The sequence below is a fragment of the Argentina anserina genome, chromosome 7 (genome assembly GCF_933775445.1).
Source record: "Argentina anserina chromosome 7, drPotAnse1.1, whole genome shotgun sequence".
Taxonomy (NCBI): Eukaryota; Viridiplantae; Streptophyta; class Magnoliopsida; order Rosales; family Rosaceae; genus Argentina; species Argentina anserina.
In genome coordinates, this window is record NC_065878.1 from 7,125,271 (window position 1) to 7,263,842 (window position 138,572).

At 37.4% G+C, this 138,572-nt stretch overlaps 17 protein-coding genes, 1 non-coding gene and 1 pseudogene across 28 annotated transcripts in view; 11 read left to right on the forward strand and 8 right to left on the reverse strand.

The window, feature by feature from the left end:
• LOC126802076 (pyrroline-5-carboxylate reductase) overlaps window positions 1–2,088 on the forward strand; it is a 3,305-nt gene extending 1,217 nt beyond the window's left edge. Inside the window, exons 5-7 of the mRNA XM_050529618.1 lie at window positions 1,017–1,137; window positions 1,329–1,410; window positions 1,725–2,088. Of these exons, the coding sequence (XP_050385575.1) occupies window positions 1,017–1,137; window positions 1,329–1,410; window positions 1,725–1,913 (392 nt within the window). The 3' untranslated portion in view covers window positions 1,914–2,088. The remainder of the gene's footprint in view (window positions 1–1,016; window positions 1,138–1,328; window positions 1,411–1,724) is intronic.
• A 3,786-nt stretch (window positions 2,089–5,874) lies between these two features.
• Window positions 5,875–5,947, reverse strand: TRNAK-CUU (transfer RNA lysine (anticodon CUU)). The gene has a single exon. It is a non-coding gene; the product is annotated as a tRNA-Lys (tRNA).
• A 352-nt stretch (window positions 5,948–6,299) lies between these two features.
• LOC126802085 (2-methoxy-6-polyprenyl-1,4-benzoquinol methylase, mitochondrial-like) lies at window positions 6,300–11,913 on the forward strand. The gene is made up of 8 exons (XM_050529628.1): window positions 6,300–6,396; window positions 6,609–6,735; window positions 6,844–6,905; window positions 7,490–7,648; window positions 7,756–7,890; window positions 10,292–10,367; window positions 11,015–11,123; window positions 11,815–11,913. The coding sequence occupies exons 1-8, from the start codon at window positions 6,300–6,302 to the stop codon at window positions 11,911–11,913; spliced, it is 864 nt and encodes a 287-aa protein (XP_050385585.1).
• Window positions 11,914–14,003: 2,090 nt separating this feature from the next.
• Window positions 14,004–18,995, forward strand: LOC126802069 (glucomannan 4-beta-mannosyltransferase 9-like). Of its 2 annotated transcripts, XM_050529603.1 has the most exons (10): window positions 14,004–14,019; window positions 14,902–15,167; window positions 15,310–15,408; window positions 16,284–16,536; window positions 16,868–16,978; window positions 17,068–17,204; window positions 17,577–17,690; window positions 17,802–18,001; window positions 18,139–18,333; window positions 18,833–18,995. In XM_050529603.1, exons 2-10 carry the CDS (start codon window positions 14,916–14,918, stop codon window positions 18,993–18,995), a joined length of 1,524 nt encoding a protein of 507 aa, XP_050385560.1. In that variant the 5' UTR covers window positions 14,004–14,019; window positions 14,902–14,915. The 2 variants fall into 2 exon arrangements, with proteins under 2 accessions (XP_050385560.1, XP_050385559.1); XM_050529602.1 differs by lacking the exon at window positions 14,004–14,019 and having other exon boundaries at window positions 14,883–15,167.
• Window positions 18,996–19,929: 934 nt separating this feature from the next.
• Window positions 19,930–22,714, reverse strand: LOC126802075 (OVARIAN TUMOR DOMAIN-containing deubiquitinating enzyme 4-like). Its single transcript, XM_050529617.1, has 5 exons — window positions 21,986–22,714; window positions 21,434–21,555; window positions 21,308–21,348; window positions 21,118–21,216; window positions 19,930–20,484 (listed from the first exon to the last, which is right to left on the reverse strand). The coding sequence occupies exons 1-5, from the start codon at window positions 22,521–22,523 to the stop codon at window positions 20,304–20,306; spliced, it is 981 nt and encodes a 326-aa protein (XP_050385574.1). The 5' UTR covers window positions 22,524–22,714; the 3' UTR covers window positions 19,930–20,303.
• Window positions 22,715–32,906: 10,192 nt separating this feature from the next.
• Window positions 32,907–33,637, reverse strand: LOC126802078 (kiwellin-1-like). The gene has a single exon (XM_050529620.1). It carries the CDS (start codon window positions 33,620–33,622, stop codon window positions 33,062–33,064), a length of 561 nt encoding a protein of 186 aa, XP_050385577.1. The 5' UTR covers window positions 33,623–33,637; the 3' UTR covers window positions 32,907–33,061.
• A 2,121-nt stretch (window positions 33,638–35,758) lies between these two features.
• LOC126803480 (protein DETOXIFICATION 21-like) lies at window positions 35,759–38,448 on the forward strand. Its single transcript, XM_050531283.1, has 8 exons — window positions 35,759–36,049; window positions 36,201–36,742; window positions 37,213–37,299; window positions 37,427–37,483; window positions 37,616–37,854; window positions 37,991–38,109; window positions 38,206–38,292; window positions 38,374–38,448. The coding sequence occupies exons 1-8, from the start codon at window positions 35,759–35,761 to the stop codon at window positions 38,446–38,448; spliced, it is 1,497 nt and encodes a 498-aa protein (XP_050387240.1).
• Window positions 38,449–53,899: 15,451 nt separating this feature from the next.
• On the forward strand, window positions 53,900–59,129 carry LOC126802070 (uncharacterized). 6 transcript variants are annotated; one of them, XM_050529604.1, is made up of 5 exons: window positions 53,900–55,636; window positions 55,908–56,057; window positions 56,491–56,808; window positions 56,947–57,182; window positions 58,555–59,129. In XM_050529604.1, exon 1 carries the CDS (start codon window positions 53,900–53,902, stop codon window positions 55,265–55,267), a length of 1,368 nt encoding a protein of 455 aa, XP_050385561.1. In that variant the 3' UTR covers window positions 55,268–55,636; window positions 55,908–56,057; window positions 56,491–56,808; window positions 56,947–57,182; window positions 58,555–59,129. The 6 variants fall into 6 exon arrangements, with proteins under 6 accessions (XP_050385561.1, XP_050385562.1, XP_050385564.1 ...); XM_050529605.1 differs by having other exon boundaries at window positions 58,671–59,129; XM_050529607.1 differs by having other exon boundaries at window positions 57,023–57,182.
• Window positions 59,130–59,360: 231 nt separating this feature from the next.
• On the reverse strand, window positions 59,361–60,041 carry LOC126802081 (putative ripening-related protein 1). Its single transcript, XM_050529622.1, has one exon. The coding sequence runs from the start codon at window positions 60,024–60,026 to the stop codon at window positions 59,466–59,468; it is 561 nt and encodes a 186-aa protein (XP_050385579.1). The 5' UTR covers window positions 60,027–60,041; the 3' UTR covers window positions 59,361–59,465.
• Window positions 60,042–62,483: 2,442 nt separating this feature from the next.
• LOC126802079 (putative ripening-related protein 1) lies at window positions 62,484–63,270 on the reverse strand. Its single transcript, XM_050529621.1, has one exon. It carries the CDS (start codon window positions 63,252–63,254, stop codon window positions 62,694–62,696), a length of 561 nt encoding a protein of 186 aa, XP_050385578.1. The 5' UTR covers window positions 63,255–63,270; the 3' UTR covers window positions 62,484–62,693.
• Window positions 63,271–64,367: 1,097 nt separating this feature from the next.
• Window positions 64,368–71,595, reverse strand: LOC126802066 (acyl-CoA-binding domain-containing protein 4). 2 transcript variants are annotated; one of them, XM_050529596.1, is made up of 14 exons: window positions 71,484–71,595; window positions 70,158–70,283; window positions 69,877–69,954; window positions 69,688–69,801; window positions 69,525–69,591; window positions 69,246–69,307; window positions 68,767–68,906; window positions 68,559–68,685; window positions 67,720–67,834; window positions 67,520–67,608; window positions 66,849–66,932; window positions 65,227–65,544; window positions 65,060–65,119; window positions 64,368–64,966 (listed from the first exon to the last, which is right to left on the reverse strand). In XM_050529596.1, exons 2-14 carry the CDS (start codon window positions 70,272–70,274, stop codon window positions 64,787–64,789), a joined length of 1,551 nt encoding a protein of 516 aa, XP_050385553.1. In that variant the 5' UTR covers window positions 70,275–70,283; window positions 71,484–71,595; the 3' UTR covers window positions 64,368–64,786. The 2 variants fall into 2 exon arrangements, with proteins under 2 accessions (XP_050385553.1, XP_050385554.1); XM_050529597.1 differs by having other exon boundaries at window positions 70,158–70,286; window positions 71,484–71,561.
• A 3,076-nt stretch (window positions 71,596–74,671) lies between these two features.
• LOC126802077 (tRNA-aminoacylation cofactor arc1-like) lies at window positions 74,672–80,791 on the forward strand. The gene is given in 10 exon segments (XM_050529619.1): window positions 74,672–74,821; window positions 74,930–75,038; window positions 75,284–75,454; window positions 75,731–75,796; window positions 76,210–76,344; window positions 78,908–79,047; window positions 79,190–79,280; window positions 79,414–79,428; window positions 79,431–79,490; window positions 79,709–80,791. Coding segments are annotated over 9 exon segments (789 nt in total). The 5' UTR covers window positions 74,672–74,821; window positions 74,930–75,023; the 3' UTR covers window positions 79,805–80,791.
• Window positions 80,792–81,358: 567 nt separating this feature from the next.
• Window positions 81,359–82,595, forward strand: LOC126803481 (uncharacterized). Its single transcript, XM_050531284.1, has 2 exons — window positions 81,359–81,636; window positions 81,754–82,595. Exons 1-2 carry the CDS (start codon window positions 81,359–81,361, stop codon window positions 81,857–81,859), a joined length of 384 nt encoding a protein of 127 aa, XP_050387241.1. The 3' UTR covers window positions 81,860–82,595.
• Window positions 82,584–83,488, forward strand: LOC126803482 (uncharacterized). Its single transcript, XM_050531285.1, has 3 exons — window positions 82,584–82,683; window positions 82,729–82,969; window positions 83,089–83,488. Exons 1-3 carry the CDS (start codon window positions 82,584–82,586, stop codon window positions 83,168–83,170), a joined length of 423 nt encoding a protein of 140 aa, XP_050387242.1. The 3' UTR covers window positions 83,171–83,488.
• Window positions 83,489–93,170: 9,682 nt separating this feature from the next.
• On the forward strand, window positions 93,171–93,656 carry LOC126803483 (putative glycine-rich cell wall structural protein 1). The gene has a single exon (XM_050531286.1). The coding sequence runs from the start codon at window positions 93,171–93,173 to the stop codon at window positions 93,654–93,656; it is 486 nt and encodes a 161-aa protein (XP_050387243.1).
• A 252-nt stretch (window positions 93,657–93,908) lies between these two features.
• Window positions 93,909–100,161, reverse strand: LOC126802074 (protein BTR1). Of its 4 annotated transcripts, XM_050529613.1 has the most exons (9): window positions 99,874–100,161; window positions 98,608–98,846; window positions 98,413–98,519; window positions 97,077–97,270; window positions 95,557–95,702; window positions 94,674–94,775; window positions 94,496–94,557; window positions 94,302–94,406; window positions 93,909–94,179 (listed from the first exon to the last, which is right to left on the reverse strand). In XM_050529613.1, exons 1-8 carry the CDS (start codon window positions 99,959–99,961, stop codon window positions 94,310–94,312), a joined length of 1,035 nt encoding a protein of 344 aa, XP_050385570.1. In that variant the 5' UTR covers window positions 99,962–100,161; the 3' UTR covers window positions 93,909–94,179; window positions 94,302–94,309. The 4 variants fall into 4 exon arrangements, with proteins under 4 accessions (XP_050385570.1, XP_050385573.1, XP_050385569.1 ...); XM_050529616.1 differs by having other exon boundaries at window positions 93,909–94,406; window positions 95,557–95,636; window positions 99,874–100,160; XM_050529612.1 differs by having other exon boundaries at window positions 93,909–94,406; window positions 99,874–100,160.
• Window positions 100,162–106,134: 5,973 nt separating this feature from the next.
• Window positions 106,135–109,402, reverse strand: LOC126803485 (nuclear intron maturase 3, mitochondrial). Its single transcript, XM_050531287.1, has 2 exons — window positions 107,099–109,402; window positions 106,135–106,284 (listed from the first exon to the last, which is right to left on the reverse strand). Exon 1 carries the CDS (start codon window positions 109,400–109,402, stop codon window positions 107,153–107,155), a length of 2,250 nt encoding a protein of 749 aa, XP_050387244.1. The 3' UTR covers window positions 106,135–106,284; window positions 107,099–107,152.
• Window positions 109,403–117,293: 7,891 nt separating this feature from the next.
• Window positions 117,294–119,372, forward strand: LOC126803486 (tabersonine-19-hydroxy-O-acetyltransferase-like). The gene is made up of 2 exons (XM_050531288.1): window positions 117,294–118,602; window positions 119,317–119,372. The coding sequence occupies exons 1-2, from the start codon at window positions 117,294–117,296 to the stop codon at window positions 119,370–119,372; spliced, it is 1,365 nt and encodes a 454-aa protein (XP_050387245.1).
• Window positions 119,373–119,646: 274 nt separating this feature from the next.
• Window positions 119,647–120,932, forward strand: LOC126803487 (BAHD acyltransferase At5g47980-like; annotated as a pseudogene).
• Window positions 120,933–138,572: the final 17,640 nt, after the last annotated feature.

A 138,572-nucleotide genomic window follows, 5' to 3' on the forward strand; every position in this document is an offset into this window, starting at 1 on the left:
GCCCCGACACGGTGTCCGACACGCCACGTGGCGTGTCGGAAAATGTTGACTTTTTTGACACGGCCCGACACGTTGACCGACACGCTACCTACTGTTTTTGACACGCCATATCAGCATTTTGAATTTTTTTTTTTTTTTAAAGCCCTTAGCCTTAACACTCAGTTCCCATCTCGTAACTTTCCTTCTATTTTGTTTCAAAGTAGAGAACGACGCATAAAAAAGCTTTATCTGTGATTTTGTGGTGGGAATTGAAGTGGGTCTCTCTGAAATTCAAGAACCCAAGAAAGATTTGACTGATGAGAATCGACTAGATGTGAAGAAGAAGAACATTAATAATATATATATATATATATATTAATATATATATATATATATTAATATATATATATATATATATATATTAATATATATATATATATTAATATATATCTAAACAGTAGCAGAAGAACATTAATATATATATATATATATATTTTTACACATTAATATATATTAAATTATATATAAATTGGCGTGTCGACGCCGTGTCGGGATCTAGGTTTTTAAGATTTGCGGTGTCGCGGTGTCGCGCCGTGTCGGTGTCGGTGTCGGTGCTACATAGGTTAAACATGTTGTGCTTTGGAGAATCAATCTCTGTTGTATAGTTAAGCAGATGCAACATACTTCACCCCACACTATTTCCTTTCTCATTATATATATGTTCAACAAAAGCTTCCGTCTAGAGAGATGTCCACCCTAAAATATGGTGGTATGACATGTGACATTGGTGAGAGACTTGTAAAATGCAGATTGCTTTACTGGATTTGGTTGGATACAAGTTTATAATATGACATTGGAGAAAAATATTCTATTTGATTTGTCTTAAACGTCATGATTATGGTTTGCAACCTCTTGTCTCTTATTCTTTATGATTTTCTTTGCTGTTATGCTGTTATAAATAAATAAATATATTTGGTGTTGGAAGGTTTTTCAAGTGGAAGGAAGTTTGTGTAGTACTTAATTCTATGTTTAAACAGTTTTCAGCTTGGGAGGAGCTGCAACAGAACAAGATGGAGACTTAATAGCTAATTTATTTGGATCAGTAGGCAAGACATGGAAAGCCGATGAAAAATTGTTTGATGCAGTTACTGGCCTAAGGTATGTAACTTCAAGTCATGAATTAATGATTCAAGTATCTTTTATATCTCTAATTGCAATTACACAACTTCAAAATAACTGAAATGATAATTCTTTGTTCCTCTTTACCTGCATCTTGCTGAGAATGCTATGTTGCTTATTCAAGCATTTGAGTTTTAGATTCCTGATTAATATGTCCTGGTGAATTACAGTGGCAGTGGTCCTGCATATATATACTTGGCTATAGAGGCTTTGGCAGATGGAGGAGTTGCTGCAGGTCTGGCATCTCAAACTGTAAGTTGAAGCATGACATACTAAAGCAGTGACCGTTACCTTCGTGTATATATGTGTCTGCATATGATATGTGCCTGTTAAATTTGATTAATTTCATAGGTGTGCATTCATTCAGTGGCCTTAAAATCTGAAAGATAAGTCTAGTTCTTTTCAAGATATTCCAAACATATTTGCACTTTTGCATATTCTGTACTCTGGGTACTTAAGTGGACACAATTCAACGTTATTGCAATTTTCATTGATTCTTCTTGGATTCTTTGTTATGAGGAGAGCTGATTGCCATTTTGTCGTCGATTTCATTTTTTTGTGTTCAGGTATTAGGTGCAGCATCTATGGCTACTAGTTCCGGGAAGCATCCAGGTCAACTAAAAGATGATGTAACATCACCTGGTGGAACTACCATCACTGGTATTCATGAGCTGGAGAAAGGTGGATTTCGTGGAATATTGATGAATGCAGTCGTTGCTGCTGCTAGGCGCAGCCGAGAACTTTCACAGAACTAGTCATATGGATATTCTTATATATAAACACATATTACTGGCTAATCAATAAATTTAATCTTTCCGGCCCCGTCAATTAGTTAGAACTTAGAAGTATCCAATGTTGGTTCGGAGACGATTTGAATTGTTGTCCTTTCGATGCTTGATACGGAATAAAGTTAAAGGAGCTCGTTCTCCAGCTCCATCATACTCCCCGACTTATGAAGCACCTAAAGTTGTACAAAGCTACAGTTTTATTCATAAGACTGTCTGCAAGCTTCATTTGCAGACCGTACGCAATGTGCATATCCCAAACCCTATACGTTTTTCTTAATCCACAAGTTTATGTGGCATGTCTTGGTTCTTACAATAAAACCAAACACTGGAACCAGTGTACTAAAAGAGGCACCAACACATGCATTCATGTCATTCAAAGATAAATTTTGCATAAAATCCAGGGCATAGCTAAGTAGCTATGTCAATGACAATGTTTCCCCCCTGAATAAGATCCAACAATCCTTGCAGGGGAACACCATGCTAGGGGTGGACACGGGTCTATTCGGTTCGGTTTTGGACAAAATCCATAACCCAACCCAAATTTTAAATTCGGTTCGGTTCGGTTCGGTTTTTCTATTTTAGAGACTGTGACCCACAACCCAACCCAACCCGTACGGTTCGGTTCGGTTCGGTTTTTTTTTCGGTTTTACCCGTATGTAAAATACGTAATATTATATATTAATTTTAAAAGTACAAAATTTAACATAAAAATGAAAAACTAATAGTCTAATGATTATTTCATACCTAATTGACTTATGCCTCATCATTTAGCCCGTGGATCTGAAAAGCTCGTCGAGGCCCGCAAGCCCGATGGGTTTTTACCCGAAAACAACACTATTATGTCATAAGGGAAGACCCATTACCAATATGCGAACACTAAAAGTCGTTTGCATATATGAAATCACCTAATTTTTGTCACCGATTGTGTGCGGTCGCACCAAAAAATTCCATTTGGCAAAGCCCCGGTCAATGAGGATTTTAATGTCAAAACGCCTTTTTTCTTGACCATAAGTATGGACGATCAATCAATATCCAAATCGGACGAAATTTTTACGGGTTCCCTAAATATATATACTGATCACATCTGCTGGTGTCAATCGACCATATTTTGAACTGGAGTTATCGATTGCTGAAGTGTCCACAAATGTATCATACCTTTATATTAGATTTATAATAAAACTATCGCATTATGAAGCGACTATATGAAGTAAACTTTTAGGGATCGATCGACACCATCCGATGTGATCAGTATATATATTTAGTGACCATGTAAAAATTTCATCCAATTCGGACCTAGTTTGACCGTCAGAATTTCTGGTAAACTGAAAACACCACTAATTTGTCCTAAAGGAGAATCCATTACAAAGATGCGAGCGCCGAAAGCCGTTTGCATATCTGAAGTCACCTAATTTTTGTTACTTATCATGCGGGGTCGCACTGAAGAAATCTATTTGGCAAAGCCCCGGTCAATGAGTTTTTATTATGTGAAAACGCCTCTTTTTTGGTTGACCGTAGGTACGAACGGTTAAACCATGTCCAAAATGGACGAAATTTTTACGGGGTCCCTAAATATATATACCAATCACATCTGCTGGTGTCGATCGACCATATTTCGAATTAGAGTTGACGATCACCTAAGTGTCAACTAATGTATCATAACCTTTATATTAGGTTTAAAATAAAACTATCGCATTATGAAGCGACTATATGAAGGAAACTTCTAGGGATCGATCGACACCAGCCGATGTGATCGTTATATATATTTAGTGACCCTATAAAAATTTCATCCAATTCGGACCTTATTTAACCGTCGGAATTTTTGGTAAATCGAAAACATCACCATTATGCCATAAGGGAGGACCTATTACAAATATGCGAACGCCGAAAGCCGTTTGCATATCTGAAATCACCTAATTTTTGTTACTTATCATGCGGGGTCGCACTGAAGAAATCTATTTGGCAAAGCCCCGGTCAATGAGGTTTTATTATGTGAAAACGGCTCTTTTTTGGTTGACCGTAGGTACGAACGGTCAAACCATGTCTAAAATGGATGAAATTTTTACGGGGTCCCTAAATATATATACCAATCACATCTGCTGGTGTCGATCGACCATATTTCGAATTAGAGTTGACGATCACCTAAGTGTCAACTAATGTATCATAACCTTTATATTAGGTTTAAAATAAAACTATCGCATTATGAAGCGACTATATGAAGGAAACTTCTAGGGATCGATCGATACCAGCCGATGTGATCGTTATATATATTTAGTGACCCTATAAACATTTCATCCAATTCGGACCTCATTTAATCGTCGGAATTTTTGGTAAATCGAAAACATCACTATTATGCCATAAGGGAGGACCTATTACAAATATGCGAACGCCGAAAGCCATTTGCATATCTGAAATCACCTAATTTTTGTTACTTATCATGCGCGGTCGCACTAAAGAAATATATTTGGCAAAGCCCCAGTCAATGAGGTTTCAATATGTGAAAACGCCTCTTTTTTAGTTAACCGCAGGTACGAACGGTCAAACCATGTCCAAAATGGACGAAATTTTTACGGGGTCCCTAAATATATATACCAATCACATCTGCTGGTGTCGATCGACCATATTTCGAATTAGAGTTGACGATCACCTAAGTGTCAACTAATGTATCATAACCTTTATATTAGGTTTAAAATAAAACTATCGCATTATGAAGCGACTATATGAAGGAAACTTCTAGGGATCGATCGACACTAGCCGATGTAATCGGTATATATATTTAGTAACCCTATAAAAATTTCATCCAATTCGGACCTCATTTAACCGTCAGAATTTTTGGTAAATCGAAAACACCACTATTATGCCATAAGGGAGGACCTATTACAAATATGCGAACGCCGAAAGCCGTTTGCATATCTGAAATCACCTAATTTTTGTTATCTTTCATGCGCGGTCGCATTAAAGAAATATATTTGGCAAAGTCCCGGTCAATAGGGTTTCAATATGTGAAAACGCCTCTTTTTTAGTTAACCGTAGGTACGAACGGTCAAACCATGTCCAAAACGGACAAAATTTTTACGGGGTCCCTAAATATATATACCAATCACATCTGCTGGTGTCGATCGATCATATTTCGAATTAGAGTTGACGATTTCCTAAGTGTCAACTAATGTATCATAACATTTATATTAGGTTTAAAATAAAACTATCGCATTATGAAGGAAGCAAGACGGCTAAATAATGCGCCTCTTATACATTAGGTCAATTAGGTTAGAAATTATGTGCGGCTGTGAGACCGACCACACTATTTATTTTATTAAAAAAAATAATGTAAAATTATAAATATAACAAAATGATGTCGTTTTGTAACGTTGACCATTGACTTCGGGTTGTTCGGGTCGGTTCGGTTTCTAAAGGACTGAACCCAAAACCCAACCCAAATAGAATCGGTTCGGTTCGGTTTTTTTATTTTCGGTTCGGTTTGATTCGGGTTTCGGTTTGTTCGGATTCGGTTTGGGTTCGGGTCCGGTTTTTTTCGGTTTTCGGGTCAGTTTGTCCACCCCTACACCATGCTTCTCTTTCAGCTAAACTGTTCAGCCTAATTTCTAAACTTCCATAAATTGATACACCAAAGATTTAAAGTTTCCCAGGAAATTGATTCTTGCATAAGCATTATTATAGTTTGACAAAAATTCTGTGGCTAATGCTTTTCAAGGCTTCACACATTCCGCCATAAAGTTTCTCTTGAACTTTGAAGAATAAGTAGTTTTTCTACTAACCAATTCTTTCTTCCAGATGAAGAATTATAGCAAATACAGAGCCAAAAATTCATACCACTTTAGCAATCAAATTCTGAGAAGAGAATTCATCATTATGTCCTCTATCTTACAGAGAAGTGAAGAAGCAAGAGGAAAAAAAAAAAAAAAAATAAAGGCGCCCACCGTGGGGCTCGAACCCACGACCACAAGGTTAAGAGCCTTGCGCTCTACCAACTGAGCTAGACGGGCGTTTGAGTAAATATCGCAGAACTTAAATATAGCAAGGCCACAGTTTGTCGAAGGTAATTAATATAGAGAAGTTGCAGACAAACCCAGAAACTGAATTACAAGGCTGAGACTGCGAATCAGCTCTTATCGAACGACAGGTTATTTTCTCATATCTATCAAATTCTTCACATCTTGCTCTCTAATGTAGTTTTCTACGTGTATATGATTCGTAATTCATAGAAAATTCTTATTTTTTTCCGTGCACTGAAGGTGTTTGTTGAAATGCCTCAGACAACTTAGTTGCATTATATCTGTTATGAGTTTGTTCATGTAGCTTTGATTCTGTTATTCGTTTTGTTTTTGGTATAAAGTCATGGCCTTGAGAACATTGACAGGCAAGTTAGGCAGTAAACGGTTGCCCAGGTTTTCTCCTGCATCATCTCTTTTGCATTCTCATGCCACAAGCTTTGGTAAGCTCCTCTCTCTCTCTCTCTCTCTCTCTGCCAACATGCCTACTATAATATGTGTAGAGAAAATGAGTGTTGAATACTTTACAAAATACAAACTTATTGGCAGAGCTAGTTGTATGTTTTTATTTTCTTTGTTGCCTTTTGTCATTTGCTAGTTATTTTCTCTTGTATCAGATGCCCTTGTTGGTAATTGGTCAGTGTTTGATTTGCAGGATTTAAGGAAGTACGGGAAGAAGAAAAAAGTCAGATGGTTGGTAACGTCTTCAGCAATGTTGCTTCAAACTATGATACAATGAATGACTTGATGAGTGCCGGATTACACCGATTATGGAAGGATAGGTTAGCCAGAGAACACGTACTCTTACTTGTATAGCACAGCAAAACACAATTAGCTTGATTGCGCTTTCCTTTTGCATTACTTTACTGTCAATATTCTCCACTTTTCAGATTGGTTTCCAAACTAAATCCTTTTCCTGGAATGAATCATCTTGATGTGGCTGGTGGGACATGTGGCTTCTGGTACTCATTTATTAAATTTAATATGTCAAACTGTATGAATTTCATGATAAGTTAGATTGTGTGGTTACATTTGCTGATTATGCTTTACATGTCAATTTTTTTTGTAAATTATTTGCAGCTGTGTCAGCTTTTGCCATTTTTGATCAATGTTGCATGCTATTCATAATCTTTAAATCCAGTTTGGGTTGAAGAGGGATATGACCAAGGGAGTGGACCGAGGCGGTTAGCCAAAACAGGAGATACTTTCTTACAACAACAATATATGTAATAAATATCTTCACATTTTCAGTAATAAAGAGTATTCCTTACACAAAAAGGAGAATAGAAACAGAAAGTGGACTTTTCTCTAGGGCTGATTGCAAACCCATTGTAATGGGTGAATTGTGATATAATATGTGCTGGTGAAGAGAGTGCATCTACCTACATGAAATTTAGCTGCCTTTAATGCTACATGGGCACATGTAATTTTTCTTTTTTGTATGGGACATTGTAAAATCAAGTGCTTGTTGTTCTTTTAAAATATTTGAATCATATATGTTGATCTTACAGTTAATGTTCTTTTTGTTTTTGGCAGGTGATGTTGCTTTCAGGATACTAGACAGTATAAACAGCATCAAACGTAGAGCTTTGCTGAATGTTCTTGAAGATGATTTACAAGAAGAAACTAAGGTGTATGTATGTGACATTAATCCCAACATGTTGAATGTTGGTAAAAAGCGGGCCTTGCAGATAGGTATAATTATGCTATTAACTTGGGGCTTCATTGGATCGGACATTCTTCCATGCATATAAGATTATATATATATATTGAATTTTAGGCTGTTGTGCTTAAAAATATAGGTCTTGGAGAAGAAAAATCCCTTCTGTGGGTGGAGGGGGATGCCGAAGATAATACAATGGATGGTTACACAATTGCATATGGGATCCGGAACGTCACTCACATAGAGAAAGCTCTTTCTGAAGCTTATAGGTACAGTACACAACCATCCCTTCTCTTTCTGTGCTGTTTAGTAAGAGATAAGAACCAATACCAGGCAAACTATTGCATAGATTTGGTATAGTCACCTGAGTAGCCTAGTGCTTTCTGTAACCAGCCTTTATACATTTTGTATTGGTTAAATAAATGCCATCTCTTCTCTGACAAAAAAGAAAAGATTAACTTCTTGTGTACAAAGGGATAGTGTTGTCGAATGTAGACATGCAACCTATTTTCATTTTTTCTTGGCAAAAATGCTAATTTGCACCTCAAACTTGGCCATAATTGTCAGTTTGCACCCCGAACTTGCATTTGAGTCAATTTACCTCATAAATTTGATAAAAATTGCCGATTTGCACCTCATCCGTTAAATTTAATGTTTTCTATCCAATTTTAAGTCACATGTCATGCATTTGAGGGACAGTATTGTTATTATATTTTATTCATATTTAATAATGAAATAAATTAATAAATTACTTAAGATGAACACTTGCTACTATGTTTTGTTGTTTTTTTCGAAACATGTTATTGATTTATATATTTATTATTTTATGTGATATGGTATATTAAAAGATACTAGAAAAATATAAATAAATACATAGAAACTTTAAAATTAATGTGTACATATAAAAATATATATATATACACAACACACTATATTTGAATGAGTGAGTATGTTGAATATATAATTCGAAGTATGGTTAAGTATGTAGAAAAAAGATGTAAATAAATAATTTGATTTAAAAAATAATCCTATTTAAAAAAAATATTTTTATTTATTTTTAAGAAAAATATAAATATAAAATGACAACATTACCCCTCATGTGCATGACATGTGACGCAAAATTGGATATAAACAGTTAAATTTAACGGATATGGTGCAAATCAGCAATTTTTACCAAGTTTAGGAAGTAAATTGACTCAAATGCAAGTTCGGGGTGCAAATTGACAATTTCAGCCAAATTTATGGTGTATTTTGGAAATTTTTCCTTTTTTTCTTTGGCACATTTAGCTAGCTACAGCGATATATCTTTCCCCAACTAGATATTTATATAGCTTGGATAGTTAAGTTGTTCATCACTCTAACTGCGTATGTGGTAATTTCAAATTGATTTTTGCTTTGTTGGAGCTTATGTATCAGAGTCCATTTGCCCTATGGCTGGGAATTAAATATTGTCTTTTATGAGTGAAAGGAAAATTTTTGAGGCATTGGTGTCTCCTGTCCTCTTTCAGATGTTACACAGCTAGATAAACTGCTACAACATCTTTAAGACTTTTGATCCCTTGTAGCGTTGACTAAAAACAAAATATGTTAAATGATTTCCCTAGCATGTGATATATGGATACGTTGTCAAAACAAATAGATAGATATGTTCCTACTTAATAGTGATTTAAGTTGCTGATACCAATATCTAGAGTAGGTAAGGACATTGTTCTAAATATCGGGATATATCGGTGATATTTAGAAACCGATAAGATAAATGTCATATCGCCTTAATATATCGGTCAACTCAAAATATCGGGTCAACATGCGATATATCGGGATATATCGGAATATATCGGTGGATTTTTTTTCGGTGGACTTTTTTTTGGTGGATTTTTTTTTTCGGAGACTTTTTTTTCGATGATTTTTTTCGATAATTTTTTTTCGTTGACTTTTTTTTTGTGACTTTTTTTCTTGTTACTTTTTTTTTCGTGTTACTTTTTTTTCGGTGATTTTTTTTAAGGAGACGATGTCGTTTTGAGGAATTTCAACGCAAATAGACAGAAGGTGATTTATGAAGATGATTTTATCTCAAAAGATGAGGATGAAGATAATGGAGAAGATGATTTTGACTTTGATTCTGATGATGAGAGAATTTATAATGGATGAATGCATAATCAATATCTCAATCTATCTTTTGTGCACCTATTTTTGTTCAATTAGTACTTAGTAGTTAATATTATTTGGTATATTTTGAATATTTTGAAGTATATGTTTATAAATATATTAAATTTAAATTTAAATTAAAAATTAACAAAAACGATAAATCCGATATAATCCGATATATCTCGATATATCCCCGTTATATCATTATTTTACAAAACCGATACGATGCCGATAACCGATATTTAGACCATTGGGTAAGGAGAACCAAATGAAGACCAAATACTCATTTTTTTGCGTGGGGCCAAAATTGCATGTCTTACGATTTTTGGCACATGTAGTTGTAAAATTTTCATTCTTGAAAGAAATTAAATGTTTATTTAGAATGGAAAAAGAATAAATTCTAACTAAGTTCTTGAGATTTATCGTTTATATCCGAATTTTTATATGATAATGTTATGTTATGGAGATCTTTTTGATGAGGGGTAAGCTTCTGTAGTTTATTCTGTGGGTATCAACATATATTGGTCAAGCTGCTGTACTAAAACGAGGTGGAAGGTTCCTGTGCCTTGAACTCAGCCATGTAGAGGTACCTGTATTCAAAGACTTGTAAGTATTTTTTATACTTTTTTCAAGTTGTTATATCATCCTCATCATTCTTGTATAGGGAAATGCTCTTTTGGTAGCCTGTAGAAGATCTTTTACTTCCTAATCTGGAGGAATAGTTTTCCCTAACTGTATGACGTTTCTGAAAGTTTTACTGCCCATATCTATTCAAAGAAAAACGAAAAAAGATGAAGAAGAATGTTTAACTACCCGATCTGCTTACTAACTTTTAATTTGAAATTTCTAACCAAGAATGACTATAGAGTTATTGGTGTTTTTCTTCATTCAAGAGCCTTATATCAGATATTGTACACACTTAAATGCTCATATACGTACCACTTTATAATAATCAAAATATACCTGTGCACTAGAGTATAATGGAAAATAGTTTTTTCCAGTCTCAATGAATTTCCATAGAAATTTATCCAAGATTGTTATAGCTCTTGTTATAGTGGCCAAACATGCACACTTCCATGCTTGATGCTTCCTGTTTCACTTTCTGGATAGCACGCACCACATCACTAGGTGTAGTGTCAAGTGTCAACTTAATTGTGAGCAACAACACCCAATAGATCATTAATAAGGTTTGGAAGGTGGCAGTCTGTATTTTAATGAACGGTGTCTTGATTTCTATTGTTTTGGTCTTGCAGCTATCACTTCTATTCATTCTCAGTTATTCCCACCCTCGGAGAGCTAGTTGCAGGAGATAGAGAATCTTATCAGTACCTGGTAGAGAGTATTCGTCGTTTTCCTCTGCAAGTTCATATTCATCTTCCCACAAATACTTTATTCCAGACTTCCAGTATTATATGCATTTTGTTGGAAATTACCTTGTCATTTGGGATGGGACAACTAAAGGCCAAACAAAAGCGTTCTTTTGCTTTTGAACAAAGTAAAATCTTGAACATTTTTCTTTCGAAAGAGAAAATTGAAGTAAATTTGATGGCCCAACATGTACTAGTCTTAGTCCTACAGAATATATGAATTGTTCATGAATACTATGCTGTTTAAAGAGAAAAAAATGGTAGAAATTGAAGTGCTTTAATTAGTGGATGAAGCATAACACATGTTGCCTGTTCTAGGCGCATACCTTCAATACAGTAATTTGATGTCATTAATGCTTCTGTATGCATTGATGTACCACTGTACCTGATATGGTAATTAGAAATGTGGGAGTAAACCTTAGCCAAACTCTGGTTGCATTGCCTTACTTCCAATCAAATGTAATCGGGCTGACACATGAAACATTAGGCTATGACATGTTTCTTTCTTGCGGCTTCTTAACTGAGGTATTGCAACATTCTTTTCAATTTTCATTTTTTTCCTTTTCCTTGCATGTATCATGTAGCATTTGTTACTTCACTGACATGTCTTGATAAATCATGTTTGTACGTGAATTGGGGCTTTTGTTACTTCCCACTGATTGATTCATCTGAATTGATGACTGCAGGAAACATTTGCTTCAATGATTGCAGATGCAGGTTTCCAGAAGGTTGAGTATGAAAATCTGGTTAGAGTGGTAGCGATTCATTCAGGCTTGCAAATTTAGTAGTATACTTGAAAAAGCTTAGGTCGCGTTTGTGTTTACCTCTCTTCAAACTTAACCAAATAAACCATGTAGGTTATACTGTTATAGTATGTTACTGGTGTTTTATTAGTTGTATAATATGTTGCTTCGCAATTTCATTGAAATGAGCCAGAAGAAAAATAGCTTCAAGTATGACAGCATGTTCATGTAAATGAAGAATCAACAAGGAGATGTTACATATATGAAGTCGCATAAAACTATACATTTTCCTCCAGATAAGTGCCATTTTCTGTTCTCACCCTGATTAAAAAAGAAATCATCCCAGATTCCTAGTAACACGCCAAAGTAGAGTTTATGCTTGGTTTCCTATGGTGAGATAGAGCCAGCAGCTGTGAACAATTACGAAATTTTTTGCCAACACCAGCAGCAACCACTGTACTACTTCTAATTCATCCCTTTTCTTAATCTTGAGGACGAAATAAAGGAGGAACTTGAAGAGAAAGAGTAGTAACTACACAGTGATGGCAAGTGATGAGAGAACAAAATGCATTGAGAAATACCTCTCATATGCATCGATTATTCTAAGCCAGTTCTTTTTACAAAATCGAAAGAGCCCTATCAGTCTATCAAATCAACTTTGGTTCTTCTAAACTCTGTCACGTACCAACCCTGATTTTAATTTGGACACACAATCTCAACTCCCTGATTTTGCTATTACACCTTTTAAGCTTAGGCTCCAAGGTTTGACCCAATCATAGGATTCTTGCCAATTATGCACCTATGTTTTTGAAGCATCAATTTTCAAAAATCACAATCACATTTAGGCATTTAGCCATCCAAGAGACCAAGACAATATAAAACAATAAGATTGATAGTTAATATTTGATATTTTTCTTCTAAGTACCATTTGATTTTAAACCATCATGCTCTCTCCAACCATATTTTGTCTTTACAAATGGTTTGTCTCAAGCAAGCCATTAGAGTGTACTGCCGGACGAGGCCTCAAAAAGCTGGAAGCCTCGCTCCGATTTTAAGACGTGCATTTTCTATACTAAAAACAAAAGCGGACCTATTTTTGGTGAATTTTGAGTCAAACAATCATATATAATTTTTGAATGATGGAGTGAATTCGACTAAATTGTAAAGAACAATTACAATGATGAATTAATCATCGAAAAAAATCACAATGATGAATTTTCCTTTGGCTACCTCTGGTTGAGTTATCATGAGATTATGTTAGGTTCTAGACCATTCGAGGGACCATGGACACATGCCTCTCAAGTGCGTGCATGTCTCGACTACTTGTAATCTTGTACACATTCTAAGCGACCCTTGCTTACAACAGTCAAAACAATTAAACCCTCAATTGCTTCAAAATATTTCCACTTCCATCTCCTCCACGTTTTGCTACACTTGCTACACTACTCAAACTAATAATTATTCTGCAACAAAATGATTGAACAGAGGACCATCTGATCTCTTTTACCATCCACAATCCCGTTGAACCAAACGATATCGATATCACCTTCTTTGAGCCCAACCAATTCTGTATTTCTGTTTAACCAAACAAGATCACATCATTTTTTTTTCTTGAGGATTACTTGACTAATTCGTTCTTAGAAAGGAAAGATTGAGCTAGCTATTTTTAGAGCCCACCATAGCTTAACTCTATTAATGCAACGTTTCACCTTCTTAATAATGAAAGCCAAACTATCAATAATCAAATTATTTTGACTAACTACGACATGTAACATGTTTCGGTCTTTCTCATGAATCAGATCCATTTTCTTTAATATTTAAACTTCTAAAGTAATATATGATAGGGGCCTCATTTTAGTTTTTTAATTCTTGCGACATTGATCTTATGTGGGTACTACATATCAAGTACTCACCTATCTTACCATATAAAATGTTGCACATTATCATTTGTTACTTTCACGTACGTGATTTTATATACAGTAAGTCTGAACTGTAGAAATAAGTCTAATTATTTATAAACTTTAATTAAAATCGTAAAGAAAAGATGAAGCAAATGGTGTTTGAGTTTTTTTTCGTAATCACATTTAATTGTTCGTGATCAAAGGCCGTTCGTGAATCTTAACTTGATTGCTGATGGAGTTTTTATATGTATAGATCGTGGAAGTACTCTGTTGGACGTACTGTTTCAATATCAAATTTCCACTCTTCATATATATTAGTAATATTACAATATTTGATGGCAACAAAGATGAGTTCATCTATGAGTTCTGTCAGGCTTCATGGATTTCTTCTTTATCAATTTTGTTTCACCAAACTGGCCGGTTGATTGATTTGGCTGGAGCCATTTGATTTGGAATGACGTTGTAGCTAGGTTTTAGTCAGTGTGAGATAATGAATGACATTCTTCCTATAAATGATATGGCATGCCGGCCACCTTAGATTAAGATTTAAGACCCTTAATTGAGTTGAACAGTCATTTTCCTTATTAGGTTTATAACTTTATATACATGCACTACCTCATCATTTCCACACTATATTTGTTCCCTAAAACACTAAGCTTCCTTAGCCTCGAGTTAAGTAGCCATTAGCTAGTGATCGAAGAGAAAGAGATTAGACTCAGATCACAGTGAAATTAGTCTCTCATTCTCTTTAAACAGCTTGAAAGATAGAAATAAAGGGGGTACTATATATGCCTTGTGTTTGGGGTTTCCGATCTTAGTTCATGACTGACATTGCAGCTCTCCCGCATTAGCTAGCTTGAAGTAACTCAGAAGCAAAAAAAGCTCCAAGCTAGATCAGAAAGCAGTGACAAATTACAACAAAAAGAACAAACCGTATTCTTTCCGCAAAGCCTGCAGCGCCTTATATAACCGACCCAGTCAAGCAACCCACTTAGAGCACTACACTACTCTTAGTTCTCTCAGTCCTCTCCTTCTCCAGCTCTGTTTCCAAACAATATTGCTTCCCTCTTTTTCTCTCTGCACCACTTAAAAAGCTAGTGATCCACAGCAATGGACACGTTCGAAGGAGCCAGCCAAATCGGGATGGTTCTGCAGCAGGCGAAAGCGCCGCTGATCATGCCGCTGTTGCGAGTTTTGGTGGCGGTGTGCCTTGGGATGTCTGTGTTGCTCTTTGCGGAGAAGGTGTACATGGCCATTGTCATAATGTTGGTCAAGGTTTTCAGAAGAAGACCTGAGAAGCGTTGGAAATGGGAGGCCATTAAGGATGATATCGAGCTTGGAAATTCTGCTTACCCTATGGTTCTTGTGCAAATTCCAATGTACAATGAAAAAGAGGTCCGGCATACTGGCGTGGCTTTTATGGACATGCATGCACTAATTGTTTTCTTCTTATTATTATTTCTGGGCTTGATTTATATATGGTTTTAGGGTTTTGAGTGCATTGTGTTGTGGTTTATATATACGTACGCGCATGCAGGTTTATCAGCTTTCTATTGGAGCTGCGTGTGGGCTTTCATGGCCTTCTGAAAGGATCATAATTCAAGTTCTTGATGATTCAACTGACCCTTTCATTAAGGTTCAACCTTCAAACTGATCTATCACATACAATGTTATATTTAAATTTTATGGTTTACACTATTGTGTTACTCTTTAACAAGAAAACAGAATCATTTCGGTAGAATCATGAAAATCGCGGAGGCTAAAATTTTCTTGCCGATGTTCTTGAAAATATTGGTTGGTTGAAATATATCATATATCTGAAATTTGGTGCAATAGTCTCTATTAATTTGTGATGAGTGATGGTTGTTCTGTACTCATATTACATGTTCTTGAACAAAACTAACACTTTATATGAGTCAAATACAGCAATGAAAACAAAAAATAATTTTATTCATATACACCATGCAAGTTATTACAACATTGGCAATGAGTTTTTTTAAAAAAACTCTTAATAAGGTTGCACGTTGTGTAATTAACAGTAATATAACTAGATTATACAAATTTGATGTTAAATTTATAAATAAGTGTGTCACATACAAATGGGCACCATAGAACTACATTGTTGTTAGCCAGACTTCCATTTCGAGTTTGGAATTACCTTGTTGTATGAGATTTTCATTGTAATTTTCTGCTAATAAAAAGTAAAAAACAAATCGTCAAAAATCAAGTAAATCATTTCGGGAGTGGTCGTCATTCGTCAACATCAATTTAGTAAGCCCTAACATGAAAGCCAAAAGTCGAAGTTGAAGTCCTTGTCAGTTGTACTTAACTACTTATAGAAGAGCTCTAGGTAAGCATTCATGTCTGGGTAAAACTAGAATAAAACTATTACCCAACTAGAACCCACCATAGCCAACCTTAAATTTTGTCCTTGTTAACCAATTCAGCCTAACCAATGCTTCATATTTCTGACATGGGTTTTGTTCTGTAATTCATCACAAAAAACAACAGGATTTGGTGGAAGTAGAAGTGCAGAGATGGGCAAGCAAAGGAATAAACATAAAGTACGAGATCAGAGACAACAGACATGGCTACAAAGCAGGGGCTCTCAAAGAGGGAATGAAGCACTCTTATGTCAAACACTGTGACTTCGTCGCCATTTTTGATGCCGACTTCCAGCCTGAACCTGAATTTCTGTGGCGCACAATCCCATTTCTCCTCCACAACCCTGACATTGCTCTTGTCCAAGCTCGCTGGAAATTTGGTAATCTCATATATAGCTCTTAGACTTTTAACATTGTTTTTTGGGTGAAAATTTGCAGTGGCAGCTATGGTTGCTATCAACTCTTTAACAATGCTACTTGACTTTAAGCATGATGGGTAGATATAACAACAGTTTAGACACATATCGTGATCGAATTAGCTACATCACAATCATATGTTAGAGACTTGGAGAGAACCCAGATATATAGGAGGCAGTTTTCCAGTTCTTTAGGAATTCTTATCTAATGTGTGACAATAATTCTTAAAAATCTTTACAGTATAGTGGCAATATATAGTTTTAAACTCAGGGGAATTTCTTTTTTGTATCACAGTAAATGCTGATGAGTGCTTGATGACCAGAATGCAAGAGATGTCTCTGGATTACCATTTCACAGTGGAGCAAGAAGTTGGGTCTGCAACCCATGCTTTCTTTGGTTTTAATGGTACAATCATATGCATGAAAATTTTGTAACATCAGTATGAGTACAGTAAATCCACAATTGATGGTATAAAATTGGAGAATGTAATGCAGGCACAGCTGGAGTGTGGAGAATCACAGCCCTCAATGAGGCTGGAGGATGGAAGGACCGCACGACAGTGGAGGATATGGATTTAGCCGTCCGAGCTAGTCTTAGAGGCTGGAAGTTTGTCTATCTTTCTGACCTCAAGGTAATCAAGTATGTAAATTGTTAACTGTCTTGTGACACTATCAGCAAATTTAAGCTTCTGAAGCGTTAAAGTGAGAATTACTACCTAAAGTCTATTATAAATTAAGTATGGTCTGTTTGGGAGATTTAGTTAATCACCTTTGGGACATAGAACTTTACAATTTTTACTTGAAATAGGCAGGTCCCATATGATCCTTCTTGTTTACTGTCCATTAAAAAGATGAAGATGGTAGTTGGGGATGAGAATAAAAACTTCTTACCAACCTACCTAAGTGGAGTGACTGATGGTCACCTTTTTAATGGACTTTGTTGGTCTGTGTTAAGTTAACTTTACTCCATTTTAGGTTTGATCTGATATTAATGTAAACTTCAGGTCAAAAATGAACTTCCCAGTACTTTCAAAGCATATCGTTATCAGCAGCATAGATGGTCTTGTGGCCCAGCTAATCTCTTCCGGAAGATGGTAATGGAGATTTTAAGAAACAAGGTATTTCTCAGGCACATCTGTTACTTTCTGCGAAGTTTAGAAGGCATATGTCTTGCAATTAATATTAGCTCGACACTTCTCTTCTGACTATTACCTTATTGAATATTGCAGAAGGTGTCCCCGTTGAAGAAGTTTCATGTGATCTACAGCTTTTTCTTTGTTCGCAAAATTGTAGCACATATAGTCACCTTTGTCTTCTACTGTGTTATTTTACCAGCAACAGTTTTGGTTCCTGAAGTTCAAGTTCCCATATGGGGTGCTGTTTACATTCCTTCTACCATTACTCTCCTCAATGCAGTTGGTACTCCCAGGTCTATTACATTCTTCTTATTCAATCTTATTATCTTGTAACCACCAAGTAACTGTCTTTATACAACTGGATCAAACGTTTTGTTTCATATGTACTCAGTTCATTATTAACACTTGCAAAGTTTGAACAATCTTACAGGTCACTCCATCTATTGATTTTCTGGATTCTATTTGAGAATGTAATGTCCCTGCACCGGACTAAGGCAACATTTATAGGCCTGTTTGAAGCAGGGAGAGTGAATGAATGGGTGGTCACAGAGAAACTGGGAGATGCTCTCAAGACAAAATCAGCTGCAAAAGCTCACAGGAAGTCTCGAGTGAGGATCAGCGAGAGGTATGGTTCCTTTTGCCTGTCATTCCTGTCCTGTTTTCTGTAATGTTAAAATCAATGTCTTAAACACTATGAGAAGTACTTGGTGCTACAAGATCTTGTCGAAATGCAGAAGTAGTCTTCATCGTAATGGCCATATATGTTTATACTGAAACACTGTATTGGGATTTCAGATGTTTAATGTTTTGCATGCTAGAGAAAGCACTTTAAGTTCTATTTTTTCTTTTCCAAAAAAGTATTATCAAGTTCTTTTTGCATTTTAACAATTTTTCTACAGAGGTAGTCGAACCTTCCTTTGCAAAGGTGTACCTTAGAGAAGTTCACTCTTATCAGTATGCTCAAGAATCATTACATTGATCCCTCTTTCATGTCTATTGTTCTTAGTAAGGGTTAAAATTTAGAAGGAGAAAACATTGCTATGTAATGTGACACAGCTACACCTGATTTGAACGTATAAAAATTGATGTATACATTTTCTGATCTCATGGCGGACCATGAACAGAGTCCATTTGCTTGAGCTCATTGTTGGAATCTACCTCTTCTTCTGTGGGTGCTACGATCTTGCTTATGGAAAGAACCGTTTCTTCATCTACCTTTTCCTCCAATCCTTTGCATTCTTCATCGTCGGAGTTGGTTACGTTGGCACCTTCGTCCCTAGCTCATAGTCGAACTGGTTGCAAAAAATTGTTCCAAGAGTGTCAAGTGAAAGGTGGCTATTATTGGGGAGCTTTTGATTCAAGTTTTAGGTGCTTTGAATTATTTATAGGCGGGTCATTCTTTTGTTGGTTCAATTAAGTTCTTTCTTTGTGGATAGTACTGTAGGAAAATGCAGTGATTGTTTATATGTACCGGAAGTATACTATGCAAACAAGCAACAAGAATAAACATGGGAGTTTGTCACTATATATTTGAAAGGTTACTGATATTCAATAACAAAATTACGCATCATTTATGTATTTTCAACTATCAAGATACAAAGACGAAAAAGCAAATAGTTTGATGCAGATAAATAGGATGACTAGGATAGCGATGAGATGAGTTGAGTTTTTGTCCAACTCCTTTCTTTGTTTCCAAGTTTAAAGTTAAGTGCTCATCTAGTCATGTTAACTGCCACATGACCATTTATGATTTTTCTGGCCCTTTCTGCATAGATTAGGAATCACTCATTATGTTTCTCACTAGAGGCAACAGTATGTAAAATGATGACACATTAGCAAGTAAGAATCTGAAACCATCAAATCTGCCAATTAATATAGATATGACGATCAAGTAAAAAGAATATCATTCCGAGAGCTGGGCACCAATAACAGAAAGGGGAAGAGAATTACTTCAGTTCATTGTGTATCTATATTCTTCAGCACAACCGTTTATCGTTGTAAAAACAGACCTACCGAGATATACATATGCATAGAATTTAACTCCGCTTGGGAACCATGAGCAACAGACAAAACTCCTACATGGAGTTGAAAGGTTCACAAGTAGCTGATCTCCATTCCGTTTGTCCCTGTCCACCATATTGCTTACAGAAAATTCAGAAATAAACAAGCATTTTATCCAAGATAGTGCAATAATATGAAAACAGATGGAGCGAGCACCGTGCAGTCGAAAACGGGATTCCATATTATTGAACTATATGAGATTACGAAACATTGCTAACCATTAGTAGAATGTGTGAACCAACTACAACACCACAAAGCTAAAAGTTTTAGAATAAATGTGTGCATGGATTGAAACATGAATCAATAACCTACAAAATTGATCCCAGAATATGAAGAACTGGCTTTATTCAAACTTATAACTGATCTCGCTAATTAACTTCTCATCCGCAGGCAGCAGATGCTAGACTAGCCTTCACTGCCTTCAGTCTATCTACCTTGACATGTGTTCCTGATTGATCAAACTACTTCCATCACATAAATTGTGAACTCTTTCTACAATAATGTGATGAGTTTTATTCTATAAAACATATCCATCTACAAGCTTGCTTTCTGCACACTCTGTTCTGTGAAAGACTCCAAGATGTCATAATGACCATAACCATGAAAAAGAACATTAATTGGTTTCTCTTTTTCTTTCCCATACTCTTCACCATATTTTGCTATGTTTACCAAACCACCCGAGCTTCTATCTACCATGTAGACTGATATTGGTGTCCTGAGGATTAAAAGGTTGTGTCAAACATGGAGATTAAGTAGATGGCCAAAAACAATAAAATCATAGATCCACAGCAAACAAACTAGCAGCATTATTACAACAATTATGTGCAGAAATAATTCTAGGCAATTTCATGAATTGTGTTAGACGGTAGAACCTGACATGAGAAGATTGAAAAGTCTAAAGAGCCGTAGGAGAGAAATTAAACTTGAACCTTAAACTGCCATAAACTTTCGATGCTCAAAAATCTTCTTTTTTGAAAAGAGAACTTTCAGGGCTTAAGATAAGATAGTTCAAACCAATGACAATAAGGTCTATTTGAGGCCAACAAGTTCAGATAGGGAATCTTATAAATACATCATAACCAACTTAATACCAATGCTCAAATGCCTACACAAGTTTAAATGCTCAGAAGGTAGATACAAAATTGATATTCACCATCCTTGCAAACAAGTGCAGACTCGCATGTAATATCCAATCGTGGGACTATGTTAAAAAAGTTATATCTAATGATCTAATGGAGTGGATACACAAGAATAGGCAACAAGGCATACAAATTGTAACATGATTCTACCAAAATGTTTAAAGAGCAACGATCATTGTACAGTAAAGTAACAAAAAGTGTGAACTGACTTTTTAACATGAGAAGCCATAAGCAATTCAGGTTCTCCTCCCCAAACATAAGGTTGTTGAATTCTTTCCACATATGTATCAAAATTGCCTTCAATGTACCTAAGCACAACATATAAGATATTAAAAACCATGTAAATTCATAACAGAACACCAAAAAAGGACAATGAAAACTCGCAAAGCTAGAGCTTACCATTCAGATTCCTCCCGCCTCTTTAAAAGCTCATCGACGACCTACAAAAAATCACTCGAATTAAGAACCACACGAAATACACTAATAATTAGGAATCACATTTGGTTGAGATGAAATGCAAATTACCTGAGCTCTTAATTCATCAGCGAGCTCTCGCTGACGGTTTTCATCAGGAGGTTCCTCTCCATTTCTCAAGCAAGCCACATGTGCTATCGCTCTGAAGAGACACCGACCATCGGCTAGCACTCCTGTTAATTATCTCAGTATTGTTTAGCCCTTTCTTTCATTGTAATATTGTCTCAAACAGTATCAATCCAGAGGCTATGAAGAGTTTGACAGGCTCTTTAAAATTCCATTAAAACAAGTAACTTTTTATTTACCCACAATCGAATAAAAAGAACGGTACTTTCCTTTTTCCCTAAGAAAACCACATAATCGTAACAGCAAAACACCAGTAAAATCACCCAACAAGAAAAAATGTTGGGGAACTGCAAATTCCATTGGACCAACTTCACAAGTCAAAAATAAAAAGTATAAGGATAAATGTATAGAATCCCAATTTCATTTTACTTTGCGATAAATGTAAAAAGCTACATGCAACAAAAACGGATGAAAAAACAAATAATTTGATCTCCTAATTAACATTGAATACATAATCAGAAGAGTTCACAAAGTAACCTGTAACTCTATAAGCAGAGGACTTCTCCACGTTCTCATTAGAACTAACCGCGGATTTCGAATCACTGGCTTCACTTCTGTTGTTGTCGGACGACGGCTCATCTTCGGTGGTTGAGTTAGTTATACTACTCCAGTCTATCGGCGCCAGGCAGTTGCAAACTCCGAAAAGCAACCAAGCCGAATCCGGCCGGTGAAGCCAGCGAGCCGGGCGAGCATCGAGAGCAGCATTCCACGACCCCTCGCCCTTAAGCTCGTAATGAATCGCAGGACGACGGAGATCCCGCCGCCGCCAAAGCCCCTTGGAGGGGAGAATCGCGTGCCATATGGACGCCGCGGAGCCGCCGCCGCCGCATGCTGAGCCTAGCTGGCAGGCGAGGTTGTGATAGTGGCGGCCGCGAGTGTCGCCGGAAAAGCTCTGGTGCGGAATCAGGTGGGTTTGGACGATCCGGGACTGGTGAATCACGGCGGGGCCGTGGGAGAAAGTCGAGAGGGAGCTGAGAATCCAAGTTTTCCGGCGCGCACAGAGAAATCCGAGCATCACCGGATTGAAACCCCCAACCCTGTTATTTAACAAAGAAAGTATTAGTGGGTAGCTGTTGTGGAGCTTGATGAGAGGTATGGCTAGGCACCCATGTTGGGTTTAGTTTGGGGTTGAGGAGAAATGGTGGTGTGGCTGCTGAAGGGAGGCCATTGTTGAATGTGGAAGGGTTGTTTTGTTTTATGGTGAAGATGACCAAGGCCAGAGGCAAATAAAGGAAAAGCCAACTCACTGCTGATTGGGTCGTTCACAAGCAAAATGTGAATTTTTTTCCTCCTTTGAATTTTGTGGAAAATAAAAGGAAAAGTTATACAATCTATGGCATATGCTTGTGGGAAGATTCCATACTTTTTTCTTGTTTATGTATTGTTCCTCATTTTTGGGAGTATTCTAGGACCTTCTGGATACGATTAATGGTAGATATGCCTAGAGTTTCTTATAGTTTGGAAAATTAGAGATCATTAATTATTTATGACCAATCATAGCATTACTTTTTGAATTGATAATAAAATATCTAAAAATTTATATTTTTGTACACGACTAGATTGAGACGAGCTACTGAAGATAAAACTGTTACGGCAAATGCTATCGATCAGCGCCATAAATTACTTATGTTGGAGAACATGTCTCAAATGCCGAGAATGTTGGAAACATGCTTATGTCTTGTGAACTCGTTTTATTTTAGGGACATATGAATGAAAAATTAGCTTGTATTAGTCCGAAGTTCTTTTGACATGCTATTGCCTGGGTAGGGAATGTCATGAGACATTTGGTATGCATTGATACGAGCACCTTGATCGCTTTTTTGTTCATCAAGCTCATATATATTTAGTTTATGACATAATTGCATAGACTTTAGTATGTTCTAATTTTGATATCCTATATGAAACAGTTGAGAAATAGAAGGGATGATCTCTTCATTTAGTCGTAGGAAGTAGGGGTGGGCACGGGATGAGGTTAATCTCACGTCTCGTTTCACTCATTAAGTTCGGAACGAGATCGGGATGGGATTTGTGTTTTTAATAATTCGTTCAACCCGGAATCAATCCCGTCGGGATCGAAATGAGACCGGGCCTATCCCACATTCTCAGACTTCAAATAATAAATATTTAATTTACTATTAATAAAATTTTAGTATCAATTATTATAATATAAGAAACATATAGATTGTTTCAAATATCATTCATCATCTACTTCGATACCATGAGTTTAATTATTATAAAATTAAATTAATCATTCAAATTATAGCATTATAGATATTGTACATAAAAATTCTAGTGTTATCATACAAGAGAAACCTATATAATTATATATTGTATATAAGATTATATAGGTTTCGATTGCTAAGTTCATAGAAATTTGTAATATACAAGTCGTCTTTATTTATATCATATAGCTCGAACCATATATTAATGAGAAAATTAATCGGGACCTGTTTATCTTTAGAAAATGAAGCAAGGTCCAAGATTCATTATTTGAAGTTAGTCATTTCCTTATCAAATGCATCTAAGATGTTCTCATAAATTATAAATGTATGATAATGATGAAATATTTGATGGTTAAAATTTAAATGAAATTTAAAGCGGGACGGGACGAAGCGGGTTAGAAATTATTCGTCACACGTCTCATCCCACTATTATGAAACGAGACGGGATCAGGACGGAACGTACATTTTCAGACTTTCGTCTCGTTCCGTCCCTATGAATTTCAGAACGAAATCGGGACGAGATTAGAATTTCGACTTTTTATGCCCACTACTAATAGGAAGTTTCGATACTCAATGACTGCAGTCGTGCTCGATCGATCTATCTTGTTTTCTCTTCCGTGTGTGTTGGTTTGGATCTACATCTGTTTCCATCAACTGTAGATAAACTAAATATACTTTGAAATTTTCTAATAACTTAAAACTTGCGCATCAAGTCACATCGAGACATGAGTGGTCCTTAGTCCTTACTTCTTGGAATGGTTAGTAGTAAATTAGGTAAATCTAGTGCTTTGCTTTACGTACCGCATATGTAGCTGTCCTTCCTTATGAGTTGATGTTCATTTTGTCCATGACTTCCATCATGTGGTTCGTGGTCGCATGGGAGAGGTTGATATTTGATTATAATGCATGTTCCACGCGAATCAGGAACTCCACATATTTTAAAGAAACTCCAACAATTTGGATTTTTTTTTTGAGAATAAACATGAAGGAGCCTGGTATTTTTGAAAGATGTTTCGCTTTATATATGATCTTCAAGTTAAATTACAGTTTTGGTAGTCTTTGTGGGTTAACAAGCTATATCAAAATTGTTTGGAGTAAATTGCAAAAATTACTGTATGATAATAGTAGGACACGTGAAGTTCTTATCAATTTACATTAGACGATTTCAACTACTATAGGTTCCTTGAGAGAGAATATTCTTGTTTTCTTTTTTACATAGAGGTACGGTGAATTCAACAGACAGTACCATAATTATTAATCATTCTAACATTTATTATTTCATATTTGGAAACTATTGTATTAGTACCTCAAGTTTCTATTTCAGCCTAATTTTAGTTTCTTCCGTCAATTAACTATTGTATTAGTACCTCAAGGCATTTTTGTCACTTCATTTTCTGATTCATCTTTCATTTCCCTTCTATTTCAACTTCTTTTTAAAATAAAAAACAAGTTGATTAATATATATCATTACAAAATTAATAAACATCTTTCATTTACCACAACTATTACAAACAAGTTAAAACTCGCAATTACAAAATAAACCAGCATGTATTTCATATTGCATATGTCCATCAACCACAACCATATTGTTATAAGCTGTATTATTGTGACAATATGGTGCGGCTGTTTGTTGAATTTAAAAGTTAGAATGAACAATAATTTAGGTATTGTTTGTTGAATTCACCCATAAAAAGTATGGTGCCGCTCTCAAGCTTTCATTAATGAAACATATACTAAAACCACTAATTATAAAGATCAGAAATAATATCAGAATTATTAACAAATAAGTACTCAATAAGATACTAACTAGCAAATAATACTACACAAATAGTGACTCTATTTGCTCTGTCACATAGACATAATGAAAAGATTGTTAGCTATGTAACACGTTTACATACTTTAATGTCTAGCTAAGAATATAACTTTTCTATTATGTTGCTGCTGAGATTGAATCTGATGTTACTTAGTGTCATCCAGCCACTAGAAGGTTCTAAGTTCTAACCATTTGACCAAGCAAAATACACGCCACCTACCTAGAGTATACAAGGGCCACAAGGTGCATACATACTGAAGACCCATTTTGTCCTACCATGAATGAAGAATTGAAGTAGGGTATTATTGGCAGCACAAGGTCGTATAGTACTAAAATTAAAATGTGAAAAAGCATAAATAACTCAAAATAAATAGAAATAAAATAAAAAATGGTTTGGAACCAAAACCCAAGGGCAAGCCCAGGTACTTGTCCAAAACCCATTCAGCCTAATCCAAGAGATAAATTTTTGTTTAGTTTAATGCTTGCTTTGATTAGCAACCATATAGACCGTTTACGAGTTTAGGTCATATCTTCAACCCAAGAGTATTAGGAGCTAACATGCCAAATTTTAGCACTAACCATATCCAACCCACATTTTTAGGTGCTACATCTTAACATTGAATGGGGTGCTAAGAATTAAGAGTTATATATTCTCCAAGTCCCACATTCAAAAAAACTTATATATATATATATTATTTCTATTACAATACACGAAATAATTTTTATAAACAAGAATATAATAAAGAAATAAATATTATTTAGAAAAAATTTTACTATCAATACCCAAATTCTTGTAGCAAGGTCAAAATAATACTCATACTTAGAAAACTACCAATGTAGTACCCAAACTCAGAATTCCTTATCAACATGATATTTAAGACCATTTTCTGTCACGTTGATAAGAAATTCTGAGTTTGGGTACTACATTGGTAGTTTTCAAAGTCTGAGTACTACTTTGACATTGCTACAAGAGTTTTAGGGGTTGATGCTGAATTTTGTTTTCTATTTTTTTTTATTAATATTTCACTTAGATAGGGCAGTCAAATTTACACATCTTATATTACATCTACTTAGAGCTCGTCAACGGGCTAGGTCGGGCTTTTACAAAATGTCCAAGATCCAAACCCACCCGTATAAGGCGAGCCTTGCAGGCTTTTATGGGCCGGGCTGAATAGCCCACCGTGAATCTAGGCGGGATGAACTTTTGTTTATAAGTACATTTCTAATCATACTAATTTTTATTTTTGGTTTGGAACCCGGCAAGTCCGGGAGGCTTATCCCCATGCGGCCACGTCTAAATGAGTTCATTAAAATAAAACTGCAAGATACAAATTGTAGGTATTGAGGTGATGAGGGTACCATATAAGCGTACATCAGTTCAAAGTCATTCCCAATTACTACATAGATGTTTGAACAAAATATTTTAACAACTTTCCAATTACATAGGAGTGAAAGATTGTAACTCATAAAGATAATAATAACATCAATGTTACAAACAAATAAATATGATAAATAGGAGTAATTCATTAGCTTGTAACACTCACTGAATGCTTTGAAAATGAACATATGTTCAACTTCAGAATTTAAGATTACTCAAAATAATATTGTATTTTGAAATTCAACAAAAATTCAAATAAAATTTAGATCCACACATTCATGCATGTTAATATGCTATACATGTAATGTACCAAACCATCCTTAATCGATATATTAGAATCTATCTTATTGCATATTCTAAATATATATATATATATATATATATATTATGTACCTAATTGGCCTCACACACAAGATCATTTTCTTTTTGAGAAAAATGGATTGTAATCATTAGTGAATACATCAAATATGTATGTATTCCAAATATGCATTAGTTACATTCGTCACTACTTTGAAATATCTATTCTTGTCTTTCCTTTTTAAATCTTTCAACTACGAGAAATTTACTTGATTAATAGAGATATGTACTAATATTTATTATAGTGCAATATTATTTGTATATATAAATATTTATTATTCAGCATATTAGCATAATATATAATGATATTATTTGTATATAACTATATGTCTATATATCATATATTTACGGGCTCTCACGAGCCGGACTCGAATGGCTTTAGGAGAGCCGGACTCTTATATAGTGGATAGCTGCCTACAATTCTCCTCCTAGGTTGGCAGTTCAAACCCTGCTAGTGCAGTTTTTTCTTATTTTTTTTCTTTTCATTTGCCTTTCATTTTGTGGTTTTGTTTGTTTTTTCTTTTCAATACTAAGCAATAAAAAGTAGCATTTTATATCTTAATAATTTATAATGAAGATCTACAAGCTTGAAGTCTTCTTGCAATGCAAATTATTTTTGAAAGTTATCATATCTATTTGACTTATAATATTAATTAAATTTTCTTACCATTTGTAAGAAGAAATTGTGCACTAGTAATGTTATATTTTTGGCTCTGCCACTGGGTTGAGTTAACGACGAACCAAGATATGAATCATAGATGTGTGCAACGGGCCATGCAACCGGAATATGGATGCTTCCTTCTCCAACTTTACAAAAGTTGACAATCTTCTCATAATTGAATAAGAGGTTAGCCCACAACTTTGCTGACTAGAATTCATAGGTCATATCAGAAGGTAAGCCTACCTCATTGGGTCAGATATGTGATGTGTAGCCCAAACACGAGCTCTGTACCTTTCTTTAGGACTTGATTTTGGTCCATAGCAGCCATGTGACTATTTTTAGTGTAAAATAGTCCATATCTAGAGCAGAGCTCTACTTTAAGATTAAAGTGTGGAGTTCATTATTTGGTTCACTTTTCAATCATAATTATATGATCACAAACCATTGAATATTTAGGTATATGAAATGATTATTTCTACAAATTTTCATCCAAAATTTTATACAAATTGAGATTGAGGATTTGGTTTGTTGAGGATACATGCATATTTTCTCAAAATAGACCAAGATAGGGGATCTTCTTAGTGAATGAATATGAGTGTCTGAACGGAAACTATATATGATGCATTCGATCACTTCCATAAATGACTTGACAGTCTGTTCATTTTTTCAATAACCGTTTGATTATGTTCATTACAAAACCTAGACGTCATTAAGTATGTTCGATATTTCACAAAGGGGACTGCTAGGGCGCCATAATATGGCGTCAAATTCGACGTAGTAATCATATGTGGCATGCCATGTCATATTGCCACGTCAACAATTAAAATAATAATAAAAATGTCATTTTAAATGAAAAAGATAATCATATCCTTATTAATCTAACGGTTCTAAATTATAAATCCAACGAAATATTTTTTTAGGACAAAATACTAGTGACTCTTCACACTTTTACAAACTCAACAGTTTACTCTTTTAAGTTTCAATTTCAACTAATCACTCCTTATACTTTCCAAAATTCCGTCATCTCTCCATCCAATTTAGGTATTAAGTTGCTGAGTAGGCAAAATGACGCGCCACGTGGATCCACATCACTCTGTGTAATGCCTTTAATACCCCTAGGTTATTATCGTTGGTATCTAACTCAATAATCCCCAAACCCAACGCAAATCTCCCTCCCCAAACCTATAATAAGAAAATCAGAGAAAAAGATCCCTAGAATTGAGAACATCATCAACTCCAGACACCATAATCAAGCCATTCGAAAACCTTTGTTCCTTTTCCATAATCAATCTTCGTTGCTTTCCATCACCAAATAGAGGAGAAGGTCGATCTGTGGTCTAGTTGTGGGGGTTTTCAAATATGGTGGTCGACCCAGATCTATGGGTTCCTAGAGATCAAAAAAGGCTGAATGAAGGTGTCCCCAATTATAGTAAGTACTTCTGTGTTTTTGACTGTTCTATGAAATCAATGTGTTGAAATCATAGGTTAGGGTTTATTAAATTCAATCATTCCAAATAGATTTGGATTTGTGGGTTTCAAATGGTTTTTTGTGGCTTTCAAAGGAATGCTGCTATTTATAAATGATTTCGAATTAGGATTTAAGTTTGGGTATTTGTGTGTTGGCCTTTAATATTGTCAAAATTATAAGTAGAGAATTTGGGCTTAGTTGAGAAGGCATGGTTTCTGTTTAGTATTTGGTTGTGGTCCTACTATGTAGTAAAGAAAGACTTTTCTTATTTGTCATGGCCTTAGGTTTATGTCTGGCTTCTTTGGCATGTAGTTCTTTATAGAGCAAAGAGTTTTGTGGGTGGAGAATATTTATTCAGGAGAAGATGTACACCTCATGTGTTGCTTCTTAGTTTTGGTTCTTTGTAACCAATGACTTATTTTGGTTAATTGCAGCTGGTCCTGAGTTTTTCACCATCAAGGTGCATCATGGAGGCTGCCTACGAGATAATTAAATATGTTGGAGGGAGGTATGATTTTTACGACAAGTGCGACAAAGATATGATGTCGCTTGTGGAGGTAAAAAACATGGTGAAGCAGCTCAATCAAGTTTATGAAACTGAAACTATTGACTATTGGTATAGGGTTGGGAATGATGAAGGTGAGTTGATCAAGCTTGAAAAGGATGAGCATGTTGAGCACATGTGTACCTCCATTCAAGGTTGATCATATTGTACTTGGACAACAAAGAGCTGCAGACTGTTGAAGGGGAAAAACGTGATGATATATTCATATATGAAGACTTCTTATTTGCCAAGGTGGTAGCAGTGGTTTGTCTTATGAGCATAGAAGTTGGAGAACCAAAGGAGTTGTTATTAGAGAGGTTGAGCAAACTGTACCTTCTCAAGTAAGCATTGTTGGTCGGGTTGGTCAGAAAAATAAGGGAAAACAGAAGTTGGTGGAGCAAGAGACTATATAAAAAAAGGAAGTTTGAGGGAAATGGAAGCATAAATGTTATTTCAAGTGGCTTAGGGTAGTCTAGCGGAGGGCATTCAAGTGTGCAAGAAAATGAAGGGGATGTCTTCTTGATGTGCACATAGGTTTTTGGGATGAACTTCAATCATTTGGTGGTTTGCAAGATGAAAATGAGGAAGTAGACGAGTATGGAGAAAGTAATGAGTTGCATGAGAGCTTAAATTATAACCCAGCTTTGGACGATGAGGAATAGAACTAATATAGGATGGATGATGACACTGAGCATGATGAAGTAGATGTTGAAAACATTCCAACAACAAATGAATCTGAAGGTTTTGTTGATAGAGAAAAGGCCATACTCGTATATGTAATAGTCTGCAAATCTACAATTCTGAGATTCTGACTACCTTACTTATATCTGAGTCACTTTTAAATATTTTCCGGATTGTTTTTCTATTTCTCACTCATTTTCTTCTTCTTTTTCCTTCTTATTCTAATTTCGGCCATAACTTTGCGGTTCGGCGATATATTTGAGAGTGGTTAGTACCGTTGGAAAGATCTCTCTCCCCTCTTTCATTTGATACTCTACCCACTCCGAACCGACCACCGTACAAGGTGCAACAACCCTCGCAAGGGGTTTCCACTGTTGATGGCGGTGCCCCAAGCAATTCCGGCGACAGTGGAGCTCAAGGTTTCCTAATTTTTGTTATTCTATTCATTCGGAGCATACTCATACCAATCTCATTGGAATTTTAACATCATTTCGCATATTTAGAAATTTCCTCTCAACATGTCACACCCGTTGTCACACTACCTATGACACTTGTTGTCACACATGTTGTCACACCACTGTTGATGGCGGTGTCCCAAGCAATTCCGGCGAAAGTGGAGCTCAAGGTTTCCTAATTCTTGTTATTCTATTCATTCTGAGCATACTCATACCAATCTCATTGGAATTCTAACATCATTCCGCATATTTAGAAATGTCCTCTCGGCATGTCACACCCGCTGTCATACCTCATATCACACTACCTGTCACACTCGCTATCACACAACCTATCACATCCAATATCATACTAACTTTCCCAAGGGTTTAGGGTTTAGCATTTAGAAAAGTTTTAGGGTTAAAATGTTAAACATTGTCACACTACGTATCACACTACATAAATGTATATATATATTTATTTATATATAAATGCGGCGCATAACAATATTTAGCTTTTATGGCATAAATTTTAGAGTTTCCTAAGGGTTTAGGGTTTAGAAAAGTTTAGGGTTAAAGTCTTGTCGCACATGTTGTCACACTACCTATCACACCTATGTCACACTGATTGTCACCCTATTACAACCCTTGTCACACTAGCTGTCATAACCACCGTCACACATCCTATCACAGTAATTGTCACATTCGATGTCACACTACATGTACCTGTCACACCCGATGTCACACTGTTTTATGTGACTATGTTGTGCAAGAAGAAGAAGAAGAAGAAGAATGACTAGAAATAACGAACATTTGTTTATTGTTAAGTGATCTTGAGCTTCTCAAAAATCAACTCATACGATCCAAATATTGATATTAAGGTGATGTCACACCCCTAGCCACACTACCTGTCACACTCACACTAGCTATCACACTACCTGTCACAACAGAAAGTTAGTGTGACTGGTGGTGTGATAGGTAGTGTCAAAGACAGTATGATACATATGTGACAACAATTTTCTAAACAAAAAGAAAAATCTCCCCAATATCGTGGGCACCTAGAAATATACTATGGGCACCCAATGCACTATCTCGATCTCATAGTTTTTCCGGCAACCCCATCAGTGAGCAACATTAGCCCTTATTTAACCGCTGTTGTACTCTTCTCAGCGTCGCCGTCGGTGGAGCCAGATTTTCTGAGGGGAGCGATGGCTTTTCAGATGACGGTGGATTTTCTAATGACTGTCCTAGATCTCCAAGTTGCTTCTCCCATTGGCGTTACTTTGTTGAGCTCGTCGAGAGGTATGGATTCGGTAGAGGCACAACAAAGTGGAGGAGGAAGAGGTTGGGATCGGTGAAGATGATGGCCGCAGTCGGAGTTGTATCAGGCTCACTCCTTAACTCGGAAATCTGTGACCGAGTTTCTGGAATTGAGCTTTGGCGTCGGTCAACTTGGTTGGGTCTTTGATCGGCGACGACGGTTGGTGCTGATCGGAGTCTGTGATTTGTGGTGGTTGTTGATCTGGCGACGGCCAAACTCAGATGGCAAGTTTGACTATGGAGATGGAGTTTGAAAAGTGGAGGGGCGGAGTTGTTGAGAGCACAGAGAAGCGGAAAATCTCAGTGGCACAAGTCGTAATTTTAAGAAAAATAGGGCAACGGTTTAAGAAATATAATTAGGTGACTTTTTTTTATAATTTTGAAAAATCTAACCTAACTTTTTTTCTCATTTTATGTGTCAAAATAAATTTTTTTATAAGAAGCCATTTTTTAAATTACTGTATCCATATTAATTGACTTTTTTATATATAAGAAATCACTTTAAGCGTCCACATATAAAGAAGTATTTTATATTAACCTTCGATAATGTAAATATATTAAATTCCACATACATAAGCACACATATACAACAATAATAAGCAACATCACACCCGAAAAAAAAGAACAACATGTAACAATCTAGACAAACTGTAATGAAACTAAGCATCTGTAATGTAACTAAGCGTCGGACCACGTAATATCCAAGCCGCCCCAATTGTCCTCAGATACGCCTAAGGCTTTCCAGACAGCCTTGGAAGCATCAACAATGTTGTTTGGACAAGGAGGCTGATAATCATGATCTGCATCACATCCCTCAGTTGAGTCACACTCATCCACCACCATGGCCACCACGCTACGCCCATTACCGTTAATTCTGATGTTGTTAAGGCACCTTGATCCACCATTGTACCATCCGGTGGATAATGCAACAACCGGAGTGTTGTCATTGTGGTACTTGCCGTCACATTCGGATGGGCCTCCTCCGTCACCACCTGCCTCAAAGCTGTTGAGAGTGAGATATGCCCGAGTGTTACCGGACGTGGGTGGTGAGCAAATGTAGGTTGGGTACATCTTTCCAGCTTTACAGCAGTCAGAGTCATCCTCCGTGTTACATTGTCCAGGAGGGGGCTTCCTTCCTCTAATTCTTCCGCTCGGACGACATTGTTGAGCTTCACTAACCAAGCAAATTCCTAAAAGAAGAATGACTAGAACAGACTCTTTTGAGAAGAAGCAAGCCATTTTCTCTCTGTTTGTTTTTCCTCTATATCGCTTTACTTTTAGTTGTAGATTGATGCATGAAAGCAATTGAGGATCTGTTTTTATAGATTTCGGAATACTATTAGATAACAAACAAATGTTCAACAAATCTTTTGCTATCGAGTTGGTACGGCACTCCATCGATCAATGTAAAGAAGAGCCCATTGAATTGTAAATATGTTGTGAAATATATATGTCAGCTTCTACTTAAGACTATAATAGTGAGGTTTAGCATCAGGTCGACGCTACTGATTTTCCCAAAGCGTTGCTCTTGTTTTGTTTTCATCTAAATGTGACATAGCTTTGCTTTCCTTCTTGTGGCATTAACGTCGTTTAGTACTTTAGTTGCACTTCTTTTATCCAATGACATTTGAAACACATGCCTTGCTTCTTGCTATGGTCTGTATTAAACTATTCCTAGCTTGTACTTCGTGGCCTTCACGTCAGTCTTCACCCCAAAGGGAGATATATATTGAGTAACCTCTCATATATTCACATCACAACTTTCCAACCAACTATAACTTGAAATAGCACGCACTATTGTACGTCCTTCACATAACTGATTTTATTTTTGATCACTTGAAGCTATATTAATTGGTCGTATTCAATCATTCTGAAATTACTTCATCAATTTGAATGATAACTAAGCTGATGACTAGTTACTTTTAATAATTTTGGAGATGAATTTTTTTAGAACAAATCATGCAAATGATCGAAGGCTACAGTATTGAATTTTTTTAATAGATTTTCTTTTGCAGTGCATGGTTGCAACTTCCAAATCATATAGTGAAGTGGTAAAACACACACGAAATTATGGGGAATACCGAATACGTCTAGCTTGCTAGGTGAAGATTTGAGCATGTGTCATAAGCAATCTAGCTAGGAAAGATCATTTCAGGCTTTTCAGCTCACAAACTCCCCAAAGAAGCTAAACTAATCTCTATTCATTTCGAAGACTATTTTCTCCTGCAACTTGAAACACCGCATGACCTCTGTAATGCTCCCTATAAAATCATTCTCTCTAGTAAACGTACATAAGGCTGGTATTTCAAGTGTTGACGTTTATCTGCTCGATCATGAAGCAAATACTTATAACATCACTCCAAGAACTAACATTACTATATATACAGTATCTGCCAAAAGCGATAGTAAACATGATCGAATTTTTTATGCTGCTAGTTGTGGTATATCAGTAGAAGCCTTTTATGTTGCATCAGTATCACATTCTAATATCGACCACGTACTCACTCGATCTCACTGAGTCATTGATACATGTGGTATACCAGTAATAGCCTTTTATAGTTCACGAGGTATATCACTAATACGTAGAGACTTTTAATTTATGGTTCACGTAGAGCCTTTTATCAGATTTAGGGTTCACGTCTAAAAATAGTAAAATACGACTCGATCTTTCTATAGTTGTTGACTCAATCTTGTGGGCTGTTTAATGATTTAATCCATAGTCGAGTTGGTTATAAATGATCATCTTTCTGTTTCTTCTTTTTCACTTGTCATCCTCGTACTGCTAAATCTCTGAAGATAAGGGGGCTTGGTGAGTACACACACACTCTTGCCCGATCGATCCGGCGCGGCCTAAGGATGGACGTCCTCTTCTGATCCTCAATTTCTCATGCACTGTTTTGTAAGCTTTAAACTAGAGTCTAGAATGGCGGAGTATCCTCCTAAGATTAAATTCCTTTTACATAATAAACTGGGTGCAATGTTTTAAGTTGCAGACCAACCTTTAGTTTCTTTACTGTGTTAGCCGGAAGACTCTAGAGTTCTCATGTGTCTATAGCTAGAGTTATTTAAGAGTGTTTTGATATGGAGCACACCAACCGGCCCACAGTCTCAGGTCGTGTCATTCTGTTTTGACCGGTGAATCGGTGAAGTTATCATTTTCAGTTTAGTCATCATCTTAATGTGTATATATTTTCTGGTTTGTTTTCTTCGGTGTTCAAAGTTTTTTGACCAAGGCAAGATAAAAGTTTCTTCATGGATCTTGAGTTGCATTTTTCCAGTCTAATATGCCTGCAATATATAATTATATATACAGGTCAGTTGAGTACGTATGTACATTCGAGCAGAGAATTAAGTCGTTGAATCATTGCTGACAATATGGAACAAGACAATAAGGATAACCATTTGGAAGTAGAGACAAGTCAGACAACTAGCACCAGCAACAGTAATGTTAATAGAGGTGAAGATGAAGATTCGGGTGTCAAGTACAAGTTTTGGAACGAATCCAAAAAGATATGGGTGGTGGCTGGACCTGCTATAATAACCAGATTCTCAAGTTTTGGGTTAACCGTCATCAGTCAAGCCTTTATTGGCCACATCGGCTCTACTGAATTAGCTGCATTTTCTCTTGTATTCACAGTATTCATTAGGTTCGCCAATGGCATCATGGTACGTATGTATGTTTTTGTTTAGCTCCATTTTCCAGGTTATATTCTTCTTCTTATTTGTCTGAAACTATTGAGGCAATGTTAGATAGCAATCATTTTCTGTGCTACGATATATGCAATCTGTTAATAGAGTCGTGATTAAACGTTTACAGATGGGAATGGCTAGTGCACTGCAAACGCTTTGTGGCCAATCATATGGTGCAAAGATATACCACATGCTTGGAGTATATCTCCAAAGATCATGGATAATAATGACTACGACCGCATTGCTCCTTGTTCCTGTTTGTTTCTTTATAAGCCCAATTTTTAAGGCTTTAGGCCAAGACAAGACCGTTTCAGAAGTTGCAGGACATATTGGTATCTGGACAATCCCTGGGGTTTTCGCCTTGGTCGTATCATTTACCTGCCAAATGTTTTTACAATCACAGAGCAGAAATGTCGTCATCGGTTACTTGGCAACATTTGCTCTTATAATCCATATCCTCCTTTCATGGCTCTTAACTGTGAAGTTTAAGTTTGGGATACCTGGTGTCATGGTGGCTCTAATAACATCATATTGGATACCAAATGTTGGTCAACTTTTATTTGTTTTATGTGGAGGATGTCCAGAAACTTGGAAGGGTTTCTCCACCTTAGCTTTCAAAGATCTCTGGGGGATGATCAAGCTTTCTCTGTCTTCTGGTGTTATGCTTTGGTAACAATTTTCTAAATTTCTCTTCTTTCCTATTCTGATGTTGCTTCTTCTTAAATGTGCAAGCAACATACAGACTGATATAGTTCTCATGTATCATATCAAGTTAGAGTTCTCATATAGTTCTTAAATGTACTAGTACATGGATACAGGGTAGCTTTACATTCAAAGAAGCAAAATTTCATTTTTCTATCAGAAACTTGAAATTCTTGGTTATGTTAAGTTCAGGATTGAAGCACAAAAGTCTCCGTAGTTTAGGTCTTTAATAATATATTTTTACAAGTTCTGTCTTGGCCATAATATCCTCTAGTCCAGCTTCTCTATAGATTTCATATTTGATGAAAGAATAAATATTAATGCATGCAGCAATGTCATGGTTTTCGATCAAGAATGAAAAATGACTCAGATCCCAGCTCATAGTATACATTTTGATCCGTTGAGTATATGTAATTGAAGTTGATTTTCTTTAACAGTCTCGAGCTCTGGTACAATGCAGTCTTGATTCTTTTGACTGGGAACATGGAAAATGCTGAGGTTGCAATCGGCGCTCTAGGAATTTGGTAAGTCCATCATAACATACCATCAATCTGCTTCAGAATATAGCTTATTCCCTTCTTTTTTTCCTTTCATCTGTTGGTGTACTTAGCAGCACTCTTAACGTTAAGATGTGTGCTTAAAATACTGCAGTCTCAACCTCTATGGGTGGGAATTGATGATATCCATGGGCTTCTTAGCTGCCTCTGGGTACTTACCACTCTTGTTATCCTGTTTTCGTATAATGTTCAAATACTGAGTTTTTGGTAGGACTTCACTATATGCTTGAGTACTATAATCATGGTTGTGATGAACTGATGTTTGGCTGTTGATATTCTCTAGTGTACGAGTGTCAAATGAACTTGGACGAGGTAGCCCAAAAGGAGCAAAGTACTCAGTTGTGGTTCTTCTGATAACGTCAATCACCATTGGTTTTCTGTTCTTCTTGCTTTTCTTATCCTTAAGGGGGAAATTCGCCTACATTTTCACTGACAATGAAGAGGTGGCTAAAGGCGTCGCCGATTTGTCACCTTTACTGGCCTTCTCCATATTGATGAACAGCATTCAGCCTGTGCTCTCTGGTATTTACGTTTAAATCATGTTAGATTTTTATAAACCAATGTATTTCATCATTTTCATGCATACAATGATACTTTCAAGCTGGAAAAAGATAGAGGTACAAAATTATAAATTATAGGCTATAATTTTGAACAACAGGAGTTGCTATTGGAACTGGACGACAGAAAGTTGTGGCATGTATCAATATAACATGCTACTACGTAGTAGGTGTTCCTGTTGGAGTTGTGCTTGGTTATGTTTTAGACCTACAAGTCAAAGTAAGCAATTCTTGTATCTTCTTCTCCTCCTTTTCTCTTTTCTATTTCTGGTATATATACAAGTTCTTTTAACTCATTATGTCAATTCTTCCATAGGGTGTTTGGATGGGAATGTTGTTTGGGACATTAGTGCAGACACTAGTGCTGATCATAGTTACCTACAGAACGGATTGGGATAAACAGGTATTAATTACAGAATGCATAATTTCTACCTTGGCCTATTTCAACTTCAAGTAAATTGCAAAAAAAATTCAATGTCTGCAGATGTCCAATGCTCGTAATCGTGTTGACAAATGGACCAGAACCGATCCTCAGGAATCGAACCCCAACTCATCATAAGAATGTCCAGCTCCTTGCAGTGTTTTTTGCTTCTTCTTTTTTCCAAATTGAACACCAAAATAAACCAGAAAGTGTGGAATCATTTCAAAGCTTCAAAGAATGTTTCTCAATTCAAGGTCTACAAAGCTTTCAAGTTTTCCGCAGTGGCTGCCACAAAGAGCAAGATGACCGCACAAATTGAAATGACATTGATTTTTAGTTTGTATGGTCTAATAAGAACTCTTTCCATTTCTTTTTGGTTAGACTACGATTAGAGCTCTGGACGAAACAGTGATGGTGATGATGATTTTGTAGGTTATTAAAGATACTGCAGCAAAAGTACATTCCAATACATAAACTTGGTACTATTCAATAATGGGTAGTTCTTGGTTACAAAGTTAATTGCTTCGTACAGATAATGGTGGAGAATATGTAAGCCATCTCTTTCACCAATATCTAGCTACACATGACACTATTTATCAAAGCACCTATCCTTGAACCCCTAAGTAAAATGGTGTGGCAGAACGAAAGAAATATTGCCATATTCTTGAAGTTGCTCGCTCCATATTGATTGGAGCTCATATGCTTAAATATTTATGGGGTGATGCTATTCTCACTACTATATATCTGATAAATAGACTACTTACACAAGTCCTTCAGTCCACATCCAAAGAAAACTCTCCACCACTACCAAAAACACCAATTCAAGCTCTTGCAAGCTATTTGCCTTTACCACCTACACATGCCCTTGACCCAAAGATTTTTGGTTGTGTAGCATATATGCATTTCCAACGCACTCAGAGGACTAAGTTGGATGCTTGTGTTGAAAAGTGTGTATTCATCAGTTATGCTTCCGCTCAAAAGAAAGGTTACCGATGTTATAACCTCATTTCGGAACGTTCCTATATCAGTTTTCATGCATGTATGTTACATTTTGTGAACATGAACTATATTTTTCCTCGTAGACTCCTCTTAGGGGAAGAGTAAAACTGAGGAATAGGAGTCTCTAAGGGATTTCTTGGGTCCCTCAGTTCATGTGGTTGACCGAGTACATGAAGATACTTTAGTGACAAGAATAGAACATGAAGATTCTAAAAGGAGTAACCAGTCACCCCAGTCACCCACATTAGAAGCTGACCAACCAACTCCAGAATCACCAGAGAAAGATTGTTTTTCCCCTTCCAATACCCCATCAACACCAATGCTCCCTAAGGATGATTTGAAGGTAATTATTAACCATGTGTCTGAACTTCATGATATTTATGAGCCCAACTCTGAAACAAAACCAAGTAACATTGTAGAAGTGTCTAGATTGCCATTTTGAAAAAGAAAAAAAATTGTGGCCAACCAAAAGATCAGTATGAGCGAGATCCTAAAGTCAAGGCCAAATCCCATAAACAATTACATGTCCTCCCATAGGTTATCTAGGTCATATGCATCTTTTATACTTCATGTATCTACTATTGTCATTCCAAATAAAGTACAGGATGCTCTAGCGGATTCTAACTGGACCAAGGCTATAGAGGAGGAAATAAAAGCCTTGTAAAAGAATCACACATGGGAACTAGTGCCAAAACCAACAAGGAAGAGAATGGTCGAGTGCAGATGGATCTATACATTGAAATACGTGGCTGATGGTACATTGGATAGATACAAAGCCAGGTTAGTTGCTAAAGGATATACCCAGACATATGGCATTGATAATCTAAACCCTAAACCATAAATCACCAGACCTGAGTTTGAATACAATTTCTGAGAAACCTACTCATGGTAATTACTCTAGTAACCTGAACTTTACCTTCATGGCTACTTCAGGTACATCTTGCTCTTTGCTCTCAGATAATTATGCCTTTAATAGGAAAAGATATATGGATAATTGATTCTAGTGCAACTGAGCATATGACTAATAACTCTAGCAATATTCACCATTTAACGCTAGTTCACCGGTCTAGCGTAACCAATGCTAATGGATACAGTATTATCTTCTTTTTCTCATAACCTCTTGTCTGTCAAACTAGAACCAAACAACTTTATTGTCGTGTGATTCTTTTCCCTTGGTGTAGTATATTTCATGACATCCGAATAGGGGAAACCATTGGGCGGGATATTGAGAAATGAAGATTATATTACATGGAGATGACATCTGCTAGTAATTGTCGTGTTAGTGAAGTGCACAAGATTTAGCAAAAACATCAACTGATGAAGACCAAATAGGGTTATAGCATAAGAGATTGGGATTCAGGACATCCATTATTTGGTTATCTTCAAATAATTTTTCCTTTATTATTTCAGCATCATAAGCCATCAAACTTTAAATGCAACACTTGCATTTTGGAAAAGAGTCACCGTGTGAGCTATCCGTTGAGCTTGACTAGAAGTATTGCCCCATTTGATCTTTTTCATTTTGATGCTTGGGGGCTTGGTCCACTAACGCACATAGGAATGAAATGGTATATCTTATATGTTGATGATTTCACCTCGATGAGTTGGATTTAATTGATACGAAATAATGTGAAGTTCTTTCAATATTTCAGACTTTTCATGCCATGATTCAAACCCGAGAATATTGTGAATTTGTATTGTGACAACAAAGTAGCCATCGACATAGCACACAATCCATTTCAACATGACAGAACAAAACATGTTGCAGTTGATCGACATTTCATCAAGGAGAAGTTGGAAGCATAAATCATTAACATGCCACATGTACGCACTGAAGATCAACTCACATATATTATGACCAAAACTGTTCATGCTAAAATGTTTCACAGCTCACTAGACAAGTTAGGTATATGAGACATCTACTCCTCAACTTGAGAGGGAGTGTTAAGTGAACTGCTCCAATCTATAACAACACATTACTAGCTAGAAGCAACAAATATGGACTCTTTACTAGACAAGATTTCTACTGCATTAATGTGGTTGTAATTGTATGACTTATAGTATCTATGTTTCATACATAGCTCTACTATTATATTCCCATTAATACGTAGCTATAGGTAAATATGTACTGTATAAATATCCTCCAATTTAGAGAAGAATGCATCTAGAAATTATACCATACCTATTGTTAGTGGTTACATAGTTAATTGATTCATCATTCTCTTCTATAAGATTTCGACATTTCTTTCAAGAAGCAAACTTTGTGGCAGCTAACTTTGATCTCCTTGACCGATTTTCAAACTGTCTCTCCCTTTTGGTGTCCCACTCCCAAGCCTTGTTGGATCAGCTGGGTATAGATTTTTCATTTGTAGTTTATTTTTGTTATTTTGTTTCCGTAATTAAATAAATATAGAAGTTGTAGGTGATCTTACAAAAGTATAAGTACATGCGAATTTCACATGATAAAATACATTAGAAGTTTGAATTTCTTTACAAGTTATTTTACTTGCTCCATCTACCTCTACTATGTCTATACTAGCAAGAAGGCCCACGCGTTATTACTTAATGTTACTTAATGTTCCAATTTACAAATACTACCAATTTAGACATGTTACTTAATGTTCTAATTTACAATTCTTTCACCATATACCGTTATTACAGGATCTTGTAGATTGGAAGCAAGATTGTCATATAACTCATATTGGATGAATACGTAACTAAATGATTCATTTGTCATAAAAACAGAAACTGAATGGTTCATCACTCAGTAGTAGAGAATAGTTCGCTAGTATTGCGCTTACATTACATTTGCGTGATATTTGGTCATTTATTTACAGACATAACACAACAAAATGATCTCTATATGGGAATGATGAAATTGTCCGCTGGCAGCTCATGCATGGTAAGCGCAAAGTAGTGAAAGTACATAGGATCATGCGATCGTCCACTGCTTGGTGATGTGTGGGATGCACAAATGATAATACTCCGCACGATCTCATATTTATAGTTGGTAATTAAAAAAACAGTGACATGTGTTTGCTCCTGCTTTGCCTTACCCCTTCCCTTTGTTGACACCTTCTTTGTCAGTTAAACATCAAAATTTTATACAACAGCTAAATCTAACTAACAGTACAAATTTTATTTCTTTTAGATCATAAAGAAATAAAAACGGTATTGCTCACTCTTGCATTTCAATGAGCAGGTGAACATGGTGAAGAATATATAAAGAATGAAAGTAAACATGATAAGAAAAAATCATTGTAGAAATAATGATATATTCTTTTTATCATTTAGTTAATAACTGCCAAATAAATTTTTTTAAGCAAATGATCCTTAAGGGAAGTAAAATAATAATAAAGTAGACATGAAGGCAGATTGAGCAGAACCACAACAGTTTTATGTCTCTACTATGCAGAATCATTGAAATACCGTCTATTCTAACCTTTGTAGAATTCAGTTTTATGTCTACATATATTAAGCTACATACAAAAAATAGACTTGTGTTGTAGATGTTCTTACTGTATGTCACTCGGTTTACTCACATTGGTAACCCAGTCCGCAGACCACTCTCTATCTGTGGTTGGGTTAGAGTCAAATTCCACTATGAGTTTTTTGTTGCAGTCGGGGCAACCGAAAACAAAACCCTAGAAATTACGATCCTTGTAAATTTGGCTCTGCAGACAAAGGTTGAGACTTGATACACATAAAACTCAAGCACCTAGTTAAAGTGATTATAAGAAATGGCTCTAAAATATTGATATCTAGCTATTGTACATAGCAGTCTTCTATTTTAATCAAACAGTGATCGTAGCTTTTTCAAACTCATGAATATAACATAACAACAAATACATCTCAAGTATCTGATCCACATGTTCAGTAGTGCTCTAATTTCCTTCATAGGAAAATGGCTTTTGATCTGGTATGGGTGGGATGGTCATAGTATTGGCATACTTTGCACTACAGAAAGTAATTGGAAACCAACCCATTCCAGTATCAACTGTACCTTCCAGCACCAATTAAATAAATAAAAATAGCAAACAAAAAATAAACAATCAATATACCTAGAAAACTAAAACCTAACACAAAATAATTTAAAAACAAAGATCAGAATTAGTTAACAATAACAAAGAAGAAGGTTTATTTATTATTTTTCTCTACAACTCTACATCATGCTAGATATTTATTCACATCAATTGATCATCTAACTCCATATAGATTCTCCATTCCTCATTAGTTAAGGTTCATTCAACTAATCTATGATGTTTAATGTCACGGTTAGTGAATCCTCATCAAGTTTATCAGGGGCTTTAGACAGCTAGAATTTGGATTCTACTGCATACACATTATTATATCGATCGATTCCTATGTCTACCCATACACCAAGTAAACAAATTTCCAGCCAGATGGCTCTATACAACCTAGATTAGTCGTAAAGCAAAAACTCTAGGTTTATCTTAATTAAGACAAACTTTCCAAGTATTCAGAGACTTTAGAGATTTAGAACCTTGTTGATGAAAATTCCAATTCCGGAAAACCGTAAAAATTACAAAATTGTTAGAGGAAGAACGAAACGAGAATAATAACAATGTAATGGAACAGAACGTAACTATTTATTGATTGATAATGAGGTCTATATATAGGCATTACATAACCACAATCCCGTAGGATTCGGAGTCTTAATCTATTACAGAGATGCAAATTTATCTTTAACAGGAAACTTAGTAAGGCTAAGACACACACAAGGGTAGAATAGTAATTCTCCCAGAACACTCCCCTTTGTGTCGCATGCCTAGGTTGCATAGTGCACACATCGTTACCTCGGTAAAAACCTTGTTAAGCAAAATAAAAACCTCTTGGGTAAAAACAAAAGCTTGATAGAAGGGAAAATGAGCACAATTTTACCGTCTACATTTGATAGAATCATGTGAGGTAGACTCCCCCTGAAGTCTACAAAACAACTCTCCTGATTAGTGTCACAATCATGGAGTACAAAGAACAACATATACAACGTTCATTACATGCTTCTCAAAAGTAGTATTGGGCTAATGATTAATCATTAATCTAGCCATACATCCTTAGATCATATATGCTATACATAGCCAAATTTAGATATTAGGAAACAAGATTGCATAACAACTCAAAACAAAAGTTTGTAATGAAAATCAGATTCTTGTGTAGAATGACCTTCACTCACTTAAGCGGCCATGACTTCTTCGTCATAATAGGTATCAGCGAACCGTAAAATGTTCTGGAAAGTAGACACCTGTGGCTTTCTACTGACATAAAGTTCATAGCCTAATTCGATCGAAACAGTTCACAGTGCTCTGTCGAAGTTGACTAACTTGCAAATTCCCGGACAGAATTGTCATACTTTGCTAAAACAGCCATACCTCACTCAATACGATAGCTATGAATAAATAGTTAGTGTCCCTGGAAAGTAGACACATATACCTTTCCAACGGTACCAAATTTACCATAATTCATCGAGTGAACTGTTCTGTAGGTCTCGTTGAAGTTGACCAAAGAAACTAGACAGATTCTGATTTGTCACATTAAATGTGTCTTTCATAAAGGAAAGGGGGAATGGACCATTGAATGACTGATTTTGGTCCGAGACGGAACCGTACGCATCCTCTACACTACCAGTGTCGACTGCTACACCAAGGCGTACTTTGATATTGCTGGAGCTGCTGGCGCCATTGATGTGGATATGATTTGTGTTGGTTCACTAATTGTAGAACTAAACCCATGTCAAAGGAGAAATGCAAGTCCAATGACGATGCATAGGCGCATAATTAATCACATCATAATGAAAGCAATAGTGTCCCAACAACACTTACATGTATGAATCCATAGCTAATTGAGTCTCTTCATCATCTTTATTTAGACGGAATCGAGAATCAAGAATTAGCTTTCATATGAACACATATGGGTATGAGTTCTTGCAACCGATTGTATTACGTTCTCTCGAACGTCGCAATCTGATTACATAAGCTCTCCGTGGTCTGGAGGCATTTAAACAAGCAATTAAGGTCCCTCAGGCACTTTCATATCTATGTCAAGATCCCTTTACAGATATTATAAGACCACTATCATATGCTACAAATCAGTTTTCATGGCCACTACTACTGATTAAGTAGCGGAAAGCAATTATGTCTATTACGAGAGAATATAACTCATTGTAGTCAATACTAGAATAATGAGACAATATTTGCACCATAAGTCTTGCAAATATCACATGATTTCATCATTCTCATTACACTTACGAACAATGACTAATATAACAAGTCAGGTTCAGCCTATATTGATTATTTCCACTTCGGTCAAGTTGCTCATTGTTAATATTTTACAATGGAATAAGAGCATAAGCGAGTACATCATCAATCATGGGAGATCAATCCATTAACATACGCGCGCGCTTATACGATCAATTTGAGAGATTTCTATTCTTCTCTAACATCAACAAAAGGAGTATGTAGCGTCCCACATAAACTTAGTTGATACACATGTTTAGAGAATATCTCTTGATGATGAATGAAATACTTGTGCCTACGCACCTCGCTTCTTTCTGGTTTTAATTCCAGAGAATAATGGTCTCCCCCTCATCTAGGTAGGACCCAAGACCTAAGTTATGACCTTACTAGTCCATCTTTGCGTTTGCCGACAACACCACAGCGTACGATGGTGTCATCGCCGGCTTCCTTCCTACTATCAAGGATGATGCCAATTGTGCTAGGACCAGGTCATATGAAATTCTCCCCTATATTGAGAGTTTCAACCTTACCGGCACATCACAACATTTATGTGCGATCTCGTCACTTTTGCAATATCGGTAAAGTCATTGAGCATCGAATCTTTGACTTTCTGGAGGTCGATAATGCGTTGCACATTTGCTCACTTTGAGTAGTGCGGGATATTAATGAGACATAGTGCCACACCACGTTAGTTCCAGGTGTTAAAACCGGAATGGGAGTATTCCATATCTCCCCCTAATGACGGAAAGTATGTCTCATCAAAGTGACCGTCTGCGAATATCGCGGGATAGAGATTCACGGTTGTAGATTGAAAATAGCGGACACGTGTTGGTGATTCATAAATCATAACCAACCAAAATACTTAAGCATTTCAAGTAGACCCATTGAGATTACGACAATAGAGGCACATAAATAACTTAACTAAATAGGCGTTAGTGAAAAGAACGTTGGAATCGTATCCAGTAACCATCTGGTACGCACTAAACGCTTGGTGAGTTGTGAGTCTGAAATGAATAAGTGTCACTGCATGCAACATCATTACATATCCCCATGCAAAAACTGACAGATTAGTACCCATAACCAAGTCCGAGCTCTACTAGATCGTGCAGTGAATGAACATGATGAATAATATGTTCAACGACGATCCCAGTAGATATGCAAAATGAAATCATCAAAAGTCGTGGAGGTGAACTCTCCAACGGTATCCAATCAAATAGATTTGAGAGGATGGGAAGGGTGGCGAGCCCTTACTACGATGATCATAGCTAAAAACTTAGTAAATGCAGCGTTCTTTGTGGAAAGCAAAGCGACGTGTAACCAACGCGTCGATGCTCTTAACCTATACCATAAAAATACCGAAAAGTGTCCGCATTCAGTTGGATAGGGTCCACTAATGTCACCATAAATATTGTGTAAGAATTGAATGTTCTCGGTTGAAACCTTAGCAAATGAAGAACTTCCTTGAAATTTAGCAAGAGAACAAGCTTTGCAAAACGAGCGATGGGAATCATAGATAGCCATGGAGGAATTAGAAAATATGGGAGGCATCACAAGCTCCTGTGAAGGAGGGGATGTCGCCAACGACGGCCTGAATAGGCCACATTGTGCATGGCACGGATAGGCACGGCCTCACCGTGTGGAGCACGGGTGAGGTGGTCCTCCAATCGCTCCTGGGACTTGAAACATGGATGACCATGTGCATTCATAAGAAGTCTAATCATCATATTATGTCCACGATGCCCGAGATGGGCATGTCAAAGTATATAAGAGTCTGAATCACAGAAGTTGCGTTCAACCGCATATGATTCAATGATGTGAATGGAAGTAAGATATAAACCATTCCCGAGACTCTCTATATTCTCTAAGATGCGGCGTTGGGCTGCTGTCTTAGAAGCAACACAAAGATATTCCTCTCCATTCTCAACACAAGTATCAAGATGAAAATGCATCATTGGCATGTATGGCCTTTAAAACTTAGCAAGGCACGAAGATATAAAACACAATCTCCGCACAAGATCCGTAAAACAACTACCTGCGTCGTAGGACACTGTGGTGGTTACGCAATTAGCAAGACACTTGATTTTACTGCGGGACATGCTCAAAATAAATTTAAGATATTCAACGATGCGGTGAACTTCTCTAGACAATACACCGTAGAATATTATAAGAGGGGGGATTGAAACAAAGTGCAATCCCATTGAATGTATCACATGGTAATAGAACTACATTCTTCAACTTAAGAGTTGGAAAAACATGGTATTGTAGCAGTTGAATACCAAACAATTAGGGTGGTAAAACCATCCAATTGGTGCGGGTGGTCACCAATAATAATAAAATCGTTTGAGCTATGAAACGACTTGGAGAAAACTAGAAATGATAACCGGAAAACAATGTCAAAAAAACTCAAAACTGGGTGAGATTTGGACTGGGAAAACGTAGCAGCAAAAACTGTTGAAAATATGCCGGAAACATGACGAGAAACGATGAACAAATCATCAAAAACTCACCGTAAACCAGCAACGGCCGGAGTTGGCTGGTCAGGAGACCGGAGCTACAGGTCCGACAGGGGATGCCGGCTGGAACCGAGTGGTGGCGCCGGAAACGCTGAAACGTGGCCGGAAGGCGGTCAAAACGTCGGCCAAACATTCCGGAAACACTAGAACAGTAACCGGGAAAAACGACGTCAATTTTGATGGTCCGAGGTCCATTTTCAAATTTTAAGGTCAAAATTCATAATGTAGTACTATTGGGGTCCCATGTAACCCAAAAACGGCCAATTTAAAAACCACGTGAGTTGCAAACGTTAACCATTCATGCTATGTTAAGGCAAATAAAATTCTCACGAGATCATCTTGTAAACAAGGAATACGAGATATTTTATTGAATATGCCAATCTTTAATACAACACAAACAAGCTTCCAATTCTAATAGACGACTAAAGCTAAAGTCGAGCAAGAAACATGGCAATGCCAACGTCCTACTTGAAAAATTGTAAGCAGAAAACAATGTTAAAATAGATTGAATAATCAAAAGTTTGTAGCAACAAAAATCTTGCATATCAGATCGGGCGGAGCCTTAGCTTGAGGCTTAAAAAATTTGCTTACTGAAGAATAGAAGAATGTTACGTTTCTATCTCCAAAGTTCCCTCAATATAAATAGATATAGGTGCCAAAAATGGCATGTGTTTTTCGGATGTGGAGCATGCATCAAGGTCAACTCTGGTAATACAACGTCATACACGGTTATTGAATCACTTTAAGTGTGCCCCATAGAAGTTGCTATTTTTTGGGATCATTTCTCAGCAAATAGTGTTGTTTCAGAGTAATGGATTTCAACTCAAATAAATCAGTACGTAGACCTTGGGATTAGCGTTTATAGACATGAGTTTAAGAAAACTCAAACATTCAAATAACAATCACGATGACGATATATCCATAAAAAACAAGGGTTATATAGGTTTCAAGTAATCGAAAGTATTCAAGTATGTAACCAAAATTAGAAGGGTTGTGATGTATATGGTCACAAAATAATCGATGCATATCGGCGATTCTCATGATCGCACCCAAAATAGTGGTGCACTCAGGCAACCACAAAAAATCGATTTCTTCCCTTTAAATAATAACGTGACTCCCCCAGGACCGTCACATGAAAAACGTCGACTAAAAGGGGAACTATATCCCTCTTTAGTCTCATCGGCGTTATAAGAAAGGCCGTAAAAGAGACATGAAGAAGGCTAATAGTGCCCGATAATTTATATATATATATATGTTCAAAAGCAACAACTTTAAGAAAAAACATAGTTGTTGGTCTGCCAAATAGACCGCATATAATTAAATTGCTCTGCAAATTGATCTTCGTGCAAAAAAGTTGCTTGATGAATTATTTTTCGTGTCGATCTTCGTACTGATGGCATAAAAAGCGCTTGAGTAACATCCATCTCTGGCATGCATGTCATCACAATGGTACGACGATTGATCACTTTTTCTATACGAGCACGTGAAATATAGTTAGAAACTAAAACGTGCAAAGGAACATAAATAAATTACTAGGAAAAGGAAAAGGAAAAATAGAGTTTAAAGCCCAAGAGACAATTGGGCTCGGAGAGCCTGAGTCCCAGAAGATCTGGCTGGGCTGGGTCGGGTCTAGGAGTTAGACACGAGTCAGATCGAGCATATCTTGGTCGAAGCCAATACGGGAGCTGCAAATTTGGGTCGTCGGAGGAGCAGAGCTCCATGGGTCGCCGGGACGGAGAAAACGTCGACGTCATCGGCGCAAGGGAGGAAGGCAGTGATGCGTCTGGGACGACGTAGGAACTAGGCAGCGGCGGCACGGGGTCACATCGAAGGCAGGGCATAGCTCTCGCTACTAAGCTCGGCTCGCGAAATCGGGTCAAGCAAACACAAGTCTGCTATACTTCGCATGTTCAGATTGTTCGTCGTAGTAGACAGAAGAGATTTGAGGTTGATCGGTTTGATTACTCGAGATCAATATGAACTATGTAAGTATCGTTAGTAGTATAAAGCAAGAGTGTATTGTTCACAAACCGGGAATCTAACCAGGGTAAAGAATCAGAAACATTTAAGAGTTTAAAATATTTGAGATATATTTCGGATCAAACAGAAAATAAACCTAAACTAATATATACATGTGATCAACCAACCAACACATAAACATCACCAAACAAAATGTCACAAGTAGCTTCAAAATCATAATCTCATCCTATGCAAACATCGAGCCTTAGCGGACAAGTATTGAGTGAACAAACAACAACCTAATGCCGAACTAGGTTACTTAGCAACAACTTAACTCGAAACATGGCCTGGTAATCCTATCTTAGCGCTTAGAAATTACAAGGTAACATGTCATTCTCAATCTTACCACTTCATTAATTCATCTCTTACCTAATTACTTAGCGCATCTTAGATAACAAATAGATCATGGTTAATTCCTAGTGATTACTAACAAGTCAAGCATGTCACTTACTTTAACAAGTTAACAAGAACACTTAAAAATCCTATATGAAAAACTAACTTAGCGCCTTGAATCACATATAGTTAACGCACAAGAAAGATGATCATTAAATCATTGAATTATAAACTCACGGCATCTACATAGAAATCATAGAAAAAAAATAAGAAATACTTTATAACATCTTGCAAAATCGTAAATTACATATGAGTATTCCACAAATTCGGAACTAGCCAAAAACAGAAACACAACATCACACAAAGAATCCAAACCGATAACATAATTGAAGAAGTAATGAGTTACACTTTGCAAATCTCCTTAGCGGTATCAAAATAAGGCAGCATGGCTTCAACTTGAATGGCAATCATAGGCATAGCGCTTTGGATCGAATGGAATGAAAAGAAGATGGTGTTTTCGGCTTGAATGACTTTGAGGATGATGAGTAGTGTTTTAAGGCAGAGTTTTGGCAAGTCTTGTGAGCAAAGTTGATGATCTTTTTATGTGGAAATGAGGTGCTATATATAGAGGAAGAAACCCAAGTGAGGCTGGCCACAAAGTCCACAAAGTTGAAACCAAATTGGTTGAGGTTTCCTAGATTTTCTCAGTTCGGCAGAGCTGACCTTTGTGCCTTGTTGTGGCCATAACTTTCTCTAGAAAATAGATATTGAGGTGATTCCAACGACATTTGAAAATAGACTTCTATAGCTTTCCATCCATATATCATGCATTGTCTGAGTCATTGTGAGTTGTCCAGGGGAGCCCGTCAAAGTTGGATGACATACATTGTCAGAATTATGTTTTCGATAAGGATTGGACATTAATTGCATATCTTCTTCCTCTTTTAATGATGATTTCTTTTACACAAATTTCTTCCTTTGAATTAGGGAGACAACAAAAATCTTAATTATTGCAGCCTTGTTTGAATTTTTTTTACCTCTTCTCATTTATTTGCTGCATGCCTTCTTTGAATTCTTTGGTGCAAGAATTTATGGTGATTCTGATATAGATTTGTACGCTATATGTAGGAGAAACAAGGTCCCAAGTTTCCCTCATAGCCCTTGGATCAAAAGCAAATCAATGGCTGAGATAATTCTGTCGAGCCCACTGGACCTCCGAGTAATGATTCGGTCATATCTCCATGTAGGAATAAGATATTGATTTGATTCCAAATCCTACAGAAACTAGACTTACACAACTTTCTATCCATATGGTACATCTTCTAATTCGATCTGAGCTATCCAGGAGAGCCCGTCGAAGTTGGACTACGAATCTTGACAGCTTTCTGATTCTTACATGGATTGGGCTTTTTATTGCATATCTTCTTCTCTTTAATAATTCTGATTTATATGCACGAAAATATCTTCATATACACCTTGGAAATTCATCTCCAACTTGGTTTTAGAATCCAACTCCCAATAGGAAACCATCAATGTCGCACGGCCTCTCCTTATTCCTTACGTAACTAGGATTGCTTTCCTTCTCCAACATGGATTTATATTTGCTAATAAGAATAAGTATGTTAGAACCAAAGAAATAGGAAATGATGAATCCTACTCGAACAAGGAATCATATCTCAACAAGGATTCTTAACACTTAGCACGATTTCATCATCAATTCACTCATAATCGATATAAGCTCTACCTAGACACTTATTCTAACAAAATGACTCTAAAACATACTAAATAAGAAGTAACAAAGAGTAAAAATAGGGTATAATCACATTAAGAATGTCACACTTTGTGCTCCTATCAGAGGCTCAAGACGTCGGCGATTTTGGATCTAAGGAGACGCGCAAGCTCGGTCATCGGAGTGGCAGAGGGCTACGTCGACGAGGTCCTCTTGCGACGAGCTCCTGGACATCGGTGCTGGGCTGGGGAGACGTCGGAGCTCTAAGCTGCAAGGCGGAGGTGACAACTTTTGTGCTGAAGCAGTAGCGCGCGAAAGTTAGGCAAGGTACGAGGTCGAGCGCACCAGGGGAGAAAACATGATCGTGGCAAGTCAGAGAAGATGAAGCTTGGGTGCCCAGAGCAAGTTTCTGGGTATCCAAAGGAGAAAACGAGTTTCTCTACGTTTTGCCAACAAGTTATTGTCGGGGTGCCTAAAGGTTTTTTTTTTTCTGATGATTCAAAGCAAGGGAGGCTGCCGGGGGAAAAGAATTTTGGATTTTCTAGGGTTCTAAAAGTTCAGGGTTTTAGGGCAAAGTGCTGATAACGTGTTGGAGAAGGAATGAAACAAGAATAATAACAACGTAATGGAACATAACGTAACTATTTATTGATTGATAATGGGGCCTATATATATGCATTACATAACCACAATCCCGTAGGATTCGGAGTCCTAATCTATTACAAAGATGCGAATCTATCTCTAACATGAAACCTAATAAGGCTAAAACACACAGAAAGGTAAAATATTAATTCTCCCGAAACAAAAATAACAATCTCAAACCAACAAACTCAGAGTGTAACAACATACCTAAAATATTATGACCACTCTTTTGGTGAAAAGACGTGTCTAAAAAGAAAGATTATTACAACCTTGTGAAATTATATATATGTATACCATATTTTAGCAGTTAAACAAACCATCATTATTCATGGATTAATGTCTCTATGCTATCAACTTTCATGCGATTATTGTATCAAATAGAACTATAAATCATGATACTGTTTGAAAGTGGACTGTAATTTTTTTAAATTGCCTCATAAACTGGTATCTTTTTCTACTGTGCAATAATTTGATTGCAGCCAAATTCAAAAAACACAGGTTCCAATTATATATTAAATGTTCAGTGAGAGTATCCTAAATCTTCCCAAAATTTAGCACCCCTGAATTCATTTTCATATCAGTAAAAAGAAAAAAGAATTGAAGAAAAATTTATGAGAGTTTGCAATTTAACGATAAAATTGAATACACCAAAAAAACATGCAGCTACGGAGATAAAACGAAAGATTAGCCAAGTTTCGAAGGACTTACATGGATTCAATAACACTGCTGATGAGGAGCCTAATTCCAGATTATCAAAGTTTAGGAGCGAGTTAATTATCCCGATTGAAAGTCAATCAATCAAAGAAAGGTGACCGAATTGCAACTCCAAATCTGAATTAAAATCCCAAATAACTTTCACAGGCATATCAATCAAATGAACATAAGGAGCTCAAACCCTTGACGCTAGTTTATAGAGCCAAATAAAACGATAATAGCAGAGAGATACATATAAGAGAGCGCCGAAAAGTTTTCAATAGGATAAAAGTGGCATGAACAGTAACTCCCAAACTTAAAAATTAGTATATACTAAATGTCTACAACTCTATATTACAAACCCCTTCTTAGTTCTTACACACAGAAATACCAATTCCCTTACGAAAATGGCGATTGAGAGTACCACTTTCGAAACCATACACCCTTGTCGTTTCACCACCTTCACTTTCCCAAACCCTTCTCCCTCCACCACCTCTCTCCTCCGCGTCGCCGTTCTCGACTCCCCTTCCCACCTCCTCCCCACCGCCGACCCTCCCAAAGTCGCCGCGATGCTCGTCCCCAAACACCGCCACTCCGACTGGATCTTCTCCACCCACTCCGGCCACCTCCAGCTCCTCCTCACCTCCCCCGAACCCATCGCCCGCCTCATTCTCGTCGGCGACACCTCTCCCCACTCTCCCCCAATCTTCCTCAGACACGACACGTCGTTTGACGACGACGAAGAACTCGGGGTGAGCTTGAAGCCTCTCTTTCTTGCTCTGTCTCCTAAGCTTTGCTTCAAACACGGCATTCCCGACATACCCATTTTGAGATACGAGGATGGTCTGATCTCTAGTGTCGTGTTGGACAAGTGTGTCGGGTCTTTTGTCGGTGAAATGGTCGTCGAGGATGTCGAGATTGAATGTCGAGGTGGTCGGGAGTTCAGGAGGCGTTTGAGGTTTAAGAGAATGCCCAACTTGGTTCAGACTGAGGTTCGTATTGTTCCGAAACTCGGGTTTGGTTTGGATTCTGTCGGAATTGGGCAAGCTGAGTTTAGTGTAGATGATAGTGTTTTAGTGCATCCTTATTTGGCTCCTATGGTGGCAAGTCTGAGCCTGGCTGCACCGTACATTGAGGGAAGGATTCGAAGTGGGGTAAGGCCGAAGGCTCTGTGTTTAGGAGTTGGGGGTGGAGCTCTGCTTGGTTTCTTGAGAACTCAATTGGGGTTTCAGGTTGTGGGTGTTGAAGCTGACGAGGAGGTGCTAAGGGTTTCTAGGCGGTATTTTGGACTGGCAGATCATGAGCATGTTAAAGTTTGTGTTGGAGATGCATTGGAGTTTATAGATAAACTAGCTAATACTTGTTGTAAGGTAGAGGAGGGTTGTGATTTGGGCAGTGGAAATGATGTTGATGCTAAGTTTGATGTGATTATTGTTGATTTGGATGCAAGTGATGCTAGGGATGGTCTGATTGCTCCGCCGTTGGAGTTTGCTAGGAAGCATGTCCTTTTGTCAGCCAGATCAATTCTCTCGGATGATGGGATTCTGGCTGTAAATGTTATTCCTTCAAGCACATCATTTTACAAGACATTGGTCCATGAGTTTCGAGATGTTTTTGATGAGTTATACGAAATAGATGTGGGAAATGGGGAACATTTTGTTCTTATTGCTGTGGCATCACCTCTCATGCCTTCTAGTGATTGTGAGAATTGTTTCCTCAACAAACTAGGGAAATCCATATCTGGGGAATACTTGACTTCCATAAAGAAGGTCTGAGGTTCAATCCGTTGTCTGTGTGGGAAAGATATATAAACATAGAAGAGATTATTCATTGTTGAGTTAGGAAGGTAATGAAAGGAGGTGGGATGAACAGCCAAGATATTTGGAATAATTCTGTAAGTCCCAAAACTATATTAGTCCAGTTCTACAGGGATTGGGAGAGTGAAGATGAGGGAATAGGAAAACTCTTTGCCCCGCTAGTTCCTGTTCTCACTTCAATGTTTCCTCCATGTGTTTCTTTATGTCTAAATTACCATGGAGATGGAGGAATTAGTGGTGGATAGCATTTCTAGAGTGAAACATGCGCAAACAGTGTGCTTGGGAATGTAAACTGGAAGCAGTCTCTTGAGAAGAAACAGACTTTAGGTATGCTTCAATGACCGTTTAGATTACATCCTACTTTTATGTGTAGTAGACTAGTAGGTTGAAGGGACAAAAAAAAAGAAAAAAAAGAAAAAGGAATGACAACGAAACAGAGAAACAAGTTTGGCTTTTGCAACTGCTGATTCAAATGAACTTATCCAGATATTGTAGAACTTTCATCTGCTTGCGATTGCTGTGAAAAAACATTCCAACATTTATGTGCTTCACGATTGTTTCAGATATTGGGATCTGATCTTATAATTATCTTTTTCAGGCTGATTGGAGTGAGGTGCTGGACATTTCTTTTGTGAATAAAGGGAGTAGCTATGATCCAGGATGATTTGGACAGTAGCATTGGTCGCTGTCTTGAATGAGGAGCTGGCCAAGTAAATGGACTGTTTTTGCATTGTCAAGTGGCCAGAAGGTAATTAGACATAAGTCTTTATTTTATTTATTTACATTTTAACTTTTATCGTAGTGAGGTTTGGTTATCAAATACTCATAGGCACTTGCAGTGTTTACTGTGTGCCTGACCTTTTATTTGGTTATTTATCTAATGAACACCCGAGGAAGTGAAGATAATGATACATGTTTGGCTGGAAGGAGGGGAAAGTAGAGAACTAACATGGTGATATTGAAGTTTCTGAAAATTTTATGAATTAGCATTTGTATTTATTAACACAAGCTAAGTTTTGTTTTTGTGTCCATCTACCACGTGTTCACTGCTCAATTCAGATAAAAAATAAAAAATAATAAAGGACATAATCTTTGTTATTGTTCCCGTCATCATTTTAGGTTCCCTTCTTTTTGAAGGCTATCAACTTTCTCTTTTGATCTGCCCCTTTATTCCTTTACAGGGGAGTGAAATTCTGGGAGTAGTTCTGGTGGTTGTGTCAGAACTTCACAAAGACAACCTTTATGAAGCCATGAATTATGATTCAAGTTTTCAATGATTTGTGGGTTTGTGGATCTCCAAATCACCATTCATTTTGCATCCTATTCTTAATTGTGGCTTTATTATAATCTCGCTGTGGTCTGCAATAGATCTAGGATTTGAACCTCCATCCAACGACAGAAAGGACCTATGCTAGGTAGTAGTTCTGTGTCCTTATGTGCACATTGAGAGAAATCCAGGCATTAGGTTTCCAAGGGTAGTTGGAAAATCTATTTTTCAGGTATATTGTTGTCCTTCTGAGTTGTTGTTGTTGTCTCCTATTCAAAATAACACTTTTCTGGTTACTACATGTGTAGAATGGTATTTAGCTATTAAATTAAAATAGAAGTTTCTTACGATGTTAGTCTTGTTGTTACAGGAACCATTGTGTTAATTATGAGTTGCATAAGAGATTCAGGTATTAGGAGGGATCTAATTTATGCAATCCTGTTCAGATAAGAGGCTGATGGAAAATTGGGTGAAGATTTCAGCGGTTTTGAGGCTTCAACAATGGTTTGGGATTGAATATGGAGGCAGTTTTGGTTTTAAAGCAAAGAGTGAGGATTAGGGAGTTATTGAACTGGACTCATTTTCTCCTGCTGTAAAGGTCACAAGGTAACAAATTAACTCAATTTCTGTTGTCGTTGCTCTATTTAACTTGTACTTTATCAGTTAAAGTATATCATAGTGACTCTAATATTTGTAGAGCACCTGAAACTGATCTTAGTCTTGGAAAGAACACACATAACACTTGAAGGAAAAAGGGAGAGAAAGAATAAAGAATTAAAGGAGAAATATTAAAGTTCCACCACAGTTTCATGAATCATAGGTTCTGGTGATTGCATCTTACATTAATTAATAAAAAATGATTAATTGTTTGTGCATTTATATAGATTTATAATGTCGTTGACAAAATCTATTGTGAAAGTCCTACAAACTGTTTGGTATGCTCATTATTTACCGTTTTCTTATAACATCGGCTATTTTGAGCATGACTTACGAGTTATAATGATTTTGGATCTCATAACTACCATTCATTTGGCTAGTCTGCATAGCTTCTGATTTTTTTACCATCTTTCTGAATTTTGGAATAGTAAAATTACTAGCCTAAGTCTAAGTTTGTTACAGGGCATGAAGGATTATGCACATGTTTCTTTAAAATTAAGAAGATATGGTAATGCACATGCTTCTTGTGTTGTTTGAATGATCTTTGATGAATGACTTACAAATTTATGATAAATTTGGACCTCTGAACTACAATTCAATTGCCAAGTATTCATTGTCAGTGACAATATATATAAACTTTCCTATGTTTTGAATAGTGGTAGTGCAATTTGCCCCTAAACTCTAACTCTATACTTGGTCTGAAGATTAGTATAACAAGGATAATACATACAGATTTTTAAAATTAGAAGCATGTCGAAGTTTTGGAGTCGTAGTTGCTGTTGTCTTTGTATTTTTTTTTTGCTGGTTTCTTGGTTAAAGCTTGATGATATCTTGTTCACTGTTCTGTGTGTTCACCTTTCCAATGACTTCTAGTGATAGTGCAATTTACCCCTAAAGTCTAACTCTATCCTGGGTCTGAAGATTAGTATAACGAGGGTAATACATATGGAAATTAGAAGCATGCCGAAGTTTTGGTGGTTGCTGTTGTCTTTGATTTTTTGCTGGTTTCTTGTTCATTGTTCTCTGCATTCACTTTTTTAATGACTTGTTTGCTTTAACAAAATTTCAAATATTCAAGGGAAACATTACATTTCTGGGGGATAATCAGTTTTTCTGGATCTAGTTTTCGGCCTGTTTAAGTAGCTGGATTGGGCTGGTCAGCTAGTAATCTGGCAAGAATATATAGTATCTTCTATAGCGCAACAGGATTTTTTTTTTAATCTACAAACATGGGTAGTGCGTTGCAATCCATGTGCCATGTATATTCAGGCCCTTCTTACTTAGCACTGTCAGATCAAGTCTTATTTGATTTTTCCTGTAGTTTTCCCTATGGATAGACCATGTGGAGTTCTGAAGGATCTTTTGAAATCTCAATTCTAGCACAAAGCCATTTCAGTTATAAAATATAACTTATATAAGATGGAATTTGGTTTGTAGATGGAAAGAGTGAGGAGGCGAGGGCGATTTGACTGGGTAAAAGCACTTCATAGGTGATATCCTTGGGAGACACTCCTTGTGGCAATTTGTGATCAACAGCATGGGACGGCTAAGCCACTGTATAAAGATAGTTCTGAGTTCTGACATCCTCTTTAGACTGCTGCAAATTTGTACTGGGGAATGAGGAGTTTTTGAGATCCGGGGAAGTGGTTGGAAGAGTCGTCTATGGGATGCTGTGTCCTAGATACTTAGGCTACTGTTTTGCCTGTGCCGTTTTAAGATAGAATGGTTTGGGTGTTTCCTGGACACTTCAATATTTGTGCAGTTTGATGAAATAAATTTTGTTTTTTCTAGGATGATAAAAGGTTGAAATGTATGCTTGTCAAGAAATGTCTGTAATTCTGTATAGTCAAACTAGGAGTTTTCTATCGAATTAATTTGACACCAATCAAACCTGAGTTGAAAAAATAAGTGATTTAGGGGAAATTATGTTCATATAAGTAGGATGATTTGAACTGATTTTAAGGTTTTAAATTGTCGAGCATACATACAATTCCTCAAAATTAGACAAAGAAATGGCATCTTGTTAGTGAATGAATATGCCAGTTCCAGAAAGAACATGCGATAAATGACTAACAGTTTAGTTTCATTGGAAAACATAGAAAGTAAAAGTAATCAAGACCATTTATACAGTAAATATCAGTAGTCTTCAATATCATATATATTGTATAATTCCACATACATACATAGACACACACTCGTATACAACAATACATAAGCAACAATCCGAACAAACTAAGCATCAGACCAGGTGATATCCAAGCCACCCCAGTTGCCCTCAGATACGCCTAAAGCTTTCCAGACAGCCTTCGAGGCATCGACAATGTTGTTTGGACAAGGAGGCTGATAATCGTGGTCTGCATCACATCCCTCAGTAGAGTCACACTCATCCACCACCATGGCCACCACGCTACGCCCATTACCATTAATTCTGATGTTGTTAAGGCACCTTGATCCACCATTGTACCATCCGGTGGATAATGCAACAACCGGAGTGTTGTCATTGTGGTACTTGCCGTCACATTCGGATGGGCCTCCTCCGTCACCACCTGCCTCAAAGCTGTTGAGAGTGAGATATGCACGAGTGTTACCCGACGTTGGTGGTGAGCAAGTGTAGGTTGGGTACATTTTTCCAGCTTTACAGCAGTCAGAGTCATCCTCCGTGTTACATTGTCCAGGAGGGGGCTTCCTTCCTCTGATTCTTCCGCTTGGACGACATTGTTGAGCTTCACTGACCAAGCAAATTCCTAAAAGAAGAATGACTAGAACAGACCCTTTTGAGAAGTAACAAGCCATTTTCTCTCTGTTTGTTTTTCCTCTATATCTCTTTGCTTTTAGTTGTAGATTGATGCATGAAAGCAATTGAGGCTAGGTTTTTATAGATTTCAGAATACCAGAAGATACCAATGAAAAGTGTTTTGCTATCCAGTTGGTATGGCACTCCATCAGTGTAGGAAAGACCCTAATAGTAATTTTTTTTCTGTGAATACTCAAGACAACAATAGTGAGGTTTAACATCAGGTCTGTCACATCCTTTGAATGATGTAATGGAACCCTATTGTATTTTCAAAGAATTGCTCTTGTTTTGTTTTCATCTAAATGTGACATCTGCTTTATTTCGTGCTTACAAAAATATTGTCGCCTGAACTTTTTCATTTAATTAATCACAGTTGAAACAGATGCCTAGTTATGCTCTTTGTTAACTTATTCCTCGCCTGTCTTGGCCTTCACGTTAGTCTACACCCTTCTTGGTCTTTGAAACAATGGGAGATATAGTATTGATGAGGTTCCTGTAGCTTGCGGTTTAGCCAGAATTGCATCAACATAACTAATTTCATAAAATTGAATCAATATTGGTGGTTTTTAATCATTTCGAAGTTAACTTCTTTAATTAATGAGATCAAGTGAATCGACTGTGTATGCAGGTCTGCTAATCTCCATAATGACTGATGAAATGAAAGTTTACGAGTTTGGACCAGTGTGGCTTCCTCATTGTGTTGATAAAGATTTTAGATCATCAGTTTAGTTGTGGATATAGTACTCCTTGAATTCTGGTTGCTTGACCGAGGAGGATGGAAGCATTTGTATCCATACTCGATGTAATCTTCATTTTCATAAATGAACCTTTCAATAACAGATAATAATAAAAAGTATATTATAGTAAGATCTGTAGAAACAAATCTAATAGTTACTGCATATGCTAGTGAGAAAGTATATTATAGTAAGATTTGTAGAAACAAAAGGACCAAATTTTAGTTCTAGTTGTCAAAACATGGCCTTATATATTCTGAGTTGAAGACCGATGGAGGTGATCGGTGTGGAGGGATTTGTCCTGCAAATGTGCTTCAAATTTCTTGAGCAGAAATTCTATGAAAGTAAATAACTAAATATGTGAAGAAGAAAAGAACAGTGAGGACATGACTTGTCAGGACGAAAATTTATTGGGACATTGTTCACATTCCGGTCATGTTCTTCTTTACAATCTTTTGTTAACTTCATTAGAAAAATTCCATTTCATATCAAATTTGATGTCAAAAGTTAAGTTTGAGCAGATACATCAAGAATTGGTTTTAGCAATCAGAGTTTCCAAAAAACATAAACCATGAATGCATCTCTAATTAGGTTGAGGCTGGTTTCATTAATAAAAGCATCTTTGGAGTTTGGAGTAATCTATACAGTAATTAGTGATCTTAACAAGTAATTTGATATTCAAAACCAGCTACCTAGCTAGCTGTTTCATATTCTATATATAGCCTAGTTAGGATCCAACTTCTTCAAACCACTGTAAACCCAAAAGCCAAAAGAGTGTGAAGAACATGATCAGCCTCCATGCACTCACAACATTGCTGAAGCATCCAAAGCTGTTTGGAACGCCTTGGCAGACAAGAAAGGTGACTGGGGTGAAGTGCAGGTATTCTGGTCTGGTGCCTGATTGAGCGACTGCCTCTATATTGTTATACAAATAGAGTGAAGGTTCGTAGAATTATTAGAATGACATGTTGCTGCTCCTACATTTGCGTTATACATGGGAAAGAAATAACAGTAAGGACTTCAAGGACAATAACATGGCAAGTGCATTGCAATCTTTAACTACAAATATGTTTTTATTTTCTTTTCCAAGTAGTTCTACCTCATTGGCAGACCATTAGTAGTTTTGAAGGAACTGTTGAATTCATTCCAACTGAAAGGAATTGCATTTACAGAAAGAGAGCTTGGTTGGGATTTGATGGCTAGATGGAACTCATGAAAGGAGAGAGGAGGTGAGACAATCTGACTAGGTAATGAAGAAAAAATATTTCTTCTGGAATTTTGCTATCAGCACTTCAGCAGCATGGGATGGCTGAGAACAGATGGCTGAAAATCTCATGTGCTGCAAGTTTGTATTGGGGAATGAGGAGAAAATGAATTTGGGAACGTGGTTCGAGTTGTCTATGCAGCGCAGGGCCTTGTTAGGACGGAATGGTTTCAGTGTTACCAGTAAACTTTCAATATGTTGAAGATATCATTTTGGTCGGAATCCGATTATATGTCCTTTCAAGTTATTTAAGTTCAATTTTATTGCAACAGATGAAATAGTTTCTAGAGAAAGCTGATATTGTGTTCTTCTGAGTTTTTTTTTTAATCAGAAATGCTGCTGAGGCTGTAAAACAGTTAGAGCTGGCAATACTCAAAGCAGAAGAGATGTTAAATTGACACTAGCTAGGCAAATTTGAGTTTGAAAAAACAAAATATAATGTTCTGGGGTAAGAGATTGGATTATCGAGCATTGCATGCTTACAAATCCTCAGATTATTTAGATAAGTTAGTATGTTCACATAAACAGAAGTCTTCTGTATTAACTTTTTGTAACATGCTTATCATAAAATTACACATACATAGACACAAGTAGACGACCATACAAGCAAACATGAAACTGTAGAGAAGAAACAAAACAAGCAACAATCCGGACAAACTGTACTGTAACTAAGCATCAGACCAGGTGATATCCAAGCCACCCCAGTTGTCCTCAGATACGCCTAAGGCTTTCCAGACGGCCTTTGAGGCATCAACAATGTTGTTTGGACAAGGAGGCTGGTAATCATGGTCTGCATCACATCCTTCAGTAGAGTCACACTCATCCACCACCATGGCCACCACGCTACGCCCATTACCGTTAATTCTGATGTTGTTAAGGCACCTTGATCCACCATTGTACCATCCGGTGGATAATGCAACAACCGGAGTGTTGTCATTGTGATACTTGCCGTCACATTCGGATGGGCCTCCTCCGTCACCACCTGCCTCAAAGCTGTTAAGAGTGAGATATGCCCGAGTGTTACCGGATGTTGGTGGTGAGCAAGTGTATGTTGGGTACATTTTTCCAGCTTTACAGCAGTCAGAGTCATCCTCTGTGTTACATTGTCCAGGAGGGGGTTTCCTTCCTCTGATTCTTCCACTCGGACGACATTGTTGAGCTTCACTAACGAAGCAAATTGCTAGAAGAAGAATGACTAGAATACACCCTTTTGAGATGAAGCAAGTCATTCTCTCTTTCTTTGCTTTTGCGTTTAGTTCTCTTTGCTTGTAGCTGTTGATTTATGCATGGAAGCAACTGAGGCTAGGCTTTTATAGATTTCAGAGTACCAGAAGATACCAATCAAAAGTTCAACATACCTTATGCTATCCAGTTGGTATGGCACTCCATCAATATAACTAATTAGAACCCAACTGTAAGTCTGTAACTATGTTATCACGAGAAAAAAAAGGTCTGTAACTATGTTGTGACTTAAGATTACAGTAATGAGATTTAACATCAGGATACTGTTACTGCTTTTGAATAAGCTGTTTTAATTTCCCTTTTCTTTTCAAAGCATTGCTCTTGTTTTGTCTACATGTAAATGTGACATCTGCTTTTGTTTTCATAGTGATAATAATGTCGTCTGATTGCACCATCTATTGAAAGTTGAAGCAAAAGCCCTGTTATGGTCGTTGTTAACTTATTCCTTCGGCTTGTCCTTGGTGAATGCTTGGTGATCAAATCACAAGTTATAGCTACGAATAAAAACATATGTATGCAGATTTAAATATGTTTGTTGTCCTGAGTAATTTCTTAGGTTGCTTTTAGGTTTTAATTCTTGTTTAATTTTTGACAAAAGGATTATTATTAGGAAAATTATGTACTATGAGCATTGGGTTAACTTTAAGTAACCATAACCTTTAATCTAGACCTTCATTCCAGAGAACATTTCACCTGATAAACTCCTATACTGCCACTTTATATCTACACTTGGTGGTTAATTTTGAAGTGTTAACCAGATGTCTGCATTCTGTAGTTGTTGTCCAGTTTGCGCTTGTACTGAAAACTAAACATTTCGGTCGCTTATTTGAAGTTGGTGTCTGAATAAAAGTTGCATTGTTATTCATGTTTTGCTTCTCAACAACCCGGTGGCAAGGAATGAAGCACTAGCTTGTTACGTTTAAAGATGCAGAATGAGAATACCGCAAAACCAAACGTTGCCTACTTGTTAACAAGAACATAGATGGATATATGATGTATGCGGATGATAGTCGATGTACCGTTGTAATGATGCAGTATTTGTAATCCAAGCTACAACATGCAAAGTGATCATCCTCAACAGTAATCTTAAACTCAAAACAATACAATGACATTGCCAGGATTGTCTGGTGAAAATATGAATATCCCATTATCCTTCTGATTTCCAATGAGGGTCGCAGAATCCAAGCACTTAGAGCTGCTATATCATGCGAAATTGCGAATCCATGAATGAATCACCATCATATATGACAAGAATAAGAAGAATATGAGGATTATAAAATGATCATATAATAAATTGCGTACATAGTCATTTCTTAGACTAATTCTCATCACTTTGGACCTGGGGTGTCGATCTTAATGTGTGAAATTCCCTGTACTCAATTGTACCAAACAGTTCTAATTCTTCCAACATGCCAACTGGTGAGCTTCAGAACAGCCTGCTGGGGGAACCTGTGTCACAGTTGATTCCCATTTCAATATATGGGTCATGACTTCTATCTCAGCTCTTTTTTAGCAAGTTTCATGCGTTGCCACCACTACCAGCAATCCATCGCCAAACACCACCAGAACCTTGTCTCTGAACAGATGAAGCAAGCTCCATATCCTGTTCCATTGCAGATTTCTGTCCACGAAGTGCCTGTACCTCATTCTTAATGGACTGCACTGATTCTAGTATCTTCTGTAATTCACTAATTTGAGCCTAGAAATGCGATACCGGACAACAGAATTATTTGTAAATAATGTTGAACGACTTCATGTGCCAAACCAACTAAAATATATAAAAGATAGGTACCTCCAATTTAAAGCATCTTGATCTCTCAGCTACAAGTTGCCCTTGGACTGATTGCAGTTCCTGATAGAATATGGATAGTGTGAATATCTCTCTTGCCAACATAAATAAATACAGATTTATTCAAAAAAAAAAATACAGACTTAAACAACTAATACAAAAGAGCATACCTTGGACAACTCACTGTGAGTATTGTTGACTTCATCTATCTCCTGGCTAACCCTGGCATTTTCTTTCCTGATTTCAGATAGAGACAATTCCAGTACACCTTTCTCTTCTCTCAGGGCTTCAATGTCAATTGTAAAATCTTGTTCAGTATGATGATTTTCAGCTCCATTGGAGTTTGAATGTACTGTCGTAAAATTCAATTTTTCTGATTTAGTCAAGGCATAGGCAGCAGTAACAGATGCTGCTGCTGCAGCAGCCGCAGGTGACTGGAATATCTTTCGTTGCGAAGAGTCATTTGGTTTGGATCTCATAACAAAAACCTTTAAAAGTAAGTGCAACAAATAAGCCATATTAGAGAACTTAGATAAGCCCACATTCAGAATTCTTAATGTTGCATAACAGCACATATGATATTAACCATTCTTCCAAGCAACAACAATGATAAACATCAATTTTTGGCAACTTATAAACCAAGAGTTTCAGAATAGGAACGTGTCCTGTATAGAGAACAATTAAAACATAATGCAGTTATTGGCTTGCTTACGTCAAATAAATCCATGTCATTGACACCAGAAAATAACGTTTGTCTTCCATTTTTTTCAGTTACAAACGCCTACAGATCAGAGAGACCTAATGGAATATAGTAAAAAATTTAAAAAGGACGACTGCCCTTTAGAAATTCAGAGGCTACGTGCATGCGCTCAAGATAGATTTTCCATTTATTATTCTACCTATTGCTGCTAAAGAAATAATTGACCCCAAACAGGGGAAATTCCACTCACCCGGTACCCTTTTCAAGAGAGGCAAATGTCCTTGAAACTAAAGCATATATTCAGTTTGGCAGTGATAATCATTAATCACAACCCTATTTCATGATAGTTCCCATATCTATATCAATATACATACAGTCATAAGTCATAACACAACCTTTGGAAGTTATTTATTTGAATGTTTTTTTTTTCCGAAAATGACAAAGCAAAACATGAGTATTAGAAAACCAGATATCATTTGGTATGTCTGATTTGCTGTTTACCTATGTTCCAGTTCTCTTCTGTAGTGGCTTAAAAGGAAAAGGGCGGTAGAAGAAGCAACTGCATCTTATAGCAGAGTAAAGTAGGCCAGCAATGAAGATGGAAAATATCAAATACAGAAATGCAAAGCATCGCAAGCAATGCTTTGCTAATAAAGTTCCACCAAGAAATGAAAATAAAGAAAATGGGAAGCCAATTATACATTGCAAACGTGTTGCAAAGTACTACACTATTTGAAGATTTATCATATCTTTTAGGTGCAATCCAAGTGAAAGTGCAGTGGGGTTGGAGAAGCAATATTTTTGAAACTCCATTTTTTTTTGGCAACTGATTTTAGGGCAGACTACAATCATCATCTACCACTTCTGCTTTGCTTTAACGTGATGTGATCCTGATCACTATGGCCGACATCGTATCCAAATTTCAGCAATCATAAAATCAATTATGAGAGTGTGGACATCGATGGTTGCAACAGCATTACTACTGGACTTTCCATGTTCCAACACAAATGTAATCTAATAGGCTTGGATTAAGCCCATGCAGAAATTCAGGCAACAAAATAACAGACTGCTTTATTCCATCAGATAACATACCTCATTGCTGTAGTTCCCATTATAGCCACCAAAGGCAACCAAATGCTTCTTTCCATCAAGATTCACGGAGCAGACAGTTAGACCCTGTTCCCAAACAGATGTTTACTGATTGAAGTACAAAATATCATGAGTAAAATTTATGTTAACAAGTTGATAGTATGAATTGATCGCAGAAAAAATCTTCAATTACAGCTTACATCAATATTATGCAACAAATTGGGACACAAAATCTAATAGATTACTGTACTGGACCGTATCATATATAAATATAGTTGTATGTACATACGTACATCAATAATATGTCCTTGAAAGAATATGTTGGACTTCCTGTAAATTTATGATTGAACTGAAAGAAAGAAACAAAAATAAAATGATTTTCATCATATATGTATCTTCTGTCTTGTGCTTCTGCATGCACATGACGTGACAAACCCAAAAGTTAAGTACAGAACGGCCCTTATTTTGCCAATTCTTGTTAACTAAATTCAACTCAACACAATCATGTCAAATCCTTAAGCAGTGATAGTGTTTTCCCCTTCCATCACAAAATTACATATCTAAACATATTATAAAAGAAATATTAAGTTTAATTTTTGAAAGACACACATTAACAATAACTCTCACTAACACAGAACAAAATGAAAAATTGAAGATAGGAACAAAGTAGAGACCTCACTAGCGAGTGGATCTCTTTGCTTTACAGTTGTTGACACTGACCACACTAGCTTGGACATATTTAAGGTCAGTGTTTCTGGGCAGCCTGTAATAAAATAGTCTTCATTATAAAAGCTAGCAAAGCCAGTTTACTAATAATACGAAGATGTCACAGGACTAGATAGAAAGCAGCAAGGAGCCACAATGTAAGACATACCATTTTTGTTATCTCCACCGCCAACTATATACCAGTTTTCATCAATAGTTATACCCGCATGACCTGCCCTAGGAGCTACAAGATCACCCTGAATTTGTGGCTGGGACCACTCCATCTGTCACATAAGGCAAAGAATGGGAAGGATACGAAAAAGGCCAATACACACACACGATAATATTCCAATTTATAGCAAACTCATGCAGCTTAAAACACGTATAAAAATTCTTTAGCTTCAAACAAGAGATTATCTACTAGGATACTTTAAAGTATAATCAAGCAAAAGGCTCCCAGAACCATGATCCAAACACTATGAAAGACGAGTGCCTGGCGGCCAAGATGTGTGTGGCATATGGAAGAATAAATTCTGACTTCTTTGCATAACATAATAGCTTAATAGTAAATCTCCTGACCAAAAAAAACTCTCAAGCGAGTATTTGGGTAACTCATCTGAGGCCTGACAATGGTTGAAAATTGAAATACTAAATTAAGAGCTCTTATAACCAACCTGGAGGAATAATTGTGAATCTTGTAACTTCTTAAATATATAATTGGCGCAAGTTACTTAAAGTTGAAATAATTGGTATAAATTACCCACACACAGAACCGGTGCAACATAATTACGACCCACTTTCAAGATGCCTTGGTGGTGAAATGGTAGACACACAAGACTCAGAATCTCGTGCTAAAAAGCGTGGAGGTTCAAGTCCTCTTCAAGACCCAGAATTTCGTTTGTAAAAATAATATACAGAAGCAAATTATATGCATGTCATTACGTGTATACAATTTCAGATGTAACAGTTTGAAGTCCAAAATTCTGATGTGATCAATAAAGCACTTACAGCTTGTAAGTCCAAAACATGAAGATCACCGAAGAAACTAGAATGTGAACAACCACCAAAAATTAAAAGGTAACGTTCTGCATGTACTGCTGCTGTGTGATCAAATCTTGGAGCTGGAGGAGTCTGCCTATCATGATTCATAATTCAAGAAAGTAATGAGAATCAAGCACAAGACATAATGTTGTTGACATAATGCATAGATACTTACAATGTGTCCATCACATCCCAAGTCATAGTCTCTAAATCAAGAACATTGACATCATTCAACAATTGTCTGGTCCTGTCTTCTCCACCAAACATTATTAATCTGGAGCCAACCAGTGTAGTTGACTGCCCTGCACGAGCTGCCTGGGATATAAATTACCACGATGTTTCACTTATCACACAACAAGGACTCACTAATATTGGAGCTGAAAAATTGGAGAACATTGAGACTTCATTGTATGGTCCATGGTCACTTTTGACTATGTGGTTCTGTAAACTCTCTTTGTCATCGTAAAATGTAAATCAATGACGTAACATTAGTTGTTATATGAAATATATAAAACTTCATAGATTGCACTAGCCACATAGTCTGCACAACATAACACTCACCCAACTTTGAAAGAAAAACAAGAAAAATACGAATGGCAATGAAATAGTTAATATCACTGAGCATATGGGAAAGGAAGGATCCACCAATCATACCGGAACTTTTCCTGAAGTCTCCATGATGCCAGAGAGGTGTGTTTCCAAATCGATGAACCACACTATAAGTCCAGTAACAAAGTGCTTTAGGTTTTTAATTATGTAAAATGGATCAAACGAGGTTTGCATCATTCATAACTAACAAAACGTTGTTGAAGTTATAAGCATATACTATCAGAGTATCAATGGATTTTCTCAAAAACAAAAAAAAGAGTATCAATGACTGAAAAAATCTTCTACATTACATGAACTAACAAGAAGATGTCTGAAGTGACAAACCTATTATTTTATCAGACAATTTCTTAGAATTCCCCCCAAGGAGAAGAAGTTTGTTGCCCCACTTCACCTGTTAAGCATAATTAAAAAATGGTTAGTAAAAACCATATACAACAAGATATAGAAAAACAAGTACGAATGATAGACCATGCAAAAGAAAATCTACCAGATTGTGAGAAGAGGTGGGTGGAAGAACTTCCTGTAAACCAGTATCTTCAAAACTACTGGGATGTGCATTCAGTTTTATAGTTGACCATAGCAAATTTCTAAAGTCAAAGACCTGCAAAAAGAGTTCATTATTACATGACCCATAAAGGAGCCCCCAAATTAAATAGCAAATGAGCCAATTAGTTACCTGAACATCAGATAGATGCCGTCCATTACGACTCCCGCCAACAATGGATAAGTTTTCATCAACTACTACAGCAGCATGCTACGTAAAAATAAAATTAGCAATGGTAAGCAGGCAAGTATATTCTACTCTTTATAGTAAGAATTGTGATAATAAATATCACATAGTTTTGACCGTACACTTGCAAACAAAATCAAAAAGATGTTTGAATCAAAAAGAATAAAAGGTGCGGGGCTTAGCATGTCCCCTTTTTTCTAGATGTTATTAGAAATTTATCTGTCTACCTTGTAGCGAGCTGGTGGTCGTGAGCCAGATACAGGAAGTGCTACCCACTGATCATATACCAACTGAGATTGCCAATTGTTGGCATCCACATCATTCGTTATTTCTTCTGTTCCCATACCAGCAGTCTGCTGATAAAAGTTGCTTTAGATCTCTTATACTACTGAAACTACCATACAGTCCAAAGCAAGTCATTTATTGATCAAATGAATTACATAATTGAAGTAGACAAGAGTGTCCAGAAAAGGATGAGCAGCAGAAAATTCATAAAATTCCAACCGCAGCAGCTACGATCCAATCAAACCCCTATATAACCGGACCTACTGTAGTAATCTGGCAGAAAAATAAAATAAAAGAAGCTATTGTATCTTAAAGCCACCGGAACAGAAGCAAAAAGTCTTTGTAGTGTTCAAAAAGTCTTCTATGTTTTTCCACCCAGAGCTCCCACATTAAGGACCAACATATAGCAACCCCAAAAGACATTGGCATTTTTTTCTCTTGCCAAACGCAAAGTTTTTGACCAAAAAAACAAAAGAACAAAAAATCAAAAACAAAAATGTAGGCCAATTCCCTTGCAGTAATACACTAGTAAGAAGACAAGCTAAAGTAAGTATTCACCCTAACTAGCAGGTAAGAAATTTGGTTCTGAATTATCATCAATCAGAATCTTGGATGACAAGTAACAAGGAAATGAATCAGAAGCTTTCGTTACATCTTGTCTGATCCATTCTCAAGTAACCAAACAAATTCTTTATTAAAAAGAAATAAAATTAAAAAAAAAACAAGCAACTCTGCTACTTCACTTACTTCGTCATCGTTCAAAATTTACTAGCACACCCCCAACATTGGCATTGCGTAACCCAACTAGTACTCCCTAGACTTCTTTCAATTTCCACCCCCCCCCCCCCCCCCACAATCAACAGTGTCGTTCTTTTTAACTCGGCAGCCCTCTTACAATTCGCATTCATATCTCACTCTCATCCCTATCAATAAAAAAGCAAATACTAACTACGATGCCGCCTCATCCAAACTGAAAGCCTACAGAAATGAGACCCCCAACATTGTTCTTGTTTGCTAAAATGCACGACTCATACTTATATACAGCTCCACACAATGAGACTAGTTATATATACTTACTATGCCACGGTCTATAGTTTCGCAATCCGATTTTTCTAAATTGTAATTAGATTGAGGACTAAAGAGTGATCCAATTCAGTAACCGTGTAGCTGGAAATGAAGACTAAAAGAGCATATATCAGAATTGATTGATAGCTCAGATTTGGAACAAAGAGGAAGGAATGAGAGAAAGAGAAAAGAGATCAATGTACCTCGGAATTGAATTGCAAGAGAAACAAGATCGGACGGTGGTGAATCGAAGACCCAGGAAGGAAGAAGAGTCGGGAGATCTCTGCTCTGCTAGTCTCTCTCTCTCTCTCTCTCTCTCTCTCTCTCGTGTCTCCCTAAACACAACGGGAACAGCCGAAAATTTAAGTCATCGTTTTCGACTTCAAAACCACATTTCCCTTTTTCTTTTTCTTTGTTTTTTTTTTCAAAAGGGTGATTTTAGATATATTTTCATACGGGTGCGTTTATTTTCACCTCATAGTGTATTTTGTTCCCCCTATGGCTAATTAATTTATTTTATTCACCTCACAATTTATTAAAACTATTGTAATAGACCAAAAAACTTATTAAATTACATTTTTTTTATTTTTCAAAACTCACGTATATACATATTAAACCCTAAAAATAATAAAAAGATTGAAACCCTAAAACCCTAATTTGGTATTAAGGATTAGTCATCTTCAATTTTTCTTCAGTTCAAGAAATTTCATGCCACTAAAGAGACATTTATAGACAGCAATGGATTGATATCAATGACAATATTGTTAATGTGATCTAATATTATTCTGTTTATTGGGATTTGGATTTAATGTGATCTAACTTGTTTTTTTAGTTGAGATTTTTCTCAACTAAATTATGCTCATATATATATATGTGAGAAAAATATTGTATGTGACCCTATATATTATTTAAAAATTATAATTACAAGTAATTAATTGTAAGTTTTTTCTTAATAGAGATTGTCAAAATAAATTTGAAATACAATCTGAACAAATTAGAATTGACAAACAAAATGATGTAAGATGAGAGAAGAATGTAAAAAATTATGTTGGGTGAACAAAGTATTATTAAAAAAAGAAAAATTAGGTATTATAATTAGGTGAATAAAATAATTTAGAATTAAAATATATATAATTGGGATGGAAAGAGAACGTGGGGTGAACAAAATAGCCGCACCCATTTTCATATTTGTTATCTATATCTCATTAAATATTTAAATTATATTTTTCTATTTATATAAACTCTCACCTTAATATATATATATATATATGTATATTTTAATAGCTCTCACATTACAACTTCACTTTTACAATCTGCAACAAACTTATATTTTCCATTGAAGCATATTATATTCTGGGAGTTGAATCAAATTCATTTAACCTTTGTTGTGGTAGAATTGTGGAGTGTCAGATTGAAAAATCTTGTCTCTGATTTTTCTATTGTGTTCAAAATCTATTGTTGATTAATTTTATGAAACCAACATGTATTAATTGACTTATATAAGATCGTTGTTTTTAATTAGAAGTGATTAAATCTCATGTTGGAGCAGAAAAAAAGATGAGAATAAAGATTGAATCAATGTCTTTTTAGATTGAAATAGAAGATGATGAGAATGAAAAAAAATAGGAGTTGTAGATAGAAATTATAGGAGTAAATTTGAAATTTTTAAGGGAAAAAAATTATGGTTAAGGTTTAGATAGCAATTATGGAGGTATAACTAGAATTACCTTTAATATCATCGAAGAAAAAAATCCACAATGTGTTTTGTTCACGAAAGTGAAGGAATTGGAAAAACTTTTTAGTGGCATACAATAATTAATAAATTAAGATCATAAGGGAAAATAATTTTAGTCGTTGCTTCCTCTAACATAGTATCATTTTTACTTTCAAATGGTCCCACATCGCATTCTGGGTTAAATATTTCTCAATGTAGATGATTACACAACATGTCCAATAAATAAAGGAACTTTTGTTGCAAAACTTTTTGAAAAAAAACTGATTTGATTATTTGGGATGAAGCTCCGATGTGTGACAAGTATTGTTTTGAATCGTTAGACAAATCTTTATGTGACATACTTTTCTGATTCAAATGATAAGAAAAAAGTTCCTCCAATTGGTGGAGAACCAATTTTCTTCGGTGGAGACTTTATACAGATCTTGCATGTAATTCCTGGAGGAACTAAAGAAGATATAATTGAACCTTCATTGAACAGTTCGTACCTTTGATCATCATTCAAAGTATTTAACTTGACACAAAATATGCGATTATTAAAAAATAGATTAACTGAAAAACAAAATATATATTTCAGATTTTGCAAATTGAATATTACAAATTGGTGAGGGTCATATACAGTCAGTTTACGATACAGATGACAAAGACACATCTTGGATTGAAATCTCAAATAATTATTTATTGATTCTTATACTGATCTTATAGAAGCGATTTTTAATATACGTACTTATCTGAATTTTATTGCTAATTATAACAATATAGATTACTTAAGAGAACGTGCAATTGTCACAGCACGGAATTCAACAGTTCGAAAAACATCAATGATTATGCGATAAACTTACTGTAAGGTGAAACAATTACATGAGAAATTATTATATATATTCACCACATATCTCACGCATACCCACTTAATGTTATTGACCCTTTTTTTTCTGTGATTGTTTTTAATTGGTTCTTATATGTAAATAAACTTTTATCATTTTTACAACGTGCATGTTAATTATATCACGTGGTGTGGCGGGTATATAGAATAATTACTCACAAATACATATTACAGTTTTGATACAATTTCTTTAGACTGGTGCTAACGCAAATATTAATCTTTTATATCCAACGGAATTCTTGAAACAACTTGAATTTAATGGATAACCAACACATAAACTAACTTTAAAAGTTGATATGCCAATTATGCTATTAAGAAACATAAATCAAACGAATGACCTTTGTAATGACACAAGGTTAATAATAACTAAATTATATGATAGATTAATAGAAGCTAAAATATTGTACATTAATATTGGACATAAATTTTTCTTAACAAGAATTGCCTTAATTGCGATTGAACATAGGTGACTATTTACATTTAAATGACGTCAATTTCCTGTAAAACCATGTTATGCAATAACTATAAATAAAAATTAAAGTCAATCATTGAACCAAGTTGATATATTTCTTTCTGAACCAATTTTCAGTCATAGACGATTATATGTTGCATTATCAATAGCTACGTCAAAGGATTGTGTTAAAATTATGATTAATAATATTAATAATATACCAAATGTATATAAAAAAAATATAGTTTTCAAAGATGTTTTACAAATTTTGAATTGAAAAGAATGATGTTTCAAGAAATGCAAAAGAAGAAACTTCCAAATTTATGGGACATGGGTCGGACCCGATCGTAAAGTCTTTCGAAACTGTGAGCTGTGACTCTGAAGGAAACCAAAAATGGCAGCTACTGGAACTACCGGCCTAAGCAGGAAGCACTTGATAGCTTTAGCACTATGCAAACACTTTGCCATCGATCCTGTAAGTAAAGCTCGTACCTTTTTCAAATTAGCAACTAAGTTTCAAGCTCTATATAACCATGTTTCTTCCCCTATTCAATTGCTTAATCTTTGAAGTTGGTTTCTGTAGAAAACATTCCCAGAAAACATTGCAGAAGTTGAAATTGCGAGCGCATACTTGACCATCTTGAAGTCAGCCAAAAAGGAATACCCAGAGAAAGTGAATGATGATTAATGAGGTTGAATTTTACTATTCTAACATTAAGTTACATTGGATTTGTGATATGTTTTATATCAGTAATAAGTAAAGGTTGAATCTTTTTTGGGATTGTTGGTGTTTGTTTGGTTTTGTGTAAAAGTTTAGGTGCTTAGATCTTTTTTGGGTTAGTAGGAGTTTTACTATCCTAGCATTCAGTTACATTGGATTTGTAGTAAGTTTATGTCAGTAATGAGTAATGGATTGAATCTTTCTTTTGAATTATAGGTGCTTCAATGGATCAAATATGCAGAAGGGTTTCCTACTGATCCCCAGGCATGCATTGGAGCTCAGAAAGAGTTAAATGAAGCCTTGCTTGACAGGAGCGTGCTTCTGGGCAATGGGTTCACACCTTCAGAGGCCGATGCTTGTGTGATTGTTGCTGTGCATGCTTCTGTGGTATGCATTATTCTTCACTTGTTAGTTGCTAAAGTATCCATTTATGTATAATGCCTCGTTTTGTAAGTGTAACTGTATAGCGATAAGTTATGATACATTGCAGTTTCTGTAATTTGGGTAAATAAAAATAATGTTAAGTTGGAAAAGGGTTGAATCTGAGAGTGCAATGTTTTGGTTCTGTTTAGTTCATAGAAATGCTCTCGGGGATAGCTTTGTGTCTATATGTAATACCGGCAGGCTTGAAAATTGGCTGAGTTTACATTGGTTCATATGCAGATTGGCTTTTCGGATTTAGATAAGAAAAAGTTTCAGAATGTATTTAGATGGGTGACTTACATCCAGGTACACCATATGCCGTAAATTGTATAATGTCAGACTGAGACATGCATCCAAAAGTTTATCTTAATTATGTGTAGGGTCTCCAATGCATATTTAAACTTAAGCTTATTACTATTTGTTAGCCATGCTTATTAAAAGTGTTTGTTAGATACAAACCCATGAGTTATTGTTATCTCGTTGAATGTTGAAACGTCTTTCATGAGTATTGTTGTCAGACTAGCTCACAGCTTATTTGCCCAGCACAAACTGGATTTTGGAAACATTCTTGAGAAGATAGTGGAAGAGGAAGTTGCATTTGATTTCGATGTGAGTAAAGTTTACCATATTATTTTGCAATTTTTTTTCAGTTCCATTTCTTAGACGTCTATCAATCTTGACTTACAATTGTGTCATATATTTTAATTGTCATGATGCAGAAGTTAATCGATTTGCTGAAACCAAAAAGTGCAGCTAAGGAGGAAGTAGATTCAATTGCAGAGAAGACTGTTCAGAGCACAAAAAGTGCTGACAAACCAGAAGCAGGCCTGAGCACGAAGAAAAGTGACGCAGGGGTATGCCTTGTTTAAGATCTCTATTCTTTCGATTGTGTATAATCAAATATCTTACTGCCGACTGGGTTGTTTCTTAAATAAGTAGTTAAGTACCATGTGTTGGTTGCATCACTTAAGTGTGATTATTTGTGTGTGAAGCTACCTACTCCCAAGTATAGGAGGTCAAGTTTTAATAAGAGAAAGTGTAGAGTATCGTACCTAAGGGATTGGGGGAAACTCAACTCTAATTAGATTTCCGCAAGAAAAATAAGAAAAACATGTATTCTAACTTTTTACAAGTTCACAACCTTATCCCTTTGGAAGCTAAGAGTCATGAAGATGATATTAACAAGTGGTGGTAGTGAATCGGCTTGGTTGATTTTAGAATTAAGCTAAGCAAACTAATTTTTGCACTAAAAAAAAAGTAAATATAGAGAAAATCAAAAGAGTAGAGACTTAGGCATTGCACATAGCCTTACTCATGCACAAATATAACTCAAGATTAATGCATAAACATGTTTGACAAACTTCTCATAGTGCTTTGGTGAAGCTACCAAGAAACCAACTAATCATGCAATTTAACAAATTCTTTTGAAGCCAAGTTAAATCACACAACCTTAGTCTAAATTATATTACTTTATAATACAAGTGGGCTATGTACTACAAGCATAACACCCTCTTAGAGTAATTACACTCATGGCACAAACATTAAGTTCAAGGTAAGAAATCAAAGCAACTTAATATTTCGTGTAAGAAACACTAAGCCACCACTTAAAGGCTACTCATGCTCATGGATTCAAGAAGTTGTCAAGTTCAAGATCCGATTCAATAATTACCTAAACATGTTTCTAGGTGACAAAATTAATAACACATTTAGTAAGCGTTTTAAGTGTATAAGCCCATAGATTCAACATACATCAACATCAATTAAGAGTAAAATGACTTCATTAGCACATGAGTTTGTTAGCCCTAGTCCAACTACTCACAACCCATTAAATACAACAAACCTTTGAAAATGAAATACATCAAATGAGAAGTAGAGTAAAGAGAGAAGAGATTACCAAGGGTTTGGTATCAATGATACCAAACCGTACCTCTAAAAGCTTACTACCCATAAAGATGTAATAAGAAAGAAAATGCTTCTAAGTATGATATTAATGAGTTCTAAACAAAAGAAGAACTCTATGAATACCATACTTTATTCACACAATCTAGGAACAAAAAACAAGGGTTGAGGATGACTATGATTAGAGGATGAAGAGAGTGAAGTGGGTATGGCTTTGGTAAAACCCTCACACTATCACAACTTTTTACTTCAACCCAAATCTATGAAACAAGTTTGTGATTGATTAAAGGTGTAAAAGATCTTTGGTTTTTGGTGAAAACTCAAGACACTTTACACTTCTCTCTACACAATTTGATATATATGACCTAGGCCTAAGAAAAGTATGTTAAAACTATGGAAAATATGAAGTTTTGATGGAGTTTGAGTGTGGTAAACGATGCAACCCGTTTTTGGGGAGAAGGATGATATTTAAAAGCATTAGGGTCACAAATGAATGGTGGAGATGTAAGGGGATGAATGGCTAGATGTGGTGGACAAAGGTGGAAGCACAAATAGTGAATCTTGTTCTTGAAATGATCCCCTTTCATTTGTTTTCTTCTATTTTGAATTTAAATTTAAATTTTAAATTCACAATTCATGATTCACCAATGCTCCATTGACTTGTTGACTTTCACCACCGTTTCCGGTAACCACCTTCTCATCGCCGGAGTTTGACCAGCATTTTCCGGCGTTGACTTTTGTCTTCTTGTGAAATCTCCACATTTGCTCCATTCAACATTCACCCGAGTTTGGAATTTGTGCTATCATCACCATATTGACGTGTTTCCGATCATTTGCACCTTTTCCTAGCATGATTAGAAAATGTAGTAAGAAGTAGATAAATACACAACAGAATAAGAATTAGGTAACAATTACTAGGTTAATATTAACCTAACACCATGTTCAGATTTTTAGGGGCTGTCTATCTACATGCAAGTGGAATTGTAGCCATCGCATCATGATCGAAGACCTTCAATGATGGAAATCTCATTAAAAGTCTTTGCATTATTGATATCTAAATAACATAATGCTTCTATTTTGTTGGAGTATGTGGGTAATTTGGAATTCCTCCTATTCAGAATTCTTGTAGATTTTTATTCTTGGGAAACACACATAATCTGTAGTACCAACAATGTAGTGGATTTGTGAATATGAAGAGTAAACTATGATAAGCTTGTTTCAGGTTTGAGTACAGAGAGTGATTTAAGCCTCACTTCTTCTTGTACTACTACAAACAACCAGATGTGGCTGTGGCCTGTCCAAAATTTTGAAAAGTTTCATAGGCATCACATCAGATATATACATGATGTTTTATGTTGAAAAGTTTTTTCAACATAAATCTTTTTGCATTATTGTTTGTCTAAGTTGATTACAATGAGAAATAACCAAATTGTTTTTTATGTAGTCAACATTTTGTCCTGCCCCATTGAAATTGTGCCTTTTTTTTAAATTTGAAACAATGTTAGACAATGACTACAGGAGATAAGAAAGCTACTCAAGAGAAGAAGAAAAACACCAGAGGTAGATGCAGTTGAGAAAGATAAAGAACTTAGTGTCAGTTTATTGAATAGGCAGGTTGGCCTCATTCGAAAAGCTTGGAAGCATCCATCTGCAGACAGGTCTGTTTATTTTCCTCTTAAATCTTATTTGTTCATTAGAAAAAGATGAAATACACTTGTTTACATCAACTGTGGATGCTGGCCATTGTTAAACTTTGACAATGCAATTCAATTGTAACCTTCTGTTTTGAATATGCTGCAGCTTACTAGTTGAGGAGATAGATGTGGGAGAGGCTAAGTTGCGGCAAGTAGTAAGCGGCCTGGCAAAGTTTTGCAATCCAGAAGAATTGACGGTGTGATTCATTACAAATTAGATAGTTTGTTACTTGCTCTTATGTCTGCGCTGATTTATTTTCATATTTGTCAAACAGATGCATGTTCACACTTTCTGATGTACCCTCTTGGTCTTTTTCATTCACTGTGCAGAACCGTCGTGTTGTGCTGAACTGCTGATTACAAATGTGAAACCTTGGAAATTACGTGATATGATGTCAGAAGGACTGGTATGTGTTTCTTGTCAACTCAGGATACTTACGTTAACCGCTGGGGTGGTTGTGGGTGTTAAGAATATATTCCTGTTACTTCTCCACTGGTTAGCTGGTACTCATCATGTTGATATCTGTATTGTTTGTTCCAAATCTTGATTCATAGATGGGATATATTTTCTATTTATTTATTTCGTCATATTTTTGTAACTGATTTTGCCTCTACATGTGTTCAGGTACTGTGTGCTTCTAGTGCAGATCACACCATTGTAGAGCCTATACTCCCCCAAGAAGGGTCCAAAATCGGGGAGCGTGTATTATTTTCTGGGTAAAGTTCTAACATTTCTTAAAGCTTGCACAAAGATATATCTTATTCGACAAATTTGGAAGTTGTAAAGATAAATAATATAAGTACACTTTGCTTTCATTACTTCTGCTGGGCCTTGCACATCATCCATTTCCAAAGGAGCTGTCAAGTGATGATCTTTATCCCAATACAAACAATGTAGCTCACATTTAAGCATTTTGAACTCGTTATTTGATGACCAGATATATTACTAAAAAACCAAATTTATACACGGAGGTATAGGGTAAGTTTAGAACCAAAGTCTACAAATTTAGACACTGAATTCATGTAAATTGAATAAGGCTTTGAATACCCTCACAACCCAACTCTGATAATAATCTGGCCAAGTACAAGTAGGGTTGAATAGCCAATTTTTCAATACATATGGCAATGACACCATTGGACCTTTCAGTTTCCTCAGTGTAGAATCTCCTGTAGACTTGAACACCCTCGTCAATGGTTTTCACACCCGGCAGAACCTTCTCTAGGCTCTCTGCCTTCAACATTTCAGAAAACGAACCATACGATCTGATTTCCTTAACCTCGACAACAAGACATTTGTTGAAGAGGATCAGAGCTCCTGTTCCGATTCGACTGTAGTTGCCAATGTTGCATCTTCCTTCGATTGTCTTGAGGCCATGTTTGATTTGTGTGAAACAGGGCTCCTGAACATGGAGTTCAAAGCCTACTGATTTGAGTGTGTTGAGTAATTGGGAGCCCTGATTGGAAGTGATGGATATACATAGGGCTAGTGCTAGTTGCTTGTATGAAGGATTTGGGGTTTGTTCTTGTGTGGAATTGGTGTCGATTTTCGGGTTGTTGAGGAGATGAGAGCTGAGGTCAGTGGGCAAGGCTAGGTCGATTTCCAGGGTACCCTTGATGTGGGATTCAAGGGTGAACTTCAACAGCTCTTCCATGCTCTCTTTCAATTTGGGTTCAACCATATTTGACTGCCGGGTTTCACAAATGGAGTAAGAGCTCAGTCCCGAGGTATATATACAACCCTAGTGCCGATCAAGTATATAATTCATCCTATCTCTTATTTACAACCAACCTTGATTATCTAACGCAGATTGCTCCGGATACTTTCTGGAATGTTTAGATTATGATTGTTCTCTGTGCAGCAGATCGAATTAGGATGAATCAGAAGGTACATGCATGCTCTCTGTTTGTTTTTTTATCGCAACTAAATAAACTGATATAAGTTGTTTTGGTAGACTTTTGAATTGAAAGACTCACCTATGAAATGTTCAGTTGTTTGTTAAACTGATATGAGTTGGAAGGGTAAGTAGACATGTAGAAAGGTAGATAAGTGCTGTCTAGTTTGACTTGTAGGTTTGAGTTCCAGAAGTTGTTAGAAGTGTCTTCATGTAGGATTAAAATAAACTGCTCTTGCACTCATAGCTCAAACTTTGGTACTCTTGAGTATCAACAACATCTGGAGTTCTCTGAAAGAGGTTCTTTTGCTTCCACACTATATTTACGCGGCTACCTGGTTCTCTAGCTGCGGTTGTGCCAATATTCTGATAAAGGGTCAACCATGCATGGTGGAGGTGGTCCGGGTGGAGGTGGCGGTCCAGGAGGAGGAGGACCTGGTGGATGGGGTGGAGGTCCTGGAGGACCGGGAGGGCCTGGTGGATGGGGCCCTGGTCCGGGAGGACCTGGTGGATGGGGCCCTGGTCCAGGAGGGCCTGGAGGTCCAGGAGGACCATGGGGTCCTGGCCCGGGTGGACCATGGGGTCCTGGGCCTGGCGGACCTTGGGGTCTGGGATTCTTTGGCGGGTTTGGCAATGGCCTATGCGATATGATATCTTCTTGGTAAGTATTGAATTTTGATATTTTATTATCTCTTGTGCTTCGTTATTGTTGCTGCAGGCAATGTGTTAAGTGTATCAAATTGAATACTGAAATGTGTTACGATTGGCCAAATGGCAGCTTCTACTGCTTGTGCTGCTGTTGCTTGCTAGATGAATGCTTTGGTGGACCTCGTGGTGGATATGGACCTCCTGGAGGACCTGGAGGACCTCCTCCTCCGTTCTGATGAAGTTCATTTGTTACTACTATATTGAGGTTGGCTGCATCTATATTTCTATGTAGTACGTAATAATCAAGAGCTCTATATATATAATTACGAAGCTCTCCACTGGACGCAGCTTATTATCGCCACTTTGCATTTTGAGTTTTTTTAATGTCAGCTTATTCTTACCACATTTGTTAATCTAGACTTCAGTGAAAGGTTGTGAGCTTCATGCTGAATGCTTCAGTGAAAGTGTAACGAGAACCTTGTTTACTTCCAAATTGAAATGAGATAGACACTTGTTCACACCTGTAATTAATCCCTTTGAGAGATGATTTACTTGTTCAATGAGCTCGTGGAGAATGATCTTATATTGAGCTATATAAGTACTGTCACTCGGTTGCGGGGTGGATTTTTGTATTTATTCTTGAATTAAATGACTCGTTCAAATGTTCAGATTGTTTGTAGTCATATATGTTGGAATGGTAAGTAGCAAAATAAGATAAATGGTCTGGTTTGACTTACAGTTACAAGTTTGAGTTCAAAGAAGTTGTTAGAAGTGTCTTGATGTGGTGCTGGCAATGGGATTACATAGGGGGTAAGCTAACTCAAGTTGGATCAGGCTGATCAGCCGATCAGCTACATCTGGAGTACTCTTAGAAAGTTCTTTTGTTTGCCATTCTTATTTTACTTGGCTACCTGTGTTTGCTACCTGTGGTGTTCCCAATATTGAAATAAAAGGTCAGTGATGGATGGCAGAGGTGGTGGAGGTGGAGGTGGAGGTGGAGATGGTGGTGGATGGGGTGGAGGGGGAGGGGGAGGGGGAGGGCCAGGTGGTTGGGGTGGAGGTCATGGAGGCGGAGGGCCGGGTGGTTGGGGTTGAGGTCCTGGAGGTGGAGGGCCGGGTGGTTGGGGTGGAGGTCCTGGAGGGGGTGGGCCTGGTGGATGGGGTCATGGGCCAGGAGAACCAGGTTGGGGTCTAGGTCCCGGAGGACCATGGGGTCTTGGCCTGGGAGGACCTTGGGGTAGGCCTGGCGGACTTTGGGGTCCGGGATATGGTGGCGGGTGGTGGGGCGGACCTGGTGGCTTCTTTGGTGGCTTTGGCAATGGGATATACGAGATGATATATTCTTGGTAAGTATGACTGGGTTTTGATGTTTTACTATTATTTCTTGCACTTGCAAACCCGGACTTTGGGTTTTGATGTTTTATGTGTAGACATAACTTTTGAGTGTTGTTCTTGTGAATCACAGTTTCTCCTGCTTGTGCTGCTGTTGTTTACTAGATGAATGCTTTGGTGGACCTCGCGGCGGATACGGACCTCCTCCATTCTGATACAGTTTGTTTTCCTACTGCAGTTCTACTGTTATGAGGTTGGTTCACTTGGTTTGAATACCAAATGCAGTCACCCAATACTTGGGAGTTATATATAGTATTAGTCATGCAAATGGCTCCAAGTAAGATACAGATTATTACGTGCACATTGTGTTTTGAGTTTTGTTAATGTAGATTTTATTGAAGAAAGTTGTATTGTGTGAGCTTTATGCTGAGTTCTTCAGTTACACTGTTACGGGAACTTAGTTGTTTACTTCAAATTGAAATGATAGCCACTTATTCTTCCAAATGCAATCTTTGAGACATGATTAAATTGTTTTTTTGTTCGATGAACTCTGGAGAAATATCTTATTACATATTTGAGCTATGCAAGAACCAAATCCCTGTATAAAAATTCAATGGGAATTTTGGAAGGTGAAGTATATTGCCAGGGTTCAGGTTTGTTAGGGACTTTTTCTGTAACTCCTGTAAGCAGAAATTTGCATGGTTGTGTTCTGTAACTGTATCTTGGATTTGTAGATCGAGTCTCTTTCAATGGAATAATATTATCACTGAAAATGCCAAGTATCAAAATGTACTTCGTCTGTAAATTTTGATTGTCTGGGTGTTGATTTTGTTCAATGTTGGGATTGCTGGAACCAGTCTTATGATATATGAGAGCGTGGGCATTATACAAAATCTGATCATGGTTCCATTTGAATTTCTAAGTGTGATTAGAGTTTAGGTATGCAATATAAATTGGAAATGAACGAGGCTTTAGATAGCATTCATACATAAGATGTTGAGACATGTAAAAGCTGAAAACTACAGTCTACAGGTAGAAAGCTACATGATCTTTTTGTCTCTAAGAGAACTGGAAACATCCTTGATGGTATTACTCTGGTTTGAACTATTACAAGGGTTTGGTTCCCGGCGATGATGATCGGGCCAGAGGAAGGCACCCATAGCAAAGTCTCTTGCCGACCAAGTCGCCGTGGGCAGACAACCCATACTGTGCAAGACGGTCGAGCTTCCACTCAGGCATGTTCTCGTAATCCCTTCTGCTGTACCTTGGGTGGTGAAGGGGCATCTGGAAGTTACTTGCATTCATCTTTCGGCTCTCCATGATCTTTTTGGTAGCTTCTGGTTTTTGTCTGAAGGTGGTGTTGTTGAATTCTGTGTTTGAAATGATCATTATATATATAGACAGACTCAATTAGAGATCAGTGTTTAAGGTAGGCAGGTTCAAGAGGCATGGTACTTGTCCTATTCATACCAGAGTTGCTGTCTGTTTCTTTCAGTCTGCAATGTGTGATCTTCGATCATGAAACAGCATGACTTCCTCAAGCTTGCAAACAAGCATGAGAGTCTATGCACTATAAATTTCTGAATTATAATTAAACGTGGAACTTTTGATTATTTGAATAGAACATCGTATACTTGCTGACTAAAAGAATTTGCTTTGAAAAAAATTTCAACTCTAGACTCTGCTCCATCTACTCATTTTTCACACATCACCACAAGCTTTAATTACAGTGGGAAAGGGTGCTTGCTACTTGCTAGGTGATACTCCATAACCAATGTTCTAAAAAACTCTAGGCGTTAATCGGGCGGACAGCTAAAAACCAGCGCCCAGAGGATTAATCGGGGATTAATCGGGGATTAATCAGCCCAAAATCTAGGCGGCTAAGGATTTCCGGGCGCCTAGGTGCCGCCTAGGCGGTCCTAGGCGGGGATTTTTAGAACATTGTCCATAACCCAACATCTAATAGAGCAAGGCAAAATCAAACTGATAAATAGAAGTGGTTCTTGGCATCTGAATGTATCAATCTCCGTGAAACAAATTGCATTTTCACCATTCTATAGACATTAAGCATTTACTCTTACAGTACGCCGTAAAAGCATTTACTCTTACAGCAGTCAATTTCCTTACCGGGACGAACAACACGTACACACAAAAAGTTTATAAAGTAATGCATACACCTTCAATTGCTGTCTAGAAACAACACAAATCAAGTGTTCAACTAAACGGACCAATATTACTAGATAGTCACAAATTTAACCAACGATATTTAACCAAAAAAAAAACCTAACGACGTTAATAGCCGGAAATCATAAACAAGGAGTTTGTACATGTGCAAAGAAAATTGGTTCAAATCATACAAAGGCCTAGTTTGGTAATGCTTCACCTAAAAAAATCAGCTTCTAGGTTGACTTTTAAAATTTAAAAAGTTTGGTACTTTAGAAAAATCATTTTTTTATAGAATTTATAGGTCACTCGCAACAGCTTTTAGAAGCAATCTGAAGACTGTTTTTACTCAAAGCTCAATAAATATTAACATTTTTATATAAATTCTAAACTAACACCCTTATCTATAATCATTCTCAATATATTAAAACAAAAATCATATCCGTTTGCGTCATTGACCATATCTACAACAGTTAATACCAAACAATATATTTATTGACAACACTTGTAAAAGTAATATTTACCAAACACAAACATGTTTTAATTCACATCTGATTTTTTTTTCACATTACAGTAGAAATTTTTTTCATTTTAAAGCGCAACATGACACGACCCGCCCTAAAATATATATAATATCGAGGCAGATCGTGCGGGGAACACTGTCAAATGAGATATACCGAAAATTTCGGCATAGTCTCCCCTGAAAGTAGCCAACCCAACCTGCACAAAAGACACCCAATATCCCAAATCCAACCTCAACACCTGGAGCCACCATGCTCCCCAAACTTTCAACTCCACAATCACAATTCAAAAATATAATTCAAAAAGTATGACGGAGTATGCCATGTTCGTTACCCAATCTCGTTGGACTCCGAAAGCTCGTAGCTCGTCTTATACCACAACCGCCCAACCCACTAAGACGACGGGGTCACAACAATCATACACCATTCTATAAACACTGAACCGTGTAAATTTACACTTATAACGACGTTCACTCGGGAAGTAAACACGAGACCATACGACACTAGCCGAGTCACTAGTCCTCTCCTTTCTAAACTCTATCGGAACTCTGCTAGCACATCCCTTCTTTTCTAGCGACTCGGTTATATCAATATCGCTTCCGGTTCATCCCCTCTCTTCCCGTTATGCCAGTTCATCCCCTCTCTTATGGTTCTGCCGGTTCATCCCCTCTCTTCCGGTACCCCCAGTTCATCCCACCTCTTCTGGTTCTCCCGGAGTCTCACTCACGCACACATAAAGATACCACCGTACCCTAAGTCTCACTCGTAAATGCCAAAGTTAATCAATCCGACTAACTGAGAACGAAACCATAACTCGAACGAATACCCAACACTCGGCGTTTATCCACATATCTTTACCTGACAATAAATCCCACGATCTTAACACTAATTCCGATAGAAGTAATTAACGTCATACAATCATCTAATAATATGATCATATAGAAACCATCATTAAATAACCATAATTCTTAAAGCATCAACACATCTAGTAATAAGAATCTAACCTATAATATTTGTGGCTGCACCCACACCTTGTTCGGGCTACCTACGTACCCTTTAAAAGGGATCAAGCCACTCGTAGTTCAACCATCCACCAAGCCAAAAACACGAACGCCTCATCACAACCAACACACATAATCAATAGCATAACATTCATCCATCTAACGATGAATTTCCTACGTCGAGAGGTTTATTTTGAACCCTAAAACTCAGCTAGATTCCGGCGCCACGCGCCACCAGAAGTGGCGGCGGCGCCACCACTATTCCGGCGACCTCCTATCATCACCAAATTTCATCAACACAATCTACTCGACATTTCTAACAACTTTCTAGTTCACAAAAATTCCAAATCCAAGCCTAAACATTCCGATTAACGTACAACATAAAATTGTCACTATTCACAAACCTTAGAATTAGAAATTCTTGATTCGAGTACTTACACTTCGATTTGGCTCAATTCATTTGGAGAGATTGTCGACGATGCTGAGACAAGCAAAACCCCTTAAGAAAATTGAAGCAATGGCGGTCGGAGCAGGGAGTTCCGATGAAAAAGAGGTTCGGCGGTAGAGCAACTTTCGGGCGGCACCGCTGATTCACGGCGGCGAGACATGTGCTGCCACCAACCCAGAAATGTAGGGGATTGAGTTACCTTTCTTTTGAGACTAGTGTGCCGCCCTAACTCGGCCGGACGGCGGCGGAATCGACGGAGGAAGGCGACGGGGTCGGGGAGCTCAGGATGAACAGTACCCGCCCGATTACAAATTTTCCAATTTTTTCTCATTTTCTTCAATTTAACCCCCTATTTATACTAAATTTTAAAAATGCCCAAACGCTCTTATGATTCGTAACTTTTCATACGAACTCCGATTTAGGCATGCCACGTCTCCATGAATTCATATCGACGAGCCTTACAACTTTCGTAAAGGAAGTTTTCTCGAAATCTTACTCATCAAAAAGTCAACTTTTAGGGTCGTCACACTTGGTACGACTCTTATTTCGAGAAAAAGATAAAACTATAATCGTGGCGAATTGTAGAAGATTCGGGTCGTATCAATTCTCCCCTCCTTATAAAAATTTCGCCCTCGAAATTTCCTTAAATGCAATATCCATACTAGTGAACGAAAGGGATTAGAGTTAGTTGGTTTTGTAGATGTGTAAGCACCCATAGTGCTTTTCGGTTTTCTGATTTGTATCTTTCTAATGAAATGAGAAGTCAACTTCTTTAAGAAGGTGTCATTTTCTATTTTCTGTTTTGTTTATTTTATTGTCTTGTTAGCTCACACCCCGAACAAAAAAAATCCCTTTAAAAATCGGTGCATGACAGTGGAATTTTGGGTGTAAACATGTATAATTAAACTAGATTGATCATTGAAATGGAAGTCAAGACTTTTAATTAAATTAGCAATATTTCCTTAATGATCGCTATTAAATCAATTATTCAAATATGATTGCTTTAATTATGGAATAACTATATTTAAATTAATTAGTAAATATAAATTGATTTGATTATATGATTAAGAAAATATAATTAATCTAACGCCATCAAAACATTTCATACGTGGAGGAGCCTTGACTCTATAAATACACTCTACAAAATCAAGAGAGGGACTTGGGCCTGGAGGAGTAGAAGATGTGGGAGAGTACTTCGGCTAGGAGAGAAAAATTACTCTCGAAGAAATTTGAAATTTCAAAGTCCATAAAGAACCACCAAGCTACCAAATAGCGAATTCTTCATCAAAATCAAGTCCAAAAGCCTTAAGAACAAGCGTTGATCGCCCTTGACTCAGAACACCTATATGGAGCAACAAGATGAGGAATATATCAGACGTAGATGGAGACAACAAAGAAACATAAGCAATTACTCTGAAGCTCAGAAGCCTAGCTCCTAAGCCTATGAAGAATCAACAAGTTGTTAAATAGTCGGTCTCTTCACCAAATTCAGTCATAGAACAGATCACCACGTGACACCGCTCGTGGTCCAAATCTGATCAAGATCAAGCCTCAACGGCCCTTGACTGAACTTCGTCAACAAGTCCACAACAAAGCAAAATCATCAACAGGGTCGGACCTGAGGCAAGATTATAAAATGTTGTCCTCTATTTATAGTAATCCAATAAAATCAATGAATGACGAATGCAAAATATTGTCACACAATAATATCTAAAAATTTAATATATTATTCATAAGTCAGATAGAAAAGTACAGCTAAATTTAGTACTAATAAAACTAAAGATGTGTTGAAGAAAAACGTATCGTACAAAGAAAGTGTAATCAATGGGTTGTTATTGACATATTGTTTTTTTGTAATGCGTGGAATGTTATTGTAAGATACAGTGTTATATCCCGAAAGGCTACACACATTGGCGTAAGTGAATTTCTATCTGGCTAATTATTTTCAAACCTTACAAAGGGTTATTTCACCCTATTACACACTAAAACACGTTTTTTTTAAGTAACGGGTAGTGTGACTGTCCTCAAGCCTTCATAAAACACGTCCTTTTAGGATCTGAGATTTCTTTCCTTTCCCTTAAATTAAATAACAAATTACTCAAAAGTACCAAACAACAATTTAGTTTACAAATAACTCAATACTTAATTTGATAGAGCAAATAAGGACCAAAATTTACAAATAAGGACCAAATGATGACAAGTTGCCACATGTCATAAAATATTTTACTTTTTTACCCCTCTTTGACTCATAGTGTTTGCTACCATCAATGAAGAGGTTATATGATACTGTCAATTATAAAAACTAACTGCTACTGTTGACTATAAAAACTAACTACTATTGTCGACTTGGAAGACACCTGTTACTATCGAATTGGAAGGTACATGTTACTGTCAACTATAAATCTAACTGCTACTGTCGACTTGGAAGGTACATGCTACTGTCAACTATAAATCTAACTGCTACTGTCAACTTGGAAGGTACCTGCTACTGTCAACTATAAATCTAGCTACTACTGTCGACTGAGAAACTAACTGCTACTGTAGTTTTTGGTGAGTAAAATTTGAAATTTCAAAATTTCTCAAAACATGTGCAATATAGTACTTAAATGAAAGCCCATGACATAAGGAACAACTTTATATATTGGCTCACCTCCAAATTGTCGGTGGTTTGGCCGAAAAACTTAAATTTACCGGAAAAAAAAAACTTAAAAATGAGAAGAGAGAAATTTGTTAGATCTAGGTTTGAAATTTGGTAATTTTCACGAAAATATGGGTATTTTGGATATTTTGTATTAATTAATTAATCAATTTTGTTCTACTTATTCTTTAGGCTTGAACTTATGTCCTAATTTGTATAAAAAATATAAAAAGTGAGTTTTTAATTAATTACCAATAAGTAATTTTCCCTAAATTAAATTGATGTTGCATATAACTATGGATAAAGAGAGCAATGGTAAAACTGATATAGGCAAAAATAAAAAAAATAGATCTCAAACCTTTCAATTTGGAGGAAATTTTCATCCATCATCTACTTAATTTCTGAAGTTCATAATTTCATCAATCAAGGTTTGACTTATATATAGAGGACCCACCCCCTTATGAAGAAGGTGGGGATCGATCGGCCGGAATGAGATTCATGATAAACTCAAGCTAGAGTCGATCCACACCAGAAGCAAGCTGTATATTAATTAAACTAATAAAAAAAATAAAAATAGTAATATATAAATACTGATTCTACCAGACCTGGTGGGTTCACCTGGTGCGATCGATGCCACCTTCACAATCACCTTACTCTCTAGTTAGGGGTCATCATTTTGGCCCTTGGGCCTAAGTCCCCCTTAAAACCTATCCTACCCGGTAGGGCTAAAGTCTGACCCGGCCCGATCCTTTTTAGGATTTTCCAATAGAATGAGGCTATGATTTAGAAAATGAAACCCGATCATACCCTCCGGTCCGGCCCTAAAAACCCGTCCTATACGGCCCGTTTAGGCCTTTTTAATAATTGAGTTTTTTGAAATACTTTTTCATATCTTATAAACAATATAACTGACCATATTTTGTAATATATTATGTTATATTTATTTCTATAATTTCCCTTTGTTGTGAGTAACAATAATTGATTTTGAGTGATTTAGATAGATGATATATAAATATAACTACTTAAACTTATATTTATAAATGTACAAAGTTGTAACTAATTTACATATTTATGTAAAATATATTTTTATAATTAAAAAAGAATCTTGTGTAACACGTATGCACCAATTAACATTTGAAGAATTCAATAAATATATTATTTTTGTTAAATAAAAAAGGCCATGTTTGGCTTTTCTCAGACCCTATTTAGTCCTATTTAGAGGACCGGCCCAACCTGCCCTTTTAGGGTTAGGGTTTGCATATTGATGTCTCGGCTCTCTACCTTATCCAACCCTAAAATATATTGACTAAAGTCAAGCCCGGTTTGACCCTACCTTAACCCCTAAAATTAATGCTAGGGCCGGCACCGGCCGGCTCATGATAACCCCTATCTCCAGCTATAGTAACTAGTAAGCATATATAGCATCATCATATTCAGGTAATATAAAAGAACGAGACAAAGTTATTAGGTTATTTAGCTCCAAAATCATTGGCAGACTTTGTCACTCCTTTTCTCCGGCCGGCTGGTATTCTCAGGTCTACATGAGTAGGAATATATCATATATAGAAGGCCAGGAACGTCTAGCTAAAAAAAGAGACATATAACAACTGGATTCTAGTCGCTGAAACGATTGTTATTTAGCAACGAAGTCTTAGGATTGGTATGTTCAATGGATGAGTGGTCATGCTTAGCTACGTACATGCTCAATCTTGTTCTTGCTCCTATATATATATATATATATATATATATATATATATATATATATATATATATCTGCTGCATCGGGACGTACTCGATCAACTACTGAATGATTAAACCTAGCAGTTGATTCGAAAAATGATCGGTATGGACTTTACTTAACGTAAATAATTCTTGGATTCCTGATAATAAGCTAGCTAATAAAATCTTACTACTAAGATAATAATAGGTATAGTTAACAAATAATAATGTTTCTATATGATCACTCGATCTAAACTCGGCAAAGTAAAACTCATGGAGTCACACTTGGATTGACTATTGAGAATATATGTATGTAAGCAGATGAACTTAATTAGCAAGCTATTCGATCACATTACGTACATATCTTTTGGCCACCATTGATTCTGCCGAGGGATAATATCTTGGATAAATTAAACGAATCCTATATTGTGAAAACAAACTAATTGAGCTCATCCAATTCCGACCATTGAAATCGTTGAAAGATTGAAGATAGAGCCAGCACTATCGGCTACAAATTTTCTGAAAAAGTGCTGATGATGTTCTAGTTAGATGAGTTACACCTACATTGCTATGATTGAAGGCAAAGTGCATGCAAGCTACCACTTGACATTTGTCATTTTGAGCATACGATTTAAGAAAGACAAACTCTCCACCATCTCATAGTATGAAAGATCGATTCAAGGATGGAATTTTTGGTTGGTGAGTTTAGTGGGTTCTTGTGGCCTAAATTAGACTCTCCGAAAAGAATAATTTTCTTAAAATGGATAGCAGATAGCACTTCAGTACCCTCGAATTAGGGGAAGTGTAAGATGTCGATCACTAATCGCAGATAGGTAAGAACTAATGCAAGAATTACTTCCAACGTATTATGATGCAAAATGATGAAGATGCCAATCACTATGAGATTGAGTGGTCAAACAAACCTACTAGCTCTTAGCCCTTGCTGCGGTGGTTGTGAGAAGTGTTGGTTAGAGACCTCACCTATCATTCCAATTGGCATCATATATGTTAATGTGATTTGTTGCTGGTTCATTCTTAACTAAGGCTGTTGTGACTAATACGATCTCACATCGATCGGAAAGAATGTTGTTCAAGGAAGACAGGTGTAACACACCGCACCACAAACAGAGTGAATGGAAACCTCATGCATGCAATGATTATGGCGTTTATGAATGCAACCCAGATTGAAGTGTGAATCAAACTTAGCAACACACATACATAAACTAAGGACCAGTGTTGGAGTCAAAAGTGGGGAGTAACTATCTTTATTCCGTAGCAAAGAACGACAAGAAGATAAAGCATTACCCACAACACCACCACCACGCACACCCACCACCACCATCACCACCACCTCCACCAAACCAATGTCACTAATCGCAAGACACGTCCCCATTGTCAATATATACAAAGTGGCAAAGAAGCTACTAGAATGAGATCAAGGAAGTTTGGAGGAGTACGTTAGCATTATACACATGCCTATTTATAGGGACCTTAACTTAACCTAGTGCACTCACAAGACTATTGGTTCATCTCTAAGAACTCAGCGCTTCTCAGTAGATAGTCTCGACCACAATATATTCATCCTCAACGATCTAAATTAACCAACCATCATAACAAGCTCTCGTAGCTCAGTTGGTTAGAGCACCCGTTTTTCCATCAAAAAAAAAAAACAACCATCATTAAGTTTTCTCTGTCCATTCAAGATTGAACTTTTGAAGTTTAGATATGGCCAGCACCAAGGTCATTTGTGCTGCATTCTTGATTTTGCTTCTTGCGGAGCTATCCATTGCGGCCAGATCACCAAAGGCCATTAAAGCTAGCGCTGATCGTGGCGGTGGCGGAGGTGGAGGTGGAGGGGGAGGTGGTGGTGGTGGTGGTTTAAATGGTGGTTCTGGATCAGGATTTGGGTCTGGTAGTGGATCCGGATATGGGTCAGGGGGAGCAAATGGACGAGGCAGCGGCGGCGGTGGGGGAGGAGGTGGCGGTGGAGGCAATGGTGGATCTGGTTACGGGTCAGGATATGGAAGTGGAAGTGGAAGTGGATATGGCAGTGGAGGTGGCAAAGGTGGCGGTGGTGGAGGTGGAGGTGGAGGTGGGGGTGGGGGTGGAGGCGGAGGAGGAAGTGGTAATGGTGGTGGCAGCGGCTCTGGTTATGGGTCGGGTTATGGCTCAGGCTATGGCAGTGGAGGTGGAGACTATGACTCACCATGAACGTGATTGCATGTTCCACGTTTAGGTAGTTTTTCATCCTTGCCCCATTTATCAACTCGGAAATAAATTGCATAGCTTCAGTCTCACCTTGTGGTACTGGAGACATCGCACAAGTGCATTGAACGCCAGTACTAGACTATATCACACATTGTTACTTGTCCTACAATTATTCTATTTACAGTTATACTATAAATAATAAAGTTCTTTTATTCTAAATCTCTACGTATTCGGCTCAGTAGATAAATCAATGTATACAGTGCATAAATCTGGCTTCTGATTATTCAATAACGAAGAAAAATTCAGACTATGAATGTCAACAACACTAACAAAGTAATACTATCAGAATACCTACAGATTTAGAAGTCACAATTCTGTAGATTAAGAAATAAGCTATCCTTCTATTTGGTCAACAAATAATGCTTTCTTCAACATTTTTCTTTTCGGAATATAGTACCTCTTAGATAAGTCCCTACAAAGTATGCTCCTCGCAGAAAGAACGAAAAAAATAACTCCCGTCTTGCACCTACTCACACATCATTCAGATTTCTCAGAGAAGGCAAGTGGACGCATTAAAATACCAACCAGTGTATAAGAATTATTTCAGGCAAGTCCACCTAGATTCTCGAAAACAAACAGTTGACATACCCAGAAAACTAATCCAACGCCCTCTCAGAAGCATAGTTTACTTTCTGCATTATCATTGTCTCAGCTGCTTGAATAGCCCTCTGTGACCCTGTAATTGTCACTTTCCTGGAGAATGAGACAGATGGTGGAAAGTTAAGACATTGAAATTTATTCCCATCATCCAGGAACTTAATTATCTCAAGAAGTTCTAATACCTTTCTGTAGTCCCAGAAATGAAATCACCCCTATCAGATATCTTTATCCTGGCCCCACTACCCTGCAAAATCAAAATGATCTATGATCATTTTTATCATGATATGGAGTAATTGATAAGTTACCTCACACCACCAATGATGCAACCTATTCATGAAAACAAGTGTTCTAATTGCAAACCTGACTAATCTCCATTATAGTCCTTCCACCACGACCAACAACCAGACCAATGTGACTATCAGCAACACCTATTGTGACCGAGGTGCTGTTGTTTCGATCCTCCTGGAAAAAAAAAAGGTCGCTAGTCAACTAGAAATCAACAGAATATAAATATGACATTTTGTTTCAAACTGAGTCCAGAACACAATTACATTGCAGACGGGTCACATGGTTGAATGCTAAATCTTAGTAATCATGATGGTAAAACCTATCCAGATGGGAGCCCTTATGTGGTGCAATGGTAATAATTTGGGTTGTCTTCTCTAACAATTAAAACTTAAACAAGATCCCCATTTGTAGAAGTCTAGATGTTAGAATAGTGAATAATTAATGAGGACGCATCCGTAATGGAATGCTGGATAAATGTCTAATTGATCCTTCAGGGCAATTATGAAAGATAAATGTCAAACCTTCCCCTTAAAATCACAATCCAGGTGCATCCTTTAATTAAACAGCTATCCACTTCACCATATGGTTAAAGTGTTAAACTTTTGAGCCATTCTCCCAGAAAGCTTGTGCATTGATTTCTACTTGTCTACTAAATAATATCAAATATATCACACGATTTTATATGATGTTTACCAGCATAATATTCATCTTTAATTTATCTATTTCTGCCAGCTTAATAACATATTTAATGTGTCGTACATCAGAACCCGTAGTTAAATCAGGTTTCCAAGGATTTTCACTGTCAAGTATAATTTTATTAATATTTCAATCTGAATTTACGAAACCTCTGCTTTGTCAACACTATCAAATGCAAAAACCAAAACCCCTCAAATGAAATAATTTAATAGCCTCAACGCTCTTAGCATTTTAAAATGATGGTGGAAAATGGCCGAACCTTATTATCCTGAAACTTTCCTGCAGCCCCATTCGGTGGTCCATTTGGTGGAGGTGGTCCATAGCTCACTGCATTGTAGGCTGCTGTTGACACAGAAGGAAGCACATATGTATATGGAATACCATGAAAACCCGAGAAGAAAACACCTATAAGTTCAGGTGGAGAGAACTTACTAGGAATCAAATCTTATCATAATAATTTAGATATTCCAAAATATAAAAAACTATACAATCACTGACCAGCTAGATTAACTGTTTACAAACATAGAACTTCAGAATTCATAATTCTCTATCCAATTAGTCATGTGATATAAATTGTTCTAAATGTATGGTGTCTAGTACGAAAACCCCATAGGGGTACTTAAATTGAAGCCAAAGGCATGCCTGTCAATTGCCTAGGAAAATTAAACGGCCCTCGTCCATATAATTCAAATGTATGTGTGGTTCGATCACTTTCATACTTCAGGACTCATCTATTTTACATACGACAAACATACGATGTCAGAATTCTATTCAGAACACCACAGATCTCATTTTAATTGTCTTTTATACAAGTAATACAACTAGCATTTTAATGACACGTTATATAGTATTCTGATTTCTGAAATAAAGTGTAACATTCATCTGATTGGTTTGTACCAATAGTTTTCATGATGAACTAAAATAAGTGAAGTACTTAAAAACAATTTTTAAACAATTTCTTGCACCCAGTATGTATAGATATTGCAACCTAGAATAGCCAAGAGACAAATGCAAAAAAAAAAAACAAACAAACGATAGACACCTGTATAAAATTAGGGACCTTGGGCCACTAATCACATATAAAATATAAAATCCTCAGGTTTTCGCAAACCTTGTGAAATATATTTGCAATATGAAAAAATTTCACCCTTGGTTGTATCCACTCCCCAAAAGAAGCCGTTGGATTTTAACTCATAGGGAGAACAGAGATTTAGACTGAAATTGTAATTTTAACGATTACCATACTTGTAACATATCAAATGGAAAGTGTGAAATCTCTTGGATGGACTATAGAAGCAAGTATTTGAGGTTTGATAACAAAAAGCAAAACTGAAACAACATGCAAAAGCATGCAAAAAAAAAAGTTTGCTAGATATAGGAAGCAAACCTTCAACCATGCAATACAACTAACATAAGAAAGAGATGGCATCTAGGCCCAAAAAAGAAACATCAAACAACCACAGCCTCCCAGTCCAAAAAAATGAATGAGAAAGAATGAACCTTTTAAATCTTAATAAATAAAAGGTGGGTAAAGTGCAGAGAGCAGGTTGGCACAAAAGCAAGCTATGATACCATCATTAGGCAAAAATGCATCCTAAACTCATGGTAAAGCATCGAAAAAAAATTAGGTTTATTATATATAAATTCCTATTTGTAAAGTACTTCAAACTAAATGGAACGTTGTCAGTTTTGTTGATTGTTGTTTTTAAAGGTTGCAAATTATCACAGAAAACATTCAAGCAGCTTCGTATAAGTAAGAATGTGAACATATGTACACACCTGGATATGAAAAAGGGGCATTCATTAATTGAGTGTAGTGAGAATCTTCAGATAGCTTAGATATAATCAAATCAGCTGCCCGCATCTGTTCCTCCAAAGTTCCTGTTAGTGTAACTAGTCGGTCATTCACCCCAAAGTAATTATTGTCCTGAGGGGATATTTTAATCCCAGCCTGTGAGTCTTCAATAAATGACCTGGTCAAAGACAAACCTTAAAAGTCAGCAACTTCTAATGGGTTCATACTGATAAAAGAGAACTGTAATGTGTAAAATCAAAGGGTGCAACTTATATCAAACATGACTTAAGAATGAAAGTCATATATAAAACAAATATGACTGCCCTTAACACAGGATAGATCACACTTTCATGAACTTCATAATGTTGAACTTAAAAGATTTAAAAATCATATAATGGCTTTTATGAAGCAAATTATTCAAAACAGAAGATATAAAACAGTATAATAAAAAACAAAAATGAAAAAAAGGCCCTTTACTGGATCTTATGATATATAGCAGATCGAGGAAAAGAATCCGACTCCAATCCTCCAATTTGTGGTAAAATCAGAAAACTCACATCCCTGAGCTACACTGAAAGGCATCATTAAAATTTTACGCCGGTTTTTTGATACCACAATAGTTGGAAGTTAAACCACTTGAGTTGTTTTTGCTACTTATCAAAATACATCATTGAATTAGCATACACATTATCTTCTAGAAAGAGAATTTTCCCAGGTGCATAGTGATGGATTTCAAAAAAAAAACAGCTCACTCATAAAAATGATTGCACAAACATCAATTCTGCGCATTTTCTCCCTCAGAGACTCCATTTACAACAATGACCACGTCGAGTAAAATTAAATAGGTTTTGACTTTTAAGACGATAAAGGGTGTCAGTAACACCCCCCCCCCCCCCCAAAAAAAAAAATGTGTTCACTGAAATTGATTATCCAAACGCCATATAGATATCTAAAGATCTAAATAAACACTGTAAATGCATTTTCGATATAATATTCACTGAAAGTCAAGCACCAGGACGTGCTATTACTTTGCCACTTATATGGAACAAACAAAAGAACCAGAGTACTTAAAGAAATTACCTCCTGTGGGTATGCCAACAAGTTTTAAATTTTGTCTCATGTATTCTTACAGTCAAATTGCAAACATAACATTAACTGGGTATGTTGAGAAGAAATTCTACATAATCTCATTGCTAAGTAATAGGTTCCATATCACAACCAAAAGGAATAGAAAGAAAGACTTACATTGTTTAGATAAGTATCTAAGCATAGAAACCATACTTTATCCTAGAAGGATTCATAAGCTAAATGTGTTCTTACTTTATTGTAGATCCTTGCTTCCCAATTATTCCACCACAAGAACTGTTTGGAACAATTAGTCTCAGCTTTGTTTTCAGTTCAACATCCTCACTTTCTTCTGAATATAGCTGACCAATATAACAAGGTTAATCAACACCATCAATACATAGGCACATATAAAAGAAACATAGTGTCAAACTGCATCATAGTAAGCACCTCATTGAGCAACTTGGTGAGAACAAGTTCAACAGCCTTGAGAATTTCATTTATTGTTCCAGAAATCATGATAATCCTATCAGTTGTTCCTGGGAAAAATTCATGATTGCGTGACAGCTGAATTCGTGCTCCAGATTGAGATTGAAAATCAGTGATGGTTGCACCACCCTTTCCAATTACAGAACCAGCTGCAGCATTTGATACAAGAAATTTAACATACGTGGGCTTCTCCATAGTGTCTGTGGAAGAAAAACAGATATAATTTGTAAGAATAATGAGGATGGTCTTTAAATTTCAGAAACATACATATATCACTTGACATGTCCGAACGATAATTGATCAAATGTTACTTCAAAAGAGTATTTGTAAATACCACATGTAATTGGTACCACCATAGTGCAGCTACAAAATGCCTTGAAAAAATTCGCATCACCAATTCAAACAAGAGACAGAAAAATTGACACCATAGAACGCCATTTGCAAATAATTTCAACTCACATTCTTCACCCATTCTTAGCCTTCATTTTTTAGGTGAGTTAAAGTTATCAGAAAAAAATTCAGGAGCTTCTTATCCACAAGGGGCCATTACCTTTTCTATCTCAAAGAAAAAACAGATGGACGAAATCACCAACTATTATTAAAATTTTGGTTACCCAAGCTCTATTCAATTTAGTCTGCCAATCCCGTCGTTTGGTATAACCAAATGCCAAATTACCAAAATTTAGCATGGAGACTACAATGGTAGCGTAACATCTGTATGTGCCAAAGATTGGCACTAGCTCTTAGAGGTCCTACCCTATCAAATTTTGATATGTCGATTTGTTGCAAGAGATTACATTAGATATGGTGTGAATTTAGATGAATTATTGAAATCTCTTCACAAGAATCGAACTAAGAAACTTTTAACTCATGGTAAACAGATCCGAAAACGAGCTTTAACTATTAACACACTTTAAAGAAACTTCTGATTCTACTAAAAGTGAGCAACTATAGGCACCAATTATAAGAGCACCATTACTCTAAATTAAACTTCCTCTAACAAATTGAACACGTCTCAATTGCAATCCCCACAGCCGGTTAGGGTTACAGCTCAACCGCACACACTGAAATGCAAGCCGGCATTCTCAACCTCACAACTCCTCACCGTAAAATCAAACCACCACAGACAACCGCATTCACTACTAATTTCACCGCACCGCAGACATGAATTCATTCACATAGACAAAGATAGTGGATCAGATCACAGAGAGAGAGAGAGAGATGGACCTGAAGTGGGAGATTTCGGCGGCGGCGGGGAAGAGCGCCTCCGCGGCGCCTCCGGTGATGAAACGTACGAGGACTCAGCAGACTCCATTGCCTGCGTCAGCTTAGAGAGAGAAAGGGACAGAGTGTAGAGAGAGAATTCGAAAATGTTGGTAATGGAGGAGTCGAAGGAAAATGAGGGAGGGTGGGTTTAGCTTAGCTTAGCTGTGTGAGCTGGTGAATCTCTTCCTGCCTACCTACCTATATCTAATCCACAAGGGATTCATCATCTCTCTCTCTCTTCCGGGTTTGGCCGTCACAGCCGCCTCTAAGTCCCTCTTGTGTCGATTATTCTACTTTCTCAGATCGAGCCCATCTGTGCCGTTCGTTTGGTCAACATCCTGGGGAAGTCAATGGATTGGAGGGCAATGTCGCATTGCGCTCCATGAGGTCCCACGTTCTCTCTCTAGTGAGGATAGCTCTCGATGCCCTGCACCGCCTCCCACACGTTTTTGTTTTATATATATAAATAATAATGCCAATGACCAAATTTCGACCTTCCAACCAATGAAAATTTCGAATAAAATATTAAAATTATTGAAATCCATTTAAACATACCATTATTATTGAGACCCCTAAGTTCGTTCAATCAAATTTCTCGGTTCACCGCAGTTTAAAATTTATAATTTAGGGTCCAATACTAACAAAAATTTCACACACTTTAAAAAAAAGACTCATTACATAAATTTCGTCGAATTTATTATTTTTACAGTCCTTGATATTATTCAAAAGAGATTTTAATTCTCAAAATTGTGAATTTGAGTCACTCTAATAAGTACTACGATGATCGGAACGAGCTCCGAAGTTGAAACGGTGCATACACAGCAATTTTACAAAAAAAATTTATCATACGTAACCTAAGACTCCACAGTTCGTTTATTAACTACGACTCAGTATTATAAACTATAAATGAAATGATTAAAAAAATCTCACAATGATATTTGAATTTCCATTAGTTGACAGATTCACTAAGAGGAACTTATCCAACAGAAAGGAAAGGAAAAATCCAGATGTGTTTAATGAGTTGTAAGTTGGATACGGACATGGGATATTTGACAAGGAAATAAGAGAATTTATTAAGCAATACGACTAGAATCGGACCGGGATCTTCTCCTAATACAAGCCTCTTAATATTGCCTAATAAGTGAATCTCAACCATTCATTGTAAATCAACGGCAAGATCACTTCTCCGTCTTCATTCCCTTCTTTTCTAAACCTGATTCTCTCTCTCTCTCTCTTCTCTCCTCTCATCCCGCGCAACTCAGTAAATTCTTTTCTGGATCCTTCTTTCTTACAACAGAGAACAATAATAACAAAAAAAGAAGAACAAACAAACTATGGAAATAGGTCTCTATCTGGGTGTTCAGTTTCTAATAAGATGGGTTATGTTTATGAATTGGAATAGTTTGCTTGATCGGGGTATGACTCTTTGATTGTGGATTGGGTTTTGGTTAGGAGGAGCTTGCGTTTGATAGGATTTGTGCATGTGGTCATTTTGTTAATTCAACATCATCAATTAATCAAGCAAATTGTAACGATCCCAAAATTTCGAGCTTAAAAACTCAAAATTCTAAAATCGTTAAACACAGAATAATCTCAAATAAATCGAAATCGTTAAGTGTATCAGCGGATCATCTCTGAGTTCCAAATACAACTCAGTCAAACCGATTATTACAAACCAAATTTATAATTCGACATTACAATATGATGAAAAATGTAATAATCCTCACAACTCTCACAAAGCTCACAAATAAATTCACTCAAATTCTCACACAAATTCACGCCAGAAATCTCACCACGAACAGGATACGAACGACTTCGAATCTCCGGAGTCGTCACTCAATCTCCGCTAATCAGTACCTGCGGAATTATCCCATACACCATTGAATTGGTGCACCGGGATTGTAAACACAAACCCGGTAAGCTTATAGCTCGTATGAGTAAAATGACAATACAGTTCGCATATCAATATATACGAAAAATCACAATCAATAATATAAATGCCCTCATGAGTCAATGGACAGCCCATCTGGTTGTCCCAAAGAAATATAAAATAAAACGCTCATGAGAAATTAAGTAACCCTTCTGGTTACCTAAATGCATTTATAATACGGGTACCAAGAACGCTGGTACACATCTGTTACCCCTCTCGTAATACACCGCTGATATTGGATAGCCACCCGCTACCCAACATCCAAAACAATCTGAGTACCCATGAGCAGATAACCACCCGTTACCTCACATGCAGTACTACGCTGATATTGGGTAACCACCTGCTACCCAACATCCAAAACAATCTGAGTACTCATGAGTAGATAACCACCCGTTACCTCACATGAAGTACTATGGCTGACAGACTAGAGCTCTAACTGTATCGTAACTTTCGCCCGGCCAAGGCTAGGTTCCGACTTGCCAAACATGTACAATAATCTCACATCATATTGTACTAAATCACGTCCAAGACAAATTAACTTTTTTAACAAACTCAATGTTAAACTCACGTACAATAATCACACATCATATTGTACGTTTCAAAATTTTGCTCGATATACTCGCAATAAAACTCATAACAGTATATTATATAGAAAACTATATATATTCGTACTTATTTACCATTCATACAATATATATATAGTTTAATATATCCTATACATGTCATATTTCACAACACATGCTCAATACACAATTTCTCGTTATTGAAATGACATTTTCTAATGAATTAATAACAGTATATAACATAATGAACTATATATATATATATATACTTATTACTATTTATACAGTATATATGTAGTCCACTATATTGTATACATGTTCGTAATTCATTATTAAATACCCTTGCAAAATATTGAATCACCGCGAGGGTAGATTCGTAAATACGTGAGATTTTACTCACCTTATCGACTCGAGCGTAATTCCACAATTCCCGATGATAATTCCTTTCCTCTGTAGGGTTCTTTGGACGACTCCAGTTCTTTACTGCCTCTACCTTTGACGGGTCCACTAGTACTCCATCTTTTGAGACAACATGACCAAGGAATTTGACCTCTTCTTTCCAGAACTCACACTTCTCTAGTTTGGCATACAGTCTCGCCTCCTTCAAGGTCTGCAACACTGTTCTCAGATGCACCACATGTTCTTCTTGTGTCTTGGAGTATATCAGAATGGGAGAGAGCACGATAGGGGAGAGAGAACCGAGAGAGAGAGAGAGAGAGAGAGAGAGAGGAAGGAAGCTCGGGAAGGAAGAAAGAAAAGAGAGAGAGAAACAGAGAGGGGCGGCGGAAGAGAGAGAAGAGAGAAGAGGGTTTATGAAAATAGAAACCCTACTTCACAAAATGTCATTTTATACCCCCTTAAAATCGGAAACTATCTTCCGTCAATAATAACTTTTACATACAACGTTCGATTCGAACGCGTCACATATCCACGAACTCGTATCGACGAGCTCTACAACTTTCGTGAAGAAAGTTTTCGCAACCGAGCGACGGAATAAAAGTCGATAAATTCGTTCGGAAACGTAACGTTTTCTTATTAAACGTTCTCGGAACATTTCCGTTTCCGTTTCATAAAGTTTGCAAACAATCAATTTCCTTTTTATTGAATTTCATAACTTTATAGGATTCAATTCAATTCAATATCGTTTCAAAATCTAAGGTTATTACACAAATACTTGGTAAGCTTCAAAGGAAGCCTTCGAAGTCAGCTGGCAATCGTGAACTCGGAGGGTGCAAATTTCAGTCTTCTTATATACGAATATTTTCTTCTTGGTCAGAGTTGAACAACATATATGAAGAGCAAATTGCAGACAGAGAATTTGGGATATGAGAGGAGAAAGAGAGAGTCTAAATAGAGAAAATAATTAGAAAATATTGAGCATCGCGGTGGAGATTCGGCGACGGAAGAATAGAGGAGAGACTGGCATAAATGAGGACTTTTCTTTCGGGCAAGGGGTCGAAGGGTTGGGGTCTTGGGGATGAGGGGGAGGAATTAGCTGAGACAAGGGTAGGAGACATTTTAATAAATGGAGCTTATCTTCACCATTGATCAATAATAGATGGCCACGATTTACTTGTTAGGCAGTATTAGGAGACATCGTATGAGGAGAGGATCCCAATCCACTAGAATCATACAAGAGGGCATCCGAAATTGGATATGGACCATTTTACATGCACATCTTCCTCAAAACTAATAGCTGCTAGTCTATGTGCTACACAATCAGCCTGTCTTGTGACATGGCAACCTGTAATACTAGGAAAAGAAGCAAGTAGGGCCAGAGCATGTAGAGGTGAGAGATCCGAACTGTCCGAGCTAACAGTCGAAACAGCCATTAAGCAATCACTTTCTACCACTAAATCCGACACCTACACTTCTTTCATGGTTAACAGCTCCATGGAAAGCTGAGGTACCACCCACAGTGTGCTCAGGGAGAAAGGCATCATCGATGTTCAATTTGAGGGCATCTGCAACTGGTGGCTGCCAATACATACAAGCTTCCTTTGCGGTCGGGGAAGTGCATACTCCTTATAGCCGAGGCCTGCCGGAATTCTTCAAAGCATATGCCATGGAAGAAGCCACAAGCCTCATGTTAAGTTGTGGCTTATGCCTCCAGAACTTATCATTACGATTAGACCATAAACTATTCATGAGGATAAGCAACTGATCGAACAAGGTCTGAGATAGGTGCTGCGCTCGATCATAAACCAATTCTTCCAACAGCGATGCGAGACCAGGATGGAGAAAGGAGGACTACTGAAGGTTTCTTTAGCTACTGGACAGCCCAGGAAGAGATGAGATAAAGTTTCTGGATGTTGAGCACAAACACAACAATTGATATCCCCATCATACCCGTTGTGAACTAGAGCTGTTCGAGTAGGTAGAATATTATGTGCAGCCCTCCATGCAAAAACCTTATTAGGTACTTTGGCTCTCCATAACGGTGCAAACTGATTCCCACAAGAGGCTATGTTTGAGGCAAAGTTCATACCTCGAGCTACAACAAAGGCTGACTTGATACTGAAAAAACATCTCTGATCAAACTTCCAACCTCTGTGATCATCCCTTCAGCGAGGACTAAGAGGAATAGCTAGGACTTTAGAAGCTACATCTGGATCAAAGCAAGCATGCCCATGACTATCTGAAGTGTAACTTTGAGGGTTAAACAAGTCTGAAACAAATTCAAAGATAGTATCCGAGGATCTAACAACAGTAGGAGGAGTAGAAGGAATCCAATCATCCTCCCAGATTTTAATCCGAGTACCATTCCCCACTCTCCATTGTCAGCCACCTTCTATAATTGGAAGGCATTCGTGATGCTTCTAAAATAGAACGAAGGCCTGTCCCCTAGATCAGCTGTAAGAAAAGAGCCATTTGGGTAATATATAGCTTTAAAAAGCTGAGCTGCTACAGTGTTGGGATGTGACAACAATCTCCACATGCTTAGCAAGCATACCCAACTTGTGAGCGTACAAATATTTAAAACCCGTACCTCCACTATTAGGAAGGCACATGCCTGCCCATGATCTCCAATGAGCTTTTTCTCATCGGTGCTGCCCACAAAAAACTGGCAACGAAGTTGTTGTAAGTCATCACAGCGTTTTGGGAAGGAGGTAACAATTCATGACATAGTTAGGAAAAGTTTGCGCCACAACCTTGACAAGAATTTCCTTTCCTCCCACTTCGCCCCTCCAACTAACTAACTTTTTAGTTACTTTTTCCTTCAAATAAGCAAAATTGCCGTCTTTAACACACTTCACTCTTGGGAGTGCAGCTAAATGATTCTTAACCCCTGCTGGGACATTACCACTGAAAACTACGCTAGATTTCTGAAAATTGATAAGCTGACCGGATGCACGAGCATAGGACAAATAAAGTTCAGTAGGGAATATAGTGACAAATAGCAAAGATCAGACACAACCATAGTAACCTGTATGAAGGCAGGTGCGTTCAAATACAACCCAGAATGTGTAATCAGACACCAACTAGCCTAAACCACACAAAATTCAAGAATCATAATGAAAAGTAATACCTTCACAAAAAGACACAAGTAAACTCTTGAATTAACACTAAGCCTAAAAACTCTTTGGATCAGACTTCTTCTCAGCTGCTAATTAAAATCCTGAGATCAATTAATCAACCATAAAGAAAGGTAGTGATCAGCTGCTCTATTTTTTCATCTCTTCCATTCATAAACCTTGAAAGGGTTGGCATGATGTCCTCATCAGTGCATAGTCAAACCTCAAATGATAGAGAATTTGTACTGCCTGCACCAGATTTGTAGGCTGTTGCATAAATTTAAACAATGCCCAACAAACTTGAGGAATTGAATGACTTCAGAATAATGGCCGTAACTTGGTCCAAATGGTCTCCCTTCATCACCTGATGTAAACAAATGAACTGAGAGATGAATAATTTAAGGAGCAGACACTTCGATGCCAAAAATAAATTGTAAACTATAATTCACTGAGGCTGTCAGGCATAACCTAGCTTTATTAAGGCAGTATATATCAGAAAAATTTTGTGTATGCAATATTCCTTGATTTAACTGAATCATATCAAAAGGAATAACTTTACTTGTGGTGACTCAGGCAAAGCAACTAAGGTTTTGCTTGTGAACAATCTTAAGACTCAATGGTTCATGGAAGCTAGAGAGAAGATAAAGCCAGTTAGTTTTGAGATTAACTCAACTCCAGTTTACAAGAAGAACATGATCATTAGAGAAAATATTTTCACTCAATAATATCTCATTTCCTGTCATACGCATCAAATTTAAATCATTCCCTCATCCTAATAACAATGTTCATTTACAGTTCCAATTCTATCCAAAAATGCAGTATCTTTAAGTCTACGAAAATGATAAGCAAATCTATTTTTGAAACGACAGTACCTAGTGGGATTGACTTTAGCAAAATTATTTGGCATAGATGAAGTTTGCACTGGTAAAAATAGCCAAAACATATAAGAAAGCTTTTGGGGCAATTTTGGCACAGAGAAGTAACAGTTTCTAGTTTCTACCATGAACAAGATACTCATAAGATGCATAACTCATAACTGTGCAATCATACTTTTCGTGAATTTCAAACAATGATGTGTACAAAATCACAAGCATGACCGAAACCGCCTTATAACAGTGAAAAATTTGAGCAATTGCATATAATCATATAAATTCTGGAAAATGTATCAGATCACCCACCAGGCCTAATATAGATGTGTGCAGAATCAGGTAGCAAGCCAGAGGACTAAAAACTCAGTCTACATCCACAAAGGAAGTACAGTCAATATCTTGAAATGTAATTCTCCCCATGTATAATTCATGTATGTGATCAGAACAAAGAGGGAAGCATTTCAGATGGAGTCTCTCATTAATTGCACCCATACCCAGCACCAATTTCTTCTCATCCAAGGGGGTCACATTCAATTGACTTTGCAATAATCGTACCCGATAAACAATAGTATCAGTTCTGTCACAGAAATGAGCAACACAAGAATATGGAGGCTCATCAGAAGCTAATCTAATCAGAGCCAAAGAAAATGCCCCATCCACAGGTTTTGGATCAGAAAGATTCTTATCTCCCATCATTTTCACCTCTCTTTCTGTGGGAAAGAATAATTCTTCATTTCCATTTATATCAAAGACTTTCAAATCTTTAGTATAATGTTGCATGGCTTCACGTTTGGTGGATTCATGCTTTTCAGCTAGTGTCAAGATGCAAGAGAACCTCAAGTGATAACTCACAATTGTTTTGACCATCTTGAAGTTGTGGCAGCAGCAGTAAAAATCAAGCCACCTTCTCCCTATACCAGCATACCACTTAATAATATCAGCGTCTTCAAGAGCAGTTAGTAAAGTAATCGGCCTGGGACGACCCATAGGATTCGTAAACCCAATTAACTTAACCGCCTTCCTCATCACTTCTATAGGCGCATCAACTTTCACACAAACCTTTGTCAAATCCTCAACTGTTCTCTTGGCATATTTCTGCTCTGCTTCTTCTATTACCCTCCTTTCTTCTTCCTCCCTTGCCTTTCTTTCTCTAACAGGGTTCAAATGCTTGTCTACTTGCTCTTGGAACTTATCATAAGAATCTACAAGCTCTTCAGGCAATTGTTGTCTAATGTGTCTTAAAGACAGAAAAGTACCTGCTGATAGCTTCCTATACCACTCCCAACGCTCATCCAAGGACCCAAGAAACTCTTGCACTACTTCATCAGCCCAGGTGCTGAAGATTTCTCTGACCTCATTCTCAATTCGATACTCTGATTTCAACCTATCACTAGTCTTCAACTTGTTAAAAACATGGCTCATTATTTTCATCCCCAACTTCTTTCGATTCCTCTCCCGAGCATTCTTCAACTCCAAAGCTCTAACTTCCTTCTGTCTAAGGTACTTCTTCCGCGCTCTAACAGCTTTTTCAGACATAGTGGGGCGCAACACCGAAGGCGGAACCGCCTGTAACTCCATCCCCATGAAATCAATCTTCTCAGACACTGCACTATGAATACAAGTCCTCATCTCATCCACCATCAACTCCAAACTCCCTCCCAAATACTCCACTACCCAGTTCCTCAACTCCACAGCCAACATTTTCGACCCGGATGTGATCACTAATATCTCATCCAAGTACCTAACCGCATATATCTTCGCCGGCTTAAACAACACACCATCCTCCTTCACCTCGATCCTCGGATTCTCCTCATTCTTCCTCAGACGCATCTCCTGAACTTGTTTATCAAACCCATCAAAATAAATGTTCAACAAAACAGCACTCAACCCACTCTCATCAGGAAACCCCCTCCCAAACCAACAACTACCCAGTTCAACTCTGACAACCCCACATTCGAACAATGCCTTAATCACACGAATCAAAACCTCGTCATCTATTTTCTGCTGCAAAACGAAACACAGCTTATCTACGTGTCGTGCTCCGAACTCGGCGCCGCTGTTGAATCCGACACTGAACCACCAAGTGGGATTAACCACCGAGTTCTTCAGGTACCTAACGGCCGTGTGCCGCCCCATGCTGACACGCCCCCCGTACGAAAACGTGGCGAACCGTTCGTCGTAGATAGCGGTGAGTACGAGTCTGATGGCTTCCATCAGGACTTTGAGTTTCAAAGTGGGTAGGACCAGATAAGACTGACCTGTCCCGACAGAGACGGTAGAGGCTGCCACATCGAAGCGATTTTCGCGGAGGTGGAGACCCATTTCGTGGAGGGAGAAGTGGTTGGAGTCGAGGAGGGAGGGGGCATTGTGGGCGGCGGTGCGGAGGTTGTGGGAGGCGGTGAGGAGGACGGGGTGTGAAGCGACGACGTTTTGGAGGAGGTTGGTGAATTTGCCGCGGTGGGGAGTGTAGTGGGTGAGGACTAAGGAGTTGAGTTGGGATTGGGAGAGAGGGTGTGGAGAGTTGGAGGTTGAATTTGGTGTGGAAGAAGATGAGAGGAGCTTGCAGAGTGAGGGGTTTGGGCGTAATGGAATGTTGGGTATTCTTCTCAACATCGAAGAGCCGATTCCGTCCCCTTGGTTATTTGCTACGAAGTTTATATCTTTCTCGTATGCACGGCGTGAAGTACATCGTCATTCAAAATAACTTAAACGAATTACGAAGTGACTACCATATATATATGTTACCAGATACATATCGTGTACTGAAGACGAATTCTATATGATAAATGGATTTGGGCAACTCAATATATGTCCATCTCCCGACGTGTTCAATACACTAAGTGTTCGAAATATCAGATGTATCGACCGATATATCGTTGATATTTCGAATCTGATACAATAAGGGCATATCGGTCAAAATTTATCGTTCAACGCATAAATGATAGTCAACGGTCAAATATCGGTCAAACTTTGATTTTTTTTTATTTTTTCAATTTTTGTTTAATTTTTTAATATTTATTTCCTCTCTTTTAAAAAAAATATTTTTTTTTCATTTTTTCATATATATTTTTAATATATATATGATGAATTTCAAGTCTAAATAATCATTCTTAAATACCTATTTTTATTATTAGATGTCATTCGTGTACTTTAATTGTCACAAAATCAAGTATTTATTTTCTTTAGTTTACTTAGTACCGTTTTTTTTAGTTTATTTGGTACATATTGAAGTATAATTTTATAAATTTTATTGAAAATAAGAAAATCCGATAAAACCGATATATATCGATATATTCCCGATATATTGTTTTACCTCTCGATCGATACGATACCGATAAACGATATTTAGACCATTGAATACACTATAGACGAATTCTAGGACAACTATGATAGAATTAGTTCATGGTTGACGCTGGACGCAAAGACAATACATTAACATTGAAAACATAAAAATCTTGTATGCACGGCGTATATGATATACGACGCAATCTTAATTATTAAAATAATATATATTTTGATTTTTCTAATCTAGGTTGTTCACACATTGTATGTGAAGATACATGCCATGCATTGAAATATATAGATTTGTTTTGAGAATGCACCAAAATATATAGATTTAGGCATTTAGCTGCTGTGTTTGGATAGAGTAATTTTATTTTGATAGAAATTTTATTTTCATGGGAATTCTACTTTTAGGAATATAAAATTCTAAGAATTGAGAATTCTTTTGTTTAGATATTATTTCCTGTATTTTAAAAAATGGTTAGAATTGCATAGATTAGATTGGGAATTGAAGAATGACACATCTTTTTCATGGAAAATAAACAGGAAAACATGCTTCAAATTCCCCTTATATTTTCCAATAGAATTTGCACTTTCCTTGGAGTTTCAACCCAAACAAGATGAAGAATATCAAATTTCTGGAATTTAATTAAATTCTTCATTGTTTTCCCTTATATAAACACAACAGAAACATGTAATTAGTTTCCTTTATCCTTTCTTGACAGGTTTTTGTACGTACTAGATTGCTCCCCAAATTTGAATCTCTCTCCAATGGATGATAGGAAAAACCATTATAATTGGTAAATTAGAAAAATGTATCATCTCTCATCTTCAATTAGAAAAAAATCACCACTTAAAATCCCAATTATAAAAAAAGTCATCTCAATTGATTTGAAATTAGAAAATAGTCAACAAGCTTGAAACAAAATTAGAAAAAGTCACTTTTTAAATATTTTTTCCGGATTATTTTGCCATTTCTCACTCTTTTTCTTCTTCTTCTAATTACGGCCATACATTTGCCTTCCAACAATGGATTTAAGAGTGGTTGGTACCGTTGGAAAGATCTCTCTCCCCTCTTTCATTTGATACCTAACCACTCCGAACCGACCACCATACAAGGCGCAACAACCCTCGCAAGGGGGAAATAATTCCGGTAAAATCGGAGCCAAGCTTCCCTAATTCTAGTTATTCTCTTCACTTTGGCATACTTATACCGATCTCATTTGAATTTTAATATCATTTCGCATATTTAGACATTTGCTCTCGGCATGTCACACCCGCTGTCACACTACCTGTCACACCTGCTGTCACACTACCTGTCACACATGCTGTCACACTACTTGTCACACTATCTCTCACACTCGTTATCACACATGTTGTTACACTACCTATCACCTTCGCTATCACACTACCTATCACACGTCGCAGGAGCTCGAAGTCACGACGGCGAGCCCTCCCTCTTCCTCCTCAACGCGATTACACCTGCGGTGAGGCTCAAATCGAGCTGAAATGTCGTCGACCTCCTCTCCTCGATCCGAGACATTGCGGTGGCGATTGCAGCGGTCTCCGGCCGGTTCTGGATAAGCTGAAGGTACAGAGATCACTCCTCCTCCTACTTTTCGATTTTCATGGTGATTGGATGAGTTTGGCCGGAAGTGGTGGTGGGGCGCGTGTCGCCGTCTGTGGTGGCGCGTGATGGTAGAGAGAGCAAGAAATTTATGTTTTCAGGAAAAGAGAGGGTCAGAGGGATATAGCCATGGCCCCCGTGTCGCAAAATTCTAACATCGAGGAAACAACTGCCAACCCCACGACCCAACAAAAAGGGCCAACCCATCACTAGGCCCGTACTGTTTACTACTGTAGCTACACTGTTGAAATTGCCACCGGCGTATAATATAGTAAATGTTAATACACACTACTGAATTACTAACCGATCTTCTTCCTCTGAGTCTGAAATACTTTACAGTATCTCTATCATTCGACCAATTATCGATCCATTGGATCCCATATGTATGGTTAGATTTTGACGATCTGCTCTTGCATATATGTTCTTTCTTAAATTATTCTATATTCTATTTTTAAATAGATCTACAGTTATTTGACACGAGCAGGGGACATTTTGTCTCATTTCTAGGGTTTAATAGAAGTTGGGTTTTGGAACATCACCTTGTTTTAAATTCTAGTTTTTTTGTTAATTGTCTGCTCTGTCTCTGCTTCCAATCATAATCCTTCACTCTCTGTGTTATCAGCTTTGTTGTCTCTAGGCTAGGCTGCGCGCTCTTTTCAACTAGAACTACAGGATTTATACACATACCTTCATATATTAATATAATTAGATATAGAGTTCAAGCGCCAACAGATTTGAGACAAGTTAAATCTAAACTCTAATTTTAAGTTTATTCTCATGCATTCAACAACTTAATATATAGTTCTGATCAAATTCATTCTGCCTCATTCCAAATAACCAGTTACATATCGATCAGTCTTTTTAATCCCTTGTCTCTGCCTAGCTTACTCTTCACAAGACTAGCTTGTCATAAGCTCTGGGTTTCAAATTCGGGGAGAACCTTTTATGAGTGCATCCTATGGTGCTTTGATTTCCTTTTTCTAGTCATGTACTCTGGAATATGTAGAAGCAAGCCGCTTTGTCTTAAAGCTTGGGGAGATCAAATCTTGCCTTAAAATTTCTACTCAACTATGTTGAACGGACACTGACACAACGACATGACACGGCGCGACACGACGACACGAAAAATCTTTAAAATCCATAATCTGATCTGACACGATAAATAAATAATTATTATGTACATTTTTTATACATAAAATATTTAATAATACTACTATAGAGTTCAAAATCCATCCAAACCAAGGTCATGCTCCATATATACATATTCTTCATATATAAACCAGATCACAATATTCATTCGTACCATTTCACAACAGACTAGGATTCTTCCAACCACTCAAACCAGATTACTATTACCCCAATAACCCCATACATGCATAATCCTCTTCACCAACCCATACATACATAGTCCTCTTCACTAATTTCAGATAGAAGTACACTGACCCCCAATAGAAGATTCAATATCATAACCCAATTTATTTAAAATCACTTTTGCAGTAGCACCTAATAGCATGAATTAGGGAAAAGCATGAGATTGGGATAGATGGTGTGCATCGGCAGAGAGAGAGAGAGAGGCAGATGCAGAGGCGTGCGAGTAGAGAAAACAGAGAAGAGAAGCGGGAAGAGAAAAAAGACGCAGATCTATTCATGTTTTAGGTTTTTGTCTTCTTCTTTTTCTGATAAAAATGTGACGTGGCGTATCCAAAGATGATGTGGCGTGTCGGTCAAAGTATATGAAAAATCAACAATTTACGATACCCGATATGGCGTGTCGGATATGTAATTTTGTCATATCGCCGTGTCGGAACATGTCGGACAAGCCGACAAGCCGAGACTCCAACATTTGCTGTGTCTGTGCAACATAGCTATTCAACAATGTTAATAAAATAACAATAAAATTAAATTGAATGAGCTACGTATGTACAGTAGACGAACACATAATGATAATTATATATGAATATGTGCTTAATTCACATAAAAATTACCACGTACTCCAAATCGTACAATCAAATGAAGACTTTCTATAACTAATTACTTGTCACGTCTACCTGCAGTTGTCAAGAAATTGTCTCAGAAACTGTACGTAGAACATTCTTAAAAAGATGGTGTCTTTTTTCCAGATTATACAAAGAAAAGGATAACAAAAACTACAAACTAAAACCCTACCACAACTTATAGAATAGTCATCTAAGTGAATAACTCGAGCAACATTAGGAGGAAAGATTGAAATCCAGCTTCCATCATCAGCTAGCATCAAAATTGACTGCACTCCAAATATACTTGCACTCAAATTTCTGAAACTTGAAATCAAAGTTATAGAACCTATTGAATTAAATCAATTTAACATCAAAAATCTGCATCAACAACTTCGAAATCATCATCAATGTTTTTCTTCTTGGCATCTTCAAGCTGCTTCATTAGTTCGGCGTTCATACAACAACAGTCTTTCTTTTTCACTCTCCCAATTCTACAATGAAGGGAGATAAAGTAAGATCTTAATTCATAGTTTCAACTTTCAAGCACATATATATTTGATGGATTCAAATTGCAAATAACAGTAACAATGGATTTGAATATGGCTGATCTGGAAATTATAAATTTATTTATACATACTGATCGATGTACCATTGTTTTCTTGCAACAACATCTAACCAATTTATCTACACTCTATACGAACAATATTTGACTTATAAAGTTATTAATTACTTGCATATGATATTGTGTGCTTATAAGTTAGTTTATTTTTTATTTTTAAATGATTTGGCATATCGGGGTCATACCCCTTTACAAGCCATTCATTCCGAGTGTTTGACGGCCTCCGTAGAGGGGTTGACTCTCCCAGCGCATGGTGTTTCATCCACAAGGTTTCGAACTCGAGACCTTACTTAAGTCACAACAGCCCGCTACTACTACTGCATACATCCGCTGGTGCCTATTAGTTAGTTTATGGTAACAATTAACCATTATTCAATTAATAAAAAAAACCTAAGAAAAATCTTTTGAGTCATGGATATATAAGCGAAAACCATTTCAATTCGGCCTCACTATTTCCAAGTGCTTCTGTCACAGCCCCAAAATTTCGAATGATAAAAATTCGAATTTGAAGCTATGAAAACTCTAAAACAATCTCAAATAGATTGAAATCATCTTATAATAACAGTGTATCGAAACTGAGTCCACAGCACGACTCAGTCGACTTGAATAATACATAACCAGTTTATACCTCAGTATTAACTGATGAAAATGTAAAATTCACTCAATCCTCACCACAAACAGAAGAAAGAAATCTTTAGAATAAGCCCTCTGAATATGCTAATCTCCACATGCAGAACTATCCCATACACCATCGAATTGGTGTACCGGGATTGTAAACACAAAACCGGTAATATTTTCAGCCCGTATGAGTAAACCAACAGTATAACATACAAATGAAATATGACAAATAACATTCAAAGACAAACGTACTCATGTGACACTAGGCAACCCATCTGTTACCCAAAATCATTTAAAAACATGGGTACTCATGAGACCTAGGCAACCCATATGTTACCCCTCGTGCAGTACACCGACAGACACTGGGCAACCCATCTGGTTACCCAAAATCATTTAAAACATGGGTACTCATGAGACCCAGGTACCCATCTATTACCCCTCATGTAGTACACCGACAGACACTGGGCAACCCATATGTTACCCAATATCACTCAAAACATGGGTGCTCATGAGACCCAGACAACCCATCTGTTACCTCTCATGCAGTACACCGACAGACAGACTAGAGCTCTAACTGAATCGTAACCGACACCCGGCCAAGACTTGGTTCCGATTACTGCCAACAACGTTCGATGACCAGAAAACATTTTAACAAGACTCAATGTATAAACCACGTACAATATAACAATCAACACATGTTTATGTACTACAACCAAGCGACTCTTGTACAACAATAAAAATATCGTCACCACAATATAATCTCATTTTGAAATAAGAACCGTAACATTATATAATATAGCAACCCATATATATGTATCGTATTTACCATTTTTGTACACATACACAACTCACTATATTATATAGATGTCACAGTTCACTTTTTTTAAGAAATTATAAATATGAGTCACCGCCAATGGTAGACTTATCATAGTGAGATTTACTCATATTCACCATAGTCCATAATCACTAAAACATTTTCAAATTATTTATTAAAATAGCGTTTCACTTACCCATGAACCATAGATGATTAAGTTCACGTAATTTAAACCAAAACATATTTTTTAGAATAATTTTTATAAGCTAGTGATGCAATGACTATGTTAACAACTTAAACTAAAATCAATAACTATAACACTACTTCGATCATGATGATCATTGTGAGGTTTACTCACCTTATTTCCTGCGTGGAACTTCCACGACAACGAGAGCGATTCCCTCACTCGTTTCGTCGGTCAACTAATATCATGATAAAGTGCTTAGAAAACGATACGTAAAATCTCAGGTGACGATTCATTACAGTTGAACAATGTTAACGAAACACTGTTCACAAAGCTATGTTTACAAAACACTGTTCACTATTCAAGTGGAACAGCCGTATTGTTTCTTCATTTCTAGGCTTCAAACAGATCGAATCTCTCCCGGAAACTAACCCAGATCAGTAGGGGACGAAAAGACGGTTCCAACGCCACCAATGTCACTCAATTCCGTCACCGGATGACAGAGATATGGCCGGAAAAAGATTCGGCAACAAATAGGGAAAATCGCGTGAAAAGTACCCGATCTCGGGTGAACAGTACCCGAGCTGATTTTTAGAAAAAAAACTGATTTTCTGATTTTTAATCTCCTCTATTTCCTTTTATACTCATCCCAAAATCGGAAACCAAACTTCCGTTGCTAACAAGTTTCACATACGACATCCGATTAAAGCGTGCCATGCGTGTACAAACTCGTATTGACGAACTCTACGACTTTCATGAATGAAGTAGTCTGAGATTCCTAACGGATAAAAAGTCAACTTTTCACCCCTCACGGTAACGTTTCTGAGTATAAACCGCTCGAACACTTTTGTTTTCTCCCTCGTACTATATAATCGGATCATCACCAATTTAAATATCTCCGAACAATAATTAGAAAATAATTATAAATTTCCGGGATATTATAGCTTCCTTAAGATCTTCCACTTGAACTTCACTTTGTGTTCCACATTACTTCTCATATGTTTATAACTTTTTCATGTTTAATGTTCTGCTTATATTTTGGATCAGTTCTACTTTGAAGCTGTAATTACTAATTATGCATCTTTTGCAACTTGTTTGTTATATTCATTTTCTCTATTACTGTCTTCTAGCTTCCAAACTTTGATTCCAATCAATGATCAGACAATAATTGTTAACAAAAAAAATTTGATACCATCCTAATGATCCAATTGTCTCATTGTCCGTTTCCAACTATCCAATTCTCATTATGTATCTTTGTTAATGCTGCATCAACATTATATAGTTTTCAAGGGTTGTCACTGCTCTACTAGTTGCGTGGTGAGTCTGCGGCTTTATATGGAGTATTCTTCGTTATGGAACTCATCTAGCTAGTAGAGTTAGCAAGATGGGTTCAGAGGTGAAGGTTAAAGTTGTTCACAAAGAAACAATTAGACCATCCTCTCCAACTCCTCACCACCTTCGATTTTTCAGCCTGTCAATTTTTTATCAGCTTTCCCTTCCACTTTATGTCCCACTACTTCTGTTTGATCCCAACAATGATGATCACCAGCATTCTTTTGTTGTTCAAAGAACTAAGCTTCTGAAAAGTTCACTATCCGAATCTCTCACCCGCTTCTACCACTTTGCAGGAAGAGTTTTAGATAATGCTTCAGTCTGTTGTAATGACCAAGGAGTTATGTTTCTTGAAGCTAAGGTCATATGTACCATATCAAGGGTTTTGATCACACCTAATCCTGAGTTGCTGAAAAACTTGATTCCTTCAGGAGCTACAAAACGAGACACAGGCTATGATCTTCTACTAGTCCAGATCAACTTCTTCGAATGTGGTGGACTCGCAATAGGATTCAATGACTCACATAAGATCATTGATGCCTGCACACTCAGCAAATTCGTTGACAGTTGGGCGGCTAATACCATTGGACTGAATACCGGTGATGATGGAGTGATGTGCATTCATCAACTTCACAATGTTGCAACAGCTTCTGTTTTCCCACCACTGGATTTCTTCAGCATACCGCCACCCATTTTGGAGTTTCCTCTTGCAATGTGTACGACAAGGAGATTTTTGTTTGAGTCCTCAAAGATTGCACGTCTCAAGTCTCAAGCTGTCAGTGCTTTAGTGAAAAATCCTACCCGAGTTGAAGTCGTATCAGCATTGATATGGAAATGTGCAATGCAAACATCAAGAGCAAACACGGATGGTAGAAGACTTCCATCAGCATGGTGTAAAAAAGTGAACATGCGGAAAGTATTGGCGCACCCTTCTGCAGAAAACTTAATAGGTAATCTTTTAGGGTGTTTTGTAGCAAAATCAACAGGAGCTGAAAGTGATGATATTCAAGGCCTAGTTGCAGAAATGAGGAAGGAGTTAGATGACTTTAAGGAAAGCTATAGTACTAATGATGTCGGCGTGGATGATATGTGTGAGCTCTTAGCAAAGTTTGGGGAGCTGATGCATAAGGATGATATAGAGATTTATAATCCCACTAGCTGGTGCAGGTTACCATTCTATGAAGCTAATTTTGGATGGGGAAAGTCACTGATGAGTATTCCTGCTACTGAAGAATTCAAGAATTTAATTTTATTAACAGATACGAGTGATGGAGATGGCATAGAAGCACGCTTGACTTTGAAAGTAGAAGACATGGCCATATTTGAAAACAATGAGGAGTTGCTGGCATATGCATGCTTCTGTAAATCCCTCTATAATTTAGTTAGTACCTTAAACAAACAAAACCTCCTGTATTTGTTTCATGACGTTTTAATACCAGCCGTCTCTGTTTCAACTCTGTTTCTCAGTATGATCGAGCTTCAAAAAAAAAAATGAACACTACGAGGCAATTTCCGATTCAATAATAAGTGCATAGAACATCATCTCTGAATCATATGGTCAAGTTCAGACATTCTAGTCTTTGCAGCTTTGCTTTGTATTAGACCATGTTTCACTGTTAAGGAACTAACTCTGAGTAAGTATATGAGAGCAAAGCAGAGCTGCTCTGTAAATACAGGTGTCACTATCAATAACAAAAAAAACATGGCCTTATATGTAGAGTTTATTTGTTAGATAACTAGCTAGTTTATTTGTTATCTTCATGTATTAGATCTTTGTCTTAGACTCTTAGTACATTGGAACTGTAGTAAAAAAAATTGCCAAATATATGTAGAGTTTCCATTTGAATTGAGGTCTATTGTTTTGAACATAAGCACAAATTGATTGCTAGTTACAGAGAGGATGTTCTTTCAAAAAGAGGGTGTGCGACTTTTGGCTGTGTAAAAGCTGTCATTGTTATTATTGAGGCTTCTTCCAAATGTTCAACACCATTAGGCATCTGTCATACGACTTGCAGAAAAAGTAAGTACGGAGAAGTTGTGATCTTTAAGATGCTAAGATTTCTATCTCTTATCAGATCATTTTGGTATTAGTAGTCAGGCACTCAAGCACGGAAGTCATGTTTGTCGTTAGATGATAGTATAATTAATAGTTCAGAAAGCTAATGATATGAAAGTATGATAATACATTGTTTACCGATCAACGTGAGAGGCATAATAAATCAACATCTATATCTGATAGCTAATTAATTATAATACAACAGACATGTAAGAAGAAACTGACCAGAAGAGGGGTGCTATATATATTTAAGCATTAGCAGAACGTTGCGGGGACTATGAGAAGAAAGTAACAGATAGAGGGTGTTATATGTTACATCTCTCTGCTGCGTTTGTGTGAATCTGATATGATGAAGTTTGAGGTAATCAAGAGTGAAACAATCAAGCCATCTTCTCCAATCCCCCATTATCTCAAACACTACAAGCTTTCCCTTCTACACCAACTTGCTCCTGTTGCTTATGAGCCCTTGGTTCTCTTCTATCCCTACAATGATCGTGATGCTACGCTTACACCTGGAAAGAGATCACTCTGGATGAACAAGTCACTATCGGAAACTCTGACTCGTTTCTACCTTTTTGCTGGGAGAATCAAAGGAAATGTCTCAATCGAATGCCACGATAATGGTATTGACTAGGTGGAAGCTCGTGTCCATGGCCTTCTCTCCTCCCTTTTAGCAAACCCTAATGCCGAGACGCTGAGGCACCGCCTTCCGGTAAAGATTGAGTCCCCTCTTGCAGGGAGCGGGCCTCTGCTTCTTGTTCAGGAGAGCTTCTTTGATTGTGGTGGATTGGTAATTGGTGTGTGCATGTCACGTAAGTTAGGTGATGGCGTGATGCAGCCTCGCTCAGCACATTCATTATGTCATGGGCTGCTAGTGCTCTTGGATTTAGTCAAGCTCCGCTTCCTGATTTCAACGCCTCATTTCGGTTCCCACCAATGGATGGTTCCTCTGCCAACAACGTACTCTACTGTGGATCATATCATCAAGAAGCAGATGAATGGTTGTGTAACAAAGAGGTTTGTGCTTGATGCATAAAAAATTGGTGCCCTTCGGACTAGAGCAGCCAGTGCAAATTTGAAACAGCCAACGAATTGGGAAGCGGTCACAGCTCTCATTTGGAGATATAAGTGCAGTGGCTACAGCCTCAAGATCAAGCTCGATCACTTCACAAGTCTCCTCCTAAGCTCTCTGTGTCATCCCTATCTGTTGACATTCGCAAAAGGGTCGTGCCTCCTTTGTCAGATGACTCTATAGGAAACCTTGTCGGATGCTTTGCTGCGCAGGCAAATGAGAGTGAGCTCGAGCTGCATGGCTTGGTTGCTCAACTAAGAAAAGGGCTCAAAGAGGTGACTAACACTTGTGCCCAAAGACTAATAGGAAGTCAAGGATCTCGGGTGGTTATCGAATCTGCTTTCACAGAGGCAGATGATTTCATCCAAAGAGATGGCATTATGAACTTACATGTCTGCACAGGTTTGTGCGATAATAAGGTTTTGTACGAGGTGAATTTTGGTTGGGAAAGACCAGTTTGGGTGACCAATAAAACGATTTCAGAATATAATTTTATTTTTCTCCTTTCCATCCTTCCGACGTTGCGACATTGCATTTTGTGGCCCAATGTCAACCTCTTATAAATTATTAAATTACAATCTGTGCGGGCTGAACTGGCCAAGAGTGAGCAGCAGAGTCGTATAACCCAGAAGAAGTAAATCAGTATCTTGCGCATTTGAACTGGATGGCTTTCTCGTCCGGCGCGTTTAACCGAAGTGCTTACCAAAATACCTTCGCCGGCGACGCCCTGCAACAGCAGAACGACGTCGTTCGGTACATGGGAAGCTTGGTTTGGGTATGCACACCAGATGTTCGACAGAATGCCTCAAGCAAAAATGGACCCAGTCTGACTATACTTCGGTGAGTGCTTTCTGTTTCTATAACCGAATCGCTTACTTCCTTTTTTTCTTCCTTTTTTTTTAAACCGTATTAACCATTAACCAACAAACACACACACACACACAGACTACTTGAGAAACCCAATAACCCATTCACCGACTCTTAGCCCTTCTTGATTCCTTTATTGCCAATTCTAAAGATTCTTGTTCTCTGATCACACACTCTCCGTTCTTGCATCAATGGCCAACCTGAAAGTTGCAACCTTTCCACATACCTCTCAGTATTTCCTATGCCAATTCTGCTTGGAAAACGAGAAACGAACCCACATCTCTCTCTCTCTCTCTCTCTCTCTCTCTCTCTCTCTCATATACAACCCACATTGTGATAGGGATTTCTGGGTTCATGGTTTGACGTTTGTTTGTGTTAACATCTTATTGAAATTGGTTTGACGTATCGCAAAACTCAAATGTAGATTCTTGGTAGTATCAAACCATATTGGTTTGGGCTTTGAAGTTTGGAACCTTTAATTTTTACATCAAATTATGTTGGACCTTGAAAATTGTGAGTTTAGTCTTGGATTCTGGAGGCCCTTAATTTTATCTTTTGTTTTGGGCCTTGATATTTTATTGTGTTCTTTAGCTGTGCATCTATGCCATGCAGCATAGGCTGGAGTCCTGACTCATTTTGCTCGTTTTACTGAATTATTGAGTTCTGCAATTAATTTGGCATAACTTTCATCTTCAATTGGAGTGTTGCTTGCATTTGTACACACACTCTTGTTACAGGGTTGTGCAGTCATTTTTATATCCAATTTTTTTTTTCAGTAAACATGTTCAACCCTGCATGCCCGAACCTCACCTCTTACTATGCTTGTTGTGTTGTGTTTTTTTTTTTTGTAGAATATGCATTATATTTGATGTATCTTGCCTCTGTAATCAGAGTCTTGATTGCACTTAGTTGGGTTATTAATTCATTTCAATATGCACCCTGGTGTAACCAAAATTTTGTTTTAACTTTTAACTTGACCCTGCATTCCAGAACCTTACCACTCTCTATACTCTTTGTGTTTGTTTGCAGGATGGAGTGTACACTGGGAGGTGTATCTTCAAAGATGTGTAAGAAATTATATCCCTCTTTATTGCTGTGTGATTGATTTGTTAGAACTTCAGCAAGAAGCATATGCAGAAGTTATGCATTATAAAACATCACTACAATAATAAGTACAGAACAAACCTTATTTTCTCTATGGATTAATTTTGTTTAAAAATACAGTGTGAATGTCCTTCCTGAAGAGCAGCAAGTTGATGGTATCCGTCAAGTGATCCATTGTGTTCGCTGCGATGTGGAATTAGGGTCCAAATATGTATGTTTTTTGTGAAGCATTTTGTAATGTTTATATTATTTTAGTGAAGAATTCTACCTGAAATTGTTTGATATTAGTTAAATTAGGATAACTGAAATTTTTTCAGGTTCAACTGCCTCCAGATTATGCGTATCGTAGAGGGTCCTTTTACCTTATAACAATGTAAGTTGAAGTCCAAAACATATATAATTGTGCATATACTATACTCTGTAATTATGTGTATAAAAACAAGTTGGTGTCCTTTTACCATTAACCTTATAGGATTGATTGCCATTTATTATTATATACAAGAACAATGTTTCGTATTAGGATGGAGAGAATGTACGAAATGCAGAAGCAGGACTACCAGCTGTGCTTGCTGGGGCAGATGATGAAGGTGAGGATAATGTCGACGCGCCTCCTGGTGCCTGGTATTATGGTTGAAGCTTCAGGTTCATGATGAACCACATTGCACCTGTGCTTCAGTGCATAAACTGTATGGTGCTCTGCGTTGCTCATATGTGTAATTTGGTATATAGTTGAGAGTTAATTTGGTTCAAATTGAACTACATACAGCTAGGCCTCTATGGTGGGATCTTATGGTGTGTGCTTGCCATGCTGCTGATAACATGTAAATTTTGTTAGTACAGTGGTAATTGAACCACATACTAGCATTGCCCCCTTCCCCCTCCCTCTTTAATTAACTGTGTTGAAAATTACAGTGAAGGGAACAATTTGTTTGGAAACTGTTAATTGTAATGAGAAAAATACATTGCTTTACCTATATTCTTAGGCTGCCTTGTACAGTAACATGCATAATGTTTTTTTTTTTTCCTGTTGATCTACTTGCAAAACGTGATACAGTAAATTGGTTTTTCAAAGGATCATGCATAATGTTTTCTGATGATCACACTGGCCCTAAGGGAAACTATCATGGATAAGCCAGATAAACAAGCCATCCTTTTTTCCGACCATATATACTCCCAGATAATGGACCATTATGGATTTATGGTAAAGAGATGACATGCCTAGAAGGCAAAATTAATGCAATGACCACATAGTACACACATTGTTTTTCACTTCTCTCTATAAAACTGATCACATGGATTAGGAACGATCCAAAGGAGAGGTGAATTATATGGAATACGCTAGAGGTGGGCATAAATAACGGCAATCCCGATCCCGTCCCGAAATTCATAGGGACGGGACGAGACGGAGGTCTAAAAACGTTTGTCCCGTCCCGATCCCGTCCTGTTTCATAATAGTGGGATGAGACGTGTGATGAATAATTTATATCCCGCTTCGTCCCGTCATGTCCCACCTTTAATAAAAAGTTAAAAATTCTTATATATTTGTATTAAAATGAAACTAATTTATGTTCTTAATAACTCCAAAATTATATCAACTCAAATAGTAATGGTAAATTATAATATTTTGAACATAATATGTATTTTTTTGTTAAAATTTCATTATTGAATGTTAGTTTGTTAATGAAAAAGTAAAAATATAGGTTTTTATTTAACTTCATAGGAAGGTGGGATTTGTTCCGTCTCGTCTCGATCCCGTCCCGTCCCGACCGGAATTAATCCCGAGTGTGATGTATTCTTAAAAATCCTTATCCCGTCCTGATCCCGTCCCGATTCAAAAGAGTGGGATGAGACATGGGATAAGCCACGTCCCGTCCCGTGCCCACCCCTAGAATACGCCTTTGCACTTGGGTTGTAAAAATAGACTTGTAACCTTTACTTTCCAAATTGTACGCTTCTACTTCTGAATACATATCGGGAAAACGTTTTATTTCTTTCGCGAAATAAATTGAGTTCTCTTCCAGTTCTGGAAAATCCAGGGTGGATGATGACATTGATGCTGATTCGTAGCTCAAAACCAAAGCCAACTCTTGCAGACACTCCACCTTCGAACATTGCACCTTGTTGTCAGCAGTGAAGTTTAATTTGTGGATATCGTAATAGAATTGACGACGGGAAGTCGGCTTCTTGAGTTTCTCCACAAACAAAAGCTCACTTTGTGATTCCACCAGATAACGTCCATAAATACGTTGTTCTTCCCTCTCCGGAGGTTGGAAATCCATAGATTTGATGGGATAGGTTGCCCCGAAATCCCAAACTGAAATTGATTTTGAGTCTAACGACATTCCATATTGAAGGCTGTTATGGAAAATAATCCTATCGATTCCTCCAACTACACCATCCAAGTCGGTCCAAGTATTGTTTCCATCACCACCATGCTTATGGAATGCTCTTTTTATATCTGCTTTATTTCCATAAATTACCACAACGTAAAAGGTGTTCTTGCAAGAGGGGTCCGAGGACAAGAAAACTCTCAGAATCAACGTAAACCCTAGAGATAGGAGCATAATTCTAACCCTAGAGATGGGGTTAAAAGGTGTACCCTGCATGCATCAGAGTCCCACATCACCACCCACCCGTATGAGGAACCCAACAGACGCCTTTCATGTTCACTGAAGCCTTCAAAGAGGTTTGTCAAGGTAGAAACCTTTTTCTCTGAGAGGCTAAAGAAGCGTTCACCATCACCGTCACTACGTTCTTGAGGGAGCATGAGCCATGGAGTTTGATGCACCAAGGGTTCGTATACCGGGCTAGAGATATATGAGTTTGCAGCCGCATACCAGGATGAAGAAACGAGTTTGAAACGAGCGATGTCAACGAGAGCAAGCCTTTTCAAAATCAACTCTAGTAGCTCTAATCCAAGCTCAGACCAGTTACAACCGATGCCTTTATCTACCGCGGCCAACCTATTCGATTGTAGAAGGCTGGCACTCAGATAGCTCTCTGTTAATTACTAGCTCCTTTAGGTGATATCGTGTCAATACTTCTCCTTTTCGTTTTCCATTCTTGTAAATTCTCGAAAATTAAGAGAATTCTTATCCTACACCATTTAAAAGGTCGTTGTTCGAAGTGGAATTGGTTTTGAGAGTAAGAAACTTGAAAAACGATTAAGTTGCCTAGGCTCAAGAGTTTACTTTTTACTTGTTGCTCAATTCCAAAAACTTTCTGACGGAAGTTGTAGTGTTCGCCAATACGGGTTCGTAGACACATGGCACACGTAAAACGGATGTCGTATGAAAAAGTTATCAAATCAAAAATGTTGTGGGACATTTTTGAAAAGTGGTATGATTGGAAGCAAAATGGGAAACCCTAAAAAAAGTTCAAAATTTGGATAGAAGGAAAAAGAGCTGCGCAAGCGACCCTTTGCCTCCCTCCACATCGTTGTTTCTCTCCTTTGCCAGAACTCCACCATTCGACCGCAAAAACGAGTGCCGCCAATCCCATTTGACGCACCACCTTGTTCTCTTTCGATTGAGCCACAGCCCAAACCAAGCTAACCACCATGCACAGAGCTGCAATGATGGGAAGGGCTGCTGCTGTCAGAGCCACCCTCTCCGGCGACTCTAGAGCTCGAGACCACTCCCTCCCTACTAGTTTCCTTCCTCTATTCACGATTCTGACCACCTCGAAGCTCGAATCGACCTGCAAGTTTGTGTTCCATGATTCAACCTGGCCACCGTCAAGATCTCGATTGTTTTCCGGCGACTTCCTGGCCGATTTAGATTTGGGTGCAGGTATGAAAAATTTCCATCTTGTTGTGATCTATAAGTTTCGTGTTGGGGTCATGAGGTTTTGAACAACCTTGAGTTGGTGACTTTTGTGGGTGACACGTGGTCCCACGCGCCAATGTCCTTGAGGGTGTTTCTGATTGAGTTTTGAGGTCTAGTTCATGTTTGTGTTCTGTGTGATGTCGTAGCTAGGTGCGTAGAGCTATTACAATTTCATACTAAAGCAATAAGAATTATGGTTAGGGAGAAGTGGAGTTCACTTGATATAGATTTGTCGGAAGCCATGTTTGTGAGCTTAGCGAGATAATTTTGGGTCATGGAGAGCGTATAGGTGAGGTTGGGAAGTTAACAATTATTTAAAGAAGTTTTTAGAGAGAGTTAGATTAGTTAATTTTACGTTGGTTTATATTTTACTAAGTAAAGATTATGTCACTTAGGTGATTGTGGAAGTGAGTGATTGTGCCTCTCCTTGGTATTATAGAAGACGTGGCGGGATTAGAGGTGAGTAAATCTCACTTGTTTTTGTGGTACTAATGTCTTATTTTCACTTATGTGATTCTGTTTTAAAATAATTGTGAGTAAGTTAAAATTATTTCTTTAAATATAAGTAATTTGTGATATTGATATAATATAGTGAGTTATATCTGTGTAATAATGGTAATTGTATTATACACATATACCTTATAATATTATATAATCTTATTGTCTTATTTATATTATGTGGACAATTGTGATATATGTTGATGTGGAGGATAAGACCGGAATGAAAGAAAATGTATTTTCCAGTAAATTGAATTTTGGATGAATCTTTTGTTATAATGTGGAGTCATGTGTGACGATTATTGAGTTTGTTATTGTCTTGATCAAAGTGGTGATTGTCAAAGTGGTTGGTTAGGCATGCATTCCAAACCACGCCTTGGCCAGGTTAGTGGGAAGGATTAACTGGAGCTCTAATTGTGTTGCCAACTATTCATGGGGTAACGACTAAGTTGCTGTAACTCATGAATAATTTATTTGTGTGTTGAGTATCGCTCTATGTTTATGCTGATGGATGTTGGATTTTGAATCGTCTCTTATTTCAAATACCTTAATATCAATGATTTGATTCGTGGTTGAATTATTAATGTGGAACTATGGTTGTTGTTTTTTTACTCACACAAGTTTTCAGAAGCTTACCAAGTTGTTATTTACAATCCTGATGCATCAAATAATGGTGCAGGGGATAGAGCAGCAGATGATACTCAGCCGGCTCAAGAGGAAGCTTGATTTGCGATGACTAGGTGCTGCATAACTTAGATTATTGTTCCTAGTTTGGTGAGTTTCCCGTTTTTCTAAGTTCAACAAATGATCTAGTAAGAAATAATCAATCTGTTGAGAAAATTTGGATTGAATAGAAATTGGCTCTTGGTGGTGTAAGGATATTTTCCCTTTTGACAGGCATGTTGCAAGGGTATTTTTCATTTGATTGAGCATGAATTTGATCTTCTGGGTTTGGTTGTAGTGACATGTCAGGAGCTACTTACAGACTGTGTTTGTTTACAAATGTGTAACTATGGATATGTAAATTCGTTTTGTAAGCTGGGTCGTATGTTGAATTCAGTGATTGATACTTGGGTACTATAAGACAATTTTAAATATTTGAGATTATTTTAAAGTTTTACAATTTTAAAATTTGAATTTATATTTTTCAAAATTCTGGGTTGTGACATTTTCAAATTCGGGGGCACCTTTTATGATTGCATCCTATATTTGGTGCCTTGATTTCCTTTTTCTAGTCATGTACTTTGGAATACGTAGAAGCAAGCCGCTTTGTCTAAAAGCTTTGTTTAAGCAACTCCATGAAATCTTGCCTTAGTAATTCTACTTAACAATGTTAATGGATTGCAATAAAATTAAATTGAATGGCATGAGCTACGTACGTACAGTAGACGAAAACATAATGATAATATCTGCTTAATTAATTCACATAAAAATTACTACTCCGAATTGTATAATCAAATGAAGACTTTCTGTAACTAATTATACAGATCGATCATTTCTACCTGTTGTCAATAACTTGTCTAATGAAGAAACAGGACGCAGGATATTGTTTTAAAAAATAATGTGGTTTTTTTTTCAGATTATACAAAGAAAAGGACAACAAAACCTACAAACTAAAACCCCCAACACAGACTAAAGAATAGTCATGTAAGTGAATAGCTCAAGCTACATTCGGAGGAGAATGAATTCCAGCTAGCTTCCAAGATGAACAAGGTGACCACCATGACTCCATGAGCCATTGCATCAGCAACAAAACTGACTGTCCTCCAAATATACAGTACATACTTAAAACTCAAATTTCTGAAACTTGAAATTAAAGTTATAGCTAGAACCTATTGAATTAAATCAATTTAACATCAAAAATCTGCATCAACAACTTCGAAATCATCATCAATGTTTTTCTTCTTGGCATCTTCAAGCTGCTTCATTAGTTCTGAGTTCATACAACAAAGTCTTTCTTTTTCACTCTCCCACCTCTACAATGAAGGGAGATAAAGTAAGATCTTAATTTAAAGTTTCAAGCACATATTTATTTGATGGATTCAAATTGCAAATAACAGTAACAATGGATTTGAATAATCATACCTTGCGTTCTTCTGCTAACCATGCCACTAATTCATCAGCTTTCCTTTGCTCTAAAGTAATCCTCTCCTTCTGAAACACAAGACCAATATACATCAGCATGCCACGCATTACATTATTTTTTGGGCTGGTGGTGTTATTCAAGTACACACCTCTTATTGCTATTTATACACTCCATCTATGATGAGAATCGATGAGAAGCAAATATTAATTAGCAATAAAAGCTAAAAAAAAAGTTAAAAATAAAGGTATGTGAATAACTAAACACCACCCTTTTTGGGTAAGAGAGCTCCGACAGTTCAAACCTATGAATATGCCACAACAAAACAGAATATGGCTAATCTGGAAATAATAAATTTATTTACACATACTGATGTACCATTGTTTTCTTGCAACAATATCTAACGAATATATCTAAACTCTATACGAACAATATTTGACATGTAACGTCATTAATTACTTACGTATAATTAATATTGTGTGCCTATTAGTTAGTTTAGGGTACCAGTTAACCATTATTCAATTAATCAAGAAAACCTAAGAAAATTCTTTTTGAGTCGTCGTGGATAAGCGAATACCATTTCAATTTTCTCGGCTTCACTATTGGCAAGTGCTTCCTTAAGATCTACCACTTGAGCTTTACTTTGTGTAAGCTTTTGCTCGAGAACTTTCCTGAAGGCTTTAGTCTGCTGAAGCTCACACTTATTGAGATGTTCACGACGTGCATGTACACTCTTAAGGTTTTCCGCTTCATCGGCAAGCTGATCAAGAACTTTCTCAAGCTGTTTCTTCTGATTTTCAGTTCGCTGAAGCAAAGTTGAAAGCTGATTGTTCTCAGCTTCACTGATCATGAGCCTGTTGTTATCAGCCAAGTTCTTCGCTATACTTTTCTTGAGCTCTTCAGTTTTGGCCAAGAGATTTGCTTCACTCTTCTTCAGGTCTTCAGTTTTAGCCAAGAGCTTTCCTTCGCTGATTTTGAGGTCTAAAGTTTTAGCTATAAGCATAGCTTCAGTCTGATTATACAATTTTTCAAGTTCATTCCTCTTGGCTTCTATCCTCTCAAGCTCTTTTCTTTGAGCTACATATTTCAACAAGGCCAGACTTCTTGGCACACTTTGTGTCGAATTTCCTATTTTCACAAATCACAACATATCAAAAGAAAGAATGAAAAAGTATTTATAGTGGACTATCAATACAGCCACCTCTATTAAGGAAAAACTGAAAAAGCAATCTTATAATTTCATACCAAACTTTTTAACTCTATAGAATCCGTACATATAAGCAACCAAAAGGTCAGACTTACCAGATTCCATTTCTTCTGGCTGCTATACGGCTTGTTAATTAGACTTGAAACCTGTTCTACTGAAAATATAAAATTCTAAGATTTCAATACAGAGAACAACTAATTAAACAGGGAATGACAAATGTGTATACGTCAAATCATTATAACTAGCTAATACTCTTCTGTACAAATTAAGATGATTCCATTCATCAACGTACATGGCCTGCAAATCTGATGCCCTAATAATTTGTATCATCTCAATGATATCATTTATCACCATAGAGAATCACAACTCACAGATCTACTATCTTCAGGTCTATGCTACCAATATGACAATAGATGGTGATAAAATTGTAATTAACTCCCCAATTTTGAGAGTTTAACCCTTTGACTTGTCAAAGTAATTTTAAGGACGTCAACGTTATCCGGCAACATCGATCACATGCATAACTATTTTGTTCGAATAAACTATGTATTTACATAATCCCTAACGAAAGAAGGAAAAGAACCCTAATGACCTGTTGACGAAAAGTGGGCAATGATCTGTGATGAGGAAAAAAAAGGCATCGAATCATTCGGCCAGAACAAACGATCTGAATTTATCTTCACTATTTTGATCTCTTTGATTCTCAATATCAAGTATATATATAGAATATCAATTCAATAATAATAAAGCTCTCGATCCAAATTCATGGCCAGAATGGATACGAATACATAATTGCAGACAACAATATTAATATTGTGTATTCGGTATTCCTCATATCTATTTCTCTAAAACAAGGATGGGCTCTATCGATTAAAAGAAAGAATATTACAACATGAATCTATGCATAAAATTATCTTAAATTACATGAAATACATATATAGATCGTGATGGGAAGAAGGAGCGCTCACGTACAGTAGAAAGAAGTCGCGCGGATCGATCTTGAGTTTTCCCTTCGTCTTAGGGTTAGGGTTTTGGTGAAGACGAAAGGATATGATATCACCTTTTTTCTGGCGATATCTCTCACTTGTTAACTTGGAATTTGACCCCCATTTTTTTTGGCCGACGTAATATAGGAAAAATAGGACAACTTTTGCGGATTTCACTTTTCTTAATTAATTCAGGTGAGGAAAAAGAATTTGTTTAATCTTGTTTACTTCCCTTTTAATAACTATCTAAATAGTACGTAGAATTAGGGAGCTGGGCTGGAATGTGGATATAATTCGATATTTTTTATTCTTTTTTATTCTGAAGCCAATAAGACAATTTTTTTCTATCCTGCTAGCTTAAAGTGGTAGTGTTGTAACGACCCTAAAATTTCGAGCTTCAAAACTCAAAATCTTAGAATCGTTAAACACAAAAATAATCTCAAATAAACCGAAATCATTTTAATGTCGCAGCGGATCATTTCTGAGTTCTCAATACAACTCAGACAACCAATTATTACAACCCAAATTATAATCCATACACAAAATGGAAATGTAATAATTCTCACAAATCACTCACAAATCTCACAAATGAAAATACACAAATCCTCACACACGAATCCATGCTAAAATCTCACCACAAGTAGGATCCGAACGACTTCGAGCCTCTGTAGTCGTCACTCAACCACCACTAATCAGCACCTGCAGAATTATCCCCTACACCATCGAATTGGTGCACCGGGATTGTAAACACAAACCCGGTAAGCTTATAGCTCGTATGAGTAAAATCACAATACAGTTCGCATATCAATATATACGAAAGATCACAACACAACAAATATAAATGCCCCCATGAGCCAATGGTCAGCCCATCTGGTTGACCCAAAGAAATAGGAAATGAAAAGCTCATGAGGAAATTAAGTAACCCTTCTGGTTACCCAATGCATTTATAATACGGGTACCAAGAACGCTGGTACACATCTGTTACCCCTCTCGTAATACACCGTTGATATTGGATAGCCACCCGCTACCCAACATCCAAAATACACCGAGTACCCATGAGCAGATAACCACCCGTTACCTCACATGCAGTACTAAGGCAGACAGACTAGAGCTCTAACTGTATCGTAACTTTCGCCCGGCCAAAGGCTAGGTTCCGACTTGCCAAACACGCACAATAATCTCACATCATATTGTGCCAAAAATCAGGTCCGAAGACAATTCACATTTTAACAATCTCAATGTTAAAAATCACGTACAATAATCCCACATCATATTGTACCACACATCACGTCCGAAGACAAATCACAATTTTTTTTTAACATTCTCCGTGATAAAATCATGTACAATAATCACTCATCATATTGTACGTTTTAAAACTTTCACGATATCACCACAATAAAAATCATAACAGTATATTATATAGCAAACTATATATATTCGTATTTATTACCATTTATACAATATATACATAGTCCACTATATCCTATACATGTCATATTTCATAAACACCTGAAGAATTACGTACAATATTCTCACATACTCATGCTCAATTTTCCGTCACCGAAATGACTATTTTTAATGCATTAATAACAGTACGTAATTTAATGAACTATATATATATTATGTACCTATTACCATTATACTATATATATGTAGTCCACTAAATTATATACATGTTATAATTCATTTGATACACACACATGCCAAATGTTGAATCACCACAAGGGTAGATTCGTAAATTCAGTGAGATTTTACTCACCTTATTGACTTGAGCGTAATTCCTCAATTTCCGATAATAATCCCTTTCCTCGATTTAGCGATCACCTTAAAAAGATAAAACAAGAATTTAGAATCGTTTCGTAAACCTTTAAATGCCAAAACAGTAATATACGGTACTGTTCAGCAATTTTGGTTATACGAAGTTACTGTTCACTGTTCACTATTCACGGTTACTGTACAATACTCCATTAATACGTATTTCTGTACGTATAAATATTTAATACGTATTTCTGTACGTATAAATATTAAATACGTATTTCTGTACGTATAAATATTAAATACGTATTTTCTGTACGTATAAATATTAATACGTATTTCTATACGTATAAATATTAATACGTATTTCTGTACGTATAAATATTAATACGTATTTCTGTACGTATAAATATTAATACGTATTTCTGTACGTATACGTACGATTTAATGTAAATACAAATTCAGTAAATAAAATTTACTAAATTACCCTTTTTACAATTTACTTTTTACATTTACTGAAAGTAAATTATAATTACATTTACCGTAGGTAAAACTTAATTACATTTACCGCAGTAAATAAAAATTACATTTACGTTTACCGTACACAGTAAATTACCAAAATACCCCTTCATTCAAAACTAATTACACCGCCTCGTATGGCGGCGCGTGTGGCACACGCGCCACCTCCGGCCGGCAGCGCGTGGGGCCCACGCGCCGAGCCCAAAACCGGCGCGTGTGGCGCCACCACCACCCCAAAACCGTCCTCCTTCCTCCCCTCTTCCTCCCTCCGCTCCTAAGCAGCCCTTACACCACCCCACGCCTCCCCACGCGCCGCCTAGAGGCGGCGGTATCTCCTCTCCTCTTCCTCCTCCAATCCCCCACCAAAACACCACAAATCGATCCACAATTACAACAACAACATCACAATGACCAATCCTAGCTAAACCTCACCTTGATTCGAACCTTTGGATTGTCAAATCGACGTTGATGAGCTTGAGGTGCCGGCGGCCTTGCAGTTGAGAAGCGGCGGTGCTTGTCGCGGTTTCCAATAGCCGATTGTGTCACCGGAGGCACTAGGGGTGAGGAGAGATGATGGTGATGCAGCTCAAGTCTTGGTCTCACCGGTGGAGTGTTTTGGGCGACTGTGAATCGCGCGGTTTCGGTGAGAGGGAGAGGATGAGGTGACAGTGAGAGGGAGATGGAAAAGAGCGATCGGTGAGGGGGAGAGGGGGAGCGATCGGTGAGGGGGAGAGGGGGAGCGATCGGTGAGGGCGAGAGGGATCCGAGTGAGGGAGAGAGAGAGAAGGTCGGGAGAGTGAGAGAGAAGAGAGAAAGGGAGAGCGGCGGAATGAGAGAGAAGGGAGAGAAAGGGTTTCTGATTATGGAAACCCTAATCCCATAATTATCTATTTATACTAGTTTCCAAATCGGAAACTAACTTCCGACGTTAATAACTTTTACTTCCGACGTCCGATTCGAACGCGTCACATATACACGAACTCGTATCGACGAGCTCTACAACTTCCGTGAAGAAAGTTTTCACAACCGAGCGACGAAATGAAAGTTGATAAATTCGTTCGGAAACGTAACGTTTTCTTATTAAACGTTCTCGGAACGCTTCCGTTTCCGTTTCGTAACGATTGCTAACAACTCAAATTCGATTTAAAAACAAACTTCACAACTCAATAGAATTTAATTAAATTCAAATATTGTTTGAAAACGTGGGTTATTACAATCTACCCCCCTTAAAGGAATTTCGTCCCGAAATTCGAGTTCACTCAACAAACAACTGTGGATATCTGGTCATCATGTCCGACTCTAGCTCCCATGATGCATCACCCTCATCATGGTGACTCCACAACACTTTGACTAGCCCAACTTCTCTTCTCCGAAGCTTCTTTGTGGATCTATCCAGGATACGAACCGGTTCGACCACAAATGTAGCATTTTCCTTCACCTCAATGGTGCTATGATCAATCACATGTGACTCATCTGGTACATACTTCCTTAACATGGAAATGTGGAAGACATTGTGAACACCCGACATACTAGTAGGCAAGGCTAGGCGATATGCTAGTTCGCCCACCTTCTCAAGTATCTCAAAAGGCCCAACATACCTCGGTGCCAATTTTCCCTTCTTGCCGAATCTCACTACGCCCCTCATAGGTGAAACTTTCAAGAACACATGATCACCAATCTCGAACTCCACATGTCTCCTCTTCAGGTCTGCATAGCTCTTCTGTCTACTCTGAGCGGTCCGGATTCTGTCTCGAATGATCGAGATCTTCTCCGTGGTTTCCTGAACCACCTCTGGACCCATCAGTGCCTCATCACCAACTTCGGCCCAACAGATCGGAGATCGACATGGTCTACCATAAAGTGCCTCATAAGGTGCCATGCCGATGCTAGAATGGTAGCTGTTGTTGTAGGCAAACTCAATCAATCTCAAATGATCTTCCCAGCTACCCTTGAAATCCAACACACATGCTCTCAACATGTCCTCCATCACCTGATTCACCCTCTCCGTCTGTCCATCCGTCTGAGGGTGAAAAGCTGTACTCATATCCAAGGTAGTGCCCATCGCCTTCTGCAAACCACCCCAGAACTTCGAAGTGAAACGTGCATCTCTATCGGAAACAATAGAAACTGGAGCACCATGAAGTCTCACTACCTCATCCACATATAGTTTCCCAAGCACGTCCACTGAGTACTTCATCGACACTGGGAGAAAATGAGCCGACTTCGTCAATCGGTCGACAATTACCCATATGGCATCGTGACCCTTCCTCGATCTAGGCAACCCGGTCACAAAATCCATAGATATCTGCTCCCACTTCCAAAGAGGAATAGTCAGTGGTTTCAACATGCCAGCTGGTCGTTGATGTTCTGCTTTCACTTGCTGACATGTAAGGCACTTCGATACAAACTCTGCTACATCTTTCTTCATACCGTTCCACCAGAATTGTCTGCATAGGTCCTTGTACATCTTGGTGTTCCCTGGATGGACGGTATAGCGTGAACGATGTGCCGTACGAAGAACTTCCTCCCGAAGATCATCACAATCTGGGACACACAACCTTGCCCCAAACCTCAACCCTCCATCGGGTCCAACTCTCCACTCAGAAGGACACTCATCAAGCGTATCAACTACAAGATCCGCCAACTTGGCTCGTGAGTGTCTATCCTGCGCCTGACCCTGTATGATCCTCGTGATCAATGTGGGTTGCACTGTGACACTACCAAGAAAGACCCTTGGTTCTCCTCCCGATGGTACCAAATCAAACTCTGATGCAGCTTCTAGCATGAACCATTCCTGGACCATAAGAGAAGCTACCACACCTCTCGGTTTCCTGCTCAAGGCATCCGCCACCACATTTGCCTTCCCCGGGTGGTACTCTAATGTGAAGTCATAGTCCTTGAGGAGTTCCATCCACCTCCTCTGCCTCATATTCAGCTCCTTTTGTGAGAATAAGTACTTCAAACTCTTATGATCTGAGAAGAGTTGAAATTTCTCCCCATACAAGTAATGTCTCCAAATCTTCAGTGCAAATACTACTGCCGCCAGCTCTAGGTCGTGTGTCGGATAATTCTTCTCATGAATCTTCAACTGTCTCGAGCCATATGCAACAACTCCTCCATTCTGCATCAACACACAACCCAAACCTTGGAGCGAAGCATCACTGTAAATGACATAGCCACCACCACTAGAGGGAATCGTCAACACTGGAGCTGTGGTCAGTCTAGTCTTTAGCTTGCTGAATGCTTCCTCACATGCATCCGTCCACACGAACGGAGTATCTTTCTTGGTCAACTTGGTCAATGAAGATGCGATACTAGAAAACCCCTCGATAAACCTCCTGTAGTAACCTGCCAACCCGAGGAAACTACGTATCTCTGTAGGGTTCTTTGGACGACTCCAATTCTTCACTGCCTCTACCTTTGCTGGGTCCACTAGTACTCCATCTTTTGAGACAACATGACCAAGGAATTTGACCTCTTCTTTCCAGAACTCACACTTCTCTAGCTTGGCATACAGTCTCGCCTCCTTCAAGGTCTGCAACACTGTTCTCAGATGCACCACATGTTCTTCTTGTGTCTTGGAGTATATCAGAATGTCATCCACAAACACCACTACGAACTCATCCAAGTATGGACTAAATACTTGGTTCATCAAACTCATGAAGACAGCTGGTGCATTCGTTAGACCAAATGGCATGACAACAAACTCATAATGTCCATACCGGGTCCTGAAGGCTGTCTTCGATATATCTTCTTCCTTCACTCTGAGTTGATGATAACCGGATCTCAAATCAATCTTTGAGAACACTGTAGCACCTTTGAGCTGATCGAACAAGTCATCAATCCTAGGTAAGGGATACCTATTCTTGATGGTCACCTTGTTCAGTTCTCTGTAGTCCACACATAACCGCAGAGAACCATCTTTCTTCTTCACGAACAAAACAGGTGCTCCCCAAGGTGAAACGCTAGGTCTAATGAACCCTTGATCTAATAACTCATCGATCTGCACCTTCAGCTCCTTAAGTTCATTCTGCGCCATTCTATATGGCGCCTTTGACACAGGTGCTGTACCGGGTACTATATCAATGCAGAAATCTACCACTCTTCGAGGAGGTAGCCCCGGTATCTCTTGGAACACTTCACCAAACTCAGATACTACCACAATGTCTGTGATAGTCACTTCCTGATCCACTGACTCCACATGTGCCAAAACTCCTGATCTCATGGCGTTGTCGGACTTGAGGCAACGATAACGAAACACTGGCTCTCCAGGTCTATGAAAGGACACTACCATGTCGAAACAATCAATCACAGCATGTTGTGGTCTCAACCAATCAATCCCCAAGATCACATCATAAGTGTGGTCCGGAATCACAATCAACGAAGCAGAGAACTCTCTACTCCCAATCAATATAGGACAAGCTTTGCAGATTGTCTCTAACTCAAGTGACACTCCAAGGGGTGAAGTGACACATAAGGCGTCCCCGAGAGGTGTAGGAATCAATCCTAGCATCTCCACTACCGAACTAGCAATGAATGAATGTGATGCTCCCGTATCAAACAACACTCTAGCAAGGTAGTCAAAAAGTGATAATGTACCTTCCACCCCTGTATCTCGCTGACCCACTGCGAACACTCTAGCTTGACCCGCTGGTAGCTGTCTCTGCGGCCGTTCCTGTCTACCCGGAAGTGGTCGGGTACAATCTCGAGCTATGTGTCCCACTTGCCCGCACCGGTGGCAGCCTGCTCTCTTCGGTTTCGGACATGCTGAGGCGTAATGTCCCATCTCATTGCAGCTATAACACCTCACTGCTGCTAATGGTCTGACTGGTGCTGCTCTGATGGCTAAGGGTGGCGCCCTTGTCGGGGCCTGATAGTGGGGTCTTGGCCTCTTCCATGACCTATCCTTCGGCCCTGAGTGCTCGCTGCCTGTATAGACTGCCTTGCCTTTCCCCTTCGCATCTCTGTTCCCCACGTCACCTGCTCGAGTCTTCTCTGCTTGCTCCAAACTCATAGCACTCTCAAATATCTGCTCCCGTGAAGTCAGGCAAAGGACTGATATCATGGTCTTGTACTCTTGCTTCAGCCCACGTAGATACTTCTGAGCTAAAGCAGTCGCACCCATAGGCCTGACATACCGATACAGTTGCGAGAATCGAGCATCATACTCTCTAATGGTCATGTCTCCCTGTACCAATGCCAGAAACTCCAACTCTAAGTCCTCCTGTACTGAGGCTGGGAAATACTTCTCTTGGAATATGGTGGTGAAATCTCCCCATGTGAATGTAGACACATCCACAATCTGTCTCATGCTCTTCCACCAATCTAGAGCATCACCCTTGAGAAAGAATGTAGCT

Bases quoted from the DNA above. Each gene is read 5' to 3' on its own strand.
- LOC126803485 (XM_050531287.1), bottom strand. From the start codon at position 109,402: ATGTTGAGAAGAATACCCAACATTCCATTACGCCCAAACCCCTCACTC.
- LOC126802075 (XM_050529617.1), bottom strand. From the start codon at position 22,523: ATGCTCGGATTTCTCTGTGCGCGCCGGAAAACTTGGATTCTCAGCTCC. The intron at 21,556-21,985 runs GTTACTTTGTGA...GATAATTAACAG, and splicing joins CTCTGCTTATAGAGTTACAG to GAGTGCTAGCCGATGGTCGG. The intron at 21,349-21,433 runs GTAATTTGCATT...GATTTTTTGTAG, and splicing joins CTGATGAATTAAGAGCTCAG to GTCGTCGATGAGCTTTTAAA.
- LOC126802069 (XM_050529602.1), top strand. From the start codon at position 14,883: ATGGACACGTTCGAAGGAGCCAGCCAAATCGGGATGGTTCTGCAGCAG. The intron at 17,691-17,801 runs GTATTTCTCAGG...TGAATATTGCAG, and splicing joins TGGAGATTTTAAGAAACAAG to AAGGTGTCCCCGTTGAAGAA. The intron at 18,002-18,138 runs GTCTATTACATT...ACAATCTTACAG, and splicing joins AATGCAGTTGGTACTCCCAG to GTCACTCCATCTATTGATTT.
- LOC126802066 (XM_050529596.1), bottom strand. From the start codon at position 70,274: ATGGGAACAGAAGAAATAACGAATGATGTGGATGCCAACAATTGGCAA. The intron at 65,545-66,848 runs GTATGTTATCTG...TTACTTTTAAAG, and splicing joins ATGGGAACTACAGCAATGAG to GTTTTTGTTATGAGATCCAA. The intron at 64,967-65,059 runs GTACCTATCTTT...TCGCATTTCTAG, and splicing joins CAAGATGCTTTAAATTGGAG to GCTCAAATTAGTGAATTACA.
- LOC126803481 (XM_050531284.1), top strand. From the start codon at position 81,359: ATGCATGGTGGAGGTGGTCCGGGTGGAGGTGGCGGTCCAGGAGGAGGA. The intron at 81,637-81,753 runs GTAAGTATTGAA...GCCAAATGGCAG, and splicing joins TGCGATATGATATCTTCTTG to CTTCTACTGCTTGTGCTGCT.
- LOC126802085 (XM_050529628.1), top strand. From the start codon at position 6,300: ATGGCCTTGAGAACATTGACAGGCAAGTTAGGCAGTAAACGGTTGCCC. The intron at 6,397-6,608 runs GTAAGCTCCTCT...TTTGATTTGCAG, and splicing joins TTCTCATGCCACAAGCTTTG to GATTTAAGGAAGTACGGGAA. The intron at 7,891-10,291 runs GTACACAACCAT...ATATTGGTCAAG, and splicing joins TTCTGAAGCTTATAGGTACA to CTGCTGTACTAAAACGAGGT.
- LOC126803482 (XM_050531285.1), top strand. From the start codon at position 82,584: ATGGATGGCAGAGGTGGTGGAGGTGGAGGTGGAGGTGGAGATGGTGGT. The intron at 82,684-82,728 runs GTCATGGAGGCG...GAGGTCCTGGAG, and splicing joins GCCAGGTGGTTGGGGTGGAG to GTGGAGGGCCGGGTGGTTGG. The intron at 82,970-83,088 runs GTAAGTATGACT...TGTGAATCACAG, and splicing joins TACGAGATGATATATTCTTG to TTTCTCCTGCTTGTGCTGCT.
- LOC126802079 (XM_050529621.1), bottom strand. From the start codon at position 63,254: ATGACTTGCTTCATCTCAAAAGGGTGTATTCTAGTCATTCTTCTTCTA.
- LOC126803483 (XM_050531286.1), top strand. From the start codon at position 93,171: ATGGCCAGCACCAAGGTCATTTGTGCTGCATTCTTGATTTTGCTTCTT.
- LOC126802074 (XM_050529613.1), bottom strand. From the start codon at position 99,961: ATGGAGTCTGCTGAGTCCTCGTACGTTTCATCACCGGAGGCGCCGCGG. The intron at 94,776-95,556 runs GTTCGGCCATTT...TTTTTTTTCCAG, and splicing joins GAAAGTTTCAGGATAATAAG to GAGGATCGAAACAACAGCAC. The intron at 94,558-94,673 runs GTTTGCAATTAG...TTGATTTTGCAG, and splicing joins CTATAATGGAGATTAGTCAG to GGTAGTGGGGCCAGGATAAA.
- LOC126803486 (XM_050531288.1), top strand. From the start codon at position 117,294: ATGGGTTCAGAGGTGAAGGTTAAAGTTGTTCACAAAGAAACAATTAGA. The intron at 118,603-119,316 runs GTAAATCCCTCT...ATCTCTTATCAG, and splicing joins GCTGGCATATGCATGCTTCT to ATCATTTTGGTATTAGTAGT.
- LOC126803480 (XM_050531283.1), top strand. From the start codon at position 35,759: ATGGAACAAGACAATAAGGATAACCATTTGGAAGTAGAGACAAGTCAG. The intron at 36,743-37,212 runs GTAACAATTTTC...TTTCTTTAACAG, and splicing joins TCTTCTGGTGTTATGCTTTG to TCTCGAGCTCTGGTACAATG. The intron at 38,293-38,373 runs GTATTAATTACA...CAATGTCTGCAG, and splicing joins GAACGGATTGGGATAAACAG to ATGTCCAATGCTCGTAATCG.
- LOC126802070 (XM_050529604.1), top strand. From the start codon at position 53,900: ATGGCGATTGAGAGTACCACTTTCGAAACCATACACCCTTGTCGTTTC.
- LOC126802078 (XM_050529620.1), bottom strand. From the start codon at position 33,622: ATGGCTTGCTTCTTCTCAAAAGAGTCTGTTCTAGTCATTCTTCTTTTA.
- LOC126802081 (XM_050529622.1), bottom strand. From the start codon at position 60,026: ATGGCTTGTTACTTCTCAAAAGGGTCTGTTCTAGTCATTCTTCTTTTA.